Source organism: Caloenas nicobarica, chromosome 2 (assembly GCF_036013445.1).
Source record: "Caloenas nicobarica isolate bCalNic1 chromosome 2, bCalNic1.hap1, whole genome shotgun sequence".
Lineage (NCBI taxonomy): Eukaryota > Metazoa > Chordata > Aves > Columbiformes > Columbidae > Caloenas > Caloenas nicobarica.
The window spans coordinates 3,863,737-4,007,915 of NC_088246.1; the positions used below are offsets into that span (position 1 = coordinate 3,863,737).

The 144,179-nt window shown below is 43.2% G+C and overlaps 1 protein-coding gene across 1 annotated transcript; it reads right to left on the minus strand.

The window, feature by feature from the left end:
* Positions 1 to 12,305: 12,305 nt before the first annotated feature.
* On the minus strand, positions 12,306 to 84,683 carry VIPR1 (vasoactive intestinal peptide receptor 1). The gene is made up of 12 exons (XM_065628529.1): positions 84,617 to 84,683; positions 67,880 to 67,987; positions 51,217 to 51,320; positions 46,316 to 46,416; positions 44,282 to 44,414; positions 30,540 to 30,693; positions 28,333 to 28,393; positions 25,845 to 25,914; positions 20,754 to 20,845; positions 15,571 to 15,700; positions 14,106 to 14,147; positions 12,306 to 12,497 (listed from the first exon to the last, which is right to left on the minus strand). The coding sequence occupies exons 1-12, from the start codon at positions 84,681 to 84,683 to the stop codon at positions 12,306 to 12,308; spliced, it is 1,254 nt and encodes a 417-aa protein (XP_065484601.1).
* Positions 84,684 to 144,179: the final 59,496 nt, after the last annotated feature.

The following is a 144,179-nucleotide window of genomic DNA, read 5'->3' on the forward strand; positions in this document are numbered from 1 at the left end:
TGCAATGAAAAGCTGCACCTAGTCCAAAACAGAAATCACATTACACACATAAATTTATTAAACATAATAAATTAATTTGTCACTGCAGACTGAAGCCGTGCTTCTATCAGAACCCCATATTTTTTAGCTGGGAGCAGATAGGGCGTAATTAAATATTATGGCTTTTAACTGCTTTATGCCAAAGACCCCAGAGCTATGGTTGATAAGAAACAACCATTGATTAGGCATCCCAGTAAAGTATAAATAATAAATCTGTAAAGGTCAGGGGAGGTGGATTCTTGGCAGCAGTGGACAACTTAGTATTAGGGTCTTGCTGGTGGTATTTTCCTCTCTTTGTGAAATAAGATTAATACGTGGATTCAGGTAAATGTGACAATGGGGTGCAACCAGTTGTCAGGACCTGCCAGAAGAAAGGGAAAGATGAACAAATATGTGGGTGTTCATATGGCATGATTCTACCCTATTTTTTTTTTCACATCACCTATTGGCATCACTGTGCTTTAAAAGCCACTGCCCAGCTCCCACCCACACCTCTCACTTTCTAAGGACTCTTGTGTCACCTGATGGAAAAGTGGAGAACTCTCCAGAGCTAATGGTGTTCTTGCAGTGCTCACTCATGTGACATCTCTGCTAGAGACCTCACTTTGAATCTCCTTTCTCCTCGAGTTGGAGCTGATACTAAGTGACAGGACTCCTGTTTGCTGCCCAGGGAGTATAGCTATCAAGGTATTGAAGTTTTGAGTTGAAATAATTGTCCTTTGAATGTCTGGACAATGAAATGTGCTTTAGAGTGTCTTGGTCTTGGTTCCACAACAAGCACACCATCCCTCAGGTTTGCAAGTCAGATGTTGGTTTCCTCTCTTTCCCTCCCTTTGTCCCAGTCCTTGTGCAATAATTATGTAGAGCTGGAGTGATGTTGGCTGGTTCCAGCATGCCAGGTTAGTCTCTCTGCTCTTAGGCTATGTCTGATAAGGGTTCAGGGCTTTGATCTCAACTGGGCAGAGTGGAGATATTTCCAAAGAGAGAGTAGTGTGGTGGGCCAGGGAAGGGTTCTAGGAGAGGCTTCATCACTGAGCAGCATAAGGGGGACCTATGTCACATGCACAAAACTCTTGCCTTCTCTGGCCTTGGGCTGCAAGGCCAGTTTGGTTCTGAGAATACCACAATGTGGGAAACGGCTGTTTTGAGATATTTCAACTTACCTGGCTTTGTTCATATGACCCAACAAAAAGTTGAATTCATAGGGAGTTAGACCAGTAGGGATGATTCTTCTGCAAGCATGTGTCAGTATCAGAAGAGGTTTTAAGGCTTTCAAAGCGTATGGTGCTTCAGCAGTGATGCAACGCCTTGGCTCTTTGTGCCATGCTCCCTTGTGATCCTTGGGCAATCCAGAGTCTTTCTGGACTTGTCTGAAGGCAGCTGGACTATTTCTGTGGTTTGCATTGAGCCACAGTTCAAACTTTATATCTCCCGTGGGAGGGAGTGCACGCAACTGGTTGTACGTGGAGTGAAGATAATTTAACCGCTGAAATTGATTCACTACACGGGAAATTGCTTCAGTGTCGTGGAGACCACAAAAGTCCTTGTTCTGGCATTTTGCCATGGAAACCACAGGGGATCAAAGGAAATGGATGCCATTGGACGTTTTTAGTCGTGGCTCTTTCTTAGAGAGAATGATGTATTTGCAGTCATGAAAAGCCATTTCACCACTGAACTTACAATAAAGAAGCTCTAAAAGCCAAGCTCAAAAATTTCCAGATATATGTGATCACACGTTCCATCAAATTCAGAATTATGGCGTGTGTCTAAGAAAAGCAAAACTGTGCTCGTTGTAAACCGAGGAGGATGGCTCTTGCTCAGAGGACACACAGCAGGGACTGGAGATGGTCGGGTTGATTTTTGCTTCAGACTTCTTAGGCGACCTTCATCAAAGCCACTTACGCTAATTGATTTCTGGGCAGTGACTGGAGTTCCTCATATGGAAGACATTTTTTTGGCAGTCTGTGATTACCAATAGACACAGAATAAACGCAACCAGCTGATCTTCCCTTTCCCCAGCCTTTGTATCCTGCTTTTCTGATTTCTCGTTTAATCCAGAGAGGGATCCAGTGAAAGTCAGTATGCAACAGCTTTGCATCCCAGAATGGCCCAGAGCATCAGAACCTTCACTTTTAAATGAAAACGGTTAATCCGCACAGAAAGGAGAGACATATTGAGAGAAGTCTTGTCATCCCTCGTTGTAGATTTGGTAATGTGAACAGTGGTTGTAAATCAACTTAAAAGGGAGTGAGCTGTGGAACTGGCCCTATGGACACGGAAAAGCTCATTGACCTCTCACTGTGATCTGTTTTCGCTGTCTAATATTCATGTGCATCAAATAACGTGTCTTTTATACGAATAATTACTGTTCACTTGTAGTTGCCTGCGAGGCATTTCTCCAACACAGAGGAAGGCTCGTGCTTTGTTCTGTGCAATAAAGACCTGAAAAAGCAGCGCTACTGAACTGGGCACACAGCAAGGATGAAACACAGACACAGTGCAGGGGCAGACGCAGCACCCTTGGGAAAGCTGGAGGAGAAGCTGCTAAGCTAAGGTCACCGTATGAGGCTCAGGAGGTATCTGGTGCACCTGGCAGGGTGGGAAATCTGCTGAGGACGAGCACATAGTCCCTGCAGGCCGAGCACTACTGCTGCAGGGACCAGTGTACAAGATGGAGTGCTGGGCCAGCTCTGGGTCCTCAGCACAGGACAAACATGAACCCGCTGGAGAGGGGCCAGAGGAGCCCCAGAAATGACCCGAGGCTGGAACAGCTCTGCTGGGAGGACAGGCTGAGAGAGTTGGGGGGTTCGGCTGGAGAAGAGAAGCTCCGGGGAGAGCTTATTGTGGCCTTTCTGTGCTTAAAAGGGGCTGATAAGAAGGATGGGAAAGACTTTTTAGCAGGGCCTGTTGTGATAGGACAAGAGCTGATGGTTTTAATGGAGGGGAGATTCAGACTGGACATAAAGAAGAAATGTTTTACACTGAGGGTGGTGAGAGCCTGGCCCAGGTTGGCCAGAGAGGTGGTGGATGAACCATCCCTGGAGACATCCCAGGCCAGGCTGGACGGGGCTCTGAGCAACCTGAGCTGGTGCAGATGTCCCTGCTCATGGCAGGGGGGGCACTGGGGGAGCTTTGAAGGTCCCTTCCAACCCAAGCTATTCTGTGATTCTCCGATTCTATGGTTCTGTGCCAGTGCTTGGCATGCACAGGGTCTCAAGGAGGCAGAGGCAGACCCGAGCTTTGCAGCACCACCAGCTCCATGCAGGGGCAGTGGAAATGGGAAGGGTGTTCAGTCTCATTAGCCCCACGAGGCAGTTCTGTGCCTGAAAGAAGTGCTAATTTAAATGGCTTGCTAATGATTTGGAATCAACTAGCAGAAATTTGGAGGCTTTGAAAAATCCATGTTCAAACAGTCCATTCGCTTCCGTGGAGAGAGCTACTTCCAGCCCAGAGAGTATGTGAAGGGATTTAAGCAGACACGTGTGTACTTTGCATTGACAAGATCCAATGAACTCTGCATTTCCAAAAACCAAGGCATTCTTTTTTATGTGAACAAACAACACATTCAGAGGACTAACTTAACCTATGATCCAAAGGCAAACTGAAGTAACAACAAAGCCTTCCCTTTATGCCTGCAAATTGTTAATTATCCACTTGTATATTTATTGCTACAGTCAGACACATTGTGTTTGCATATACATGTAGAGTGATGGTGTGCATGTACAGCACTGAGGTGGATGGATGAGGATTTAGTTCTAAGAGCTGCATCAGTATGTTCTCATGATGCTCAGACCGTGAATTTACACCACCAGTGCTGTGGAATCATCTGATTGTGACCAGTCCAAGTTGAACCACTGCCTCGAGCTGGAAACTGCATTGTAAGATGTTTTTGGTCATTATATGTAACAAATGTTTCAGAGAGCACTGGATGGCAACTCTCTGGTGCATCTCATGGGTAGAGCATTTTGGTTTTTCACAGCAGTCTGAGATTTCTGCAGGTGAAAAGGACCCACTGCATCTGCTCTCGAAAAGCTGCTCACAGGTTCTCCTACCTGGATAACTGGCAGCCTGAACATGTTCAGTCCCGAAGAGAATGAGAACAAACATGGGTTTTCACATATTTTGTGGTTTTCCTATTCTTGGAGGGTGATTATGAACTGCTGTAGTCTGTGACAGAAAAGATAGACCTTGGCTTTGTTTTGTCCATCCAGGGCCACTAGTGAGATTCTCATGGGGATGAGTTTGAATGGCACAGCATAGTGAGACGGAGGATATTCCAGCATCCAACCCTTCGCTTGTAACAATCAATAAATATATATGTGTGTGTATGGGTGTATGTACCTACAAATACAGGAATCATTTAGCAACTCTGGATCGTGACAAAAGAACCCTAGTGTGTTTGTAATTGCAGGATTATTACCTCCATGCATGACTCCCACCTCAAAAAGATATTTTATCCATCCACTGAGCTCATGCACTGGTGTTGCCTTCATTGCGGTGGTTGTGGGGATCACACAGACCACAGCTGGTACTGATTCTTCTGCTGGCACAGATGTTCTCAAAGAAGGTCTCCCATTTTGAGAGCAGTTTGGTCTATCTGGCTAAACTTACAGGGTATGAGATCATTATGTCTAACTCTAGGCAACCACCTCACCAGCTCACAACCTCCTTCTTAGCCTTTCCTTGTGTCTTCTTCAGGACTGAGGAAATTGAATTAAAATATCAAGAGGAACATCTTAGACACAATGTCTTCACAATGGTTTTATTGCTTGTTTTCAGCAGTGTCAACCACAGAGAAGAACCTCCTCTGAAGCAAGGAGATGAACCAAATACAAAGGAAAAAAAATAGCCAGTTCATTGCATATGTACAGAGTCAGAACAAAATAAATAACATCGGGCAAAAGGCCATGAAACAAGGCAAAGATTTCACGTGTGCTGAACAAGCAGGCCTGTTCTCACTGGCATGGAGAATACATCACAAGCACCTAGGTACGTAAAAGTCCACAGAGACAGTGATTCTCTGTTCACAGCCAGTTCTCATCACTCTCTGCTGTCAAAGCCTATTTACAGGAGGGCAGAGCAGAGGTGCTCACGGTTTGAGTGCGAAGAGTCAGTTGGCACCACCTACTGAACAACAGCTTGAGGTGTTTGAAACAGAGTCTGAAAAATGCACTTCTGAATTCAAAAGTGCCTTTTTGAATTTAATTTATCATCAGAGTATCAAAAAATTTTTATATATATATTTTTTAATGTGCTATTCAGATTTCCTCTATGTACAAATTTACAATATCCACAAAACTTGGTTATAAAACACCATGCCAATTTGCGTGTCCTAAAGGCCTGGCCCTCAGAACCCAAATGGGCATTATTTCCCTTGCAGACCCGTTATGGAATTTCCAGTCCCAATGTTTGTCTTCTTCCTTGTGATTTCACAGTATGCTAGAAATAACCAGGGTTTCAAACCCAGGGCTCTTCAGTATATAGCGTAACACCATGCAAGCAAACAAGAAGTTAGGACTTTCAGAAAGTAGGAGATGGGAGAGACAGTCCATGAGCCCGGGAAACTCCTAATTCCTAAAAGCCACAGTTTACAACTGTACAGATTTCCAGGGGAAATAACAAGATCAGTCATTATAATTATACCTCATCAGACTAGTATGCAAATGTTGGTTTTGGAGATGAGGCAAAAAGTTGACTGACTGAAAGAAAATGGGTTGAAATCCATGCTGTTCTGGATTTTGGGACATCAGACTTCCAAGTACTAGTTAGGGACTTAATTCTTTCCCTTATTACACCAGTTTGGTTCCAGAATGATACCACCAGAGTCATTCCAGATTAATATGGGTATCTAGGAGGCCAAGAGCTTGGCCTACTGCTCTTTGAGGGTCATCTACAATCAAGAAGCATTATGGTCCTTGCCACCATAAGCACGGGTGTGTGAAAAGTGCAAAGTTGCGTTGCAAGTCAAGGAGCTCCTTAATTCGGGAGCTGACGAGTTTGGCACATTTGTTGGTGCAGAGGTGCCTTGGGAAGAAACACAAGGTTGTGTCAACACCCCGGTTGAGATTCGTTCTTCAGCTAAAAGCCCTACCCAAAAGCAGAGAGGCTGGGGCACGGCAAGGAGGAGGCACATTTTACAAGGGCCTTGGTGTTAAGCTTAGACTCATGTCCCAGGGAAGAAATACTGCTTCTCAGTCTCCTTGCTTCTGAAACCACATGGACTTTCATAGGCCATCAATCAAACCAGGTTAAACTTGTGCAGGCAGAATAACACGAGCTTCACAAAGACACGTATTGGAGCTTCCAAGTTTGAGAGATTCCCTTCTAGTCTGAAAAGCCTTGATATTTCCTGCAGAAACCCAATGGGTTTTGCCTTGTTTAAACATTGTGGTGATGGCAGAAGGAACGGAGACAAAATAATCCTACCAAAACCCTTTAATCCCTGCCATGGAGCCAAGTGCTGTTCATTCCTGAGTTTTCTTTGCAACTTCATTTTGCTTTTTAAAAACCACCAGGCAGTCTTTCCTTAATCAGCGGGTACATCTCTCCCTGAAAGTATTTCCATCAGATTGGAGCAGAGATTTGGTTTTAATCCTTTCGCTCACATACCCCTGCGACACAGACACCTCCCTGCCTCATGGCTTCTGAGCTGAACGGGAAACAAGGGGGATATTGAGAAAGAAGTAAATCTGCTGATTAGTTAATGTACAAATTTTTTTTTTTCTCCAGTAACACCTTCATTAAGAAAAATATAACTGCTTCCTAAGAAAAAATTAAATTAAAATATTCAGGTGTTTTGTTTCCTGGACTTTATTTTTTTTGGGGGGGGGATTCCCTTTTCATTCCGTAACTGCAGTAATGATGCTTCTGCATATATACCTCTGATTTTAAAAAATAGTTTCAAGTTAATGCCCTGAAATTCTACGACAGCCTAGAATTTCTTTACTGCTCCTTTTTAAACCCTAAATGTGGTCCTATTCTCATCTCTTGCTGCTTGTGAGAGTGTCACAGAGAAATATAGGTCCCAGTTGAATGGAAATATCTACAGTCTAATGTTAGCATTGAACATCATACCTCTGGACTGTTTGACAATAATTTAATTTTTATATTTTAATTGTTCCATACTTATTAATTTTTTAAAATAGTTTAATCACAGAATATAGAGTGACTAATTAACAGAAGGGGTCTGATGTCTCACTGGTATAAAAAAAGTAGTAAACAGCTCCAGGCTGAAGAGAAAGGAATTATTCTAAAGGCAAATTCCAGTTTAATGCTAGTGTAATTCAGGGGTCACTGTAGTGGACTGATTGGTGCAAGTGGGCTCAGAATTTGGCCAGATTTCTGTAAAGTTGTAAGAAAGTTCTGTAAAGTTGCCTTCACTGGAGTCATTTCCTATCTTACATCAGAGATAATGGGGACAGGCTGGTGCTTTGTGAGCATCATCAGCATCTCGAGCACTGTGTCATGTATTCTGCATGGGGTCAGGACAACACAGTTTGGGCTGTCACTTGGGGTTGCAGTGAGGTCCTTGCACTCCATTGTATTGATGAGTTGGATGAAAAACAGAGCAGAGGAAGCCAAGTTACCAAGCCAAATTCCTGCACAAAGCCACTTAAATGAGCATCTGATCCGAATGTCATTGTTCACTTGATTGCTCATATCCCCAGAGTAAAAAGCTCTGATTTCACCACTGACTCCTCTGGTCTCCTAAAATATGAGGTCAACGCAGCTGGGCTGGCAGCGCTGCACTGCCTGCATCATCGATATTGCCATGCCTGTCACAGCAGGTATAATATATACAGCACATTCATTTAATCTCTCAAACACCCTTGACAGCATAATGGCGATGTGGCTGGATGCTCAGTGATGAAATATATGCAAGTACAATGCCTGGGGACACCATTCCTGGCACCTTAATGTAGCCAACATTTTTTTCGAAGAAGCCCCTCAGTTTAAGTTACATCCTATCTTCAGGCTCCCGTGCAGAATGACCTGGTGGCGCAGCTCAAGGGCTGCAGAAGGCCCTGTGGCAAGGGTGAACAACCAGCCAAATTTTTTCCCTGTCATGACTCTAAAAGGAGAGTTCATTCCTGCTGCCCCTGGCATGAGGTTAGCACTGGCACTAGTTAGCACAGGGCTGAAATGGAAGAGAAGCTGTAAATACAAAGCAGAAGGTCCTCCTGCAAATGGAAGGTGAAATGGGAGTTCTGGTGGACAACAGGTTGACCATGAGTCAACAATGTGCCCTTGTGGCCAAGAGGCCAACGGTACCTGGGGTGCACTAGGAAAAGTGTGAGCAGCAGGTCGAGGGAGGTTGTTCCTCCCCCTCTGCTCTGCCCTGGTGGGGCTGCATCTGGAGCACCATGTCCAGTTCTGGGTTCTCCAGTTTAAGAAGGGTAAGGAATTACTGGAGAGAGTCCAGTGGCAGGCTGTGAAGATGATAAGGGGCCTAGAGCACCTTTCTTATGAAGAGAGACTGAGACAGCTGGGTCTGTTCAGCCTGGAGAAGAGAAGCTGAAAGGGGATCTCATCAATGTTCAGAAATATCTCCAGGGTGGGTGTCAAGAGGATGAATCAGACTCTGTTCAGTGGTGCCCAACGACAGGATGAGGGGCAATGGGCACAGACTGAAACACGGGAGGTTCCATCTGAATATGAGGAGAAACCTTTCCTTTGAGGTGCCAGAGCCTGGACCAGGCTGCCCAGAGAGGCTGTGGAGTCTCCTTCTCTGGAGACATTCAAGATGCACCTGGACACGATCCTGTGTGGGTTGGACTGGATGATCTCCAGACGTCCCTTCCAACCCTAAACATTCTGTGATTCAGTGACGAACAACAGAGTGGAAATGCACAAGGTGTCTCACAGCTCACAGGCATTGACCTTCTACGCCAGCAAGGCTTCCTCTAACAGATGGGAAGGGTTTCCCTCACGTCTCACAAAGGAGGTTGCTGGTTATGTTGTTACGTTCCACATCTCTATGCTCAAACTTCTCCTTTGCTTGTCTTAGACCTGGGATTCAAGTTCACACCTTTGGCACCGCAGTGGATACATGAGCAAGATTTGGCAGTGCTCCTCTGCAGCCCAGTTTCTTGGGCATAAGTAGCCACCATGACCAATGAAATGGGCAAATGACTTTTCAGCGTGATGAACCAAATCCTTCCCAGACTGACGCTGTTTTCAAATTCTGAACCAGTGAGAGGAAGCATTTGACACCAAGTGGAACAATTGGAAGCTGAAAAAAAACTTTTCCTTGCTTCTTCTGGGCTTACTTGCAGCCAGCCATTCATCTGGCGAAACGCAGAACTGGGTCAAATCCTTGCTTTGAGCCAAACACAGAGGATACTGGTGGGGCATCTCCAGCATCTTCTGTGTAAGTCCTAACCCAGTCCGAAAGCACTCAACAGCACCAAACACAAAGAAGGCCCTTGCCTCTGAGAACCTCAGGGAGGTTTCAATGGGGACCTTGTTCCTGGGATGTCAGGGCATAAGTACTTCAGTGCAAGCAATGTGGGGAAATTTTAAGCTTCCTCTTGTTTTCTCTGGATTTTGGGAATTAGAGAGCTGCTAAGAGAGGATGTTGATGATCTTATGGTGCATCGGTGTTGGATTCTAACTGGTAATGATACGGTTTCAGTGTGACGTATCCATAACCAAAGATAGCTTGCACCTGGCTGGCCTGGGGTCTCACCAGCCCTTTAATTCCAGGACCATGTTGCTCATTATGACTTCCTTCAGAAATATCTGCCCATACTCTTAGGTTTTGTAGGCTGGGTAGCCATGGCTACACTGTGACAGCATCTGAGCTAGCTCATTAGAAACTCATGAGTGCATATCTACCCTTCAGGGCAGTAGCATCTGAGTATCTCAAGCCCCTTATTGACTTTAGCCGTCTATGCTGTTCTCAGTCCCGCATGTGGAGAAATACTTTGGAAGCACCAAGCTCAGATGATAGCAGGTATATCTCTGGGGAGGTTTATATCATGGAACAACCACTCTCCCAGAACTGAGAAAAGAACTGGATGTCCAGATCTGCAGCTCTCCTCCTGAGCTCAGTGTAGTTTGTTGACAGCGAGTCACAGATGCTTCAAGCAAGCAAACGAGAAAAACAACCCCCAAACTCATCAAGTTAAAGATGTTTCCCTTCAATGAACTTCATTCTGAAGACAAAGAAGTCCAGGTGTTGTTAGTACCTGGTGGATAAGTTGAGATCTCTTTCCACATACATGCATTGGTGACCCCGACTCTCCTTCACAAGGACAGTGCTGTGACATGTTATAGAATCATAGAAACATTTCGGCTGGAAGAGACCCTCAGGATCATCGAGTCCAACCATAACCCAACTTTAGCACTAAACCATTTCCCTAAGAACCTTGTCTAAATGCCTTTTAAACCCCTCCAGGGATGGTGACTCCACCACTGCCCTGGGCAGCCTGTTCCAATGCCCAACAGCCCTTTCGGTGAAGAATTTTTTCCTAATATCAAATCTAAACTTCCCCTGGCGCAACTTGAGGCCATTTCCTCTTGTCCTGTCACTTGCTACTTGGTAGAAGAGACCAACCCCCTCCATGCTACAACCCCCTTTCAGGTAGTTGTAGACAGCAACAAGGTCTCCCCTCAGCCTCCAATTTCTAAGTGTAGACCTGAGCTGGGCAGGGATTTCCCACACCCAGCGTAAAACTGGTGCAACGTTATTCGATGCAGTTGGGTTGGACACCAATGTGAGTACCTGCATCCTTGTGATGTCCGTCTTCTGACTGAGTTTGGGCTCACGGGGATTGTCTCAAATGCAGTGCCTGGGTGTGTGAGCTGCACGTGATGCCCCACCAGCCACCAGCCTGGCATGTGTGAGCAGGATTTGGTTTCACCTCTCTCTTTAGCCCCTCCACCAAGAAAAGAAAAGCAAAAAATAACTATTCTCTTGGTTTTAACAGGATCTATGTGCATTCTTCAAATAGGGATTGCCCCTATGTGGAAAATAATAGGCCTTCAGAAAACAGGTAGAATACACACACACATCTTAAAGATCTAACAATACCTTCATCATAGGATGAAAGCTCCCCGCAAAAGCTGAAGAAGAAATCAATTTAATAGCTCCTTCACTCCTTCCTGGCTCCTGGAGTGCCAGGTACGTGCTGAGACAACCTTGTTCTGATGAAAGCAATTTCGCTTGCTACTGCGACGCTAATTTTTTCTTCTGGAGAGTGGCTCCTTATGGCAGGTCTGATTCAATTCAGGATTACACGGTTCTACATCTCCTATTCCTGGCAGTGTGTGTTAAGCAAGTGCAAGCGAATTACAGACCAATTGTTTTACCCTGATCCTTAATGATCCTGGGTGCGTTAATGCACCAAGATCTATGGGCGAACTTAAAAAGGAAAGAAAAACACAGCGTGCTCCGCTTTTGGCACCTGTACCTGTTTTTTATACATGCAAATCGAGTTTCCTGTTCATGGAAAACAACCAAACAAAACGCAATGTCATGAACATAGTGCAGAGAAGGATATTCGTGCTGCTCCTCCTCAGCAACCTGCTTTTCCAGAGGGCGCCTAAAGGTACTTGGAAAGCTTTTGCTAATGAGGACGGTTGGCAATTAGCAGAACACGCTGCAGCACTGGGGCATCCTCTGAGAAGCTTTCCTGGTGTTGAACTTTTGTCTTCACACATGTAAAATGAGGAGGCAGGGGCTGCGCGCTGGGTCTCACCTGCCTGTTCATGTTCCTCCTGTCCCTTTTCCTCATGTCCCCAACTCTGCCTTTGGTGGCTTATCACCACCTCTTATCAACAGGACTTTTGGCACATCCATATGTTTGGCTGCTTTTTTTTTTTGTCTCTCTCTCTTCTTTACTGGCTCATTTTTTTAAAAAAAGTGCAATATATCTGTTTCAGAGATGCCGGTTCTGGTAAAGCCACCAAGGACTCAGGCTCTCCCCTCCCTTACCTCCCATACTTCATTATTTATGACACATCAGGATCTCCCAGGCTCTCATCAAGTGATTGAGACCTTTACTCATAGTTATCAAACCCCTGAGGGCTTGACACTTCAGAGTGAAAGGTCTGAAAAGAGGGAGAGGAAAAGTTTTTCTCTGCCTCTTGGCTTGTCTGATCTTGTTCTGGATGCCAGTGGCTTTTCCAGTTTTGTGTCCTCTGTTGGCTCATGTGGAGCATGTCATTTCACAAGGGTTTGTCACCGTATCGCTGATTCCTGGGGATCGTTCTGTCTCTCAGTTTCTGTCTTGGATGCTCAGTGCTCGGAGAGCCTCTCCCCATCACACCAGAGAGAATTCGGCCTGGAAGCCAGAGCACCGGCGTGTCTTTGGTGAGCACTTGGTCAGCATGGAGATCTGGGTGCTGAAGTTGGTGCCGTTGCTGCCTAAGGAAGGGTGGTGGTACTTCATGTCCGAGCCCAGAAACCGCTCCAGGTGCCACTTCCTCCACTTTCGTTTGAGCTCAGCTTGGACCTAGGTGGTGGAAAGACAAGCAGATCAGCCGAGGGGAGCATCTCCCGTTGTTCTGACCTGATTGTGTGGGTAGCAATGGGTGACCCACCTACCACGGGGCCAAGAATTATTTTATAAAGGTCACTAAATTCAACCTGGCCAGAACTTTTAGCCACATAGAAGAGAGGTCACATTCCAGCCAGTGAAATACTGGAGCAGAAATCCCTGAGCTTCAGTAGAAAGGCTCATCTGATACAGTGAAGATGCCAGACTACTTAACTTCAATGGCAACATATTCTATGCTTTGTGAGTATAATTAAGATTTCATTTTTTTCACTGCCCTGTTTTTGTCCAAATACAAATGATTTAACTATAGTTTGTTTGCGATGCTGTTAATACAGCAGTGCTTTTTTGATAAAAGCTACTCAGAATGTCTTGTGTTGGAAGGGACCCACAAGGATCATCGAGTCCAACTCCTGTCTCTGCACGTGACAACTCCACAGTTCACACCATGTGTCTGAGGGTTTTGCCCAGTCTCTACTTGTTACTGCTCAGGGACTTTACATACATCATATATGTACACTGTCCAGATTCAAAGCCTGAACAAATCTGGCCACCTGCAGTCTTCCAGTGCAGATTTTTAGATAACAGTACGAATTGGCTAAAACAGTGATGCCTGAGGGTCTCTGGGATCAGTAAGCACAGGAATGGTGCAACACCAGGATGCAAACCCCAGGGCTGGAAACATGGGAAAGGCAAGATCAGTGCTTGTAAGGTAAAAACATGTTTACCTGGTGCTGGTCTGCGCCTAACAAGCCACATCACTGCCTATACTGGTTTTGGATCATTAATAAGTTTGTGTGGTTCTGTTTTGCTCTGTGCAAGGCTTACTGGCAAAGGTCTCCGCCGGAGCTGGGCTACCTGCCCTGCGTGCCACTGCGTGATGGACACACAGCATCAGTGCGGCTGAAGACAGCACTAGAGCTGTAAGAGAGCAAATTGTGATTCTGGACACTCTTCCTCTCCCTGGGAAGCTTGGAACACAAAGCTAGATCACAGCTGCTGCTTTTTTGTCCGTGCTCTGTTTATTGAGCTGAACACGCTCTAGCTGATGGCAGCTCCAAGTTTTTAGCTGCTCACACCTACGCGGTAGCCTTCACGATGTGGGTTTAATCAGTCTCTGCTGAATTTCTTACGGGCTGACGGTACAAAAATATCACTGCACGAACGAGCCTCCATCTTGGCAGTGGGCCTGATTCTGTGGAAGATTTGTTGAGGTGCTAAGCAAGGCTTAGCAGATGGGCTTCAGCCTTGCCTGCTGAAGGTGGTCTCTTTGGATCGGGGTTTATGCAAGGTCATATGGGAGTTCTGCTGATGCTGTTCCATGAGTAAAAGAAGGACTCAGCAGCAGCAATACTACGGTGTGCACAAAAGTCCTAATAAGTTTTTTCACTGTTCTGGAAACTATCAGGCAAATGGTTGAGTTGTTTTCATGGAGTGAGTAATTTGACTTGGAACCTTCCCCTCAACACAGTAACATCAGGAATGGGACAATTCTCAATCCACTCTCCACAAGCATTCAATTTGTCTTAGCTGGGAACATTAACCAAACGCCATTGTTGGTCTTACCTCTCCATTGAGAAAACAGTACAGAACAGCCACCACAAATCCCTAGGAGAAAGGAGAGAACAGGTTTTAAGCATCTCATAGCTGATATTCACTGAGATCACAACTCAAACTCACTGCAGCCTTGAAGAAAGGGCACACTGCTGGGGGACTGCTAAAGTGCCCCTTATAAATCACTTCATTGCATTTTCCCTATAAAAGAAGCAGCGGAAGATTGGGTAAGGCACCTTGCAGCAGATATATGGGTGTGAGTTCAGAGATTGCTCCAGCCTGGTGTTCAAAGCCATCAGCAGTCAGCTCAGCTCTAAGAGAGGCACTTGGTCATTCAGGCTGGGGCATTAGAGGCAACTGGATGGGGTACTAGACTCAATTTTCCTGCTTTTTCTCGGCTGTTGAAACTAGGGAGATCTAACCATGCTCTCATCGCCAAGGTCAGAATGATCTCAGACACAGTATAGGGCAAAACTGTTCCTTTCCCACCTCACCTGCAGTGACACCTCATTTTTGAGAATCTCAGCTTTCACTGAAAATAAGTATAATAAACCAAACTTATCTCTAGCTCTTCTGGTTGCAAACACTAAAGACAAATACTAAGTGTAGGTCCATTAATTTCTCAAAAGAGAGATGCCAGATGTGAAGTGATATGATGTGGACAGGGACATTAACTCCATCACCACTGAACCAAGGATGCCACTGACACATGTATGGACGGTACATGGTGACAGATCCTGCTTGCAGACTGTGACAACACAAAGTGACTACAGCTGATTAATGGATGGATGCAACAGGATGAAATACATAAATAAATCTCTCTTGTCATGCAACAACAGGGCCAAGGTTAACAGCCAAACTTGGGAATGGACTGAAGAGTGTGGGAGGGTCTATGAAGCAAACTTCATCAGGGCTCCCTGAAGATTAATGATGAGGACACCTCTGTTATCCAGCCTTGTGGGGAACATGTCTCCTATACCAGTGAACTTGAATCCTGCTTGAGCAGGATCTACAGGCAGGACTTGTCTTATTGACAGAGGAGAAAGTTCACCCAAGTCAACTGGTTGAAGACAAAGAAGACTCCTGTTAAAAGCCAGAAGGAGATTCCTCCCAAATGCAATTTATCTCATGATACGCCATGTCAATAATATATAAATTGAAATGAGGTGCTCTTTTTTAATCCTTTAAGTATAAAAAAATCCAGGGCAACTAACTTATAGAGGTACATTTTCTTTTCAGGTGCCTGAAATGACGAGAGAGTATATCTTTCTGGAATTCCAGGAGGCAAAATATAAAATTATCTTCCATTCTGGCCAAGCTGGAGTGAGTATCTTTTTCCTCAAAGATATAACAGCAGTATTAGGCGTGTCCAAGGAAAACCCCAGCTCACACGTTAGCTGGTTCCCTTGCCACGCTTGTTACACTTCTCGCTGCAGACAGACCCGGTGACTGAGTGGTGGCCCAAAGGGTGGCTTACCTGGAACGACCCAACCACAAGCTCAAAGACCAGCTTCACTTCTGCTTTGAAATTGTCAGGGAAGAAAGCAAACATGATGTAGTGAATGCCAAAGAGAGGGATCAGCAGCAAGGTGGACTTGGCCAGTCTCCTGTTGGAAAGACAAACATGAATCATAATGGAAGAGGGAGGAGGAGCTAAAGGTAAAGCTGATGAGAAATCCTGCAGCTGAGCCCTGTGCAGCCCCGAAATTCTAATTTGCTGCAGTACATATTTGCCGATAGCCTGTATCATGCATGTTAAGTACCTTTATTTGCTCTTAGGAGATGTGATATGGGCCACTTACCCTGAGGTCCTGGGAACATCCAGCCTTTTAACAGCAGCCTCTAGCGAGGCAGCACCAGGAAGCTGCCCTAGACCTGTTCTCATATAAATATATTTGTGCCTCCAGCTAAGGCAGAGTCATCAGCCCTAGATTATTGGCCTGCAGTCTGCAGGGGGCTGGCAATTTCAGATGTGGAGACAACATAAAATGTGACATCTTTATTCCTAGTAACTTCAGTGGAGGTATTTCTTTCTCCCTTCTCTCTTCTTCCCCTCCCACCGGAGATCTTTTTTCATCTCTACAAGCTAAATCATCATCTAGTGCTGTCTTTGTTTGCTGAGGATTTCTGAAAATTACAGCTTCTGGGAGAGAAATGGTATGTTTAGCTGAGAATAATGACAGGCTATCGCACAATGAAAGTCTCCAAAGGAGGGGGATGAACGGTATTAGTGCTTAATGGCATCAGATTGGGTAATCAGAGGTCTAATTAGGAAGAGATGATAATTTATTAAATATAATGATTATTAAAATATAGCTGATGGAAATAACAAGAAATCAAGGGCCTAAGGATGCTTACGGGGGTTTTGGGTCCCTTGGTTATCCACATCCTCCTGTGTTCCCCTGCCCCAGAGGCTTCTGGAGGAATTGAAGCTACAGCTGGGATGTTGGAAATACTTGTTTCCATCTTCCTACACCTCCAATGTCTCATCAGGTTCAGTTCTCTCAGACCATCTTCATTTATTTGCTATCTGCATAAGCCCACTGGGAAGGCTGATGTGCCAGCTTTATGCAGATGATGCTCCTCACTGTATCTCCCAGCAGATCTTTCCAGCTTTCCCTGGGCTTGACGTTAAGGTTGTGGCTGGAGGCTGTGGTTCACCAGGGAATACCTGCTGGCTGAAAAGCATCTGGGTGCAACTCATTCCAGACAAAACAAGTGCCTGTAGGAAGCCGAGGAACTTTCCAGGAATTTGCCTTTCCCATCACATCCCTCACTAGCAGGCACATTCCTCCTCATAGTAAGGAGATCCAAAATCTGAGACCTCTTGGATGTCTTGCTCTGCCAGAGATCTGTTGCTGTCATTGGTGACCATCAGGGTACTGTATTCCTCGCTCTTAGAAGCAGCTCCGGGCAGAGTGACCCACACATGTATGGCCTCAAGTTGCATTAGGGGAGGTTTAGATTGGATATCGGGAACAATTTCTTCCCAAAAAGGGCTGTTGGGCATTGGAACAGGCTGCCCAGGGCAGTGGTGGAGTCACCATCCCTGGAGGGGTTGGACAGATGGAGGTGAGGTTCTCAGGGACATGGGGCAGTGCCAGGGGTGGGGGAACAGTTGGACTCTGTGATCTTGAGAGTCTTTTCCAAGCAAAATGATTCTGTGACCCAGCCTTAATTCCTCCAGCTCCTGACATATGAGAAAGCAACTCATTTTCTAAGCTGATCATAGTTCAGTGAATATCAATTCTGGCTTTGCAGAGATTTCTCCTCTCTCCTTAATCTTTCAGGAACAGTCAACTTAAAGGAGATTGATGTGATGTTACCTTTGTGTACCATGTTTGTATAGACATTGTTTGCAATCTCCCATGGATTATAAAAATTTATCTTATCATTGCAGACAATGTTGGGACCTTGGTTAGGGCATTTTCCCTCCTGGCTAGACTGTGGTAATAAAAGGGCATAAACGCCAAGCCTTAGGAGCCCTCTCCTCCAGTTTGCACAACACTCCAAACCAGTCTCTTGCTCCCAGCACTGAGCTTGCCCAGAATATTGAGTGACGCTTTAGATCTCAGCTTGGCTTCAAGGCAAGGGACCTATGGTCTAGCCCTGTGATATTTAAAATATTTCTCCCCTAAACAGTGTAATGTGGAAAATCATCTTCCCCAGTCATGGTGTAATTTATGCCAGGAAGCTAAAGCTTGGCTGTGCAGGAAGTAGAACTCCTTGGGAGACTGTCCAAAGCTGTTTAAAGTTACCTGCTGGAAGCTGTGGCTTCTCAAAAACTCATTACTTCCACTCCTAGCACAGCGTGCACTTCTTAGACCTACCCCCTCTGACAGATATACATGGTGACAGGTAATTTAGGGAAAACACATCTCCACCAGCCTGCACTGAACCTACTCCTCTCCTTGGGAGTGGATAAGAGTGAATCAACATTTTAGTCATGCTCCTTGAATGTGTAATGGGAAAGTTACCCAGAAAACTTTGATGATAATATTGATCTATGAACATGTACAGAATTGAAAGAGATGAATTTTGCTCAAGACTTCTGTTGCAGAAAACGACTTCTATTTGCCTGAAATATTGCTGTCTCATTCTTGCACATGTCTCTGTCATTTCCAGAAAACTCTTTTGGGAGACTTGTTTTCACAGCTTCCAATACATTAAAGCCCAGTTCACTGTCTGTAGCATTAATGAGTCAGCCTGCAGCTAAACCGAAACTGGTGGGAACTGAACAATGCTGTCAACGTGTCAACGCGTCATTTTTTTAAATAAAATAAACAATATAAAATAAACAAGAGAAGGAGGGAGAAATGCAAATGAGAGATCCCTGATGTTGTTAGTTTAAAACATACTTGTTTCAGATTTGGCAGGAGGAACCCACACATACCATTAATACCATTTTTTTGCTAAGATCACATGCCTAATGCCATTTATAAAAGGGTCTGGACTCCAGATGACTCTACGGCTAGCTGTCTAAACATCAAAACTTAGGAACTGAAAAATCCCCCTGGTGAGATCCGGTCTTCAGACTGGGACACTTAATATGAATTTCTAAAGGAAAGTGTGTTGTCTTATCTCCCACTGCAGCCAATACAGTCAACAGAGACTTCAAGATGCCCCAGATAATCTGGCTGGTGGCCAGCTGCCTGTGTATAAGGGTACGAGTCTCACATAAGTCCTGGGTCCTATATAGTCCAGGGAAATATCGCAAATGTCCTAAAGCATCTCATATGGTTCAGATTGGATATTAGGCAAAAATTCTTCATGGAAAGGGTTGTGAAGCAGTGGAACAAGCTGCCCAGGGATGTGGTTGAGTCACCATCCCTGGAGGGGTTTAAAAGGTGTTTAGATGAGGTTCTTAGGGACACGGTTTAGTCCTTGAGTGAGTTTATGGTTGGACTCGATGATCTTGAGGGTCTCTTCCAACTGGAATGATTCTATTATTCTATGATTCTATGATTCTATGATTCTATGATATGGCTTGGACACCTATAAGTGAGCAACTGATTCGTGCCCTAGTGGAACTGAGATGTTTTTCCAGGTGGAGAAGGAAGATGAGAAACTGAAGATGTGAATAGCATTTGTACTTCAGCAGCGCCTTGTGTTTGTCAGGCCAGCATTACTTACTGCCCTGAACGTGCAACGTTTGTTTACAAGGCAAAGAGAAGCTTCCTTGGCAGCTCCTACTTCACTGGAAAACGTGAAGTAAAAAGCCCTGAACCCAAAGCTCAGTGTGACCTCCGAGGTAACCTGGGCATAACCCTTCCAATGCGTGTTGGCAGCACATCTGCTGAGATGAACGGGAGTCAGCTGCTCCAGGCTGCTGCTTAGTACTAGAACATATTTCCATATGCTGATTTAATCTACGTACCTGGCCAAAGCTGTTTCAATCCTGGGGGTACGAAGATACACTGCCCAGTTGGAAATACATAAAGGGAGGTGATAGAAAGCACAGGGTCTGGTAATGTTGTCATGTTATGATGACAGAAAAAGAGGTAATTTGCTCTGGCTGCTGCAGGGAGTAGTTAAGGTCAAATACTGGAATTTCCTTTCATAAATCTGAGAATCTCTCGAGGCAGATGAAATGCATAATTTACCACCAGCAGAGAGAAAGACTCAGCGTCGTGGCTGGTCAGTATTTAAGGACCCTATTGATATTGTCTGCCATCTTGCAGAAAGATGAACTGAGCTCAGATTCTTCAGGGTACCAAAGTGCACAGATCCCTCCAAAGACAAAAAAGATTTACCAGCAGTGGCCATGTAGGCAGTGGACTTTTTTCCTTTTGGTTCTTTTCTAGGAAACATTTAATAAGTATCCGGGATGGTTGAAACTCTGAGCCAGGACATCGGTAAGTGTCAAAAATAAGCTCGTCTGAGCTTTTATTTTATCTGCATTGAAGCCAGAATAAATCCATGCAGATAAACAGATTTCTTGCACTCTTAAAATACTGTAACAAAGACCAGTCCTGGCCACTGAGACGGGTGCTAATCTCACTTGCATGTTGTTTATTATAAAATACAAAACATTAAGGTCAATGTTATACCCCTGGAATAAAAGCGTTTCGTCAAGCAAAACTTCTGGGACAGTGCTACTTCTCAACAGTGAGGAGCAATGCACTGCATTAATCTAATGTAGTTTAAGGGTCTGCCTCAGGGTAAGGAAAACTTGCCACAGATTCTACTGAATGTACTAATTTTCTAGATCTCTCCTTCTTTGAAAAAGAGCGCTGAGGGTAACTAGTTCAGAAAATAAAGCTTGTATGCTGTGGCCAGCTACTACTTGTTCTCCTTTGGGTCCTTCTGCCTTCAAAATCGAATAAATATTGAATATACAAAGAAAAATCCTATTTTCTTTCATGATCGTTACTGTTGCTCTGACTTCTTCATCGTTACTCCCAGCAGAAAGCCTTCTTGTCTGTCTGTTCAAAGTGACATAAAACATGCCCAGTCATTCTAGCAAATGCCCCATTTCCTAATTTCTGATCAGCTTCAATTAACAAATTGACTAATTTGTTAATTAACAATTACCAAATACTTCATTTTGGTCAGTGCAGACAGTGCACTGCAGACAGTGCAGACAGACGCAATACTGAACTAACAGCCAAGAGGTTTCCCCAAAACCATACAATACAGTTAAAAAAGTCTAGGACTTACGAATATTGGCTGGTTTCATTGTGTCCAACGTCTGGGGAATGCAACTTCTGGACTAAGATACGGATGATGCAAATGAAGAGAATGAAGTTCACCTGTTGGGATGGGTAGAAAAGAAACAGAGTGGAATAAAAAATTAGTATTTTTTGTCCAGTGAAAAGAGCCAATCATTAGAGGGCAGTTCCTTTCACTGCAATATTTTTGCCATGGAGCAAGCTGTTGTTAAAAAGCCATGAGCAGAGAACCCCACTCTGGGAGCACATAGTAAACCGACACAGGATGGCAGCCATCTTGGGCCTGACATCAGCCTGCTTGGGACTTTGTGTCATACATCCCAAGTATGATGATGTCAAACCCATAGAGCACAGCTATGCACGACGTCCTGCTGCACGGGGGAAGTGCCGACGACAGGGTGGGAAAAGAGCCTGGAGAGGGAGTGGAGCGACGGACGTCAAAGCCCTCGGGAGACGGTGACATGGGGCCGGCTGCTGGGCATGTCAAGGACTGAGGCGGTGAGCCAAGGGAACCGAAACAAAACACAAAGCTGTATCCACTCAAGCGAGCCTCTGCTTAACGCTATCGGGCACATCTTCTCCGGGGAGAAGCTGAAGATCTTGTATAGCAAGGGATAGACCTCACCGACACAGCGGACAACATTCTCTGCTAGGACGTTAGACCAGAGGAATGTATCTAATACCTAGATTTTAGATGGTGCTTTTCAGTCAAAATATCTCAAAGTGCTCCATCAACACACTCAAGCAATGTTAACCTTATTTAACAGCAAAGATGTGAAGCTAGGAATGGCAATTTCCTAACGGCACGTAGTAGATGGCATGAGTTGAATGGTCTTAAGGTTTAATCCAGTGAATCACGCTGTTATTCATGCAATATATACAATAGAAAAGTGATGACAGATTTCTGTAGACTTCGTTTTTGTTTGGCACACAACCTCTGTATTTATCCTTTCATGGTTAGAAAATGCACAAATTATTCTTATTTCTAGAGACTTAAAGGCTGGAAGGGATTGAGTTAAGCAGGCAATCTGATTTTCTGCAAAAACAGACTGTAAAATTTCCTCCAGCCATTCCTACATTTATCTCAGCCACAGGTGAGTGAAGGAAACTGAAGCACATCTCTCATTTAGACATTCACCCTTTTTTTCAAAGACTATGAGTGATTGGAAATGAATTGTTTTTCTTGGTTATGAGGTATTGCTTAATCACTTTTTATCTATCCCATGCCATTTATCACAGTAACTGTTCATATTTATTTGCTTATAAAAAATGGTTTGCATTTGACTTGGTGGCAAGTAAAATTTATGAGTTCAAAGCAGTATTATCTAGATCAATTACTCTAATAAGCACTGAATGCAAGATCAGAGCAGTTAAATACTGTGTTGACTCGTAGTGGTCAAGAGCAAACATGGACACAGGGCAGTGCTGAATCAGATGGAGCGAGACTTATAGGTTTAGTAGAGTCTCAGTATTGCATGGTAGAAGATATGGCTACCAGGCTACTGGAGAAGTTGGTTGGCTTATTTTTCAACCTAGAGTATAATCAGAGGCACTCGATCTGTTCCCAGTGCTTAATATCTTATATATCTTATATATGTATTTCTTCTGTCTTTTGAGATCTATGCTTTATTCCCATGGACATGGAGAAAATGTTGCATTGCTCCCTGAAGAAACCTGCTGTTCATCAGATAGCAGCTATCATGCCCTTCCTCTTGGACAGATCTATACAATATCTGCAGAAGGAAAATCAGAAATGGCTGGGTAAATTTTGTTTGGCAGTGAAGAAATAAATGTTCGGCCAAAAGAAAATACAGACTCATTGATCCAAGGAGAACAGGGTGTATTTCTTTGCCAAAAGGTTATCTTGGGAAAGGGAAAATACTATGTATATCTTTCTATGATGACATAAATATTTTGAGATGTGTCATCGAAGTATAGTATTTCTTTTCAGTGAGGTGAATAGAGCAAGATGAAATTATTCTAACTGTTTCAGTTTGTAATCCCTGTGTGACAAATGCTCCAGAAAAAGTCTTCTTTTAAAGGTCATAATATACACGGAATAAGAAGAATTTATGTCTAAGAAAATATTTCTGTTTGAAAGACATACATTTGGTTTCGCTTCTGTTGCATTTTTTTTCTTCCCATCCCACATACTTGTTTTCATTTTAGAAAACTCAAAGCTAAGTTTATCATAGAACCACAGAATTGTTCGGGTTGGAAGGGACCTTAAAGATCATCTAGTTCCAACCCCCTGCAAGGGACATCTTCCGCTAGACCAGGTTGCTCAAAGCCCCGTCCAGCCTGGCCTTGAACACTTCCAGGGATGGGGCATCCACCACCTCTCTGGGCAGCCTGTTCCAGTGCCTCACGACCCTCATGGGGAAGAATTTCTTCCTTATACCTAAATCTAACCTCTCTCAGTTTAAAGCCATTACCCCTTGTCCTATCACCACATGCCTTTGTAAAACGTCCCCCTCCAGTTTTCTTGTAGGCCCTCTTCAGGTAATGGAGAGCTGCTGCAATGTCTCCCTGGAGCCTTCTCCAGCTGAACACCCCAACTCTCTCAGCCTGTCCTCCCAGCAGAGCTGTTCCAGCCTCGGATCATTTCTGTGGCTCCTCTGGCCCAAATCCAGCAGGTCCATGTGTGTCCTGTGCTGAGGACCCAGAGCTGGACCAGCACTGCAGGGGGTTCTCACCAGAGCGGAGCAGAGGGGCAGAATCATCTCCCTTCACCTGCTGGCCACACTCCTTTTGATGCAGCTCAAGATATAGTTGGCTTTCTCCTTGAGGGTGCTCTCAATCCATTCTCTGCCCAGCCTGTATTTGTGCTTGGGATTGCCCCGACCCGTGTATAGGATCTTGCACTTGGCCTTGTTGTACTTCCTGAATTTCGCACAGGCTCACCTCTCAAGCTTGTCAAGGTCCCTCTAGATGGCAACCCTTCCCTCCAGCATGTCGACTGCACCACACAGCTTGATGTCATCTAAAAACCTGTTGAGGGTGTGCTCAATCCCACTGGCCATGTCACCAACAAAGATGTTAAACAGGACCAGTCCCAATACTTATGTCCAAGGAATGCCACTTCTCACTGGTCTCCACTTGGACATCAAGCTGCTGACCACAACTTTTTGAGTGTGACCATCCAGCCAATTGCTTATTCACCAAGTGGTCCATCCATCAAATCCATGTCTCTCCAAATTAGAGACAAGGATGTTGTGTGGGACAGTGTCAAGTGCTTTGCAAAAGTACAAGTAGATGATGTCAGTTGCTCTTCCTTTATCCACCAACGCTGTAACCTCGTAGTACAAGGTCACCAATTTTTTCAGGCATGATTTGCCCTTAGTGCAGCCATGTGCCTTGGTGTAGTATCCAGGAGGATCTGCTCCACGATCTCGCCAGGCACAGAAGCGAGACTGACTGGCTGGTAGTTCCCCAGGTCTTTCTTTTTTCCCTTTTTAAAAGTGAGGGTTATGTTTCCCCCTTTCCAATAATTTGGAACGTCATTGGACTGCCATAACTTCTCAAATATGATGTATAGTGGCTTAACAACTTCATCCGCCAGCTCCCTCAGGACCTGCAGATGTATCTTATCAGGTCCTGTGGTCTTCTGCACCTCTAGGTTCCTTAGATGGTCTCGGACCTGATCTTCTCCTACCGTGGGCAGTTCTTCATTCTCCCAGTCCCTGCCTTTGCCTTCTGCAAGTTGGTCAGTGTGGCTAGAGGACCTGCTGGTGAAAACTGAGGCAAAAAAATAATTGATTACCTCAGCCTTCTCCATATCCTTGGTAACCAGGTCTTCCATTTCCTTCCAGACAGGGCCCACATTTTTCTTAGTCTTCCTTTTATCACTGATGTACCTATAGAAGCTTTTCTTGTAGCTCTTGATGTCCCTGGCCACATTCAAATCCATCAGGGCTTAGCTTTCCTTACCTGATCCCTGGCTGCTTGGATACTTTCTCTGTATTCCTCCAGGCTACCTGTCCTTGCTTCCACCCTCTGTAGGCTTCCTGTTTGTGTTTGAGTTCGTCCAGGAGCTCCTTGTTCATTCATGCAGGCCTCCTGGCAGTTTTGCATGACTTCCTCTTTGTTGGGATGCATCACTCCTGAGCTTGGAGGAGGTGACCCTTGAATATCAACCAGCTTTCTTTGGCCCCTCATCCCTCCAGGGCTTTATTCCATGGCACTCTACCAAGCAGATCCCTGAAGAGGCCAAAGTCTGCTCTCCTGAAGTCCAAAACAGTGACCTTGCTGTGCGTCCTCTTTGTTGTCCTAGGGAACTCAAGCTCGTTTGATTTTAAGTTTTGGCTTGATATCTGACAGATGAAACACTTAATATTCAACAATGATGGAAGTACTCAGAGTTCCTCAGAAAAGTCATGGTTTCTACGGTCAGAGTTGATCTTATCCAGAGAAGTAAGAAGTCAAGCCCTTCTGTTGATTTATCTGGAAATTAGCCAAGCTGCCCAAGAACTTACTTTTAAAACATATAGTTGGAATCCAACTTTGTACTGGATGCTATAACAAGAGGTAAATATCTGGGGGAATTCATCTAACCTCTTTTTAGCTAGGTAGAAATTTATGGTAGGATTCATCCCATTTTACTTTATAGTGTTGACATCTACAACTGAACAAGTCATCCTGGGGTCTGCATATGGTCAGCTCAGAGAAACAAAAATATTCATGGCATAATTCACTTGATCTAATTTAGACATGCACTGATTCATTAGACAAAATGAGCCTTTTCTGGATCTCTTACCATGTTCCTCAACCTCCTCAAGGCTACTGCACCAGAGTGCCCAGGGCGAGTAGCTGAGATGAAGATGGTGAGAGTTAAATCAAATGAGCTCCAACTTGGTTGCCTAGTTACTCGAGCTCTTCCCCTGGTCAATACTAAAGGTAAAGATGTTTATCTGGAGGGTGAACTTCCTCATCCTAAGACAGACATTCAATCTACAGTGGGATTTTATCTGTCAATGCATTTTCAGTGCACATTCACAGAACACTTCTCAACATTCCTTCACCCCTCCACACTTAGCATTAAAGATGGCTTTGCAGCCAGCAGAATGTGCTGATACTTTACCAATATAGACACCAAAATAGGTGTTTTAATGATCCACCAGTACGGTGATTCCATTATTTGCTCCCAGCACCTAAAAAGAAACAAAACCAGACTTAAAATAATAAGCAAAGCAAGCAAGAAGCTGTGTACACCTTCCTAGGTAGTTGGTTTCCCTAAATGGGAAAGATGGCTATCCCAGGTTATATGAAGAGGACTAACCCTGGTGTGCATGAACTGGGAAGGGCTGAAAACTTGCTTTGTGATGGCTTTGAGCACTGGTGGGTACCAGCTGCCTCAGATATGGTGCTGTGAGGTTTTTTTCCTCTTGGTAATGGAATAGGCTGGAGGATATTATGCCAGAGTGAATGTAGGGGAAGACGGTGATTTGCTTCATTTCTCCTACACTGAGGTCTGCTAGAAGGAAATGCCATCAAAATCACATTTATGAGGCTTCCAGTGCTATCCACCATCATGAGTGGAGATTTTGTTAAGCGAAGAGCAATTGGCACCATCAGAAACAAACCAACATGCTCTTCTGAAAAAGATGACAAACAGCCTATGGTGTGATTATTCCAACTAAATCTATCTTAGCTAGCTGCATCTGAGCTATGGATCTAATCAGACAAGTCCATAGGATCCAGAGTGTGATTTATTTTGTCCTGAAGCCAGAATTGTCTGCAAACCACATCACTCACCTAGGCCATCTGGAACAATATTTAAAGGCAACAAGGAAAAAACAGAATAGGAACAAAGTGGAAACAATTAATATTGCTTGGGACACATTTATCTGCAGAACTCACAACAGTCAGGTGATCAAAGGTGCATTTTTAGGAGAGCATTCATGAAAATTGCTTTGCGTTCGTGTTTGAAATAGATTGGTGGAACCCATCATAGACAATTTCACCTGGATTCAGCTCATGTAATTCAAAATGTTGACAGTGCAAGTCATAGTAGATGAGGAGAGGCACTTTTAGGGCACAGTTCCTGAGACCTATTTTAGGCAGCAATTTAGGATGGAATAATTGCACTCCATGGACTACACTGACTACATCTCTAGCTATAAAAGGAGACTAGAGTGAACTGCTCACATACAGATGCTTATACTTAGTCAGGTGCATGCTGCCCTTTCATTTAGAATTAAAGTGGCCCTAATTACGTCTAGTGCACTTCATTTTTAAAATAAATCCAGACAGTATGAATGAAGGTCACTTTAATTTGGAGTCAGAATGTTTAAATAAAGGCTTAATGTTGTTTAACCAATCTTACATAATTAGGTTTTATTTAATCTGGATTAATTTCCTGTAATTTTTCTCTGTAGGTAATTATAGTACGCAAAAAAAAAAAAAAAATCTATGTTAGGTATTAGCATATTCTGTAAATTAAGAGTATTGTTTCACTTGGCATAAAAATGTAGAGTTATAAAGCATCCAGAAAATGCAAAGAAGTCTGTATTTTTATTAAGAATTGCTGAAGCTGAGTGAGAATACATAGCAAGAAGAATTGGTATTCAGACTGGTTAAATCCTTTGGTCTCTATCTCAATGTAGAGGCTATTTATTAACAGAGTAAATAAGGCCAGTTTTATACAGATAGAGTGAAAGCATTTAAAAAAAAAGTCAGTAGCTCTCAGGAAATGTGTTAGCATGACTACACATCAAAAACACAACGAGAAAATCTGAGCTGCTTCTGCTGCAATAAGGACAAATCAGGACACATTGGGAGAGAGAGAATGCATGAGAAAAAATGAAGTTAACCATATGCTGTAAAAGCAAGAAGTGAGGGCACACACAGTGAGTACATAATAAGCACCTGATTCTGCAACTCTCTGGAGTGTTTTCTCATAAAAGCCTTTCCAGTTACTAAAGTTTGACTGCTTGAGTAAAAGCATGAAGGAGGATGGCAGGATCAGATCCTATTTAATTGCATATATCCTCAGACAGCTCTAATATCTGCCTCATTTACTTTGCTCTATCATATCTTCTTCTTTCATAAACTATCAAAAGTGGCTGCTAGGTTAACGAGGAAGAAAAACAGATCCTAAAATCTGCCTGGGGTGGAAAGTAAAGTGTTTTTAGAGTTTTTCTATGGGAGAGCTAATGGGTGTGTTTATTAAATATCTGGTGCACCAGCATATTTAGGGTCAATTCTGCAGGATGTTAAGCTTCGCTCTGGACACGAGGAAGGTGCTTTGCTGTTACCTTCATTATACACAAGGTTACGGGGCCAAATGTGACCATCAGGGTCTGGTCACAAATTCCCTGCAAATATCCTGACCAAGGGGTTGGGAAACAAGGAGGGTGAGTGACTAAGTTCACATAAAGTGTGTGTCTTCAGGGAGATGTTGGAGCGTTTCCCCATTCGTGGTGGCAGGAGAAAATCTCCAATGGCTCTGACCACCATTGGGGTTAGGGTGGGATGGCTGGGTTACTAAAACTGCAGGGATGTCCTTGTCCTTCCATGGAGATAAAGGAAGAACGATAAAGGAAAGAGAATCGAGTACATAGACTTACCCAACATCGAAAAAGTAAATCCTGACAATAGTCCAAGCAGTGATGAACACAGAGGGGGCACCTGGCAAGAGAAGAGATGGTGTTACTGTCAGAAATCATTATTAATGTTTTCCCCCACTCTCCATATCACCAGAGTGACTGAGGTGATGCCTTCCCTCAAGAGTGGCCAAATGCTTCACGTTTTCAATGCTCACATGCCAAGCAAGCAACATGTTGCCTTTCCCTCCCACTGGCCATGTAAGATGAGTCTCCCATAACTGCTCCCGAGCAGATTTATCTTCCTGTCGTGTTGCCTACAAAAAACAACCCAAACAAACGCAAAAATTCTGATGGTGAAATGCAAGGAATAGGAATAATTTTAGACATCTACAGTGTGGACACCTGCATCTAAGCCAGTCACCACAGGCTCTCCTTAGCATCAACAGAGAGAAATATATAACACAGGTCATCTGAGCTAATTTAGATGTTAGCTTTTGGACAAGAAATATGCCCTTGGACTCCCTTGATGGTATTTCCTGGATCTCCGCTGAGTATAAAGGGAGCCTGGGGTGACACGTTCACATGTACTGGTCTGTAGTTGGCTGGATGAACCTGCCTCTGCACCTCACTCCATGACCTTCCGCCTGATTAGGGTGGTCTTGTTCCATCCTCGTGGTGCCTCTTTTCTCTGCTTTGTGTCTTTGATTAGATTTAGATTGGAAATGCTCCAGGAAGGACATGTCGCTTTGTTCTGCATCAGTCACAGTATTGCGTATTGCTTACTACCAGTGATTTCCAAGTGCAATGGTAATACAAGCAGTAAGAACTGTAATGAATGTGTCCAGATTATTAATTCCTGCACGATCCACTTCAGATCCATCACTGATGTTCTTGCAAATGATAGATGACTGAAAGGCCAGGAGATCCTTCAAGCACCTGTCATGTTCTTGAATTGTCCTTCCTCACCCAAGCAACCTCAGAATACCTTATGAGTCCAAGAGACTTCCTTTGATTTAAAATCATTAGCTTCATACATTGTTCTTTAAAATCTGCCAGCTCTGCTGTGCTGGAAGAAAAGGTATCTATGCACAAGCCAAGTTTAAGGAAGGTCTGACCTGAATAACGGTATCTGAAACAAAGCCTGCTAACATCATCTCTTCTTATGCTTACAGCACGGAAGATCATCTCTGCAGTGTGAACCCAAGCGTAACTCCTGTCACTTTAAATGGAAGTTACTCTATGGCTAACTGATCAGCTCCTGAGTCTAGGCAGCCCCCTGTACGTGATAAAATTTGTCTTCTCTTCTTTTCTCTCTTCTCTTCTCCTTTCTTTTCTTCTTGTCTTTTCTTTTTTCTTCTCTTCTCTTCTCTTCTTTTCTTTTCTTTTCTTTCTCCTTTGCTTTTGTTCTCTAATTATTTTCTAGTTTCAGCTATTGAAAGCATGGAATAGAAAGCCGTTTTGCTTACTTATACATATATCTTCAGCTCAATGGCTTAAAGGGGCAAGGAGATCTCTGTTTCCTCTTCAGAGAAAAAAGAGAAGTTGATCTTGTAGGAGTAATTTGCATAAGTTAGCAATTTGGCTCTGAGCAACTTTGTGAGGAGTTTAATTTCATCTTCCTTGCCATTTTCTTATTTTATTTTTATTTATTTATTTATTTATTTATTTTTAAATGATTTTATTGTATGTGTGTGAGACTAGATGCACATTAAAGCTGAAGAAATCATGAATGCAGTAAGCAGAAGGTTACCTGTATTAGCACACAGGTGATGGGATCTTGGGATAGCTAGCTAGCCAGTAAGACAAGGAGAGAGTGATGGACTACAGTGTCTGGTTCAGTTCAGGAGTCCTGCTTTGCTGGGATGCATCCTTACAATTTAAGGTAAATGCACGGTGTCAACTTTGGGATTCCAAAAGGACTAAATGACTATAAAGGTGATGAGGATTTTCAGGCCCACAGTCCTTAAAGACATTGAGGTTCTCAATTATCAATGAACCCAGGACAAGCTAAGTTCTTAAATGCCTTTAAAGATTTAGGCTAATGCTGTTAAACTCCTCTGGCCATCACTTGACCTTGCTCCTGGTTGCACTAACAGTTCTTGGCAGCAAGGTAACATGTATTGTACATCTGTGACCTGTCTGAGCCCCTAAATTTGGGGATTAAATTGCTGTTAAAAAATGGATCACCAGGATCATCTCTTGGCATTCAGTTTTGAGAATATGCATACCCCAGCCAATCAAGATGTACCACCAAAAGTACTTCCTCTCTGAAAAGAAGGAGATGACCAACAGGGTGTGAAGATACAAGCCCTCTACCAGGAGCCAGAAGAAATTGGCCATGACACAGTACTGGAAGAAAACCATCATGACTTTGCAGCCTACCTGGAAGAGAAGAAAGGAAAAGTGGTGAAATGCAGCATGTTTCCACAGTAAACATACCAAATTACCAGCAAACCTTGCTCTGTGTGTACTTTGGGATTGCTTTTTGCAGCACCTGAAGCCCTTATGGAATCAGCTTTATGGTAAAAAGCTGGAGTCATGGAATCATAGAATGCCCTGAGTTTGAAGAGACTCACAAGGATCATGGAGTCCAACTCCTGTCCCTGCACAGGACAACCCCACAGTTCACACCGTGTGTCTGAGGCCGTTGTCCGGTCTCTTCTTGAACACTGTCAGGTTGGGGCCGTGACACCTCCCTGGGGAGCCTGTTCCAGTGTCCAGCACCCTCTGGGTGAAGAACCTTTTCCTCATGTCCAACCTGAACCTCCCCTGGCACATCTTCCTGACATTCACTTGTGTTCTATCGTTGGTCACCAGAGAGAAGAGATCAGCACCTGCCTCTCGTCCTCCCCTTGTGAGGAGCTGTAGCCGCCATGAGGTCTCCCCTCAGTCTCCTCCAGGCTGAATAAACCAAGTGAGGTAGGTATGTTTGACATACATTAGCCCCCGCACAAAGAGTGCAGTTGCGTCCTTGAGAGAGCCAGCAAAGGTCTGGCTGCCATTTGACTGTGTGACCTTGGAGATGCACTCAAGCTTGGAATCCCTGCTAAGAAGGTCCTGCCCTGATGGGCACTCACCAGCCTCTCTGCTCTGCCAGGGGTGGGTTTGTGGGGCTAAGCTGTGAAGGAAACCATTGCACCGGTTCAGAAAAACCCTCCAAAAAGGTGCTACTTTGAATGGAGACCAACTCAGTGGCTGGTTTGCAGTGCAGCCCAACGACCCTTGGCTCAGTGTGAAGGAGGCGATCTGCACCAGAGAGTAAATGAGAGTGGGTGAGAATTTCTTATGCTATTTCTGGCATCTTGATGAGCAACACCCTGAGTGACTTGGGCATCACAGTCTGTGGGGCTGCCTGCTAGTGTTACCTGGCTCCCTGAACACAAAGAAATTAAGCCTCTGACTTGACCAAACTGGTTGCCCAGGGTAAAAAAACAAAAACAAGACACACAAACACCACCCCCCCCAAAAAAAAAAAAAAAACCAACCATGTAAAAAACAAAAAACCCTCAACCCATGTGAATTAGCCCTTGAAAACGAAGTCCAATTGTAATCACTTCATAGCCGGGTATATATTGAAAAAACTAAGCGGGCTGGAGACAGGGATTTGAAGAAAGCCAAGTCTACAAAGAATCATGAATCACAGAATCACAGAATCACAGAATGTTAGGGATTGGAAGGGACCTCAAAAGATCATCTAGTCCAATCCCCCTGCCAGAGCAGGAAAACTTAGGTGAGGTTACACAGGAAGGCGTCCAGGCGGGTTTTGAATGTCTCCAGAGAAGGAGAATCCACAACCCCCCTGGGCAGCCTGTTCCAGTGTTCTGTCACCCTCACTGAGAAGAAGTTTCTTCTCACATTTAAGTGGAACCTCTTGTGTTCCAGCTTGGACCCATTACCCCTTGTCTTACTGTTGGTTGTCACCGAGAAGAGCCTAGCTCCATCCTCGTGACACCCACCCTTTATATATTTATAAACATTAATGAGGTCACCCCTCAGTCTCCTCTTCTCCAAGCTAAAGAGACCCAGCTCCCTCAGCCTTTCCTCATAAGGGAGATGCTCCACTCCCTTAATCATCTTTGTGGCCCTGCGCTGGACTCTCTCCAGCAGTTCCCTGTCCTTCTTGAACTGAGGGGCCCAGAACTGGACACAATATTCCAGATGAGGTCTCACCAGGGCAGAGTAGAGGGGAAGGAGAACCTCTCTGGACCTACTAACCACCCCCCTTCTAATACACCCCAGGATGCCATTGGCCTTCTTGGCCACAAGGGCACAGTGCTGGCTCATGGTCATCCTGCTGTCCACCAGGACCCCCAGGTCTCTTTCCCCTACACTGCTCTCTAATAGGTCATTCCCCAACCTGTACTGGAACCTGGGGTTGTTCCTGCCCAGATGCAAGACTCTACATTTCCCCTTGTTATATTTCATTAAATTTTTCCCCGCCCAACTCTCTAGCCTGTCCAGGTCTCGCTGGATGGCAGCACAGCCCTCTGGCGTGTCAGCCACTCCTCCCAGCTTGGTGTCATCAGCAAACTTGCTGATAGTACACTCAATTCCCTCATCCAAGTCATTGATGAATATATTGAACAGTATTGGTCCCAGAACTGACCCTTGAGGCACTCCACTAGATACAGGCCTCCAACCAGACTCCGCCCCATTGATCACAACTCTCTGGCTTCTCTCCTTCAGCCAGTTCGCAGTCCACCTCACTACCCGATCATCCAGTCCACTCTTCCTCAGTTTTGCCGTGAGGATGCTGTGGGAGACGGTGTCAAATGCTTTTGAATACTCAGTAAAGAAAAGAGGGACTGGGATATGTATTTTTAAAATAAAGAAAATGATAAGGAGCAGAAGCAGTGTAAGCACTAAAGATCATGGGCAGATTTGATTGCACTGAAAAGGGAGAGATTTGAAAAGGGAAGGAGGATCGCTTTTCTTCAGGAAATGAATAATTAAACACAGTAACTTGGGAACAGTCACCTTACAAAATTTAAAAAAGCAAAAGGGGAGGGGAGAAATTCCTCTCTGAGATTGAGGGGCCAAGCCCACTGCAAACAACCTGAAGGTAGAAATCTGCTGCCCAAAGAAGCGTGTCACCCCCGGCCATTGCCCCGGGGCGTGACGTATCAGGTCCAGCTGCAGATTTACAGGAGATCCTTGGTTGCATCATTGCACACGCTCACTCTGTCCAAGCACCCTTGAAATGTTGATTTGGCAACAGCCTCGTCTTCGCTGATTCTGCTCGGGTAATACCCTGCACTTATTGGGGAAAGGGCATGACAATCTGGCTGCTAGCATCCTCTGGTTAGTGGCTCTTCCCTGGTGCTCTGCACGTGCAACATGTTGAAATTAGAGCAATAATTGGTTTGCACTGGTGACAAGCTCATACTTCCCCCCTGTCCCCCCTCTCCTGCTGAAAACAGTTGCTATGAAACACACTGGTTAAAAAGCAAAGTGTGGAAAGCGTTTTCTTGATGCCACATGTTTGGGAGAGGGACTTGTCCCCACTGATGGCTCAAAATTAATTCAACCCTCCCTTAGTGCCCGCCAGTATGTCGCACTGGGGACCCTCATGGGCTCCTGCTAATCAATTTATAGGCAGATGAGCTCCCTCCTGTGAGGCAGATGGCATAAGCAGAGACTTGCTGCAGGGTGGTGATGGGGGAAGGTGGGGGCAGAGCAGGCAGTTAACTCCCAGGGAGGGAAGGTGACACAGAGCTGAGCTGACAAGGGCTCGGGATGCGGCAGCATCCTCCCTATGGCACCGCCGCGCTCTTTGTTTCTCCCTGCTGTGCTGTGCATATGGCCGTGGGACACTGACACACCTCATTTCTTTTGCCCAAAGCCCGAGTGCCTGCTCGGTGTGTCTGCAGCCAGTGGGGTTTTGCTGGTGTGAGTGCACTCAGCCCTTCTGGGGCTACTGCACTCTTTTATAGAATCATAGAATCATTTCGGTTGGAAAAGATCCTCAAGATCAATGAGTCCAACTGTTACCCCAACCCTGGCACTAGCCCATGTCCCTGAGAACCTCATCTCCATGTCTGTTCAACCCCTCCAGGGATGGTGACTCCACCACTGCCCTGGGCAGCCTGTTCCAATGCCCGACAATATTTTCTGGGAAGACATTTTTTCCCAATATCCAATCTAAACCTCCCCTGGTGCAACTTGAGGCCATTTCCTCTCATCCCATCACTTGTTCCTGGGGAGCAGAGCCCGACCCCCCCAGCTCCAACCCCCTTTCAGGCAGTTCAGAGATCAGAAGGTCTCCCCTCAGCTCCTGTTCTCCAGGCTGAACCCCCCAGGTCCCTCAGCCGCTCCCCATCAGATTGTGCTCCAGCCCCTTCACCAGATTCATTGCCCTTCTCTGAAGTCTATCGGTATTTGGCCGAATTCAGCAGCTCACAGCTGAGACAGGAGGTTTAAGGGAGCAGTTTTGATGCAAGTCAACCACATGCTCCTCAAACATGGATTTGCTTTGGGGACTCAACATTGGATATTTCTTTCTGGGTGGCTGCACTGAAACTATAGCAGAGGCATGAAGATGGAGCACATCAGAAGGAAATGTAACGCTTTACAGGATCAGGAAAGGCTGCTCACAAAAAGCATATGTGATTTCTTCCTAACAGAAGCTCTCAGGCAGGGATCGCTGACCTGAGTTTGCAGAGCTACTGCTGTCACAGAGAGGAACCTGTGCTGAACTCAGGCTGTGGTAGCAGAAGCCCCAGATCTGTGTGTCCCAATCCACCACCTCTTCTCCCGGTACTGGCAAGTATTGCTTTTGTGGTAGTTTCTGGCCCTACCTCCTTCCCTAATGTGGTGGTGGCTTGTTATAGCCCTGAGGTGGATCATGGACATGGGCATGCTGGTTTTTGGCAACTTCTTCTCTGAGGGACCCACAGCAGATCAGTTCTTTGCTCCATGCTGAGGGATATTTGGCTATTTGAGTAGTTGCTACCACTCCAGGCATTTTTTGTTTTATCTAGAGAAAAGATACTTTTTTACATCACTTTGAGCGTACAGCAATAAGATATTGCAGCCAGAGATCCTCTGTGGCATGGGGATATCCTGCACTGGAACAGATTTGGATGCACTGTCCTGTCTTACAAATTATATCAGGGCATTTTCTCACTCCCTGGGCTTCTTGTTGTGATCGTCTAAGATGGCTAAGTTTAAACCAGACCAGCTATTTCTATGAGAATTGCAGTTTCACTGTTGACTGCAGTGTTGTTCGTCCCTTGAATCCTCTTTGACATCCAACTCAGGGACACATTTGGAAAATAGCCCTTCCTGGCTTTTAAAAGACCTGATTACATGCAGCACTTGGTAATGGGTCTCTACCTTCCTGATTGATCGGATTCAGCGTCAGAATGGCTGTTATAATGCTGGGAAACAAAACACTCATTTATATAAGACGCTTTAGCCTTTAGATGACAGACACTAGGCAGAGATGAACTGTTACATCTCGCAGAAGACTTTTTTTCATAAAGAGCAGACCTCGTGACGTGTCAGTGTTGAAAGACTAGTACAAGCTACATTTAGAAGAGACATTTTCAGGAGGAAAAGCAGCATTACAACACTGCCTTTTTCTGTGCTACGCCCTTCCACTATCTTTTTTACAACAGCTTATTTCCCCGTCTTTCTTCAGGGATCTTGCCCTACTCATTTCCACATGAGATGTTGCAGTGAGATGGTCTTCCTTGGCTTTGTGGATGGGACATCTAGCCAAGTGTCTCCTCTCTGCATTTCTCTAGCTCAATACAAGCAGCTTCATTGGACAGGAGTTGGTCTGAGGTTTTGAGGGAGGTACCCACACACAACCAACACATGCACACGCATGGCCTGCTGTGAGTACAACAAAACTCTACAAGAAAAAAGGTCAATCAACTCCACAGAAACACTACAGTGCATTACAGAGCATCACTGCAATAACACAAGTCTCCCTTGTCTTTTTTATTGAGAATATGATAGAATCATAGAATAGTTTGGGTTGGAAGGGACCTTCAAAGGCCATCTATGATGTGTTACAGGTTTAGGACTCGGGTCAAAGAAAGATTTAGATCCAAGAAGTATAAAGGGGCACTGGAGTGACTGATCATTCTCTCACCCGACCCATCACAGCTGGCATGGGAATACATTGCAACGCAAACAATCTGCCCGAGTCTCATTGCCCCAATCATGGGAACCCCCAACGTGAGACCTGACCTGTCCCTCCCCGTGTTTGACATCTCCTGTACATGCAAGTGAGCCCTGTGCAGACCCCGTGTTCCACCACTGTACCCTTGAACTCTGCGGCTTCCTGCAGCGTGGAAAGTCTGTGGCAGGGCACCAAGGCATATTTAAGTCAGCTTAAAGACCCATTTAAGACATCGTATGTAACCCTGGGCAATGCTGCAGCTCCTGGCATTATTTATGAAGGTAGGACAGTGCCTCCAGCCCAGTTCCCAGTGCCTTGGGCAAAAGCCTGGGCTCAGATTCACCTCAATCAATCTTGAAACCTGGAGACCTCAAAATCCCCTTTAAAGTACTTCGGTTCTTTTACCTGAGCTACCATCGCTGCTGCAGGAGGAAGAGATTTCCACAGATATTTCTGCAGGCCTCTTCAACAGAAGACAGGCGAAAACTCATTTTCTCAGTGACAGATTTATCCAGCACTTTCCTTTTATGTTGCTCAGAAGACACAACCTATCTGAAGGGCTGGTTGCTCAGTGACTCACGCTGAATTTGCCCACAGCAACAGCTGCTCTTTGCTCCAGCCTGGTCAAGGAGGCTTCATTAATCTTATTTAAATGCTTTATATAGATCCCACTCATGATCTTGTTGCTGAGGCACACCTGGAAGACAGGGTAGCACCAAGCAAGCACCACCTGCTGAAATTAGGATCTTCAGACACAGGGACAGGCCTAACCCTACATCTCCATAACTACAGTGCCATTTTAGACACTCATGTCATTATCATAACTAAATTCGGGAGTCTCAAACTTGAGACAATTCTCAGCTCACATGCCTAAATCAGACTGAATTCCATGCCAGCTCTTTTTCTGTTGAGATGTCCACCTCAGCCAAGGTATGATGTAATCTGTAATGAGGATGCAATAACCAAATAATTGCTCTGCTTGTAAGATTACATGGTATGATTAATTCCCCATCTCACTATCTTGTCACATTCATACAACTGACAAATTCATGACTGTTTTATCCTCTAAAACTGTACAGCATTATCCACAGCTCTGCTTTGTCCATTAATCTCTGTGCAAGTTGCATGGAGATTTCAGGACAGACTTTGTTTCCAAACACATGTTTTTGCTTTTCATTGAGTACTTCTCTCTGCTTTTTTTTTTTTTTTTTTTTATAAGGTTGGTTACTCTGTGAGACAAAATGTTTTAATGGGAAGAGTAGATATACTGTACTGGCCTAGGTATTACTGCCTCTGCTAAGAAAGGAAGGGTGAGGATATTCAGTGAGCTTTGCCCTAGGAATATGTTTCTCAAGCCAATATTGTTTACTGGAAACAAAAAGAAAATTTCTCTTGCCCACCAAAGTGGGGATTTTTGTTCCAACTAGAGTGTAGAGCAACCTTGTTTTACAGGTCACCTTTACAGACTACTGACCGTTGATCCTGCCTTGGACCTTTCCTGAGGAGGTGGCTAAGATACAATATTGTCTCTTTATAGCTCCAGGCTATTTCTTGCCTCATTCCCACGCTCAAGGCTATTGGCTTTTACATATTATCTTTTCACTACTTAGTTGGCTTTGGCAGAAGTGTGGAAAAACATGCCACAGTCCTGCAAGAGAAACTGCAGTGGAGAAGACAATCCCAGAAGTTGACTTGGCTAACTGAAAATTTGAATATCGATTTATTACCTCAGCCTTCTGCTATTGTGCCCGGTCTTCTGCAGAGACAATCTGGCTACACAGGGTAACGGTTTGAGCCTACAGAGGCCTGTGGCAAAGCCCCTGCTGATTTCAACAGGGCTTCTTGCTGGAAGCCTAATTTGCAGAAATTAGGCATGATGTCAATGGCAATTGTTGACAGAAATAAAAACGCTTCTTACTGAGCAATTCTATTCCTCTGAAAATGAGGACTTAGGTCAAATCAATTCGCTGAGCCTCAAAAAAAAATTAAAAACAAAAAAGAAAGAAAAAGTGTTAACTTACCCGTAGCACACTCAACCTTTTGTGTAACAACAGAAAAAAACAAATCAAAACCAAACACATACGAATGCCTGGAAAAAAGCCACCACTTTTATTTCTTCCCTCAGTTTAATTGCAGCTGTAGACTAGATTCACAGGTTAACAATAAAAAGCCTCACGAGATTTATGTCCTAACCATGAAAGAGAATTGAGGTCTATTCAAACAAAAAATCTCCTAAATCAATTGGGTGCCTTTGACTCCTTCTTTCCTTCCCTCTCATGGAGTCTGACAAGCAAATAATTTTAAATGATAAATTGCTCGACTAATGAGTGTCTCTGCAAATTTTCCTGGAAGTTCCATGGAAATTTTGGGTGTCGAGGACTTAAAACTATCTGTGAATAAAGAAATTTGACTAAAGAAATTATTATAATGCCATCTTGATAGCATTACGGTTGAGGCACGTAGCCTTCAGTTTGTGAGGCCCTAAGTTGTCAAGATCAAAGCCTCGGTTAAAGCAATTTCTCATCTATCAGGAAGTATAACAAAGAAAAGGTCTTCATGGGAATAATAAAGTTATGTCTTGATGATGGACCCTTCAGTTCCTACTGGCTTCATCTGTAAGTCATCCCTACAAAAAGTACATCAGGTGGATCAATGTAACTGAATTCACGGTCACCATTTATCTCAGGCAAAAGGGATAAGAGGCCTCAAACACACATTGTCCCTATTAACATGCTGCTCTGCATCAATGGTGCCCCAGGAATATTATGCAAGAGTGCTCTTAAGCTTTAGCAATAGCAAATTAATTCAATTTATCTTGACCTGCTTTCCTCTAGGTCACAATACATTTTCATGCTCCCATCATTGCCTAAGAGCACACACTGGAATACTTACTCCACGTCAGCTGTCACTGGGCAATTTATTAAGCCATTATAACCTGGATTCGTGTCTGTGCTTGTTGATTTGTTACCGCTTTCATAAAGCAGAAGTGGCATTTCTAGACTGATGAGCTGTGCTGTACACCCATACACATGCACACACACACTACTTCAGCAAGCTACGTCTTGCCTTGCTCCCATCAAAACTGTAGAAGGATGAAGGCATTAGGAGGAAGATATTGGGCCCAATCTCCATCTCTCTTACCTGTGCCACCACTTATGCCAAGGCTGGACCACCACTGAACCTGGATTTCTCTGGTTAGAGTATCATGTCTCTAGTAACAGCTCAATCCAAATGGATCCCAAAGCCCCATGAGATAACCTTGGCCTTTCTTTGTGCTTTTGCCTCTTTAATGGCGTCTGAAAGCCAGTGGAAAATGGCAAAGCATTTAAAAGTCTGTCTTTGCTAATGTGCAAGTTGCATGAAACAACCTCTGTTTTACGTTCTTGCAAGACAGCAAAGCACACAGGGTCAGATCCTGCACCTGCAGAAACCTTGCAAACTCTATTAAAATAAATGGACCTGTACATGTTTACACCAACAAAAAAATGTGGTCCACATGACTGCACTTTATGCCTTGCCCACTTCCCACGCAGACTTCCTCAAATACAACGTTATCTGTCGAACTCAGTAGGAAGCTCTTATGTCTGCTTTTCCTCACATAAGAAGCAAGTTTAAGCCCCATGACTGTGATCCTTGAGGCTATTTAAGCATTTTGCTTCCGCTGATTTTAACAAGGGTTATGTAACTGTCAGTCTTTGAGGGACTCAGCCTTCCTATTTTATCTCTTAGGAGTACTCATTTGATTTTTGGGGGCAGTCTTGTGAGTATTTCTAAGCTGGTGATTAGCTCTAGCTGGTCTAGCCTCCACGTCAGATGACTCAGAGTTGAGTTTAGACGTAAAAATAGAATCAGCTTGGTAAATGGGGTAACTGTCCCTATTCTGTGCTCATCAATTGCAGAACGCTGTCACTTCTGAACACATCTTCAGTAATAAAGCAAGTCAACCACAAGGCAGCAAATAAAGGGAGAAGGTGATCAGAGTTTTAATAATGCCCTTCCCTGTACTTATCACATTTTCTCTCATTATTGGCAATACTGAATTGCTTTAAGGTGCCAGCCTGTGGCTGGGGCACTGATGTGTCAGGCATGACAGGGTCACTTATGCAAAGAAAGTTCCTGTTCCAGAGCTCTTCTGCTGTCTAACTTTCTGCCCTCACTCCTGCATTATTTCCAGGAGCAAAGGAGAAGACAAGAGGGTAACTCATCCAAGCAAAACTGTTTAAAACCATGTGAGAGCTTGGTCTCCATGGTCTAGACCCTCAAGGGTTGCCTGATATGAGCAGTCCAAGGAGCAGAAGAGGCATAACCCAGAATCTGATACTTTCTCCTTGAAGGGATGGATCACTTCATCCATCCTTTGTGGGCCCGGCCTGTGGCCAACTGTCAGAGAGGGAGCCCAGCAAGAGCTCTCATCAAGCTCTCCTTCTGTTGCTTCCCATCAGTTCTGTTGTGGGATCTGCTGGTCAATACCTGTTTCGCTTCTAAGTAAGGATGCCCATGTTGGCCAACTTATAGCCGAAATTCAGTCTCTTTCTGCTGCTTCTCCCATCTGAGAAGCATTCCCTCAGACGCTTCTCTACATCTGAGTGCTTAAAGCCCAGATTGACAAACACATTTGCTTATACGCCTATTTTTAAGCAATTTAAGCCAACAGGATGATTCAGCTACACATAATTACAGACATACTGTATGACTGAAGGCATGACAAAGAGGGAGAATGTGATTTTTGTCTACTAATGACTGTTGGTACCTTGGCTAATATGCTGTGTATATATGTGGCCATCAGTGTCCTCTATGTTTCTACCCCTCTAGAAAGTTCAAGGTCCTTCAAGTGCTTTATGTCCCACTGGAAAATCCCACAGTGGGCTTTTGGAGGGCCAGCCTTCTCTGAAGGTCAGTCTACACACTTCTACATGAGCCAAGGGATCCCCATTGTGCCTAAGAACAGGCCTAGTTGATTTGGGCACCTGGGGAGAGGAGATGTGCTGGTCATTTGTAAAGCTACTGCTGCTGAGTTTCCTTGGTACAGGACAAAGGGCCTGGTCCACTTTGCGCGGGTCCTGGGTTCAATGATCATTTAAGCCTGCTACATTTAATTATGAAATCGAGCCTTGTTTGTCAACTCACAGTTTCTGCCCCATGAAAACAGGTTGAATTTTTCACCCAAGCAGCAAGACTTTGCTTTCCCCCAGTTGTGGGTTTATCAAGAAAGAAGCAGCAAGGAATTCAAGGAACGTACAGTAATAGGCATCATGTGTATTTTGCCTTCATTGACCCTGAAATGCTTATTGTTACATTCTTGGGCTCTGTGGCCCATAGACATACTCAATAAACTGAATTTTTCAGGGAGTTCATGTTGAACTCAGTGATAATCCAAAACTCTTTGAGTTTAAAATGCCATAGAGTTAACACTGTAACTGAGGTTTCCTATACTAGGTAAAATGAAGGAAAAATGCTGTTGCAGCAAAGCTTGTGAACAAGGTTTTTTTTCAGTTCTATACACACCTACATGTAGTGGAGTTCCTACTTGGTTGGAGCATTGACACATTTGTTGGTGGAGAGCTTAAAAACCTTTTGTGTGGCTAGTGCATAAAACATAATTTTAAGTCTCCTTAGTGCAACAGGTAATACCGAATTCAGGAATCTGGTCTCTTCATCAGAAATGTTGAGAGAAGTCTCTGCTCACTCAGATTTTGTAAGCCCTGAATCTGTTCTGGGAGCAGGGTGCCTTTATCTTTTTTTCCTTAGAGGAACTAAGTGCAGTACTTTCTCTTCTAATAAAACACTGTTATTGCTTTGGTTTTGCCCTCTTCTAAAACAACATGGTGGTGACAGCATTCAGTAAATTGAACTGTTTGTTCAAATCTCTCCTCAGACTGAAGAAGCTCAAGACCATTTCAAGCTATTATACACAAAACCTTCAGTAAATTGTGTATTAGACCTCTGGTATATGAACTAGTACCTGGGTATCCCAAGTCAAAACTTTATCCTGCAAGTTCAAAGCACGAGCAAACCAATTATTTAACCTAACTCAAGCAAACCTAACCCAACCAAAACCCACATAAACACAATGGATTTTATAATTATTTCTGCAAATAGACGAATATTTAGGAGAGGCATTTTGACTGCGATTCATGTAGGTATTTTTTTCCCTATGACCTAAAGCGTTGTCCAAAGTGTTGGGTCAAGGCAGGCATAGGTTTCGCAAGGGTTATGCTCAGCCTAGTGCAGTGGAGACAGATTTGTTCCATATATTTTTATAACCCTTGTAAATCATCCAGCCTTTCTGTCTGAGCTGGCATTTAACATGAAAATCCTCTTGTTGGGAAGAAACACACACAATGGTGGTACCACTGGTCTGCTTGAAAGCACACTGGTTTCCAGGAACTGTGGATTCTGCAGGACAAAATCCTGTATTTATACATGGAAGCATTTCTGGATGGACAGTTGGAGCAAATGCTTCTCACATGGCAAACTCAAGCAGGGGTGAGAGATCAGTTCAACCTCCACAGCTCACTGGGTTTTTGGCTCTTCTGCCAATTAGTGTTAGTTATTTGTGGCAGCGGACACCAAGCAATTGTTTATTCCAATTTACGTGTAATTCTGACCACTCGCGGACCTTCACAATAAAACCCTGTTGTTAAATAATACAGATCCCAGTGAACCACAGAGGGGAAAATGAAACAGAGGGTCACTGCAACGGGAACAAGTTCTTGGGGAAAAGCTGGGACTGGGCTACTCTTTGGTATCAGCTGAGAGATGCTCAAATAGAAAGGTCATTATACCAGCAGGGGCAGGACTTGGGGTGAGGATACAGAACAGCCACAAGGCAAGGAAAAAATTGTGTGGATGGAATAAAAAAGATAATATTTTTCTAGTTCTGTATGACATAAAAGAACAGGTCCAGAAGGGATCTGCTGGACTGCTGTGCCCAGTCCCCTGCTATTAGCAGCAAGCAGCTCATCTAATGTTCTGAATTTATTATGGAGGGTTCCACATCTCTTTATTTTGCTGATTTCAATTTCCTGCCTAAATTTATTCATAACTAGTGTCCTCTTACGTCAATCTGGCTTTAGGTAAACAGCTCTTCTTCCTCCTTAATGTTTGCTCCAGCTGATAACGCTGGGTTTGAAAGTGAAAAAAAAATCCCAACTCCTTTATTCCCCTCATTTATCATCCCAGTGGGGAAATCTCCCAGTTGCAGACAGCTAGCGTGGGATACAGATCCAGATGAAAAACAGACAGTGATGTCTACACATAGATTTCCTGCCTAAACTCCTGCCGAGAACTGGGCAATCAGTGGAGCCCAGAGAGCCACCCAACTGCAGGTAAATAGCTCTACAGACTCCAGTGAGTATATTAATTAAAGCTTGACTAAATATGGTTGCACTTTACACATGTAGCTCATGTATAGGTACTTACCCCTTAGATACCTAAAGTTAGTCATGTGAATCTGGATCTCACTCCCACTCCCACTGAGGGGAAAGGTTTCATTGAATCCCTAAACTCAGGACTGCAATCTCCTTTGACCAAGATATCCAAGAAATTAGCATCCTACTGGGAGATGGACACGAGATTGACAGAAGCCCCAAATTTTTGTAGAGCCCCAGTTGTGGATTTGGCCTCAGAAGGGACCAGATGCCTATTAACCCTGCTAATTTATTTTATGCCTTTTCCATACCAATTAATCTGCAGCAATCACATTTATGTTTCTTTCAGACAAGAAAAACAAAAAATAGAAATTTTCCCAAAGTACTGTCTCACACGCATCTGCAAGGTAATTTTTGGTGTATTGTTTAACAGAGTAAGATGGAAACTTCAATGTGCATGGGTACTTACTGAAGTCACAAAGCAGTGTTCAGATTCTCCGCTTTCAAATAGGATGACATCTTTTATGAAGACCGCGATGGCTCTCATTATGAAGGACATGAAGAGGTGCATGTGAATATAATTTCGAGTACAGTGTAGTTTTCTGTTGGAAAGAGATGAAACAACATTTCTGAATAGCAAGGCTTCTCAAAAGCATTATTTTTCTATTTACATGTTTCTTCTGCCAAGACATAGACTTGGAATTAAACATTAGAAACCCAGAGACAATATTCTGATGTAAATCACTGCAAATCCACTTAGGGCTTTTAAAATCCACAAAACATGTGGCAATCCATACATCTGCAGCAGTGTTGCTGGTTTTCCAATTCTCAGGAAAAAAGGTCAAAATACAGAATGACAGAAAGTAGGGCCATCGCACTGCTCTCCACTGGAAAATAAATGTTTTTGACTGAGCAAACTGTGCTCATCATAAAGGTCTCTTTTCTACAGAATGTTTGTACCGCAATAATTCTTTTCAAAGTGAAATGCCTCTTCAGGAAGAGAAATAAATTCTTAGCAGCTGCTGTCGAAATTAGCACATATTACAGGCTTTCTGGAGCAATATGGACTATGTTTTCACTTAAAAATGACTAATTACTAATGATATTGAGAACAATACAAGCGTTTTTCTCTCCCATTTTGAAGATGAATTCTGATCAAGTAGGTCTTTTTCTCAAGTGAAACTTCACATCAGCTAAAGTGAAAGGCCTAATACTCTGCAAATGGGTACTTGATACAGTCATCAGAACCACAACAGACCTCGCTCAGCAACACGATCAAATTACCACCTCTTAATGAGTCACTGTGCATTGGCAGAGTTTATGCTCTTAATCTCTGATGATGGCAAGATAATGTGACCGAGCTGAGTCCTCTGTACTTGCAGGCGAAGGCAAGTCAAATTATGCTGTTTCCCACAAACGAAGAGCATGAACTCTGACATTTTCACCAGCTTGGCTGGCACCTTGTACCTGGTTGGGATGAGATAATTTGCACATGTAGTCTGATTCACTCTTCCTTTGTGAGAGGAGTGGAGACAGCACATCTGCTGAGAAGTGCAAAGATCTCAAAGGTGAGGCCAGTCTTGGTATAAGTGTGAGAGTTACCCTAGAACGTAGACTGTTTCCTATACGTTTCCTTGGGAGTGATGTCTGGACCAGACTCTCATAAATTGCACAACCATATAATGCATTTCAGGGAAGCCATTGGAGAGTGGCATGAGATGGAAACACATCTAGAAGGTTCTTCCATCTCACAGAGATCGTCTTTTTCTGTTCTCCCTATACATGAACAACATTATAACAGGAGATCACCTTATATGCAAACTTCTTAATTGGAGGCACCCAAATTTAGATGCCTCAATCTATTATAAACAATGGACACTGAGGATTAGTTCATTTGCTGAAATCTAGTCACCTACTGCAATTTGATATGCTTTAGAGTATCTGCCCTTAAGGGTCTGGGTCTCCTGAAGGTCCTGCATCATATCTGCTACCCTTGTGTGCATCTCAGAGGCTCCAGCATAACTGAGAGGGCTCTGGGTGTCTATGTCTTGCCATACAGCTGTAGCAGGAAGCATTTCTGAAATAGATTTTGAGAGGTAGTTTGGGGATGTGATTCACTTGTCCCATTTTGAATACCTACTTTAGCAGAAGTGCATCATTCCATAGTATCCCTATACACCATACTGACTAGGTCCCTGTGGACTATAACAAGGTTATTGGATTAATGGTCTCTAATACAGAGATCCATCAAGTAACAACCTACACTTAGTGAGATGAATCCCACCTAAATAGTTGGATTTGGTTTATAACTCCCATACAAAGACCACAAACCACATACCAGAAAACAGTGGGACTGAAAGACAGAAGAACTTTCCTCCCTTGTCCAACTGAGACTTTACAGAAGTCTTTTGCATCCATTTGTAAAATTCATAACCTATAACAAACAGCCATTGTGTCCTTTGAGCCATCCCCTTACCTATGCCTTGTTTGCTCATGGTCTTACCTGAAGAGACATAAAATGATCATGGCAGCTGTGAGAGCGATGAGCGATAAGGTATGTCCGATGGTGTAGCCGGTCTTCACTGTGCCATAGAATGCTGTTTGCTAATGTGAAGGAAAGAAACAAAAGAGGTCTTTCAAAGAGCTGCCAACATGCATTCCTAAACAGAACCATAACATCATAGAATGTCCTGGGTTGGAAGGGACTCACAAGGATCATGGAGTCCAACTCCCGTCCCTGCACAGGACAACCCCACAGGTCACACCGTGTGTCTGAGGACGTTGTCCAGTCTCTTCTTGAACACTGTCAGGTTGGGGCCGTGACACCTCCCTGGGGAACCTGTTCCAGTGCTCCACCACCCTCTGGGTGAAGAACCTTTTCCTCATGGCCAACATAAACCTCTCTTGGCACAACTTTCCTGACATTCCCTCAAGTTCTGTCACTGGTTGCCAAAGAGAAGAGATCAGCATCTGCCCTTCCTCCTCCCCTTGTGAGGAAGCTGTAACTGTGGTGAGATTAATACACCATCACTGAGCTTTCACTGACTTTCTTGGTGAGATAAGGCAATCATCCTACTCCATTCTCTTAAAAAGTCTCCAATTCCATCACCCTTTAAAATCACATCCAGTAGAACACATGACTCAAGTACCACCAGTGTGAATAAGAAGACTGTGTCTGGTTGCGGTAGAGCTTGGATCTCTCCAAAACCAGGTTGCAGGTTACACAAGGGAAAAGTTCATGCAGGGAGGACTCTGATTTGGCACTTGCAGGGACAGCTACACGGTTATAATCTTGTGGAACAAGAGTGACTAATGTTGAGTAAAACAGGGCACTGACACATCCGCTCTGAGGTGGCGAGTATGATGAGCTTGATCTTATTAAAGAAATTCGAGGATAGAACTGGTCTGGAAATTGGTTTGTTTTTGTGGAAGCCAGATATTGTGTTTCGGGAAGTGAAATCTTAAAACGTTCTCACTGAAATCACAGATATGTTAATTCAGAAATGTATGTTAAATTGGAAATTAGTTTATGGCTTTTCTGTGACAGTACACAGAGGAAATCTCTGAGCATGGAGCACCACAGGACTTAAATCCAACAAGTAATCTCAGTCTAAATAAAACGAGGAAGTAAGGCAACAAAATTCCAGCTCTCCTAAGGCTTTTCAGCAATACTCTAAATCAATATATTTTGATTATCAGCTCAGAAAAAGGACAAAACATCAGTTGATATTTGGACATTTGTTTTATCAATGAAAAATCCAAGATTTTATGAGAATCTAACTCAGTTTGCGGAAAATCTTATTTTTCCAACCCTCGATTGACCCCGCTCTGCCCTCCTTGCCATTATTTTCTATGAAAAACAATCCAAATCAAAATAAAGAACAAAACAAAACTGCAAAGAGCAGTTTAGACAGAAAACACTCTCTAACAATGGCAAGGGTTGACATTTTTATATGGTATTTTCATAGGCCTCGACAAGTACTAGGTACTTTACAGAACCAGTGAGACTCAGATGAGTAGTAATCCGCTAGCATTTGCACAAGTCAGCTTGGAGAGTGTTAAAATAGACCTTTCAGAGAGTGCAAAGTTTATGCTGGTCATATCTATATTTCTCCTTGGACCTCAGATCTCAGAGATGGCTAAAAGCAGGGTGTCTTTACTGCCACATTGAATGAATCCACGTCACCAAGATCTTTGGGTCAGTAGTTCTGAATACATAATTCGTAGCAATTTATCTATCTGGTCTCACTCATATGATGCCAGGAGGCTGCTATGATGATGGAGCCACCCAGTATAATGTGGTCATACCAAAGCCTGGCTCATCTGCACTGCCTGGAGGGACTTGCACTGCAGTAAGGAACAGTGGAGGTTCCACCTTTCCACCCTACCATCCTGCAGATCCCACCCAAAGTTAACTATAGTCTTGTTTCCGTCTTGATTGAGGTTGGGCTCAGGCCTCTGTCCCCAAAGCACCTGAGACTTTTCCAACAAAAGCAGTCAACTTCCTCTGTGTTGATTTTGTCCTTTCATTATCTGGTTTCTTTCCTGGTAGCACCAGAGCAGAAACATTCCAGGAAAGACCTGACCAGCAGAAAGAGGGAGCTTGAGGTAGGGGAATGAGTTGGAGGAAAAGGTTGTCCCACGCTATATTGAGGAGAGCAGAGAAATGAGGGAAAGGAAATTAGGAGATATCATAGGAGATGTTAGTAGTGGGTGGTTGATGGAAACTGTAAAGCATGACAAGGTAGGGCCTTTTGCTTCTAAAGTTATTCAGAGGAGCAAGTTATGCTCAGAAAGATCTTGGTGTTATGCAACAAGCAATTCCCTGCCCTTATATTTTACGATGACCAACCTCGTTGTGTACAGTGAGATCGCTCTGCATTGAGCTAGGCATTATATCATGTGGGGTCATCTCTATTCTGGAAACAGCACAAAATGCCTTCTCGCTCTTCATTTGCACTTGCTAGTGACAATCACTTCCTGTTTTACAGATCCCAAAGCAGAGAATTTCACCTAAGATAATAAATGGAATTGGAATTTCACTCAGCACTCAGATTACTAAAATATTCTCGTTAGAAAACACAGGGATTTAGAGAAGTGAAGGCAATGCATGCCAGGATGCCTGGGTTCTAGCTCTAGACCTAGACTGATTTACAAAATGAAAAGAGACAATTTCTCAACCGCTCTCTTGTAAAAGTCTCTGTTTAATTTCATAGGAACGTGACAAGAACAATTAGTTAAGGTAGATGCTAAACTAAGATTAACTGAGAATTAACTTCCTTGGTTTCCATTCAGTAACTTCTAGATTTGTCCCTTGGTAACTGAGATTATTACGTGAAACATTTAGACTTGTAAGAGAAAAATAACAGAAATACTGATATCAAGTCTTTCAGTAGCCTTGCACCTAGTCATGCTTTGGGATCACATCACCTAGCCTAAACTCATCTGGGCTCCCTCTGGAGTAAATGCAAAGAGGTCCCTTGGGAGAGAAACGTGGGGTGAACCGACCAGTGTAGATGTCTACTTTCTTCACCATCTTCAGATAGAGCATATGGCGACACTTAGGGTGGCCCCTCTCTGACCAGACAGAGGCACACAAGGGAGAAGCTGTGCAAGACATTTCACAATGGGACAGCAAAACAATCCCCCCCATTTTCTATCATGTGGTTTTTAATGGTCAAGTTGGAGAAGGAATCATTATCACTGCAAAGATCATAAGTGCACTGCCTTGGTGCCTACATCATCTGCTTCTTAGGGACTGAGAGAATTCACAACTAAAATCTTACACACAGCCCTCATTTATTTTTCATACTCTTCTTGTTTCTGACTTGAGACCAGTAGGCGTTAAAAGTGCACGAGGTGTTTTAAGCATGGAAGGTTATCAGCCTGTTCTTGACCTCATGTCCCATACAACCTGCTGTTCTCCTTTTTTTCTGTTCCCTTTACTTCTTCCTCCCCAAACTGACAGCCAATTTAACAACAACAAAAATCTATTCTTCTTTACAGGCTAGTACTGCATGTTCAACCCCTCAGCCACCTTTCACACAAATTAGACTTAACAGCATGACGAAACTGCAGAAATCAAGAGAAAATAATTAAGAAAGAATTAAAAGAACACAATACGTGTTTTCTTGGTAACGCGGCACTCTGGCAATGCTGCAATCCATTGGGTCGCCAAAGCATGTCCCAGGAATTCCCAAATCCCCTTTGCAGCTGGAACATAAACCAGAGCTCTCAATGGAGGACCTTCCTGATGCAGACTGGTAACAGAGGCTTTTGTGATGTGCAACTGGTGCCACGCAACTGGATTTGAGGAATGGGGTGCTCGAGGATGTGCAGTGGTGGCTGACCTCAAGGGCAGACTCAGGATCTTTTCACTAGACCCCTGAAATTCTTTGTACAACTTTCCCTTTATTATTTTCTGTGTTCTTTACCTCTTAACGCTGGCTCAGTTCTGTTCAGATTCTCCATTAACTCTTTGAGTGCTTTGGTGATGCGTGACCATACACAAAGACCTCCCATAACATATATTTATTAATTATTGAGACTCCTATGACCAGCATTGACAAACATTGACATATGTCATACAGCAGAAAAAAAGCACGGGCATAGGTTTAATATAAATATATAGTTGCGGGGAAATATAATTATTTTCTAGCATAAGATTTTTCTTGTTGACTATGGGACAGCTGTAGGTGACTGGCTTAGATTAGATGTTGAACTTCTGGTTAAGTGAGGTGAATCTCACTTCTAACAACTTTTGTTATCCTCTTTGTACTTCACCCTTCATGTCTCAGCATGCAGCAAACCAATAACAAACTTCTTCCTGTGTAACGACAATACTCTATAAAGCTAATTATACCTAGGTCAGTGATTACTAATTTACATACAGGCAGTATCCCAGAGAGCTTGTGGATTACTTCACAAAATTTGGTCACATTGCATGAAAATTTGTGTGTTCCCTGCAGTTTTCTTGATTTTTAGCTGGTTGGGATAAGCAGAGAAGTGCTGATGGCAAGTGAGTTATGCTCTTTGATCATTTGATGCTTATGTTGGCCTAGAAATGCTAGAATCACCATATCTACTTAAGGCTAAATTTAAAAGTGGAGGGCTTGTTTCAAAGTTCAGCATGGAAAGTCAAGCACCTGAGGTTATGTGTGGGCATCACACAGACACTGATCTGCTCTTCTCAGGTGCTGATTTCCTGCCATCCCCCTGCAAATCAAAGTGGGGATTGTCTCTTTGACCAGACACTTGATCTCTGCTTCTAGGGGTCGCCAAGAAGATTCTTTCTTCTTGAGGAATCAGAGTGGGAATGGAAAAAAAATCAGGCATGGGAAGATCATGCGGTTCTGATATTGATCCCTGGTAAATCTTGATGTCTACCCATCCAGGTTTACAAACCTCTTCCCCCGGGGTGCTGTTGGAATCATATCCACAAGCTATAGTGTATGGCGCAGGGTACACATCCGTCCAGCCCTGGCTTGTACAATTCCTGGTCACGTTCCCTGGAAGAGAAAAGGATACTTCAAAAAGAAACGTTCAACTTCTCGTTAAACAAATGTCTGCCTTTTGTTGATTAAAATGCCAGAGCACATTTCTTGTAACACTTAGAGTAAAATCCTCATACTTCTTCTCTGTTACGAAGTGTTTATATTACACAGAACACATAAATGGGAGGGACTCATTGGGTCGTAAAGTTCAGACCTCAAAAACAAGTACATTTTAATATTGAGGTGCCCAGAAAACGTCTCTTCTAATGGTATCATAATGCCAGTTGTACCCAGACATTTGGTTGTTGGCACAGCACCAATATTGTTTGAGAGTGCTATTGTCATCTTGCCTTTGTTCCTGGAAATTTTTTCATCTAAACAAAGCAGTGAAGTATTTATGTCTTTTACTTTGGTTGTGAGAAGCCAAGCCAGGAATAGATAAAGCACCCATTTCACGTTATGCAGGTAAGGTCGGCAGTCTGGGAAAAGAATGTGGTTCTCAAAACCCTGACCTTGTCTACAAGCAGAGCCCTGATCAAATGTGATTCCTGGGAAATTTACTGCACTCTCATTTGAGAAACAAACTCTCTGAAATTTGGCTGTGAAAGGAGAAAAACCAGATATCGACAACACGTATTGCCTGTTTTAACATGTATACTCAAAGGCAGGAAGATTTCCTGGACTCATAAGCAAGCTGAGTGCCTAGGGCATCCAACAGCCTGAAAAGAGCCTTAGTTAACATAAGGACCTCTCTCTCCTTCAGCCAAAACTGACAAAATTGTGAAGTTCACATGCCTCTTTGGTGCTTTCCATTTGGGATTCTCCAGTGTACACCAAGAAAAGCACTTCTCGCTTCGCAAGACATCCCTGCCTCCTGTCCCAGCTGGGCGTCAAACCCACTTTCCATAACAGAAGGTAATTAGCTGTTTGGACACCTCTGGTGTGGATCAATATTAGAAATAATTTATTATTCAAAGTTGGCCTATGAAATGCACATTGTCCTTAAAATGATTTCAGTGGCAGCCAGTTGGTTTGTTCTTGTTAGGAACTCACTTCTCTGTTGAATCAACCTTCTCTGAACAGAGGTAAGGATATTATTTATTGTCAGGAGGACAGGATACCAAATTTAATCTTCTCTTTTCTAAAGTGACTGCAAGTTCAGTGTGACTGTAACAGGGATTCTAGTTACTAGGAGGGGTCCTGTTTGGCTAGGGGGTGCATAGACATTAATCAAGCAACAGAAGGAGATACCAGCAATCTGACTAGGATACACATTACCCTAGAAGGTTCATAGTCTAAAAGGCCAAGATAGATGTTTGTTAGGCAAAAATAACAAAGAAGAAATATATCCAACAGCACATTGCAAATCCTCCCCTCACCCACTCTGACCACTGGTCCCCACTCTGTCCGTCTCACACGAACCACATAATTGTGGCATTCCTTTTGTGTCATTTATCACATAAAACTGCCTGCCATCACTAACTGGAAAGCTGGTACAACAAACTAGAATGAACAAACAATAGTAAAAACTTGCTTCTTAGATGAAGAATTACATTAGTGAAACTCAGGAGATTTGCAAACATATCCAACAATGGGGTTCTTTGCACACAGGAATAATAAAACTTCTGCAAACAGGAGCAAATCTATTATGTAGCTATGAGTCATGAAAATATTCAAGCATCACCTCCAGGAATTTCTGACAACTGAGTCATCTGAACATCTCCCGAACCATAGTCCTGTCGTGCAGTGAAATCAGCAGCAGTCCATCCCCTGGCTTGATTCACTTCTAGAATCCCTGTGACAGGTAGATTTTGACACTAAAACTTGCCCCTGTAATTTCTCTTTACAACAGAACTAAACTCCCTGCAGGCTCTGGTGCCTTTGTTCATTTTATCAGCTGCTTCAAAATAAGAACTTTAGCATCTTTTTTTGGGTTCCTGTTCCCAGGTTTCTTCTGCATGGTCATTGTTTGCATTCCTTTTTTGCCAGAGTTCATATCGGGATCATAAGAGATCTTGCGCAAACAAATCAAGGACACGACTGTTCAGTACTTCTTTTTTTCTTTTTTTTTTTTTTTTTCTGAAGTGTTATGTAATTTCTGTTATTTCTTCTTCATTACAATGGATCCCATTATCTGAATTTTTCTGCTTCCTATTTCCTGCTCAAAGCTCCTCCTTTCTGTTTGGGAATGCCTCTAGCTTTCATGGTGGTTTTGATTCTTTGCTTCTTATTCCCAGTGAACTAAGGGCTGCTTGTTTAAGCTTAATTTCCTCCTATTTCTTCATTTTAAGTGCACTTCCTCACAATTGTTTGATTCTTTTTGTAGTTCTACTCGTTGCTCTCAAGAGTACTTCCAGAAGTTGTCTTAATGCTTTAGCAGATGTGGAAACTAAGGTAGGGGGAAGCACAATGATACAGCATCACTGGGATTAAAAAAAAAATAATACAAATGTCCCAGATTTTAGGGAAATTCACTTCCCAGATAAGTTTTTCTACCACCTTTTGCTGTTTATGTGACATTTTGATGTGCAAATTTACACATGTATTGTGATACAACGAACCTTTCGAATAACTCCCATATTCTGTACTAGATGTCTGGGAGATGCAAAAAGTACAAGGGTAGAAAATACAGAAAATACACAATTTTTGCTCAAGTGATAGATTATATCCCCTCTCAGAGCAAACAACATTTCTAATTACTATTACTTATCAGATTACTTTCCATAGTGAAAACAAACACAAAATTTGGAAAAGTGCCTCACAAGCTTTTAGTTCTTACTCTGAGGTTTACAGGCACCAAACTTTCAACTGAAGAATTAAACTGAGATTTTTGTGTTACAAGGTCAAATCTCAGCTCTGCCACAGATCTCCAGTGAAACTGCAGCCAGTTATTGTGATGTCCCTGGGTCTCAGTTTCTCCATTTATAGCAGGACTTTGGTAATAAAGTCTGATATTCTGTCAATAGGAAGAAGAAGTATTCCATGCGCCAGCAGTTTTATATGCTGTTTTCCAGAACTGTTTCCCATTAACTTGTATTTCTCCCTACTTCATGTAACACAAATTCTCCCCAGAACGATGCAGTAAGGAAGTACATTGAAGTCACAAAACACAAGTGGCAGTACAGGAACAGGCAGAACTTGGGGACTTTGAAAGTTGACAAGGTCCCCAACACCTTCCAATTTCCTATCAGACTGAAGCTAAATCTTTTCAAACTGTATTCCTGGAAAATTAATGAGAAGACCAGAGGCTTACAACTCAGTAACACATAATTAGCAGTGCACAGTGGAGGAGATTCACAGTGAGAGCTGGAAAGCATCCCATCGCCAGCAGGTTTGTGCTCCAGGCTCTCCTCTCCGTTGTGGACAAAGGAAGCTCAAACCCCTGGTATGAAGAGAGTCCTCTTGGTAAGGTGGTATCGGTTAACAGCTTTTTCCTTATCCCACTTAAATAATCTGTCTTTTGTGGGGTCTGCATTTCATTTTGATCAGAAACGTTACAACTGTCAAAGCAGCGTATCTAGAATCACAGAATGTCCTGAGTTGGAAGGGACCCACAAGGATCATGGAGTCCAACTCCCGTCCCTGCACAGGACAACCCCACAGGTCACACCGTGTGTCTGAGGCCGTTGTCCAGTCTCTTCTTGAACACTGTCAGGTTGGGGCCGTGACACCTCCCTGGGGAGCCTGTTCCAGTGTCCAGCACCTCTGGGTGAAGAACCTTTTCCTCATGTCCAACCTAAGCCTCCTCTGGCACATCTTCCTGACATTCCCTTGGGTCTGCTCCTAGTCAATGACTCCTAAAAGCCACATCCATTTTGATGAGATGATGTTTTCCATTTAAAATAAAAAAGTTTCATTTGAAAAAGTCACAACTAACTCTCATCTGTGATAACAATAACCTCACAACATGTCTTAAGAGAACTTGGCTTCCTGCTTTCACAGAATCACAGAATGGTTGGAAGGGACCTCTGGAGGTCATCTGATCCATCCCTTCTGGTCAAGCAGACCCACCTAGAGCAGGTTGCTCAGGAGTATGTCCAGATACCTCCAAGGATGGAGACTCCACAACCTCTCTGGGCAACCTGCTCCAGTCCTTGGTCACCCTCACAGTAAAAAAGTGTTTCCTTGTGTTCCAATGGAGCCTCCTGTGTTTCAGTTTGGCCATGGTTAGAATATGCAAAGGCAATTAGAAGGTGCAAGGGGTTCTCATCAATTCAGAAGTGCACTTGTGAGTGGGAGCCTTGTGTGTAAGAGAAGTCCTCTTCTGGGTGCTGTCACAAACACAGGACAAAATCTCCATTTCCCAGCAGGCACATGCTCTCATGAGGCTGCGATACTGTTTACGAGATGCTGCTACTGATGTTGGTGCGACGTACTGCTCTCCAGCTCATCCACAGCCACTCTGCGTGTGGCAAAAAGCAGGTAAGGTAATGAGGCTAAACTGTTTTCATTGTAGTGTAAATTAAATGAAATCTCTCCACAGCTACCAAAGGTGTAAATCACGCATGTTGGGAGCTACCCTGGCTTGACAGATGCACAATAATTGCTAAGATGCAATAACTCGATTGCGTATCTGAGTCCTGAGCAAAGCACCGCGGAGAGACAATTAGAGGGATCTCAGCACCCCAGCTCTTTCATTGCTGTCTTCTCTCTTTGCAGATATCAGGACAAAGAGGAATTTAATGATGAGGTTTGAAAGGGAACAAGGTGATGACCTTTTCATAAGGCTCCCTGCCAGGTAGGATGGGATGAATGTAAAAAAGGAGCAAAATACCAGTGCAGAAATGAAAGGGTGAGGAAAAAAAAAAAGTTCTCTAGAGGTGACAAATATAATGTACAGAGGTAATCCTTATACAAGCTAAAGGAACTATAGGAATTCCGGACAACCAGGATGGGAAACTACCCAGTTAGCTTTCCAAAAGTATGCTGTGGTATAAAAGCCACTGCTTACAGAAGGGAATTACAAGTACGAATAAGATGCTAGATCTTTGGCTCCTTTATATCAGTGTTTACGACAGTCAAGGCATAAAACACTATTGAAAGGCAAGGGGTGAAGCTGCAGGCCCGAATAACGAGTTTTCAGTAAGTTTTACTGCAACAGTGCCTTAAAGGCTCATGTGTAGCATGACAGGCCGTAATTGTTTAATCAAATCCCCACATTTTTTGGTCCAGCCCGAGATATGAGCTCTGCAGTTAAGCATACAAGGTTGGTCATCCAGGTCATTGTAAACTGCTATATATATGTAATATATGTATATCTAATAAAGCACAGCTCTTCCTCATGCACTACTCTGCCTGTATTTTGTGAAAAAACACGTGCAGCGTGCCACGGCAATTAATTGTGTACACAAAGCACGAGGAGAGATTGTTCTTCCTCCGTACACTTTTGCATCTTTTTAGTATCACGTCTGCTTTAGGACAGGACTTCGCCATCTGGCTCAGCAGTTGCTCCTGGTTTAAGCAAATGCTTCTTCAGAGTTCACAAAGCCCTTCCTTAATTCCCTGATCTGCGTGGTTTGATGGCGTGCCTATTATAAAAATGGAATTGATGGTCGCAAGCAATTAGCTGAATGCTCCTATCTTTCCTTCTAATTTGCTCGTGTAGCCATACAAAATCTGGTACATGGCTCACATTTACCCTAGGTGGCTTTTTCTTGCAGCGTGATTCAGAAACTCTCTGCTTCAGGCAGCAAATACAGAGGGGAAGAAATCCCTCTGAATGAAAACAAGCAGGACTGGCTAAATTCTGAGGCAAGTTTTGATCAAAAGTCCCCAAATGTTTGTTTTTAGCATTAAAAAAAAAAAAAAAAAAAAGAGTAAAACTAAAAAACCCCAAACCTGTAAACTTGTGATGCAAATGTCCGAGTATTCCTGGGTTTACTTCAGTTTTTGGATATTCAGATTTTACTCATTGTTTTAATTCAATTTATTCTGAGGATAGTGGCATTCTCTCCTCTTCCTCTCCCACACTACTCTTATCTTTTTTAATTGGATCTACAAATAACAATGAATTGACATTCCTGATACTGAACAGGAAATATGAAGGATTTTTTCACCTTTACCCTCCGGTTTTTATTTTCCCCAATTGGGTAAAGAGCTGTCGAAGCTTCCTAGGTAGCAGGGCAAGGTAGCAACTAAATGACTTTATGGCTTTGCATTTTGCATATCCTAGTGATGGAGGAAATATCTTCTCATCTCCCTCAAATGGAAGTTGCATATGAGCTCATCTTCCACACACCTAACCACTTAATTTATCTTATTCTTATACTCAGAATTTTTCTTACCTCTTTCCAATAATCCTGATAGCTATCTATACTTTTGGCTTTCACTTATGCTTTCCAGGTCTATCACCCCTACCACTTCTTTATGTGTTGAGTGAAAACATACCTCTTTATGCTTATTTTAGACTTGCTGATGGACAATTTCACTTAGTACCCCTTCTCTCGGACACCATGAAAACAATCATTCACTACCTGCTTTCCCCACAACATTCATGACTGTATTTACCTCTGACTTGCACCTTTTCGATCTACATTTTTCTAGATGGAAGAGCATTAATCTAGCTACTCTACTTGTACAGTGTCTGCCCATACTTTTATTCATACATTGTTCCAATGATGGTGGCCCTATTCTCCTTTGGATGTGAACCTCCTGCTGTCACCTGATGGAGCTGCTCAGCTGCACCTTCCATAAGGTCTTCTGGCCTTGATCGTTGTTCCTCCACTGTCCACTCAAACAGCCCAGAGTGTTGACTCCACATCTCCCAGAGTGTTGACTCCACATCTCCTTCCTCTGCCTCCAGGGTCCTCACAGCCCTATATAAGGGGTCTAACTCTGCTCTGCAGTGAGTATTTATTTCCATCACTGGTCCTTTGGAAAAATGGAGAGATGTTCTACAGCAATCCACACACAATTTATTAATTGCGATAGACTTTCTGGAACAGGAACAAACACATGCAAAACTTCTAAGTTGATTTCCTGATTTATAAATTTATCTGGGAATGATGTGGAAGAGATATGAGTCAAAATGACTTTGCAGATTGGGTTATATCAATCAGTAAAGGGCCTGGTAGAAGAGTGACATGATTTATTCATGACATATAGGAAGAGAAGTGATGAGTTAGCAGAATCGAGATAAAAACAGAACGTTTTCTTTATAAAAGGTGTTTGATCTGGGTACGAGTTAAACATTGAACAGGTGAACTGAATGAATACAGAGAGATAACCGTGTTCCAAGCAATTTGTTGCCCATGTCTAGCTCTTACAGTTTTTCTTAATTTCTTTTTCTCATTTGTTTCAAATACACCCTTCAAACTCAGAAACATGTCCACAAGTTTGTGTCATAGGTCAGGTTTCAGCTCTTTGATCTCAGTGGAAGAAAACCTCTTATTGGCTTTCAAGGAGAGCCTGAATTCATACAAAGAGATATAAAGTCAGTCATTGCTAAGGGGTGTTCACTTTTGTCCCTCTCTTGCTTCACGTGCCCTTTTCTGTAACAGCTTCTAAAGGAGTGCAGCAATCTGTCCTGCTTCTTTGTCATCATATTCCATGGGCAGAAATTGATTTTTTTCGAGCAGAAGCTATTAAAGCAGTAGCAGTTCTCATCATTTACTGTTCCTGTGACACCGCTGAGCCCACTGGAACATCTCTAGTACCACTTTCATTATTGATATCTCCTGCTGTTACTGGGGAACACCTGAGATAGCTTGCACTAAACTGAATGCTAAAGCAGTTACATCTGTGGGGTAAGTCATGACAAGATATTTCCCCAACTCGCTTTATCTGCCTCAGTCGTGATCTTACAAGATCATTCTTTCAGTACAAGTTCCGCTTACTGTTTCATGCTATTTCATATCTTCAACATTTCATCATTCCCTGCCATAGTACAACCTGCGGCATGGTGTTAGCACGTCACACGACAGACACAGCCTTCAGTTTCTTCACATGTTCTTTTTCACATCACTTGGCCTACAGTTATTACTGCCACATCTCCCTGAAGCTTACTGCACCCTCGATTTTGGGAAATCCTCCCTCTTCCCTTCTCTTCCTTTCTTCTTCCTGCCTTTCACATTTCTAAGCGTGCAGATCTCGATCCTTAATAAATACAGATAATTCCTCCCTCCTTCACATCACATATTCCCCTTAATTAGGACCTTTTGTAAACCCTGTTTGCTTTCTCACACTGAAAGCAGTCAAATTCCAGGATGAATTTCTCATTAGATCTTTTGATATTGCAATCACAGTATACCAGGAAATATTTACAAGAAAAAGGTGTACATTTCTGGGTAAGTGGAGGTATTGTGACTCCACAAACCATGGGCTGGCAACCTAAGGACCTCAACACAATGTGCACTGGTAACACCAGACATACGTGACTTGAGGTGATCAGTAGAATGAGGTTCAGCTGTTGCTCACAAAACCTTCTCAGCACCAACCCTTCAGAGTAATGCACATGCAAACAAATCGGAAAGGTCTGAAGCAAAACCAAGCTTTAAATATGCTGTATATCTGGAAAGCCACCTGTTTCTTCATTTACACCCATGCACATTGCCGGAGGTGGCCAAGGTGGAAGGTGCACACGAATGTAAAATCAACACTGATCTATGGAAATGGGATCATCCAGCACTGGTTTTCTACCTTGGACCTTCTGTTGTCCATAACAACTAAAAAAAATGAACATCAAACAGGGCTGGATGTTGTCCTGATGGGCACAGTGAGCAGGAGGGTTGGCTGACTTTTCCCCTTCTCTGTGACTTCAGGGTGGTCTGGGCAAATAATTGCCACAATTCCACGTAAATGAGGAGGTTTCCTGGAAATTCTGCCTTTGTGAAATGAAGGCACATTTGGACAGCAGAGCACCAGAGCTCTCAGCGAACAAACCTTCATAACAGATGAACTCAACTGCTTGTTTCCTTTTAAATGAGCAATGTAGTAAATAAATAGCAGGTCTGGTTCATTTTCAGATCCTCGATGGCAATGAAAAAGTCTTCTGCTTATCTGTTGCTATCTGCTCATCCTTCTCCTAATTTTACCCAACTTTCATTCCAGTTTCAAAGGCAATATAGAATAAAGGAGAAAAAAAATGAGGAAAAGAATACTGGCTCGAGAGAGAGATTAAGATGTTTTTCAAGTAAATGAGAATCATTTTCAGAGGGGCGTAAATAAATGCAATTCTGCATTTTTTTTGTTTTCATCTACTCATTACACACCTCTTTTGCATAAGCAAGAGGTTGGGATTCATCTCACCTAACTTTTGCCATGGAAATGTAGAGAGTCTAGTCTAAAGCAGACTATCGTGTTCTTTAGAGGCCACATCAGACATCCAAATGTCATTTCATCCCTTCCTAAGAAATGTCACGGGATAACACATATCTTGGAGGTGCTGGAGGGAGAAATTAGACAAGGAGTTTAGACTAGATGCGTAATGTCAGGTGCCCATGGGTCAGTGGAAAGAATCTCATCCATATGTTTAACTAAGCAAAAGGAAAGGCAGCAGAATACCAGCTCCCTGGAGTCCCTATCCATGTCCTACTTACAAATTCATTTGAGTATCCCAGGACATGGCTATGCTCTGCTCCAAGACTCTGAGCCAACAGGGCTTCAAGTGTGTTTGGAGTTCACATGGAGCATGTGAGGACCCTGCAAGCTTGCAGGTGGCATCAGTGGAGCGACCTGCAGGGATCTGTTCTACCACTTGCATCAACAAGGGTCTCATTCTCATGTTATTTCACAGGGAGCTCTTCCCTTTGCTCTGTGCAGTTGTGTAGAGTTGTGTGCATGTGCCAGATCTGGAAGAAATGAGGACCGGTGATAGTTGGGTATTGCTTCAGCCTGAACCATACATGGACCTGTTGGAGAGGGTCCAGAGGAGGCCACCAAGAGGATCAGAAGGCTGGAACACCTCTGAGGACAGGCTGAGAGAGTTGGGGTGTTCAGCCTGGAGAAGAGAAGGCTCTGGGGAGAGCTTATTGTGGCCTTTCCGCAATTAAAAGGGGCTGATAAGAAAGATGGGGACAGACTATTTACAAGGGCCTGTTGTGATAGGACAAGAGGTGATAGTTTTAAACTAAAGGAGGGGAGACTCAGGCTGGACACGAGGAAGAAATTTTTTATAGTGAGGATGGTGAGACACTGGCCCAGGTTGGCCAGAGAGGTGGTGGATGAACCATCCCTGGAGACATCCCAGGCCAGGCTGGACGGGGCTCTGAGCAACCTGAGCTGGTGCAGATGTCCCTGCTCATGGCAGGGGGGGCACTGGGGGAGCTTGGAAGGTCCCTTCAGCCCAAACCGTTCTATGATTCTATGACCTGAATGTCAACAGCAAATGACTTCTATCCAATGAATTTGAGTTGATTGTTTCTGTCTTAATGGAGTTGGATAATGTTACAAAGGATTAGTCAATGTCCTTCATTGTGAAGGGATGGAGACAGGGTGTCATTTCCAAATCTCTCTACAGATGAATCAGGAAAAAAAAATGAGATGACAGAATTAGACCTTTACTGTCCACCATACTGAATTTGCCAAAAGGCAAGTCAGAGGCCAGGGATGATATGAACCATGTTTTCTGTGTAAGTGCTCACAGCAACTGAGATGTACATAGGATCAAATGGTAGTTAAAGTAACTTCGGGCACAATACCAAAAAAGACAACTACAAAAGACAACAAAAGAGCTCCTGATTTGCATTCGTTGAATTGAAATGTACCACAGAGAAACAGATACCTTTAAAATTCAAATGAAAAAGCTATCTGACAGAAGAATATGAATGCTAAGAGGAAATTAAATAAATAAATAAATAAATGAAAATATATAATCTTCCTGATGGATTATGATTTCAAAAACCCACAATAACATAATAAGATCCACGATTTCTCAGACAAGTCTTGGGGCTCTGCTGGTGCAGAAAAGGACTTTAGGTCAGATTCTGATTGCTAATGCTGGTATAAACTTCAGTTACTCCAGATTTAAAAGACTGTAAATCCAGATGAGAATATGTCTCCAAGTTCTTTAGATTTAAGACAATTTTTGCATACAACTTGCAATCATATTAAACACACAGGTGATTTAGATACATCTAAAAATTTTATCTATGTGGTGGTGGGTGAGCAGATTTGGTCCACCTATAGCTGAGATCCTGAGTGTCTTTTCTGAATTATTTGATAGACTTCCCTTCATAAACAGTGAGGAAATCACAGGCTGATTCAAACCCCAGAGAAACATCTCCAGGACATATGAGATGTCACTGTCTGTTTACTGCAGGAGAAAACCCATATATCTGTCCAGATTTAATGCTGAGCTTTCATAGGGCTAACTTTAGATTATACTGACCCTGATTACCTGCACCACGCAGACAGAAAGGAGCAAGGCTGACTTCAGTAGAAAACCCATCTTGATTAATATATGATCTTGTTTAAGTTCAGGAGTTTATAAATACCTGGTTGAATCATCTTTTTCATGCAGCCAAGACCTTTTGGATCCCTATTGCCATGCAGAAGAAGAGAAGCTTGCTGTTTTCATGAAGCAATGCTGATAAATATCCCTGCCACTTCAAAATTCCTATTTAAAATAAAGGAAACCTAAACACTTGGCATTGCTCTGCACAAATATGTACCTTAGAGGTGACACACAATACGACTGCCAATTTTTGCAGCTGGCGTTAGCCACGGGAGCCTGGTTACACGACTCTCATCCCACCCTAATTCTTGCCTGAAGAACTGCACAAAACCTTCTGAATGAGCACCATGGAAATCAGTTTAACAAACTGTAAGTGCGCGTACAAGCTGTCAACAATAAGCACAGACAGCTTCGTGCTCGTTCTAAGACTCCAGGTAGCCAATAAAAGCGTCGCTTCCATGGAAATCCAAAGCCAGATATGACTTGGAGGATTTGCTTCTCAGCGTGTAGGATTTGGAACTGCTAAACAGGACAAAAACCAGCAGTTTGAAGCCAGGAAATGTCCTTAGCCAGATGGACAACATTCTTAGCAATGACATTGAAAGGAGGGGGAATAATTTTGCTAAGACAACTCAAGATTCACCTGAGACCAATACTTACAGTCTTAGCTTGCCTTTATAGCTCGTAATGTGCAAATGATATCTGGATATTCAGTGAACAGGTGCAGAACTGAGTCCCTCACCCTCCTGGCAGTGAATAAGTGATGTATTCCAGTCTCCTTCGCTCCCTGCATCTTTGGCTCACTGCATATGAAATGTGGTGGGTCCATCAGAAGAACACGCAGAAGCAGCCCTGGAGATGTTCTGGATCCTTAACTTCATCTGATCACTTTAAAAGCTCATCAAAGTTATCTCCAAAGTTAGTACCACATAAATCCCCACTAGAACCTTCCTCCAGTTTCTACTGTGACTCTATTCATGGCAGTTTGCACAATCTGCTTTCGTTGAATATTCACTTAAACTACTCTTTTCCCAATTTGATTTCACTCTTGCAATGGCGAGTCTCACTTTCTGTGTTACTAAACTGAGCAAGTGTCACTAAGCCACCATCTTCCAGGGTACTCTAGTATGATGGGCTTTTTTTTCCCAGAATGTCTATCTTCCACAGCTTCTTTGTCATTTACCTGCAGCAGAGGGAGACTAAAAAGCAGTGGCAACATATTTGGAAACCACTGTAGGATGACGCAAGTCATGTCCTACCCTCTGGTATTCTGGAGGAGCAAGCCTTGGAGAAGCTGCCCTGCTCCAGTGGCTCATAGTTTATCTCAGGAGCCTTCCAAGTCCTAACCCAGGCCCAACGATCCGACTGGTACAAGGCATGATGATGTCCAATATTCAAGAGGACATGTGGAAACCTAATAAATGCTTCAGGTGGGTAGTCAAAGTGGTATTGTCACAATCTGTGATCTGTGCTATATTGGGCAAATTTTGATATAAGTTTCCCAACTGCTTCCCTGCATTATCTCTTTTTCTATATTTGTGCATAAATGTCACAATAGCTCTGAGAATTTCTGTTGTTTGCTTGTGATATGGAAGGGAAGTGGAGCAGGAAAAATAAGTAAAAGACGTTCATGAGGGAGGGGAAAGGAGAGCAGAAGTAAATTTAGAGCACCAGAGGAAAAAAGGAGTTTGGCAAGCCCAAAGCTCAGAAGAATCTGACCTTGTTGAGTGGGATTCCAGAGCTAAATTATTCCCATCCCCGCCCTTTTAAATCAATTAATCTCATAGTTGAAGCTTAAGAGCTGCCAGTGCTGATTTTTACTGTTTAACTTGTGCACGATGAACAATTTGCTTTTGGAGAAACTGTGGGAAACAAATCCCTATTATAAATGTCATCTTCCTTGTATTGAAAGAAAGCTGGAATGTTCTGGTCAAGGGATAGCAAATAATGCACTTTAATAATGAAAGGTGCCAAAAATATTTTCATCCATCTCCTTCACATGGTACTGACGAATGTCAGGAAATAATGAAAATCTTCTGGATTTGTGAATGGCATAAAAATTTAATGTCAAATGACATCAGGACTATGCTAGGCATTTTAAGGTTTCTAAATGCCACGAGATATTTTATCCTTTATTTACCCTAAGATAGGATATTAGTCATTTGAAGAGCAGATTCTCCATTAGGCAGTAAAATCATATTAACACTTTGTTCCCCAGTATTTCACCCTTTCCCTGCTATAAATATACAAAAGATTTTCTCTTGCTCGCAACTTGGTATAAGCTTTCATGTTCCTGCAAAGGGATCAAAGAGTAAGACATAAACAATAACCAGATGATTGATTTCCTTGAAAGCTGTTCAATGATACTCATTACTACAAAGGAAGAACTGCTTCACAAACTTCAATGGCATTAATTTTGCAACAAGTTCTATGAAACAAGAAGCAGTCTTACCCTCCTTTTATTTAAGACTATACGTGCTTTCCACATTCTTATATGACTGTACAAAGTGCAAAGCTCAGAGAAAATCAAAGCTGCTGTTTCTGGTTGGAAATAGCATTAGTTTTTCTGTTTATAGAAGGAAATGCTTGCCCGTATGTTCTGCAAAGGTGTATTTTAAGACCCTCGCATCTGCCAGAGCCACTCTATAATCATTGGATTGAAAATGGAGATAAATATGTGGTTTATCAAAGTTATTCAGCTCATCCTGAAGTCAAAGTCTCAAAGTCAGCTGAACTGCACCTCTAAGGTTGCTCACCACTGACTAAAACAAGCTCACAGATGGAAAACTCTAAAATCAGTTGATAGGAATGCTATTCCAGGTTAGAAACTAATTTCCTAAATAAAGTATCCTAGCATCAGTTGAGGCATCCTCATGAATTTCTTAGATCCCCCTGGAGTATCTCAAATGGCACCAGATGTTTATGTTTCAGAATATGAATGGAGCCCTCAGTGTCTACAGTGTCTACTGCATTTCTACCATACTCAACAGCAAACGACATCTAAAGAGTTGCTCATGTTCCTACAGGCAGGTGTCTGCTGACTGCACTGACTTGATTACTGTTGACGTTAATGGGATCCTGGACACCTAGCTCGTACAGACCCACCTGCATTAGAAACTGCAGAAATTAAGAGTGCCGAATACCCTTTCACCAACAAAGCAAGTCACTCTGTGCTTCACTGTATTAAATGAGGAGAAATAGGTATTTTCATGTTGCTGTTCATCTGGTCTCTTTAAGTGGCTAATTTAAGATGAGATGTATCATGCCCTTGACCAAACTAGCCCGCTTTCCAGTGACTGGAATCCCTGGATGACAGTCAGATGCACAAAACCGCATTTAACTGGAGGAAACTCATCCAAAGCAATGTGAAATCATGCCAGAAGGCTGCTGACATTGCCAGCTGCAAGGCAAGATGACATTTGCTGATGCCACTGCTCACAGAACTGCACAAATGCCAGCAGACACACTACAACATGGGTATGCAGGGAAGGGTCATTGGCTGGCTTTTGTTTGAGTCGTTTTCTTGACCTGGTACATGGAGTGCAGAGAGAGCCCAAGTGATGCCCTGACTGCTCTTGGTGAATTCTGGACTTATCACAGGATAGGAACCATTCACATGCCTAAATATAAGTTTTTTGAGATAGATACCCTTCGGTATCTGAGGGATCCAATGACACATGAACTATGGGAGAACTACACCTTTCTGCAGGGGAACCTGGAGACCACAATGTCCTAGGACATCTTGAAGAGCAGTAGTTGCCCCTGAATGAGCAATTCTTTTGAGTCTCATAAGCCCAATCTACTGCACAATTAAAGGCATCCCACTTACCTTAAGTTCAACATAACCACAACGATATATCTATATATATATGATTGAATATATATTATATATTCCTCATTGCTCTGCTCTGGTGGGATGAAGTATTAAAAACTTTAAGAGTTTTTTCTTCCTGTTTAACTAATTCAGCTGTGTCTCTAAAACCCAGTGAGCAAATGTTGTGCCCAGGAGAGGGCACGAAGCATCAACAGCAGGCAATTATTCCATACGGCTGAACTAATGCACAAGGGTCTTGTCCTGCAAGATGTGATATTACAGCAGCTTCTGTCAGCTTTGCCTGGGTGTATAACACAGCAGCGATGAATTATTGGGGAGTTTTGAAACAGGGAGGTTACAGCATTAGGATAGGACAAAATCCAGGGATTTTGAATTTCCCTTCTGGGTCTGCAAGGACTTTTGATGTGGCCTTGTGCAAGTCAGTGTGTGCTGGTTAATCAGCGTAGTGTCCCGGTCTGTTAAACAGGAATGATATTGTATCCTTACTCCCATTCATAATCTGTCACCTGTGTTTGGACTGCAAGGCTGTAAAAGCGGAGACTTATCAGCTTGGTGCATAATTTCCACCGCAAAAGAGCTTAATTCTCTGTGGAGGCCTGTAGGGCTACTATAATAAAAATAGTAAATAATGACTATAAACTACCAGAAGACAAAGCGGCCAGTTGCTGCATGACCCTTGAGACCTGCCAAATAGTGAGTTAAATTACTTTCTCCATTAACCTTCCCTGCTCATTATTTGTCAGGTAATTCCTTGGCCTGAGCCCAAATTTGTCATTTCAGCAGCAAAATACTTTATTACAAGCCGGTTTAGCTTGTTTATTTTATGTCAGAGACTTAATTAATTACAGTGCTAAGCTGTTCATTTTGTACAACAAACATACTATTACACAGGTTGATTCAATTTTCACTGCACAACATGCATATTATTGGATTTCACCAGAAGCCAGTTTTAGAATCATAGAATGGTTTGGGTTGAAGGGACCTTCAAAGCTCAGCCAGTGCCCCCCCTGCCATGAGCAGGGACATCTGCACCAGCTCAGGTTGCTCAGAGCCCCGTCCAGCCTGGCCTGGGATGTCTCCAGGGATGGGGCATCCACCACCTCTCTGGGCAACCTATATGACCCCTACAATCCGGAGTACCACATGGTACCACAAGAAGGATAGGCAGGATGTTCTAATGCTTTGGGCATTCATGTATGGCTTGGAAACCTCCTTTACTCTTTGCAAAGAGCTTGTTTCTCCCTCTGATTATACCAAGAAGCTTCCCCTGTGATACGATGTGAAACCCCTCAGGCAGTGAAGCCATAAAACCATTTCAGGGAGATGTGGTCTCTGGTTTTTGCTTACCGAGAAAAGTGGTGAGGAATCTGAAGTACTTTGGGCATGGCCGTACCACAACTTCTCCAACCTCCGCTTCGGGCCAGCACGTGATGTTGTCCCATTGCCTTCTGCAACCTGGGGAAAAGAGAAAAGCAGGTGGTAGAACAAGCGTGAGTGGTACCTGCTCGATGGAGCAGAGGAACTGGGGTAGAGCAGAACAGCTGTGCAAAGGCATGTGGAGCCTATTATCTCAGCGCAGGCACCTTTTGGAAGGAAAAGCACAGAAATATTTTCTTTAAACACATAGCTTTCAGCTACCCCAGTCCCTGAAATTCAGCACTGGTCATGTCTGTAGTTTTTTCCAGAAATCGGTACAGAAATTACAGCACATCGCTGCAAGAACAGGGAAAATCAGAGTTAATAAAGAACAGTGCCTTTTTTAGATTAAAAAAGCAGAAATGCCTAATTAAACATCTCTCTTCCTTGCTCTTATCTCTCCCTGTTGCATTGAAACACCTGGTCTGAACATGCGAGACATGCCCCACTTCTCCGCTTCCCCCAAACTTCTGTCACCACCTTTTTCTGACCCTTGAAACGACACGATTGTGCAGGGCATGCGCTCAGCGGGAAAGGGGACACTGATGACAATCAAGAGATAAGAAGCCAAATCCCTTCTCAAGAAGCAGTTTTTCCCCTTAAAAAGTGAGAAAGCACAAAACACTTCCGGAGGTTGAGGAGGGATAGTGTGTCTCCAGGAGATGCTCCCCATGGAAGGGTGGTGTGAGGTGCTAAACTCCTATCTATCCAAGCTAGGAATTAAGGTATAGCCAATGGAGCTAACTTCAGGGAATAAACATAGGAATTTTCTCAAAATTAAGCATTTCTGAAGGTTTTCTGGATGTTTCAGGGCGAAAAAAAAATCGCACGTCCTTCCTAGAGAGTTATAATGTGTTGTTCTGATTTTGCCCTTTTATTTCTGCTTTCTCAAAAGACGTCAATGATATCACATACATGCTGCGCTGTTGAATAATGTAACATTAGCACTGGAGCCAAAAGGAGTTGGCAGACGAGAATTAAAATAAAATCGGCTGTGTTTTTGCCTCAGCATGTTACATATTTTAGAGTTCTTACTAGAATTTTGAAAACATTTCTTTTCCCCGTTTAAATTTCCAACAGACGGGCACTTCAATTGCTGCCTGGGGTAGATAGATGGGTTGTCAACAGACCTCACTTTTTATAGCACCTCTGCTCTTGGTTATTTGTCATGCCCCATTAGATTGCAACACTTCCCCAAATGTGACTACTGCATTGCTGTTAAGGTCAACAGCCTAACAAGAGAAACTCAAATATGAAGAAGAAAGCTTTGAGAAAATTCTCTTTACATGCAAGAAAAAGGAACTATGAAGACCACTGTCAAGCTGCGTTTCTTGGTTATTGTATCCTGATATGAAATTCCTCCTTTAAATAATCTTTTGCCACTTGAGCTAAGAAAAAGGCTGGTGTCATCATCAGCCTGTTCAGACCGAGGCACCGTGCTGTCTAGGATCAATAAAGAGAGCACACAAAAATGCTTTGAAGCTGAAAAAGAACCCTCAGCTCTCTTTCAAAGTTATTTTACAGGTTTTTTTTTTCCTTCCTTCTTTCATGAGCAAACAGAACTTTTCAAATGAAGTCCTGAGGTGAGTTCATAGAAGCCTGAAAAACGGAATAACTGGTGGTATCTTCTCCGTCAACCGCTTCTGTACTGTTCATTAAAATTCAGTTTTCAGGTTTCTAATATCAGGTGCAAAGCTCAGTCTTCATAGTGTCATACTTATCTGCCACCAAACAGCCAGCAGCTCCGAAAGTATTAAGATATTAAATATTCTGCCCATGGAAAGTAGACGGCTTAATGACAAAATCTTTCATGTTTTACAATCTTTTCCTCCATCAACCTCAATAAATTATAGTGCACCCATTACCTCAGGACAGGTTATAATGTGAAATAAAATACAAGGTGATAGTATCAGATGGCTTTTTAAATATCCTGAATTACGCACTCTGAGAATTTTTGTGATCTGTATCTTCTTCTGTGTTAGCGTTTTTCACCTCCACCTGTGATGCATGAAAAAAAGCTTTCAGGTGTTCACTTTTGTAACAAAAGCTCTCTTTGATTAAAATAAAGTGAAGACGCACAAAACTGGCCTTGCAAAACACACAAAGTGGGTCTTTAAAAATTATTGCCTCTGTAAAGGCTGCTAATATCTGCCTATTAGCTCTTACAACAGCATTCTTACTTATTGTCCCTCAGATGTGCTGACAATATTTGTGTAGCTGCCTGGCAGGATCCACATCTTAAAGGTGGGATTCATATCCCTAAATTTATGCATCTCAAAGTCAGATGCGTAAATCTAAAGAAGCCAATGGAAACCAGAGCTCTCACTGGCAGTTCACGTCACCGTAGTTCAGAAAATGAATCATTTTTTGGAGGTGTCCTCTTCTCTTCAATGACTAGAAGAGATCCTGCATGAGTAACTTGAGTTTAATGAATTGGAACAATACAAAGATTGATACCTGCAAGATGCTTTGCATTTGTGGTCCAAAGTTTGCTGTTCACCCTGTAGTTATCCCGTTACAACATCAGGAAAAGTTTGTGCCTGTCCATCCAAACCAAGACACAGACAACCCCTATCAAATAGCCTTCCAGAAAATGATTTTCTTTGTCCTTACCCTGGAAAATTGCTGGCATCAGGAGTCCGTCGGGCAATATTCAGTCATGTCAATGTGACAGATCAATACCCAAGAAAATTATTTGAGTGCAGAAACAGCTGCAATTTGCCTTGGCAAAAGGAAATCCCTCTCTTCCCTGTGGCATCTCTTGGCCTTCATGTATGTAATAAAAGATGGCAATTTGTTTTGCCTGATCAAATCCTGTTTGGTGGTTGCTAAGTGCTCCATTAATTAATTATCAGTGTTGTCTTCTCCCTTGTACTCAGTATCTGCAGGAAGGATGCAAAGGTATTTATCAATCCTTACCCAAGGCAGCAGGTGCAAATGAGCCATGAATACATCTACCCTTCAACTCCATTTCAATCAAAAGAACTGCTCTGCTTGTTTGCCTGTGACCCAAAGCCAAGGAACAATACACTGCCAAGGGCTGTGCTTTGCTTTGGGAAGGATCACGAGTGAGTTTGGAGAAGCAGTGTAAAAGTGTGTGACTTTTTCAAGACAGTACCTTATCCCTGGGTAATCACGTACGCTTTTTAAACCCTCGTCATCATATATATATATATAAAAGAGAGTATTTACCATTACTTTAATTGTGGCTTCCAGACACCCAAGTTTGTCCTGCTGTTGCCTGGTAGATCGTGAAGTGCTCTTTTGGAGCCAAATACCTTCTGGAGGCAGAAATCCTTTGCAATTCTAACAAAGCTGCCTTTTAACCTTCATTCAGACAAGCAGATGAAACTGCTCATCATTGCACCGTAAGCCAAGCAATTAGTGTAATTACAAGGAACGACATCTCTCCCTCTTGAAGAGGGTTCCTGAAGTCTTGCTCAAGGAATGGGTTGGAGGCTGTTGGCCACATGTCAGAGCTCAGATCCTCCCATCCAGCAGCTCAGCCTCCCTCTTTGCAAGCCAAATGCCCAAAAGTGGAAGCCAAGAGCTGCATCAGCCTCAGCTGGGCTTAGGAGAGGTCTTCTCTAGGAGGTTCTGGCTCAGAAGAAGTGGCTGAAGACCATTGACACAGTCTGGGCTGCAGTGGGTTAGGAAACCCCATCAGAGCTGCAGAAGGTGGTCACCTTTTCCACGGTCTCCACTAAACATGAATCAAAGCTCAAGCCCTTCTTTCCTCTCCCTTTAAAAGGTTAATAAACAGAAAGCAGGTCAATTGTCATGAGGCACAAGTATACAGTGGTTTGCAGAACCAGCAGTCTAGAGCATGAAAAAACATTTATTTGAGCCATATCTACACTTACAGCAAATATACGGTCAAAGCTTATCTAGGAAGCAGCAGAGAATAACCTTCTTTCATGAATAAACACGACTTCCAGAGCTTTGGCACGGCTCTCAGATGTGACTAGGTTTGGCTGAGGAAAGAAATGAAGGGCAGTAGGCTGGTGCCAGGCACTCTCTTAACCCAGGTGAACTCCCAAATCAGCAAAAAAACCCCTTTCAGCACATCTCTTATTTGTATCAATTTCTCCCTAATGAATGGGGTCACTCCTGGTCTCTTCTGAGGAGGTTCGCACAGGACTGTAAATAGGTGTTGGGTGACATTTATTCTCCCACAGACAAGCTCACACAGAAGAGCAGCCTGGGTGCTCACCCGTATTTTGCCCAGTTTGGTCTCGTTACAATAAATTATCCTTGCATCAACCTTCTTGTCTCAGTTGAGCGCTAAGCTTTTGCCTGACTGAAGAAAACAGATCCCAAAAGATGGTCCCTGCAACAATCTACTGACTCGGTTCCAGACAGGCAGCTTGAATCTAGTCATAGTAGAGTCTAAGAAAACCCATCATGAGCCTTGGGTTACTGCTACTGCCCCAGACTCCAATGAGCAAAGACTTCTTAAATCAGGGATAAACTTCTATTTAAATCTTAACAGTTGTATGCAATAATAAAAAATACCTCAGATAGATTCTTTTTCTTCCATAAAGCTTTTAAATTAAATGCAATTTGATTTTGCTTCTGAACTCATGGAAATTTTTTAAATTCACAACCTCCTGGGCCAAGGAGTTGCACAGTTTAAGTGTCTGCTGAAAGAAAAAAAGATATCCTTTTTCTGAATTCACTTTCATTCTGCTTGCTGCTGGTTTCATTAGGAATTGCCTAGTTCTTTTACAAAGACAGAAATATTCATGACCTAACCACAATATCTCTTTCCCTGGGGAAAAAAAACATAAAGTCCTCTTTCACATCCCTCCCTAGGCATCTCTTTTTCAAGCTGAAGTGTTCTAGCCTGTTTAGTTGCTTCTAGCATGGAAGCACTTCCCTATGATTTCTCCCTTGTATCTTTTGTGCTTTCAATTCTACCCCATCCTGCCCTGTCCTGGACTTTCAGAATAGAGTTTTACCTTATTTTTCTATGACAGATTTGGTTTGACTGGGGGTACTTTGGCGCCAAGGTTTCACTAAATGAATCTTCCCTGCAAAATTCAACCCTTTCCCTCCTGTATTTACTGCTGTGCCCTACTCTCCTCCAGCCCCATTTAGGCATCCTGTGGGCATCTCTCCTCCCCCAACTCCATCTCAACACCTTTTTATTTTTATCAACACTGACAGTCTGCTCTGAAGCAAACCCATCCCCTCGGAGCTCCCCTTTTAACTTGCCATGGCTTTGCATTTAATTTGGATATTTTTTGCCTGCCATGCCACCCGCTATCGCTCCAGCACTGTAGGCAGAATGTGACAGAGAAACGATTTAGCTGAAGGAAAACCACAATCCTGCTAGGGCATGCAAAGTCCTGACACTGTAGCATCTCCTTCCCGCCACTGAGGTGCTCTTTGTGGTGCACTGATGCTCCTTTATCCATCCCTCAGTGAGGGATTTGAAGTCCCAGTTCAGCAGAAAATGGGCTTGGGCAATCACAGAAAGCAAAAAGCATCCCCAGACTGAGGGTAAGTGAAGAGTTTACCTTGGACTTTGCTTCAATATCTGTGGCAAGACAGACATCGATTTAGTTTTTCCTAATCTGTACAAGCTGGAGAGTAACAAGAACACTGTTACTTGCTATAAAAACTGCTTTGCACTTCTGCACTGGCTTCCAGTAGAAGCACTCAACAGGACATGTTAAAATATATCTTTCTTCCTAAATGTTTGCAGAAATTTGACTCAAGGCATATGAAAAAAACCTCACCTTAAGCCCCCAGACTGAGTCATTCTAAACAACGTGAAAGAAATCACCAGAGTCTATTTCTGGAGGATTATTTTTAAGCATGAAAATCCTACGAGTTTTTCCATCATCAACATTTACCAGGAAACAAGTGGGGTTTTTTTTAAAAAAAGAAAGTTTCTAATCTTTCAGCCTTTCTTTAACCAACAAATTAAATAAACACATGACTTTCTTCATCCCTCCAGATCACTAATTTTGTAAATCAAAGTTGTGATCTGAGCCCCTCTGCCTAATTCCAGAACATGTAAACTGAAACTAAAGACACAAGATTTAAGACAAAGATTTACAAACTGGGTTGCCAAAAACATAACTTATCTCTTCACCAGCATCTAAACAAGAGACAGATTTCCAGTGCTCTGACATGGACCATGCTTAAGGGATTATTCCAGGGCTTCCTCATTTGTCACTCAAATCCCTCTCCTTTTCCAAAAGTTGTAGAGAACTGGATTTATTAATTTATTAATTTATTAATTAATTTATTATACTCTTCCTATACTGATTTTCCCATGTTGGCACCTCCAGACAGCAATTCATAGTGAAGATGACTAAGCTCAATCTCTAGCAATGTTTTTTTGGCTGTTGGGAAGCCAAGAGTGACTACCCTGATGAAGTGAGATCTAGAATGAGACTCACTCAGGCTGTAGCTTCTCCATACCTCACTCTCTTGCCTACCAGAAGGAGGCAGGGATGTCATGAGAAGGAAAACATCTAAGATGGTTTGGGTCTTCCTATTAAAACAGGTCAAGCAAGGACAAGACATGAACGCAGCAGCTCTCACTGATGGTTCAAGGGCTGTGAGTGTCAGGAGACTTTTCCTCAGCTTTCCAACGTTTAGTCCAATCTCCATGAATTCCTTGACTTTCTTAAATGTATGTGGTACCTTGAGTGATAACATCAAGATGAGAGCTCAGGAGATCTGGCCACTCTAATGAAATGCAAACCCACTGACCAACTCATTTTGACTCACTCATTGAAGGCAAACAGGCAAGTGACAGCTCCCCTTGGCAATGTGCTCATGGTTTATCAACCTAGAATAAGCTGTAGAGAAGTCTCTCCAACAGTAATTATGGCATGATTAAGAGGAATCTTAGGCTGTTGCTGATTTAAAGAATCACCCCATACCTTCAAGACGAAATGATGTGCCTTGCAATGGAGGAGTTTTTCAGCCAATGCTGTGTTGCCCTCCTTCACAGTAAATATTAGGCTAAGATATGACACTCCACTTAAAAAAGGAAGGATACAATGGAAGGTTCCTCTACAAACTGTAAGCCACAGACTGCCTGTCTTGCTACTGGGAAGATACTGCAGCCCTCAAGCAAATCTGGAAAGAGCTTCACCATGTAAAATCTTCATGATCTGGTTCTTGCTTATTAAATGTGCTGGTGTTTGTGCTGGAGATGTGCTTCTCACTTATAAATATAGAGGAGCACCTGCAGAAGCAGGAAAGGTTGTGTGGAAGCCCTGTACCTCTGTACGAAGGGACATGAGGGACCAGAAAGCTTTGGTTTCACATTGAGGCACATTCAATGGTTAGAAGGCAAGAGAAATGAAAAGCTAGACTTGTGAGACACCAACAATTTAAAAGCTTTCCATAATAGAAACCTCAATTAGGCCAGGTGGATGTAGAGTGTGGTACCTCTGACCTCAACTTTTCATGTTCTCCACAATTTCACTTTCCTATCTTAAAAGGTCTGGATGTCAGGAAATAAAGGCATCCAGATTACAGAAAGTCCAGTGCACAGTGAAATCAGTGGAAAAATCTCCATCAGCACCAGCAGGTTTTGGATCTTGGTCGTATATTGCAACGGGAATTCGACATAACTTATGGCATACGCAACATTTTCCAATGTACTTATCCTATGTAAAAATGGTCACAAAAATACTCTAATACAGTCTGCAGGAAAATAAAAATAGAGGAAGGAGAGATTTCTTAACCAGAAATCTGATGGAATGTGAGGGGGACAAATACAAGCCATTGTCAGAAACAAAAGCTCTCCATAGATGGATTTCATCTGAACAATTATCCAGAGCTTTGAAAATGCTTTGAATTTGCTTTCCATTGGTCTGTAGCAATGGCATTTTCTCCTTATTTTTATAACCTTTGCATAACTAAGGCTTTATCCCATGCTGAAGGAAAAAAAAAGGTAACCAAAAGGTCTGATGGCACTTAAAAATATTACATATTCTCCAATCTAAAATGTCTTTTTCAGTAGGAGACTTATGTCCACGAAATGGCTGTTAATCCCGACAAGCCACAAGACAGCTGTTCCCATGTCAAATAAAGACCGCTGTTTGTTAGAAAGCTCGCAGCCAGGACATGTCAGCAACAGGCAAAACGAAAGAAAAGCCTCCACTCCTACAGCATATTAAGGCAGAAAACAGATGTTGTAAAGTTTTATCTTGTGATCATGTCCCGAATAATGTGAGGTCAAGACAAAAGTCAGGTCTTAGCTCTACAGGGAAGAATGACGGGGTGCTGTGTAGATCTGTGTTTGAATTTTATCCTGTTGCTGGTGGGTGTCTGGACTTCAGGTTATAGAGTAGGCTCACACAGCAGCAAGGAGGTACCACTACTCAACTGGGAATCAGTGGAGAGATGCACCTTGCTTGAGCAGCGGGTTACCAGGAAAGGATGGACAGCCAAATAACAGCTTTGTAGGGAAAACACTTTTGGGTATTCTTTCCTGAGAAAGAGATTCATGGCCTGAAAGAATGGCCATCAGCCTTGGACTGGATCAAAGTAGTCAACACAAAAGTCTGAGGGCTCCTTACATCTATGGTTGAAGCTGGGCTTACCACCATGGCAACATGTGCTTCCTTATCATGTTTTAGATGCCGGACTTCCTAGCTCAGTCAGGAGAAGGTTATCATCTGAAAAATACAGGGCAGATTTATTTTATTTTGAATTTCCAGAGAGCAGGCTCCACCTCGGTAAGAGCTGCAGCATGAAGTGTTGGTGGCTGGGAAGTGTTCCAGAGCAGATCAGGAAAGCATTAATGAAGGAAGACCATTTGGAGATACCATGCAGTGGCTTGTCCCAACCGAGTGTCATGGCCACTGTCCAATAACTGGAAGAAAAAATTCTGTTAAATGAAAAACACCTGGACTCTGGTACTGACCCTCTAAGAGAGATAAATGAGAATCTGGGGTTTAAGGTCTTGATGTCACATGGCTGAATTTTCCTCTGTTGTAGGAGAGGCCACGTTGTCCAGAAATGGAGAGGACTGATGTCATATCTGGAAGCTGACCGGTGCTGCTCATCAGAGCAAGACTGAAACCAAGAGGCCATTTGTATCACCTAGACCAGAGTAATAAAGTACAATAAATGAAAAACTAAGGAAAGACAACATGGAAAGGAATCCTGAAGGTCCCTTTGCCTTCAAAGAGATCATTAATATCAAATGTAGGTATCTGGTTTAGACTGTTCTGAATTGCTCACTAGACTTCATTGTATTTGTTGACTAGATCGTCAGGGCTTGACTGAGCTGACCAGCAGTAGTCATTTAATGCCATTCCTGATATCCCAAGATAGATGAGGTTTTAGAGGGGGTGGTGGATGTGGTACAAGACTTATGAGAGCCCTACACAATTCTGAAATGACACCTGGAGGCCACACTGATTATCCGAGAGCATCTGATAAGAAATTTGACGTGTGGCTAAGCGCTCACAAGAGTCAACCCCTGTCCAAGAGCCTGACTGTTTTTCTTGACTTTTTCTTTGACTGCTTGGAACCACGGGGACAAACTTGCCTGCTTCCCCTGCAAGCAAAGCCTCCCTGCAGACCTTCTCAGCCTGAGGACAGGTCTCTCCTCTGGCTACACCAGCGCCACCTTACAGTATTATACAGAGACCCCCTGGGACATCTGCCAAGATGTATCTTTCCCCTGGAAGCTACCACCCTTCAAATCTGCCAGTTCAGTGGCTCATCTAAATGATCTCACTGCTAATGAGCTTAAACCAGTGGCCTTTTGCTAATGAAAACATCCATCCTCATGCAGGTGAAGGTGTAAGGTGCACCCACATGAGTACTTAGCAAGTCTCAGAGATGAACCACAACCCTGATGCAGCCAGAAAACGCAGTACGTCCCCAGCCCTCTGGGTCCATCCACCCCTCTTCTCCACCCTGCTCCATGCGCTACCTCAAGCCCTTGTGTTGTCATCTGCCATGTAGTGCCTGGTCTAGTGATGGAGAGTCTGGAGAGCTGTTGATAACCCGTCATACGAATCCAACTGACACATCAGCTATCGCCGGAGGTCTTATGCAACTGGAAGGTGAGAACTCACGTGAACTTTTGCAAGCAAGGAACTATTAATTATTTCTTATCTTACTGCACCATAAGCAGATGGTGATGAATAAACAGACTCCTCATTTAAACTTCATTAACGTTTTTCCAGCTTGACTTTTAATTTCCATATGTTCACTGCTTCTTCGCCCATCAAACACGCCTTAACTTCTTCAAGGGAGACTGACACAGAACCTCAAGCTCCAAATTTGGCTTTTCAAGCCAGCCTCTTCTCTAGGCCTGTGGAGCAGCAAAAGCAATTTATAGACTATAAACAACATGGGCCATTCCCAACTGGGATTTGTTTGCATGTAACAATGCTGGCGACAAGCTTGCAGGACTCAACTCTATTGCCCACAACAAGTGTGAAGCATGTACAAGTTAAGCAGATATGAACAGGCATTGGGAGGGGTATTGGCACTCTTTTTTTTTTTAACATATTTTCCACTTTTTTGACTTTGAGACTGGGTTTCAAATCCTGCTGGAAAGACAGACAGGTCTAGATTGCAAATATAAAGTGCAGTGCTGAAGTACTTTAGGTACCAGAAGCAACTCTACTCTAGCAGGTCCTTGATGGCTCTTGGCGATTTTCAGTGACACTGAGAAAATCTTCTCAGCTGTCTCCACGCTACTGGACTGTGGGAAACAGAGAGACTAAATGCTGGTCTGATGCCATGAGATGCTGACAGCCTCCAGCTGTGAAGTTCTGAGCTCATTTCACTTACACTTCTGCAAGAATTCAGTATCTAAATCAAGCTGAAGTTCTTCCTTTTCAGAGAAAAAAAGTCCTGAAAATCTGTAAAGTGACAGAAGTTCAACAAAGGGAAATGCAAAGTCCTACACTTGGGAAGCAATAATGCCATGCATCCATGTGGGCTGGAGCTCTTCAGAGAGGGATGTAGAGGTCCTGGTGGACACCAAGTTGAACATGAGCCAGCGAAGTCCTCTTGCCACAAAGGTGAATGGTATCCTGGGCTGAATTAGGTGGAGTGTTACCAGTAGGTCAAGTTAAGTGATCCTTACCCTCTGTGGCTTTGTATATATATCAAAGAATCATAGAATGGTTTGGGTTGGAAGGGACCTTAGAGATCATCTACTTCCAACCCTCGTGCCTTGGGCAGGGTCACTTTCCACTAGACCAGGTTGCTCAAAGGCTCATCCAACCTGGCCTTGAACACTTCCATGGATGGGGCATCCACAGCTTCCCTGGGCAACCTGTTCCAATACTTCATCACCTTCATAGTAAAAAATTTCTTCCTTACATCTAATCTTAATCTAAATCTACCTTCTTTCAGCTTAAAGCCATTACTCCTTGTCCTATCACTATATACCCTTGTAAAAAGTTCCTCTCTAACTTTCTTGTAGGTCCCGTTTAGGTACTGGGAGGCTGCTGTAAGTCTCCCCAGAGCCTTCTCTACTCCAGATTGAACAACCCCAACTCTCTCAGCCTGTCTTCATAGGAGAGGTGTTCCAGCCTCCTGATCATCTTCATGGCCTTCCTCTGGATTTGCTCCAACCGGTCTCTATAACTTGAGCATCCTTAAGGAACAAGGGGAAGAGAAAGGGCAGGTGCTGATCTCTTCTCTCTGGTGACCAGTGACAGAACCCGAGGGAATGGCAGCAAGATGTGCCAGGGGAGGTTCAGGTTGGACATGAGGAAAAGGTTCTTCACCCAGAGGGTGCTGGACACTGGAACAGGCTCCCCAGGGAGGTGTCGCGGCCCCAGCCTGACAGTGTTCAAGAAGAGACTGGACAATGTCCTCACACACACGGTGTGAACTGTGGGGGTGTCCTGTGCAGGGACAGGAGCTGGACTTGATGATCCTTGCGGGTCCCTTCCAAATCAGGACATTCTATGATTCCATGATAACTCTCTAAGCAGCTCCTGAAAAAACACCATCCACAAAAGTCTGCACCCAAAGCCATTGCAGATTGGTGTACGATACTATGTACAGATTTATTTGGGAGAAGAAAGGTGGAGAAAGAGAAGAGACACCTAAACCGCATTACATGAATTTTCTCTTTTGGGGTATTATTTCTACCCAGATATATAGTAGCTTCATGTGAATTTAAATTGTAGCTGCTGCCAAAATACTGCATTTCCTATTCCTCTCTCTTGCCACAGTACTTTTATAAGTATGAATCATAAAATAGCTGGACAGCTTTCAATTTTTTTTGTCCTTACCTTACCCCTGCTAGATAGGAAAATATTAATATTTATACTTTAAAGCAGGAAAACTAAGGCCAGGAGTCACCTTAACTGCAGCAACAGTGCTGCTGTAGTTAGAATAATCTATGGATATCAAGTGAGGTAAAGCTTGCAGGGAGATCATCTGTGAGACGAGCATGGAGTGGGACTAAAACATGCTTAGGGTGGGAAATTAAGGCATCCACAGCTAATGATTCACATCTGCATGACATCGTTACAAGCAGATGTGATCTGTATCATTCATGGTATTTTCTCCAGTGCATCCCAGCCATGCCTGCCCTGAGAATAGCGCATTTTCTGTAAGGCAAACCAGACACCACATAGATAACAAAACTATAAATTTCATTACTTCAACACCCAGGTACATCCGTGTGTGATGCAATCCAGCAGCACTTTATCCTTGGCTGTGTGATAAGGGGAGGAATAACCCAAACTCATTTTCCGACATGTCAAAACCCAGCAAAAAGTCTACATCACTTCAAAGAGATGGTGCAAACAACCTCACTGAGTTGAGTTTTAGGTACTTGAGGAACACAGTCTGCACTGAGATTGGGGATGAGGCATTTTGTGCATTATGTTCTGCATTGAGCAGGGAAGAATCCTGCCACTGACACAGTAACAGGTTTTTCAGTACATTTTTTTTTAATAATGGCTCAAATTACATTGTAAGCACTCTTTGGGGGCCAAAGGGCTGGAAAGATAATCTAACAAGTATGCAAGACAAAGTTTAGCTTCCTGAAATGCAATTCCATATGTGGACAAAGAGATTTATGATGGAATTGGGACTTCACCTCATTTGGCCAAATCCCATTCAAGCCAGTGAACACCAGGACAGGAATCATGTGTGAATTGGGGTTATTTCCAACAGAGTTGAGCTGCTCATTAATAATCCCCTCATAGTGAATGAAGATCTCATCAGCAGGCAAGACAATCTGAACACGATTCATCACATCCTAAAAAAGATGCCTACACTTGGCCAGAATACACTAGAGCTACCAAAAATCAAATGAAATAAATCCCTCACCAGAAGTGATTCCCATGCAATGGCCATTTACCCATGGGAAACAAACTGGTCTCAGTCTACTTAGTCTTGATTTTAATGGTAAGGAATCTAATTCTGTATTGAATCACAACTATCACTTTACATCTTTACTAGATATTTCAGCATGGAGGTAAAAGGATAACAGACTGCAAGGACAGTCCTGCCCATGAAATCCAACCCGGCATCCTACACACCCTTTCATAAACTGGGCAAGCTCTGCCACGAAGTCAATAAAAGATTCCTTCCTGCAAACCTCCAGAAAGGCTGTTCAACATCCTTTGATGGTTGCAAACTTCCTTTAAAGTCCAGACTTTGATCTCACAACCGTTTTATTCCCCTCTGTACGCGCCGCCAGCTTAAACTGGTCTACTCTGCTGTTTTCTCCCCAGTTTTAACTTCCGCAGCCCTTCCTGTGCTGAAAAGCTAAGCTGTTCTCACCATGGTTTTGTGACCCCTGTTTCTCTCCCGTGTCCCTGCTAAAGCCTCTTTAAATGCGGGTGACTTCACTTACACTGAATCACACTCCTAATAGGGAACAGAGAGACTCCCATCCCACTAATATTAAACAAGAGTTCTGTGGTCCAGGACTGCTGACACCAAAAAAAGCGATTGGCACCTACTACCAGGACCAAAACCACAGAGATTTAATTTGAAAAGAGAGCATTGATTTCACCCATGCATATATACCCGCTATAAGGAATGGGTGTTGGAAGACAAAACAGCATTCAAAGACAGACGTTACTGTTTATCAGCGCAAATCTACTTGCTTATCCTGAGCTGGTGATCAATCTCAGCTGTACGGTCAGGTGTTCTTAATAAGTGACTAATCTATCTGACACATCAAATTACGCCTGTGATTAAGCCTCCCTGATCAATACAATGGATAATGGCTTCCAAACAAAGCTTTATTTCCAGACTGTACCGAAATGGTGCGTTTCCTTATTTCCACTCATTTAATTAGAAAGGATAACAAATTGGTTGTTAAACCTCAAGTGATTTTCTTTTTGCTGAGAGGATGTGGAATGTGCAGAAAGCAACACACCCACCTGGCCATAAATCAAGGTATTTATGTTACGGATGGCAGGGAATCTCAATTGCTTTCCATTCTCCTTCTCTGGAGGACAGAACTGTGTTCAAATTACATTTTTCCTGGGAGTTTTACTAGAATTATTTTTGAAGTTACCTGTCCACACCATCCATGCCACATTCACATCAGACTTCTCCATAAGATGATCCACCCATAGTCACCCATTTGAGAGCCAACAACTTTTGAGATGCTGGTTTCTTTCTCTTGATTGCAAGGGCAGCCATGAGTGTCTAGATAAGAGTTATTGAGCTCTTAAATACCTGCTCTTGTTTTGGGGCAAATGGGTGCCAACTGCTTTCCATATGGTTTGCATTGTAAAATTTGGTTGCGCACACACACTTATTCCACTCTGATGTCACCGATGACCATTTCTACGCAGGACATGCAGATACACAAACGGCATCTGACATTAACTCAGGAGTAGCAGGTACTGTCTCCATGGAGAAAAGCATTTTATAGTGTGCACAACAGCAATTTCTGAATCAGTCCCATTTCATGACTATAGGTAGTGACTGGTGGAAATGTAAAATTATCCCAGTCCAATATTTCAGCATTGCATTACGAAAAACAAACTCCAAGGGATTGTTTTATACTTGCTAGTGCTTGGGCATTAAGGGCTTGCAACATGATTGAGTGTGTTTTTACATCAGAATCAGGAAAAATATTTTCAATGGTTTAATCAATGTAGAGAAAAGAAAAAGCTGGTTTGGATTAAAATTTATAATGAGAAAAATCATTTTGAAAAAGCAGAAAAAAATTTAACACTTCAAGTATTTTTCTTCTGTTTTGAATGTATGCTAATTGAATTTCTTTAAATGTTGATGGAAATGAAATGAAGCATTTAGTTGGCTTTCAGATGAATGTTTTTAACTACCTTGACTTTTCTCTTTACTGGATTCCAGGAGAATATTTCGTCAAAGGGCTCCATTTAACTGTACAGGGACTCTTGAAATAATTTCTGAATCAAAGAAAACCATGGCTTAGTATATAGAAGCAGGGGCCAAAAGCCATCCTTGCATTCAGTAAAGCTCCTCCAGGGATCAGCCTGTCCCCAGGATGCTAGTCTGTCATTAACAAGCATTGTGCAGAGCAGTCCTTCAGTCTGCAGCCTTCCTGCAAGCAATGCCAAGAGACAGAGGATGAGAAGACATCCTCTTCCATTTTTTTCCTCTTACAGGAAATTTTAAGCAGGATGCTCATCTTCCCACCCCTTCCACCTTGTTTCTGGAGTCTGACAGGTTACTACTGGTCCCTACAACTCCTTTACTCACAAACCAGGACCTCTAACTTGAGAGAGGCACTTGGAGGGGGAGAGGTACAACTTGGTGCCTCAACTTGGGACTTTGACAGCACCGCTGTGGGATGGGATGAGACAGCACCAAAACCAGAAGCTTTCTTTCTCTGTCACACTGAACTCTACAATTTAAGACCAAGCATGGGTGGCCTTGTCAAAATTTCCCAAGCTCTCTGCAGGTTGCCCACTGGGGAATTGTGTTGGCATCGACCCTTTCAATGTCACCCACCTGTGTCCTGTCTCACAGGTCTGCAGCTCCTCTGCTCAAAGGAGCATCCCATAGCCTCTCTCCTGCTCCGAAACCCCATGTGCCCAACGCATGGTGTGTCATGCCTGCTCCTCAAGGGAGGCACAACTCCATGGCTGCCACCTGATTGCTGAAGCAGGGAGTGGGTTAAAGGGACCAGAGAGCCTTCCAGGAGGACTGCCCAATGTGGTGGGTGCTCCATGTCATGTGAACAAGGAGAGGATCACAGCCACCTGGCTCAACTTCATAGATACCTTGAAGCTTTGGAGCACACCCTTCCTTCCTCTGCTTCACCACCAGGGCAGAAGTAATTTTGGCATGGGGATGGGAGGGCAGTTCAACACAAGGAGAAGGTCACCATGACTTCCCTTGGAGCAAACCAAGGGCTATGAGAACTTCTGGCTTTCAGATCCCTGGGAAAAACTGGTTAAGGCACTTCCAGCTCAGAGAGAAGGATGACTGATTAAACACACCAAGACACCTAAGCTAGGCATACCCAGCTGGGAGGCAGTGAGTGATCCCCAGAGAGCTTTTCAAACTCTTGGTTGATTGATTCATACTTTGGAAGTACCTATTTCTTTCTCTCCTAATGTGAGAGCTGAACATCAGCTAGAGTGACTGCCTGGCTCCAGCAGCAGAATAGGTGAGAAATGGCACAGACAAGTGGGATGTGATGTTGGGTGATGTTGGTTTGTAGACCAGGGAGAGAAGAGAGAGTCCTCATACCTGAAGTTTGGTTATCCCCAACAAGCTCTGCTAAGCACTGGCTCCGTTCCTCTTCAATCTCCTGCATGATGCTGCACTCTGGTCGTGTGCTGGATGCCTGCAGAAAGGGAAGAGGAGAAGAAGAGAGTGAGCAAAACCCACCTGTCCTCAGAGATGCATTCCTGGGGATTCATGGCCATCTGTGCTCTCCTGGGCCACTGCACAATGGGGAAAAAATTCTTCACGGAAAGTGTTGTGAAGCAGTGGAACAGGCTGCCCAGGGAGGTAGTTGAGTCAACATCCTTGGAGGGGTTTAAAAGGCATTTAGATGAGGTTCTCAGGGACACACATTTAGTGCTAGAGTTGGGTTATGGTTGGACTCTATGATCTTGATGGTCACTTCCAACCAGAATGATTCTATGATTCTATATATATCCAGCCTTATTTTATGTTTGCTTGAGAGAAGGGAGTGTAACCCAGAGACTGCTGAAAAAAAACCAAAAAAACCATCATTTCCCTCCATGCCTTCCTTAAAAAAAAACCAAAACAGCCTATTTTTTTCTGATGCTCAGGAGCAATTCTGCTTCTTTATGCTCCGAAAACCCTGCCTGAGAAACCTAACACCACCAGCTATCCAGGGCAGGAAGATGGTAGTTTTAATATTCATGCCAAGAGCAGTGGGATCTGTGCTTACATGGTTTATTCCCTCTGTTCTCACATGGCCTGCCTCCTGGCTCATGCTAATTCAAAGCAAAACAAAAACCAAATCAAATAAGAACAAAATCTCTGATGCAGATTAGGAGATCAAGGAGCTAAAAAGCAGGAAATTCTCAATGACAAGACTTTTTCCCCCAAGTGGTTTCTCCTCAGTCAGACCTAATTATATTGTATTTGTAATACAACGGTGGCTATAAGTGTTCAGGTAATTAATCATGGACTCCTTACAGCATGGAATTCATGAACAGCCTCAATCATAAAATGTGCAAATGAAAATTTGCAGTTTGAAGAAGGTACGAGGGGGTGCACAACGAGTCACACAACATGTCCCCTTGTCACCAACACACTCTCAACTTGGAACACTTTGCTACACTGCAAGCAGGAATTGAGGTCCCGTTATGCACAAAACCCCACCTCTTCAAAAAAGAGATCGGAAATGGCATTGAGTCAGGAGAAACCTCTTCAGGAACTCAGCTGCAAAGAGATGGTGAGAGCAGAAGTCTCGGCTAGAGTTTGTACACTTAAATATGATGCAGGAAAAACCATGAGCGGGGTGAGATCCAGAGACAGATTTTGATGACATGGGATGAGCCTTTGCCTGCAAGACGTCGTTAATTCAGTGTTCATTCTTTCTGGATTTTGGAAAAAGCATATATCTTCCTGAGAAAAAGGCAGAGAAAGAAAAAAAAGAAAAGATCTTTTCATGTCTTGTTTGAAAATATGTGAGCTATTCCTCTATCCATATATTTCCCAGTCAAGTTTGTAAGACAGAAGGCCCAGAAATCCTTTGAAGGAGCAATTGTTTGATGTAAAATGCCTTTTGGATGAAAATTATAAAATAATTTAGCATATTAAATTTATTCTTGCCTTTTCTTATTAACCCAGCCAGCACTCTCCCCTGTTTTACTCCATGTCTTGTTTAGACTGTAATTTCCTTTAGGTTGGGAATGGGACCTGATTAGTAGTGTATAAACAAGTAATTATGTACTTTTCTAGTCAAATTAAAAATAAATAAAAAACAAACACAAGAAGACAGGAATTACTTGTCTTGATAGTCAAATGTTTCTTTTTCCCAAAGGGAAATAGATCTTAGGAAATTTTATCTTGGCTCATCTAAAATACCATAGATTCACTTTGTTTTGATTTACAGTGCTTCTTGCCTTTTTATTTTAACCTTAAAAAAGCGTGAGGAGAAGCGTGAGAGATTTGCAGAACACTTGCTGTAAAAATAAAGATGAAATGTTTTCAAAACACCTTGACTTTTTTAAAGAAAAGTTTTAACTCTCTGGACTTAAACTATTGCCAAATTCATCTCACATCTATAAATAACTCAAGTTTTCACTTTATAAATTAATTCATACAGCTCTAACTTTGATCAGGGTTGGCAAAGCACTGTGTACTTTTACAACTTTTTTCTTTTTGTATGCAGTAAATTTTCTACCAAGTCCATTAGCAAATACTTCACTGCCACATCTTCACTAAAAATGCATGCCTAAATGGGTTGATTGCGCATTTACCTCAACGGCCTGGTATTTACTTTTGAGTAAATATTTTATCACCTTTAAAAAAATAAGGCTGATTCATCATCAGTATTCTGAAAAATGGCCTTGTGATAGATTCAAATAAACTTGATCATAGATGTAATTTTAAAAAAAATCTCATCTTTTTTCATACTGGTCCAAGAGGAAAGACGTCTATGTAAGGCAAACCTCTGGAAAAAGTGTGTCCAATAGCTAAACCACCAAAACACATGTGATCTTGGATTTGTAGTGCTGGTGTTGATTTGCTGTGAGCTTTTAAGAAAGGTAGGTGGATCTGTTGACTGAAGGACTATTTTAGTGCCAGATCTGCACTGATTTCAAGCAGAGTCAGACATTGAAGTGGGATTTAGTCTCCCTAATAGATGTACTTGACCTCAGTTGAGATGTCCTAGGGTACCCCTTTTAGCCAACAGCTTTCACTTCAGGTAACACAGGTCCATGTAAATTGTACGTTGGATCTGCCAACCCCAAAACAAGTACTTCATCTATATTAAGTTCTCTAAAACAGTACTAGATACTTGAAAGCAAACAAATAGTAAGTTTGCAGATGACACCACACTGGCTGGATCGATGAGCTGAGGCCAATTGTCTGAGGTTTAACAAGGCCAAGTGCTGGGTCCTGCACTGGGGTCACAACAACTTCAGGCAGTGCTACAGGCTGGGGAAGAACAGCTGGAAAGTGCCTGGGGGAAAAGGCCCTGGGGGTGTTGGTGACAGTGGCTGAACATGAGCCAGCGTGTGCCCAGGTGGCCAAGAGGCCACCAGCATCCTGGCTGGGACCAGCACTGGTGTGGCCAGCAGGCCCAGGGCAGTGACCGTCCTGTGCTGGGCACTGGGGAGGCCAAACCGCGAATCCTGGGTCAGTTTTGGACCAAGAAAGGCCTTGAGGTGCTGGAGCGAGTTGAGAGAAGGGAACGGAGCTGGGGAAGGGGCTGGAGCACAAGTGTGATGGGAGCGGCTGAGGGAGCTGGGGGTTCAGCTGGAGAACAGGAGCTGAGGGGAGACCTTCTGATCTCTGACCTGCCTGAAAGGAGCTTGGAGCATGGAGGGGTTGGTCTCTTCTCCCAGGTAACAAGTGACAAGGACAAAAGGAAATCGCCTCAAGTTGCAGCAGGAGAGCTTTAGTTTGGTTACTAGGAAAACCTTCTTCTTGGAAAGGGCTGTCGGGCACTGGAACAGGCTGCCCAGGGCAGTGGTGGAGTCACCATCCCTGGAGGTGTCTACTATAAAAAGACATGTAGATGTGGTGCTTAAGGACATAGTTTAGAGTTGGACTTGACAGTGTTAATGGTTGGACTTGATCTTAAAGGTCCTTTCCAACCTAAATGATTCTATGATTCCATAAAAAACATAAATGAACAAAGAGTGGGATGTATCTCAACTGCTCTCTCAGTGGGACACATTTTCCTTCATTTTAGCTGGGTAAGAGCTATATACTTAGTCTGAACTGATTTTCACTATTCCTTCTAGTCCACAGAGAGTTAGCAAGCATCAGCCCTGAAGGCTTTCATCCCACTTCACTGAGTGTAGCTGGACCAGTTCAAACTAAAATATCTCCTATTTAGCTGAGGAAGGTCAGTGATGTGTGAATTTAATGTCTAAAGACCTTTAACTGAATCATCAAGGTCAACAAACAGACTCACATTGGAGGCCTTCTAGTTTATGGCTCATTTTCCACATTAACTAAATAAGTAAATAAATAACTCAAACAATCGCAGCAACCCTCCTTCTACTTCCCTGGTGATAACACTAAAAACCCTCACATATCACAGCCGTCATTGCTATAGGCTAACAAAGGCAGCTGGGATAATAATAAAAAAAAAAAAAAATCACAGTTTTGAGCATCATTAGGAAACCAAAAAGTGTGTCTTTTTTTTTGTTGGTAGGTCATCAGTTCAGCTGTCATGATGGTGAGCTGGGCAACAAGTTCAGCTGCCTTAATTCACCCCCCAGCTGACAAAATGCTCCTGTCTGAAAAGACCCCTCAAGAGCTCTGGGTCTTGCCTGCCAAGGGGGATCTTCCCTGTGATGAGAAGTTAAATAACTCTCCTGCCTTGGTGTATTCATCCTAGAAAAGCTTGAAGTAGACTTCATAGATAGCTTGGTACAAACTCACTTTATGACTTGACGTCTTCCCCAGCTCTGCTTTTTTTTTTTTTTGCTGAATTATTTTGTTAGGTGCAGGGGGTTTTTGTTTGTTTCTGTGGAAAAGGCAGAGATTTTGACTTTTGGCATCTTTCACTGCAGCTGGCAACTGGCCACGCAGACATGGGGCTGAGGACTACACTAATTCACATTTCCCTTCCAAACATTTTAGATAAAGGGAAAGCATGACCAGCTCTGGTCAGCTCACATTAACATGAGCCAGTGAACAGTAATCCAGTTTCCTGGGCATACCATTGTGGGTGAAGCTGCACCTCAGTAAACCCTCCTGGCATGCCCAAGATACCACATAAAAATTACAGTGGGTTTGTCGGGGGTCATTTTTCCTGCACACACTCTGAAACTCTGAGCAGAAAAACTAAGAGAATGTTTTTGTGGATGTGATTTCCTGCAGCTCTGAATTCTGATGCAACTCTCATGTGGAATTATCCCCAAAGTCTTTATTAATGAGAGTTTTCCTTCCCACCGGATCCCAACAATTGTTAGGGGATTACGGCGCAGCCTGCTACTGCAAAGAAAGCCATTGTGTACACTCTTTAATTAAATACAGTTCAAAGGATTGTCACAGACTGAAGGAGCCACAGAAGTGTTTAGTCTCATCTATGGTGTTTGCCACCAGCAGGGCCAGGGTAACCACGGGCCAACTCCTTTGTTCACATGGCAACTCCTCAAAGGCAGGTGGGGTTCACAGCTGCAGGTAAGGAGGACTATGAGCCCACAAGAAGTGATGTGAGCCTCAGTAACAACTTTTCTCCTGATCCCAGAGTGTTCCTGGGCTTATCTGGAGCTCACTGTATGGAGACTCCGGCACAGATGGGGACCAGGGTGACCACAGTGATAACAGGTTTTGGGGTCAAACAAGGAAGGAGGAGAATTGGAAAGCATACAGATGATGAAATCATATCCCTCACCCATTTCTGTTCATCTCCCAGAGCCTACACAGTAGAATCACAGAATAGTTTGGGTTGAAGGGACCTTCCCAGCTCCCCCAGTGCCCCCCCTGCCATGAGCAGGGACATCTGCACCAGCTCAGGTTGCTCAGAGCCCCGTCCAGCCTGGCCTGGGATGTCTCCAGGGATGGTTCACCCACCACCTCTCTGGCCAACCTGGGCCAGGCTCTCACCACCCTCAGTGTAAAAAATTTCTTCCTCATGTCCAGCCTGAATCTCCCCTTGTCCTATCGCAACAGGCCCTGCTAAAAAGACTGTCCCCATCTTTCTTACAGGCCCCTTTTAAGTACGGAAAGGCCGCAATAAGGTCTCCCCGGAGCTTCTCTTCTCCAGCTGAACCCCCCAGCTCTCCCAGCCTGTCCTCCCAGCAGAGCTGTTCCAGCCTCGGGTCATTTCTGGGGCTCCTCTGGCCCATCTCCAGCGGGTTCATGTTTGTCCCGTGCTGAGGGCTCTGGAGTTGGAGCAGTGACATATGGGTACGCTTCCCGTTATCTGAATGAAAATTACTTACACCATTACTACCTTTCCATAGCTTCCGTGAAGGTAGTTACGGTATAAAACACAACCATCAGTTGCCTTCCTACAGTTTCTATAATTTGACTTCAGTCACTGCTGCAGGTGGAGATTCTTAACCCTTTTTCGTGTGGACAGCAAAGGAAATGAAAGATTTAAGCATGCAGGTCTTATTTGAAGCCTCAGTAGCATAACCTAAAGGACCTACATCTGGCTAGTTGCCAGAAGAGCTCACCCTTAATTTCAGTCCAGGGCCTTCTGTTTATGCCACTATTTGCAGGAACACAGGACTCAAGGAACTTCTCATGCAACAATCGTGGCTTTGATTTCTTCCATAACTTATTCAGCTCTGTCTTAAAACTAGATTTTCAGTTTCTTTTTAGTTTCTTCCTTTTGAACAGCCTCAGGAAAATGCAGTTTTGTTCCTAAAAACCCTCTGAGTCAAAAAGGTAGTGTTCAAGTGCAAGAATGATAAAGAGAGTGGACCAAAGGAAGACACTGACAAAGGATTTTTATCTATACTGATGGGTAACGAAATTTCCAACAATATCACCGTCAAATTTAAAAGCTGCAAAAGCTCTCGTGTTCTCAAGCAAAGAAAAAAAAATGAAGCTATTTATGGAGTGTTATAATTATTTGCACTTCTAAAGGACCTTTGTCTAAGAATCCAAAACCATGTTACAAATATGCCGTGACAGCACAGGAAAGTAAATGTTAGATACCAATAATATGGGCATAAAGTGAGAGATAAGACCAAGTTCAAAACACATGAAACACTCTGTGTTTAAAAAAGGACTTGCAAAACCAATGTTTTTTAAGAAGAGGCAAGCTATATTTTGCTATGACCTCTACTCATGTTGTAAATACGCTACTCTGCAACCAGCCATCAGTAAGGGATTTTCAGAGCACGGGTACCGGCATTTGTCCCTAGGAGACTTTCCAAGTAAAAGAGATCCAGGCAAGTACCCAAATATCCTGACTCTCGCTTTGCTGTTCAAACCACTCCATTTTATGCCTCTGCCAAATATAATCATGCCAATAACAGACCTATCATTTGACGAGGAAAGCAGATGTCTTTTTTCCAGCTTGTCTAAGCAGGGCCTGTTAAACAAAGGCAACTTGGCCAAATCAATCCAGCAGCTTGGAGGCACGGAGACTTCATTTAGTCTGATTGTCCCCGTTCTGTGCGAGGGGTTGGAAGATCAAGGAAACGTGCAGAGTGTTTTGCAAAGAGCTTGGAGAACTAGAAGGAAAGGCAAGCTGAGCAGCTGTGTTTCTTAACTCCTTAGTGACAAGGTTGTATATGTGTCCCTTGGAAAGCAGAGCTGAATTAGGATCTTAGGGAAGAAGTGACACCCTGGCACTGGAGCAATGACATATAGTGATTAAAAAGAGAGGCAGCACTTGAGTAAATTCCCACAACTGAGTAGGAGACAGGTCTGATGGCTGGCTAAGCACACTTAGCTCCTTACTTTAAATTATTACCTACGGTATGAAAGTATGAATTTCCTTTCCAGACGAAGGATTTCAACTCAGGCTACTGCAGAAATAGAGGGATGCTGTGACACTGAGATCAGTAGTGTTCAGATCTACAATTCAGAGTAAAGAGCAAAATGTTATAATATCTCTCTTATGGTTGAGAGACAATAAATAAGGAACAATAGTGATTATCCCAAGAGTACAGCAAAGGAAGGAAAGAAGTGGACTCCACTGCCTCACTTCTGCAGAAATTGGAGGGCAGCAAAGTAAGTTGCAGTTTTCCTTGACCTACTGGTCATTGACTGCTTTTAATTTCCTTTTGTCTTCGGGTCCAAGGAGCACCACCTGGCTGAGGAAAAATCTGTTCCTTTTCTTAAAGATTGCTGAAAGTCTTAACTACTAAACTGATCAAACCTTCTGGAGGAAATCCAGCTTCAAAGCTCAGACAATCATAGGAACAGCAGAAATACAAAAGAAATGATGATCTAGAACCCCTTGACCCTCAGGACTCAGAAACATGATTTGGGGATCCATGGGCAAAAAGTATGTGTCTATAATGTGAATGTCTACATCTGTCTTCTTCACACTGATCGTCATTCCTCACCTGAAGAGAGAAGCAGGCACTTTTAGGGCATAAGTCACTTCAAACTGAAGGAACAGTCTAAAATAGGTTAGAGGAAACGTACCCTATACCGCTTCATCCAGGGAGCCTTGGGCAACTGGCTGAGGGGCAGGTGTCTACACTGCAAATATCTAAAGTTAAAGACATAAAACCCACAGACCTGGGCTAATGTCTAAACTGAATGATTCCCCTCCAGACATCCCCATCCTTCCCCAGCATACTCCAAGAGAAGATGGGAGATGGCACCTGGCAGGATCCCTATAGAGAAGCTGAGTGAAAAACTAGTAAGTGCTCCAATTTGTTTACATCTTGTGTTGTTTTCAAGATATATCAACTTTGAAATGCTGCTGTTCAAAAAAGGCACTTGGCTTCAGGATAATGTGCAGGCACCCTGTCAATTGCAAGCTCAGAAGGGGTTAGAAAGGCCTTAATGGATGTCTCAGCAAAAGCAATGAGTTACTTGTGCTCATTCTTGTCTCCAGGATCCTAACTCCTGACAAAGCCTCCATCCATCCATCCATCCATCCATCCATCCATCCATCCATCCATCCATCATGTCTGATTCTTACCCTGGAGAACCACAGGGTCCCCCACCCAGTCCTGCTCATTCTTTACTGCATCTCCTGTTGCTTCAGTTCACTCCAACTGTGGCACTGGAGCATTTTTTTTCCTCCTGAAACCAACTCAGGGGTTACTACCCACCAGGTCCACCCACCACAACACGGAAAATGATTTAGACTGAACTCAGATCTGCTCAGATGGCCCCAGAAAGTTGTAAGGCTTTGGGTGGGGTGTAAAGCAGAAGGGGTTCCCAAAGCCAGAGAAATGGAGACCAGCAGTTTGGACAACACCGCAGGGAATCAACAGCACATCAATAGGCAGTTCATTGTCACAGGAAGATGTGACAAAAGAAGAGCTTGATCAAAATCCCAGTGAAGTCCCTGTGGTTCCTTCCCTGCACTTCACATTCCCTGCTCATTGCCGGGGGGTTGGACTAAATGAACTTTGAAGGTCCCTTCCAAGCCAAACTATTCTATGATTCTATGATTCTCAGTCATCCCCTGGACCTTTCTCATTGCTGGGGAGCTGCGTCCACGCCTCATGTACACAAAACCTTCAGCAAATAGGATCCCACCAGCCTCCTGCAAGTCTGGCTATTGGATATTATTTATATCCAGGGAGCTGGATAAAGAACGCTGGATGTTCTCTACTTCTCAGAAATAGTGCAGTGGTCTGGTTTGAGGAACACTAGTTTTGATTAGCAAACACAGGCAGGTTCTTTTAACTTTTAGGGGAACTGAAAGCTCTGAGAATGCCTAGAATTCCAGCGTTAATCCAGTGTTTACTGCACCATCAGTAGAGCAAGGGCTGGAGTGACTGACACCAGGCTTGCCCACCATTCACCTCACAGCTGCAATAAGCAGCAACTTCACCTGAAGCTCTGGGGTTGTCTGGAGACAACACATTTCCCTTGCACAGCTTTCTCATCGCAAACTTAGTTTTCTTTTTTCCTTTTTTTGCATGCACTCCGGGAAGGACTGAACAGCAAAGCGGTAACATTACAGAGCAGGCTTGCAGCCAGCATCCCAGGCACGGCTTTTCCTAGGCAGAGCAGGCACTCTGAAGCCCAGTGGCAGCTACCAATGTGGATAAAAGAAGGTGTTTGCCATTTATTGGGTGCCCTCTCCTTGTTTTACCATGGCAGGCTTAGTATCTCCAGCTGAACAGTCAAAACCGCACATATTCAGCACATGGAGCACTCAGTGCTTGAAACTTTCCTGAGCTCACTGGACGGTAAATGGCTTTAGGACATGGATCTTCCAATCTTCTGATCCAGCAACCATAAGAAAAGGCAAACTGGGTTTGTCAAGGTGAGCATCACTTCTCCAAGAGCAACCAGGAGGAGACAAAGGAACAAGAAACACAGAAAATATAAGAAAAAAAAATCCATAGAATAATCCTTCCTGTGGCGTATGTCTTCCAGCAGTCACCACAGCACCTTTCTATAATGCAGTTGGTGATAAGGTTTTAAGCTCCTTGGCTATTGATACCGTCAATATTTTTTATTAAACCAACATTAGCACAAATTCCAATGACTTTACTACTCATACATCACTTCCAATCCTGAAAAAGTGCCCCTAACAGGGCTTGTTTGTGCCACTATTTAAAGCTTTCTATTGAAATACAGGTACATGTTTGGAGCGATCTATAAATGCATCTCATTTCAAAGAGTTGACTTCAAAAGACTGATTATCTACAAAAGAGAGTACAAAGAATACAAAGATGCTGGCAAAAGATGAGTTTGGTTCATTCAGAGATCAAGAAGAAATGAATCTTCCCTCTTTCAAACGAAGTAGAAACGATTCAGTCAACAAGGCTCTGGTTGAGGATGTTACTTAGGGATTTATATAGCATCCTTTATAAAGCATCAGATCTCTCTATAGAAAGATTCTTCATGGATGGTTGGAAGCATCCAGGTATGTTTTCTAGGAAGTAGAGCTTACTGGGATGAGGTCCCTACCTGGGCTGTGTTTCAGAAGAAGGGATCAAGTCATTGTTCTTAATAATGAGGGAGTCAAGAATACGCCAGTGATTTGGAGTCACTCCAAGCACAAGAGCTGCCATCTTTGACAAATCAAGACAGGACCATCCTTCCTTTCTTTATCTGAGGATGGAAGGAAGCAAAATGGCAAGTAACTTGCTAAAATGTGTGACAACCAGAGGGAGCATTGCTGCCACAAAGAACAAAGATTCACAAGAATGGGGAAAACTGTGCAGAGAGCAACTGAAGAGATCCTTACCTAAGAGAGCATAGGATGGAAACTCAGAGACAGTCTTGATTTAGAAGAATAGAACATGCTGGAGATCACTGTCTTGTTCTCCAGAGCTCTCCTATGTTTGGGAGCTTTGGATTCAGGTGCTGGTTTTGATAGGAGAAGGATGAAAAAGGTTGTAGCATGGAGGATGTTGTTCTCTTCTCCCAAGTAGTAAGTGATAGGACAAGATGAAATGGCCTCAAGTTACACTAGGGGAGGTTTAGCTTAGATATTGGGAAAAATTTCTTCCTGGAAAGGGCTGTTGGGCATTGGAACAGGCTGCCCAGGGCAGTGGTGGAGTTGCCATCCCTGGAGGTGTTTAAAAGGCTTTTAGACGAGGTTCTTAGGGACATGGTTTAGTGCTAGAGTTGGGTTATGGTTGGACTCGATGATCCTGAGGGTCTCTTCCAACTGAAATGATTCTATGATAACTCTCATTGTGCCCAATGGCTATTCTACATAGAGAACGTAATATATATGAGCAATTGATTAAGAGGAACATATTCTCATTGAGACTTGCTAGACTGAATAAAGATGGAGATTTTAGGAGGGACTTACACTCCTGGAGGACACAGTAAACAAGAGCTGAAACTACCAGCATTCACCCTACACGATTTTTAATGGTCTGTGTGAAGGATCAGTATGAAAACATGGGAATAATTCAAAACATGGTTCTGTCCTTCCTGGCTGAAAAAGAAGGACTAAAAGCTACAGGTTAAACAGGTTGTAACACGAGCCTAAGAGCCTTAGACATACATGAGAATTTAACAAATATGACATGACACATGCTTACACATGCTGTCTAAACCAGGAATGCATGCAACACTTCCACCTGAAGAGAGCACTGATGCCTTCCCAGGAGCCTGAGGGCCACATCTAATTTCTCTTCCAACCTCCCTCCTCGTAATAATGCTCAGGAAAGACTCAAGATCCCAAAATGTGAGGATGCTGTGACGGGGCTGCATCTCAACTACTGCCACTCCTGCTGAGTACACAGCTGAGTGTCAATTGAAACAGACAAACAGAGCAAAGTGTCAGATGCTAGAAATATCTGCATTACAAATCAAAGCAACCCAGTGGCAATTGCCACGGTTTGAACAAGACGAGGCTTGGCCAAGAAAAGAGTTTACCAATGGCTTTAAGGAACCAAGGATCTGATTATCACCTCATGCAAAGCTACAGCTTTGCTTCCCATCGGTCCCTGGAGAAAAGTCAACTTGCAGCTGCTTTTGACAGTGCAACTAGATTGTGATGAACCAGCTACTCAGGCAGATAATTAATTCTACTTTATTGCCCTGGGCACTTTCTGTTGTCATTCCTTACCTGCTAACAACATGGATGAGGGAAAAAGCTCAGAGGGAAGATGTTTTTGCTTTGTCTATTAAAAGGGAAAATATACAAGGGCAGAAGTGACACAGAAAAAAAATGGATGGCAAACCCAAATCCTAGCATTACAGTATCACCAGACCTCTGGCTGTAGATCTCAAAATGTTTCACAAAGGTGCTATCTGTAGCCTCTTCGGACAGATAGAGAAACCAAGGCAGAAAGACCAAGATCATGCAGCAAGTAACTTAGTAGCTATAAATAAATAAAAACCAACCAACCAACCAAAAACACCCCCCGCCCCCAACCCCAAACACAACCAACCAACAACAAGCAAACCCACCAAACAAACAAAAAACCCCCAAACCCCAACCAACCAACCAAACCAGAAAACAACCCACAAAAACAAACCCAAACCAAAAATGTCAGGTTGCTCTAGCCGCCACCCAAAACTCCTTCCTTATAAAAAAAGATAAACAAAAGCAGTCACAGAAATCCCTAAATACTTCACACTGTGTTACCATCATTTGCACGTCTCTAAAAGACCTTCCCATGTGTCAGTGTATGATGATGTCCACCTCTGTCAGAGATGTCCCGCTTGGTATGAAATATTTAAATGTTCTCCTCAAAATACACAGTGAAAAGAGAGCACAGAAAAAGAGAATTTGGGTGGAAACAAGAGTGGGAAAGGAGTCAGCCCTTGTTTCACTGGAACAAGGGAAAGACTTCAGATCTCACTGAAGAATATTCACTATGAGGAAAATAATAGATTAGATAATGAGGAAGATAAAACCTGAGCTGGACATTAGGAGTGATCAGAACACCTGGACAGAGCAGCTGATGGCTCTGGAAAGATGATGATGTTTCGAGCAGTAGAAGGAGCAGTGAAGCTCCAAGCACTGCTAGAAGTCTGGCCTTTGTTGTCAAGACCAACACAGCCAAGCAGAAAAAGTCTTTCTGTGGTATGAATAAAAAGAGACCCGCAAAAGGAAAAAAAAAAAAAAGAAAAAGAAAAAAAGAGAAAAAAAAAAAGAGATTGCTATGCAAAGTGCTGAAATTCAAGACAAAACTAAACATAGCCCCCAAAAAAGAGAAGTTAAATGCAGCCCCAGCCCCCACTTCTGTTCACTGGCTTCTCCAATGACTCAGAGGTAAAAATATGATTTTACTAATACAAAGTGAAATAATTACACATGGCGAAAATGACTTAGCTTAAATAGTTGAGAACAACAACAGGGCTGACTGTGAAGGCAAACAAGGGCATGGAAACTGTTGTATATGAGGTGAAAGCTACTCAAAAGAGAACAACGTGCTCAGATTGGAGGGTGGGAGTGGTACCATCTGGCTGAAAGTCAACAAATGTAATGCTTTTTTATAGGTAGGAAGTAGAGGGGAAAATAGATCCAGACAGCTATCAGCAAATAAATCTGAGCACAAAAGTACACAACGCTTTTGAACACCACTTGAAGGAAGGAGTAATTGAAAGCACAGCAGCAAATGGAGATTTGGATAAAATACAACATGTGGTTTATCAAGAGTAAATCATGGCAATGTAACTTATACTTTCTCTTGATAAGATTCCTTTTTTTTTTTTTGAAAGGAAAAATCAGTGGATCTAATCTTTCCTAATTTCAGTAAATAGTCTGATGGCATGCCAAAAGGAATGACTGCCTTAATGATAGATACAGGAATTAACACAACAACTGGAAGGAAACTAAGGAAGTGGCTAGAAATGAAGACTGCAGGTTGTGTTGAAGGCAGAAACAGAAGGAGGTCTTGCACTGGTATTAGTTAAGGATCCATTGGCTTTTATAAGGATGGAATGAAGTGATTAAAAGAGAAGAGGAAAGAGGGAGCGACCAACAAAAAGGTCCATGAGAATCTGAAACCTCTGGGGGAAACGACACTGCAGAAAGACCTGTTAGCTGATTGAACTTGAGGGATACCAGACCATATAAAACAAAGCTGATTGACTAAAATATTATAGGCAATACACTCTTCTTCACATGGCCTCTCTCTCCAGCAAACACCTCTTGGGGCATCTTCTGAATATCCTCATAGATTGAAATGCTCCTTGGTGGCAAATGGTCAATGCAGATCTGCCTACAACTGGAGATGGGGGTAAAGGGAGGGATAATTTAAAGGATGATAATGGTACCTCTGGATTAATCAGGATTAATCAGTCCACCACAGCCACCTCCTCCATGCCTTAGCAGCACCTATCTGACCTGCAACTGTCTCATCCAGAGCCTGATCTTTCCTGGCTCCTCTCCAGCATCCTTTGATGCTGTGTTCTTGATCACATCAGTTCAAGAGATAGCAGTGATACCAGATGGCTGCCCCAGAAACTGTAGTCCTGCAGACTGGCTAGATTGGCAGAAAGCCAGGGGGGGGAAAAAAATAAAGCAAAAAAAGAAAAGAGAAAGGGAAAGGAAAAAGATACAAGCTAACTCAACTTCGGTTCTGAGGAAGAAATTATGAAACCAAGGCAAAAATGTTTTGCTGTCTCCCCAGAACTTCTTAAAGTATGTAAACTGAATAAATTGAGAGACAAGTGTAGCATAGTGAGCAGCAAGAGTATCAATGAGGAGCACAGGGAACATCTCCTTCCATGGCGTTCACCTCCAGGAGGGCGAAAGAAGGAAGACGAGGAAAACTGCTGTGAAGAAACCAGCCTTACCTGTTGCTTATTCAAACACAGAATATAATGCGGGATAACAGAAGAGGAGGCTTTCAGGCATCCCTTTGATTTCACTGGGATTTCAGTTCTCAAATGAGCTTGTGAAGCAGGGTGATTTCAGACTGACAGCTCTTCTGGGCATGCATTAAGAAACATAGCTCTGCACAAAAGCAATTACAAGAGTGGCCAGTTTTGCTAATCTAGCCTAGGAATCTACTGATACTCTCTCAGTGGTACTGAGCAAAGATTTCTGGCTTTGACAGAACAAATCGGAGACAGTCAGATGCTCTGGCAAGCTGAATGCAAGAGCCTGAGCCCCAGAAAAAAGTTCAATTCTCTATTAGGAGCACTGGTATTATGCCTCCAGTTAATTATCATGGCCTGATTAAGTAATTCTCCCCACTTGTAAGCTGGTGGATGTTCATCCAACATTACAGCAAAGTGACATAGGTGTGAGTTACCCCTTATAACTACTGTTTTAATGACCTGGTCAGTAGCAAGTTCGGCTAAAGGAATATGCCACTACTGGTCAAGGCAAGGATTCAGCAGAGGTATCCTGGTGACTACAGGAGATCAGGTAGTGTCTGGTGTTACATCATCAGGTCACACAGATGTTGTCTGGAAGGTACCTCTGGAGCACGCTGATCCAGCCTCCAGCTCGAAGATGGATTAGCACCAACGCTACTCCTGCTCGGCCACAGATTTCTCCTGCCAGGTCTTAAAAACCTCCAAAGATGGAGATGGCACAACCTTCCTGGGTGACTGTTTTGCTGCTGCATGACCTTTGTAGTATAGAAATCTGTCTTATTTGTAAGTGCTCTTCCAGTATCTTTTCAATACAACCTTGGGGACAACACAACTTGAGCTAAAAGAAGAGTCGTACAGCCACCTCTTGTATGGCAAAAGGTCATCTACATAGTGAGGCATCCACTTTTTCACCTTTAAAAATAATAACCAAGAAAATTGTATTGGGAGGTGGTAGGCTTTTGGCAGGGAAAATGGTAAGACACAAACTTCAGTCAAAGAAATTTCTATGGACTTGGAAACAGCCAGGATTTCACCCAGTTTCCAGGTAGCTAGCACAGTATATACCCTGGTTAACTGACTCTGCAGACACTGAAAATGGCATTATAATAATGATTCAAGGTATGGAAAACCTGCTAGAACAAACCAAAGCATCCCAGTTGAATATATATATGCATACATATACATAAATCTAACCAGTTGCAACCAGTAAGTGCCTAAACCATAAGAAAATTTCCTAACAAAGATAACTATTTAATGTGAAAATAAAAAGGCTTAACGAATTCCTGTGACTGAATTTTCTAATGAGACAAATAATGATTAGAAGTAAAGCATCACTTGGGAATGGTTGGATGCTGACTGGCATGATTTATCAGAAGAGTCTTTCAAGATTGTCTCTTAAAAACATTCACGTCTGTTTGTACTGCAGGTCCAAAGCAGAAACTAATGGTTGGAGCTATGCAGATGGTCAGACTGAATTTCACACAGTCAAACAGATGAGCTCCAGAGGTCACCTCCAACCTCAACCAGCCTATGATTCTGCGTGAAAATTATTTCAAGTAGTCCATAGAATCATAGAATCGCAGAAGAGTTTGGGTTGGGAGGGACCTTCAAAGCTCCTCCAGTCCCACCCCTGCCATGAGCAGGGACATCTTCACTCAGATCAGGTTGCTCAGAGCCCCGTCTTCTTCCTCATGCCCAACCTGAATCTCCTCCCCTTCAGTTTAAAACCATCACCCCCTGTCCTATCACAACAGGACCTGTCCCTAAAAGTCGGTCCATGAGAAAAGGGAGCAGGTACAATTCATGTTCAGAGGTAGAGGGCAAAGAAAAAACAACAAAGATTAGGAGGGTCCATAAGGGACAGACCATTTTATCCCCGTGTGATATGTAAGAAGTCCCAGTAATGGTTTATTGACAAGTGTTTGTCCCATTCTCTCTCAAGTGTCCCCAGTGACAGAGACTCCGGTGTCCTCATAGTCCCTAATTAATTCCTAGGCTTCTCTCTGCTGACCATCAGAAGGATTTCATCTGTTTTGTGAAACACTAAATTTCTGTGGCTTCAATTCAAGGCTCAAATTTCTACTCCTACCCAGACTGGTTATGGAGAACAGATTTTTTTTCCCCCACTTCTCACTTGCAGTAGTCTTTTCACATACTTAAAGACAAGTTGTGATTTTTCCCTTCAGTGTGAGCGTTGTTTTTGTTTTGTTTTGTTTTTTAGGATAAACATCCCCAGTTCTTTCATTTTTTCCCCCACAGCATTTTTCAGACCTTTCATCATCCTTCTGGCCCTGCCTGGACTCTCTCCAGCTTCTTCAAGGGCTTTTATCCCAAAATGGACACATCTGCTCCAGTTAAAAGTCTAGCAGGGATCACTTGCCTCTTCTCCCTTAACCAAAACAAAAGTTTGGTTCCAGTTTGTTGTTTATGTTACTTGCAGCCTAATATAATCAGCAGCCAAACATAAGTGGGGTTGCCTACATGTTCAGCTGCTTCTCTGAACCCTTGGCATGGAAAATAGACTAAAACATGCAAAAAAGCATGAGAAATTCTGATTTTGTAGGCAGAAAAAAAGAGACTCACAAAATTGAGGAGGACAAGATGTTTCATCAAGAGCAGGAACCAAGAGTAACTTCCAGATTCCTTATCTAAGTCTTAGTAACTAAATCACCTTTCAGCAAATTCCGGTAATATCAGTGCAGCAGGTAAGCGTCACACTCCAATGAACTTTGTGTTGCAGAATAACTCACAGATGAGCAGGAAAAATAAGCTGCAAGCAATAGCATTGTCCCAGAGGAGAAGCAGAAAAAGTATCTGAAAAGGGTCTCCCCCTTTGTACCTTCCAACTCCCTCTTTGTACCTTTCAGCTCCCTAAGCGCAGGGTCCAATATCTCTTGGATATACACCTTCATGTTGAAATAGAAGGGGAAAAATACAGCTTTGCTCTGCAAAAACCAACAGTGATTGATAAAAAAAAGAAGACTTCTTAAAAAAAAAACCCACAGCATTCCCTGATTTTAGTTCCTCTCCATTTATGAAGCCCAGCAGCTCACATGCAAACACACGAAGCTCACGGAGAGAATCACAGAATAGTTTGGGTTGAAGGGACCTTCAAAACTCCCCCAGTGCCACCCCTGCCATGAGCAGGGACATCTGCACCAGCTCAGGTTGCTCAGAGCCCCGTCCAGCCTGGCCTGGGATGTCTCCAGGGATGGTTCAGCCACCACCTCTCTGGCCAACCTGGGCCAGGCTCTCACCACCCAGACAGAACTCCCCAGATAAGCAGGCTTCACAGCATACCTGGGAATTTCCTGGTTATAAATAAGGATTGTATTGCCTTCAAACATCAGGAAGCTTAAAGTAACATTGAAGGAATGGAGGTAACCAGGGAAATCATTCTGCAGAGGAAGCACCTCCAACTACTGTGGTTTTACTTTTGTTCCCAGGGTTTGTACAGCTGACCAGGATCATTCAGCCAACGGACCTTGACACCATCCCCTAAGCAGAGTCACCCTAACATCTGAACCTCTCTGTCCCTTGGTATGAGTAGATATGAACACAGTATCTGAGGTGGACTCCGTTAACACAATACATTACTGCTGTTGAAAACGCTGTTTTCCACCCTCGCCTGTCTCTGAGATTTCAGCACCACTGAGCATTGATGGGAGCAGTGCAGGTCTCCAGGGAGCCATGAGTGAAGCTGTGTGAGATCTCCTTGGAGCAGCCATGGAGCACCTACCACCCCAAGACACTGCACCCCATGTTCAACCACAGGTGCTTGTTAGGTGGGTGTTAGCTCTGGCCAATGCTCACACAGCTGCAATGCTTCTTCTTCTTCTCATATCACTGATAGCTTCCGCAAGCATCTGACTTGATCTGAGATGGCTTTAGCTCTTCATGCTCTCTCCTTCCTGCTGAGCTGCCTGTGCCCTTTTAGTTCATTTGTGATACATAGAAGAGAATCACAGAATCATCTCGATTGGAAGAGACCCTCGGGATCATCAAGTCCAACCATAACGTAACTGTAGCACTAAACCATGTCCCTAAGAGCCTTGTCTAAATGCCTTTCAAGTACCTCCAGGGATGGTGACTCCACCACTGCCCTGGGCAACCTGTTCCAGTGCCTGACAACCCTTTCCATGAAGAATTTTTTCCTAATATCCAATCTAAACCTCCCTTGGCACAACTTGAGGCCATTTCCTCTTGTCCTATCACTTGCTATGATATTGTCCATGATATTCTTTCACCTTTTTGCCTGAGACAACATCACATGTTTGGTTGTTGGGCACTGGAACAGGCTGCCCAGGGAAGTGGTGGAGTCACCATCCCTCAAGGTGTTTAGAAGATGCATAGATGAGCTTCTTAAGGACATGGTTTAGTGACAGTGTTGGGTTAACGGTTGGATTTGATGATCTTGAAGGTCTTTTGCAACCAAAATGACTCTATGATTCCATGTTAGTGATGTCTTGCTTGACACTTTAACAGCAACCGGTGTAAGGTCTTTGCCTGCAATCCCCAACCAACATCACTGTTTTGTTAGGGTATTAATTCATGGTGCATCTGGAAATCAGATGTCACCTGCTAAGCCACCCATATATACTTTCTGTTTCTCTAACAGTAAGTCCAGCCAAGTGTATCCATCCAAGGAACATAAATCTCACAGCTTCAAGAAACCCTGGATGTATGTAGAGATTAAACTGTACAAGCAGACTTAAAACCCCGTTAAAAATCACTCTGCAATAGCTTAAGCTGCTGTCAAAGTTTCTAGACACAAAGTGCCTTAGGGGAAATAACCACAAAACCGAAGGCAACTTAAAGCAATTAAGGTGCATCATTAAAAAATAAAAATAATAAATAAAAAATTCCAGTGCCTCTTCCCTCCAAAGTTTCATCCTGAGCAGAGGTTTCTTGGCCACATTACAAACTCCTGGAAGTCACAGGTTTCCCACAGAAGGCATTCACCACAGAAACAATTCAAGCACGGACACACAACAAACGTATTCCAAGAATTTTTTGAAAACATTAACTGACGAAACCCAGCCAAGTTTTTAAGCTTGCCATCCAAGTCACATGAGTAGGAATATGTTCTATAAACACAGACATTTCTCTAGAAACAATGATACCTAACAGGAGATCCCCATTTCCACGTATTCTGCTTACTGACAGTTGAGTTTAATATAAGGCACGTTTATTTTTCTTCTCTGGTTATTATTGTTTGTACTAACTACAAAACTGTTAATGAAGCAGCACTTAAATTGTTTGTAACAATGTTAAAACTATCTCGCTGTGAAGCGAATGAAGTTCCCCTCTCAGATCCTCTCTGTGAACTGTGGGAAATCTTGCTGCACTGGTTATAATGTTTATTAGAAGTTGATTTTTGAGTAAACAATTGTAGCAAATTGATTGCTGCACTTACGCACTCCGTTGATCCTTCATACCTTTTCAGGGAATGTGTGCCTACACTTATAGAACAATGTCATTAAGATGATGTTGTCTTCTTCCTACCTCCAACTTCTGACCTGCATCTTCCAGAAAGCAACTCCAGCATGATGTGGCTCCTTATTAAAAAATCCCCACTGTTCCCCAAATTATGGTTCTTTAATAAAACCTGTCTTTGCTCCTCTTGTGACCTGTATGTCCTACCTGACATGCAACCTTCTCCTCTTGATAACTGAACACCAGCCCAGTGATCAGGTACCTCCTTCACCACCCACCCTTGGTTGTCCTATTTGCACATCTTGCTGTGACACAGGTCACAGTTCTTCTGGAAGGACAGGTCAGGTGGCCAAAAAGATAGTAAACCAAGCCAAGCATGCTTTCCCAATCCAAATGATTAACTTTGAGTAAAACGTAATCTCAGTTCAACTATGAATTAAAAGGGGGAATCGGAAGTGAAAATAAATAAGTAAACCAACAACTCAAACCCAGCAATATTTACTGAACAGAAGAGAAATAAAATTGAAGAAACATAAATCATGTACCGTGAAGCTTAGAAGCATTATATGGGAACCTTTAAGACACCAGGAAAAATCTGCAGCTGGTAAAAATAAGAGAAGTTGTTATTTTCAGGGTTGGTTTTTTGGTTGGTTGTTGAGTTTGGGTTTTGTTGCCCTTTTTTTTTGGTTTTGTTTTTGTTTTAAACAAAATCTTTACAACAAACAAAACGTTACAGATGGTAGGGTCCAGTAGAGGAAAGTTCAACGTGTGATTTTGATCTGCATTTGGAAATCAGCAGGGCAACATGCATGTCTCTGATGATGATGAAGCAGCTTTTTCCAGTCCATTAGTAACAAAGGCAGATGTTAAACAACATCTACGAGAGATAAACATTTAAAATCAGGAGGCCTGGATAACTTGCACCTAAGAGCACTTACAATAGCTGGCTGAGAAGGTCTATTTGGATACAGCCAAATGCAAAAGTTGCACTCAAGAAAGAACACATTCAGCACAGACCTGCAGTATGGCAGCCGGAATTCAAGCAAAGAAGTAATGTGGTGGAGGATTTGGGGATTAAAAGAGGTAAATAACTTAGTGTGAATTCCCAGTACGTGCTGCTGAGAAAAGGCTAACACAGCTGTTTGCTGTATAAACTGAATAGCATGGAAGAACAAGAAGATAATACTCCTTTTCTACATAGTATTGGGAAGACCTGTGCTGTGACACTAACGTTGGGCAATTTAAAAGGCAATAAAGACCAAGGGAGGGCTTGGAAAGGAAACAAAAGCAATTAGAGGAGCTCCACATCTTTCTGGAGCAAGACCTGGATGTCCCCACTAGAAGATTATCTCAGTAGACACTTAGGTTAAGTAAACTCAATAAGGTCTTGAATGTCTCCAAAGACAATTTAATCCATCAGAGAAAGGCACAATGGGATGCAAAGTGGAAACCTATAAAAATTCATAACTCTTTCCAGAGTAACTAGATTAATAGAGCAATAAAAGGGGAGATAACAGTGCCAACTTGTCCATCTCAGCTCCTGAAGAGTCCAACGAAGTGTGAGTTACGCTTAATCAGAAACAGGTTGTTGGACACAACTTCTTGGAGTTAACTGGTGAAAATCAGTTGCTTTCAAGAACTAGCCAAATAAAATAACCTACACTTCCCGCCAGGGATTACTCTAATCTTAATATAGTTACAACTGCACAGACTGCTGGGGTTTCTGATGTCAGATCTTGGCTCGGGCACTGAGACATTACTTTCTACTTGGATTTTCTCAAATAGCTGCTGCTTTCTAATCATGGAAGCCCACTTGCTCTTGCTGCTGTAATTTTGGAAAAAAAAAAAAGACATTCAAATAGTGAAATTTCAATAATGTTCTGAACTACAAGAGGAGGAAATGCTGCACAGAAGTCCTTACAAACTCCACTTTAGGGGCACTGCTGTTTGATTAAAGCCTTTTTGTTGGAAAAAGCTTGATCAAGGTCTAAATATGCATATAGTGAGGAAGAAGAGACAAAGCAAAGTCATATTGATACTGCTGGAGCCTCTGGGTACTGTCAATCCCCAAGGTTTCATAAAGAAACTTGCAGTATTTTCCCTTTGTCTAGGCATGGTTAGTGCATCCCAGCCAATGGAGAAGAGGCAGCACCAGGCTTCTGCTTATCATAATACCAAACTTCTGTAATCCAGGAGACAAATAAATGAGAAAACCAACCTTTTGAAATTATTTCATGATTTTTGCTGCTTGTTTGGCTTCTTTAGCTCTTGGAGTTCCCCAGAGCGAGTGGCAGATATTATTTCACCAGTGCAGACTGGTGATGTTGAGCTGGTCTCTGTACACACATGAATCAACACAGACATATCGCAACTCAAGGCAGAATTCTTTCATCTGAACTTTACTGCACAGTCCCATGTGAAATACTCAAGCAGGGCTGGGACAGGACATGGGCTGGTTGGTACAAGAAAGGGTGACTGAGAGACTTGTGTCCTCTGCAGGGACATCCGGGAGCCATAAGTTATCTGAAAGCCCCCAAGTTATCTGCAAGGCCCTACCCCTGGGCAGTAAAATCAAATCTCAAAGCTCCAGTGACCATAATGAAGTGACTGGAGTTAGATGCCTTTATCTGCAAACCAATCCCACCTTGAAGATATCTTTACAGCACAAAGGGAGGGTCTACATCCACTTCTTAGTAACAGACGAAGGATATTGGGGGTGTAGCTGTCCTTCGCATAACATCTTCCTCTGTTCCTGTTTACAGGAGAAGGAAATCCATCCTAAATGAAAGAGCTGTCCTGCCGTTTCAGAGAAGAGGTGCGATTCTTACTTTTCTTTGCTATCTTCTAGTCTTCGAAGCAAGAACAACCATGCCATCAGTTCTGGGTTTGCAGTATTGAGCCAAGGAGACTCTGGCTGCATCTGCTAGTTATGAACTATTTGGATGTACTTCACCTAACAAAAGCAAATGGATTGTGCAGTTCCTGTGACTGCAGACATGCCGTGGGACAGCCCTTCAACCCACTTGCCATCTTAGATGCCCCATCCGTTTAAAGGAGGGTTGCGCTATGCGTGGCTTATCAGACACATCTGGGTGTCAATCTGGGAACACGGACCCAGAACACATCTGCAGTGCTGGGATGTCACAACCCAGTTGCTTTAGTCTGCCTGTGAAGAGTTTAAACCTTTTTTCCTGAGGCTTATCTGTGGCCAGAGATGAAAATGCATCTCAGTGGTACGAGCTCATACTGCCATGGCAGAGACTGCTCCAGCTAGAGAAGATCTTCCAGAGAAGGTAATGCAGGCTATTGCCAACAGGCATCATGTTTGAAGCCAGGAGTCCTTAAGAACTTCTTCCCAGCACCACAGCCTACCCGCTAGACAAGTGAAAAACGAGGATATTCTGTTCAGCAGCCCGTGCCTGCCCACCGCAATGAAAAACTGTCCTCACCATCATCTGCTTCTTGCCATCAACTTCCCTTAACTGGGTTTCCTGCCCCAAGGGGTTGCTTCCTGCCCACAACATCCCATTCTGAGCCCTGCACACATTACCGAGGACTGCTATTTGTAGACGAGAATTTATGGCACTTTGACATAGTGCAAAGCTGCAATGCTTTTAAACCACAGTGAAACTGGCACCAGAATACAGCTATGCCTTGTACATCCCTCACAGGTTTATCAATCTACGAGCATTCCTGAGAGAAAGTAGCCTAAGTGTGAAAATGCAGCCTTGTCTCCTCTTTTCATTCCTAAATTCCCATCCTCGGGATCAAGGGAATCACACAGAAGACATGGCAGTGGCATAGGTTGAGGGAAGAGAAGAAGTAACAAAGCCTAAAATAAAATTTTAGTACCTTATTACAAGGCATATATTTTAATATAAAGCCTATTATTTCAATAATCATAGTTGCATTTACTGTCACTTGTAACTGATATGCTTTACAAGTGAGGAGGAGTGGCTCTTCATCCACAGCTTTCCTGACGTGGGCAAAGAGCCACTTAAAAAAATAAATCCGCAAGACCTTTCAGAGTTTTGGGTGGAGTTTATTATTTTCATAGCTAGCATGCTCGTTATTTGGACTTAGTTTGAGAACAAGCAGATAACACCCCAGCACAGAGCTAATGTTTTTAATTGCTCTGGTCTGAGAGCCAAGGACATTCTGAGAGCTCTGCCCACAGAGATGGGGCAGAGCTTGACTGACATCTAGACTGATCAATAAGAGTATTCCATTCCATCAGCATCAGGCTTTGTATATAAGGAGTCAGGGCCTTTAGGTGGGTGCTGCTCTTCGCTTTCTCTTGCTTGCTCTTGCTATCGAGCTGGGGAAGTTTGGTCGGGACGTTTAGCTCGGCCATTTTCCGTCAAACCAGCACAGATGGTTAAGGATCTCTTTCTTCCCCAAGCGCTACCATCCAGGCTTGTCGCCAGAATATTCTTATTTTGCCAGAGGCCGCTCCATACTTCCACAATAAAATTCACAGCTCATCATACGGGCGAGGGTGGGTCACACGAGCTGTGCCACCCACCCACCTCGAGCTGTTCCCTGAGGAACATCTCACGTCCCACAGCCTCTGGGCCATGGGCAGGACTGCTGTTACCTGCACTACATTTGGGTTTCAGCTCTCCAGGGCTGCTCCTGTCACAATTTCCACGAGCATTAAACTCAAAGTCAGGTCCTCAGACGGCACAGCAATGTTAATGTCAGTGAAGTTAAGCTGATTTATTCCAGCTGAGGATGGTGACTGCAGGGTAGGATTTTCCCAAGCACAACTGTTAGTTAAATTCCTAGGGCTGAAGGACGATGTGACCAAGAGCCTGCGTGCTTTTATCTTTCTGTTTCCAGTGGCAGCTCCTGCTCGGGAAAGGGATGTTGAGGCAGATGCTAGAACTGAAGTCTTGTACCCGTGCTGTTTGCAACGATCCCGTGGGCCTTTTCATCAGAATCACACTGTCACAGGAACTCAGCGGCATTTTCCTTAGAGGCAGAAAGGAGATCAGATACTACTTCGATTGGGAAAAGTTTCTCTATTTTTAGCTCCAGCAAGACCATCGCAGGCACAAGGTGCTGGATTGCAGAGGCTGAAATAACCACCTCCCAGACAAACCAAGGAACAGACACGTTGGTCTCCAGATGTGTCTCACCCAACAAAGAAAACACAGTTTTACCCTTGCGGCTCCTCCTGCCCTCTCCCTCCTGACACCCAGATGTACCGCTTTCAGTCACACCATCGAAATGCTACAAATTTGCAGGAAAACTTAGCTTGTTGGTACCCCTGATATACCCCACCTTTATCTCACTGGTCATGACCTTCTTAGGTTCTCAAGTACCTTTAAACTTTAGATTTCAAGAAATATTACATTTCCAGGCCTAGAAATATTCTTCCTCAATTAAATCTGCTGCTGTTGAAGTGAGTTAGAGATCCCTAGACTCTAAGACTGAATATGTTTCAAACTAATACCCTGTTTCCCCAAAAATAAGACAGGTTTTATATTAATTTTTGCTCCAAAACATATTACTTTTTTACATGTACAGCTGCCTGGACATTATTTAAATTGACTTTTTTTTTTTTTTATGATCTGTAAGTAGGACTTATTTTTGGAGTAGGGCTTATGTTTCAAGCATCCTCAAAAATCCTGAAAACACATGCTAGTGCTTATTTTCAGGGTAGATCTTGTTTTCCGGGAAACAGGGTAGTTGTGACTGAACAGCTTTCAAAACTGAAACTCTTCCACTAACAGTATCTGATCTGTGATCTAAAATACAGGTCATTACCCCTTCTCTGAGGGCGTCAGTCTTACAACCTGCAAATCAGGAAGGTGCCATTTCCCTCCTTTCCAGAAATGGCTGTGTCATCTTTTAAAGATGTGGCACATTCTGGCCATTCCTGGTCTGAAAAAGGAAGTTTAAAAATAACCCATATAAAGCAATAAAAATTTCTTTATTCATTTTTCTGTCAAGAAAAATAACTTAAAACTTGTGAACTTTTCCAGTTTCTTGATGAGAAGAAAACAAACAAACAAACGGAAAAACTACTCTGTTTTTTCTCCCCCATCAATCAAGAATGAAAATCTCCCTCACGCGCCACAATTTTACAAGCAAAAAACCTCATCTTCCCGAAAATATTTCTCAAGTAAAAGTTTAGGGTTTTGTTAAGGAAAATACATTTGGAAGATAAATGGTCAGCAAGCTCTAATGTGAAGAAATCCATCAAGGTTCTATCTTGGCCTTAAGATTCACCGTATTTCCCAGTAACCACGCACCCCGCACTCAGAGGTCACCTGCAGCCACTAACTGGGTGAACTGGGTAGAAATATCATGGTTTCCACACTGCACACCTCACTGTTGGTGTACAATATCAATTTTAAGTTTCTCTGCCCCTCATCCAATGCTTTACGCCTTGTAAGCAGCTCATGACCCTGTGCACGTGCAGTTGGAGAAACACTGATTTTAAACTTGCTGTTGTTATGTTAGTACGTTGTGAAGGATGTGGGAGAGACTCCCTACTGCTCATATGAAAGCAACCAAAAATATTAATCCTCTTCTCCCTCTCCTCTGAAAAAGAAAGCAAATTTACAAGAAACAGACCATATATTCTCTGTGAAACATGGTGTTGGGACTCTCAACCCAACCCCGGGCTGAACGCTGAGCACGTGGTCAGGGTCATCCTGATGAAAACCTTTCCCTGCCTCTGCTCCCTAACAAAACACTTCTTCCTTTCACAGCCATGACCCCCATGACAGCCTGAATGATGACACCGTTGGCTGGCACGGAAAAGCCTGAGTCCACTGTGAATGGATCCCCCTCAAAACAAGAGGTGATGGTCAGAGAGAGCAATGACCCCATCACACATAGAGCAAAGTCCTCCAGTTGGCTTTGAGTGTCCTGCAAAAGGAACGTGTCCTGCAGTGTGTGCAAATGCGCTCACACATACCTTAAAAAAACAGAAAAAAAGAGACCAAGGGGAAGATTGGAAACATTTCTTCATGGAAAGGGCTGTTGGGCATTGGAACAGGCTGCCCAGGGCAGTGGTGGAGTCGCCATCCCTGGAGGGGTTGAACAGACATGTAGATGAGGTTCTTAGGGACATGGGTTAGTGCCAGGGTTGGGTTAATTGTTGGACTCAATGATCTTAAGGGTCTTTTCTAACCAAAATGATGCTATGATTCTATGATGATCAAGAAAGCCACCATCAGTGGGACCTTCCCACTGGACAACTGGAAAAGCTGCAATACTGGGGAGTCTTTATGAACCTCCAGAGACATCCTGCCCATCTCTCAACAAAACAATAGCTTTCCAAGCTGATTTGTGTCCATCTGCCGCTCTCACCAGTCTCAAAGCCAAACATGGATGTGTCTCCAAGCCTGGCCAACCTCCTCTTCCTGCACTGACAGGAAGACCCGTATTGAAATAACACCTTCCTCCTGCTAAATGTGGTTTTCCCTTGCTAAGTTTTTCCTTAAGCAGGACGGCCAGCACTGCACTGTGAACAGTATCACACCAATTGCTCTCCTTGCACAGCAGTTAAGTAACACATCCCGCAGGAAGGCTCCTTCTCAGACAGTCCCTGTGACAGACAACACGTCCCTTTCAGAAATGGGCCAAGTTCTCACATCTTGCTCCCCTCATGGCTGCAAACCTTCCCACATCCAGCCAAATTCAATCCCATCAAGCCTAAAAATACTCCTGTGCCAGCACTAGCCCTTTAGTTTAAAAGATGCTTCCATTCCCCGATGTTATCACGAGAGCACATGTAAGGGGTAACCGCATCATCCCCGTGACATCGATTTGCAAGGCTAATCTAGACAAGCACTAACTGAAAGGTCTTTACAATGTAGGCAGACAAAAGCGAAAGAAATAATCAAAGGGCAAGCAAAGGAAGTCTATTTTTCTAATTTCCATACTGGGTTTTAGGCATTCAGCTGCAAGACCACCCCTAGCAGAAAGTTCATGTACAAAGCTTGGAAGTGAACTAAGAGCTTCTCAGCTTCATCCTTGTCCTGAACTGTTGCCCTTTTCCAGCTGCATCACAATTTATGGGCTCATCTTCTACTCGTGGTTACCCCAGTGGACGCTGTTCCTTGCCTGTACTTCTCCCCAGGCTCCTCTGCAAGGGAAATAAGCATTTATTTTTAGGTGCATTGTACTCTGGTTGGGCTCTCCTCCCAGGGCTGCAATATGTATTTAATACTTGTTTCCAGAGCTGACAGCCCAGGAAGCTTGAGTGGTGAACTGGCAGAGAAGAAATAATTACAAAGTATAGAGGCATCAACCTGCCAAGCATTTTAATACCCCTTCTAGAAACAGGGACTTGACTTTTCAGCAGTCCCGTAGTGGTAAAGAAAGCAAGCCCGAATCAAAGGCACAGTTGCTGTTTGATGATGATGATGATCTCCGTTGTTCAATAACAAATCCTGTCAGATCTGCAGCAGAGAGAAACAGGAGGAAAACTACACTGTTAGAGCGATATGCAGAGGAAAAAAAAATGTGCTGGAAAAAGGCAGTAGAGGAGAGAGAGACAGCTGCACCCAGGATACTCAGAGTTCCCAGCACGGGCTGTCCCTACAGCTCTGGGATGCTTCTAGACAGCGGTGATCCAAGCGGGATCAGCAGACCCTCTGATCAAGAGATTCAACCTAGTTGTAGGACTGTTCCACAATTGTAGATGAGGTTCTTAGGGGCACGGGTTAGTGCCAGTGTTGCGTTAACGATTGGACTTGATGATCTTGAGGGTCTCGTCCAACCAAAATGCTTCTATGGTTCCATAATTGATCTGCTCAAGGGTTGCAGCTCCTAACCCCTCTGCAGTTGGAGCTCGTGACTGCTGCCCTCATGTTTCTCTTGCCCGTTGCTCCCACCTGCCCTTCCATATGGTACTATAACCTCCTCCTCTCCCTCATCCCAGTCCTCACTGTATCCCCAGGACAATTCTGTGCTGGGATCACAGGTCCTGGCTGGTCCCTGAGGTCTCCATCACAGCTTGCAACAGCTGCTTGGACTCTTCCCTTCTGTATCTCTTTCCCCAGAGAGTAGATACAGAGCTGTTAAGCACATTAGGTGTCTTTCCTTTAGAAAACCACAACCTTTACTCAGCCTTTTACTTAACTATTCTTCCACAACGGAATTTAGTATTTCTGGAAGGTGCCCCTTCAATAAATCCTGGCTTTATCTCCTTGTAATGACTATATGTAGCAAAAAAATTTGAACAGGCAACCAAAGCTTCAGCTTTATAGCTAGATTTAAAAATATTTCCAGATGCTTACTGGTCCCTTCAGACATTTCCGAGGCTCAGGTCAAGTAGACCCAAGGCAGTAAGCTCCAGTTTTAAATTTCCTTTCCATCTAGAAAATCATCAAGGCTTGGCTAACACAGTTTAACCACTGGCTGTCTGGTTCTGGGAACAGCTTCCCAGTCAAAGGAGCACAGCAAAAAAGTGAACTTTAAGAAGCTGAAGGTAAATAACTGTGTGAATACAATAGGAGCCCTATGTTGAAAGAGATCTCAAGGAGACACAAAGGTTGTTCCTGCCTTAGATTCCCAAGCTTGTAAGATCCAAATGAAAACAACATCCAAGGTGGAAGGCATAAATACACACACCAACATTATGAGTCTCTTCCTTACAGAATGCAAATTTAATTATAGTGTAAATTACGCATTTCCAGCATAACTTCAGCTGCTGCCAGACAACCACCAGTCTCCAAAAGAACTGGGTACCAAGATGGATGCATCTCTAAAAGCAACAGCTCACATCACAGTTTTATTAAGTGCTATTATAGCCATGATTGACTGCTGATATAATGACACTTTTTTTTTATAGACTGACTAGAGGAAAAAAAAAACCCAACAAAACAAGAGCTTTTGAAGCTCTTTAACTCTGAAACACACTCAGGAAACTACAAGATAAGCAGAGATCTGAAATAATTCTTCTGAGTTCAGTCAAGTTAATTAATTACAGAGAAAAAAGAGTAATTAGCACCTGCAGAGCAGATGAGTCGCTTAGGAAGGAGCTGGTGGGATCTTCAGCCCTTGTAGGACTGCAGAGGTGGGCAAGAGTTATCACCTCTGTGACAGCAAGGAACGAGCAGGTGGCGAGATGTGAAGAGACCTGCAGCACGTCATAAAAATCTACATCTCTACTGAGTCCTGGGTTTTTAATGCCCAGTAAAACCATGAATTAATTTGCGGGCTTGGTTTTCTGAGATACAGTCGTAGGTCCACAACACAGAAGCGTGGCAGCGATGGTTTCGCAACGAGCCATTCACTCCAACCAGCACAATTTTCTTTCAAACTGTCCCACTGACAAACACCTCCAGGCTAAACCCAGAGCAACTGCTACTTAGCTTTGTTTCCGTTTTGGACCTGAGGAAGTATCGCCATGTCTCAAAGTATTCATTTTTATTACCTAAAATTGCTTAAAATATATATATATATGTATTTCACTTGTTCCAATATAAGCTGTTATTTCTCTTGACAAACCTTGCTTCATCTGCACTGTACACAAACAGCCTGAAGATAAGCCCTTGACATACTGTTTGCTGCAACGTGTAGGGGGAGGGAGGAGAGAGCGAGGCGAGGAAGAACAAAGGTTCATTTTGCCAAAAAAGGTGCCGCAAAAAAAAAAAAAAAATTAGTGGAGAGGATGGAAGAGCAGGAATTCCTGCGCTCAAAACCACTGCCTGCGCCCCAGCTGCAAAGCACCAACTCCAGAAGGTGAAAAGAGCTTTGCACGGAGAAATTGTGCAAAAAGGGAATTGTTCAACGAGTCGGTGAGCGGAGCAAAACAGAAGGGGTGGGAAAATTCTTTGAGAGGAATCATTGCAGGGCTGGAATTAAGTGCACAGCATAGCTGAGACCCACACGGCTCTGCAGCCGTGTTTAATGTCATCCCCCCAAAAAAATGCAAGCAGCCTAGCAGTCGACACTTGAGCACTTTAGTAATTCTTCACATAGCGTTTGGCCTCCTTTTGGTGCCCTGTGAGGCTGGGAACTGTCTTAGCAGCAGCTTTTTTTCTCTGCCTTCGAGTATGTCAAGCAAAAAGAAAACCTGGTTCTATTGTGAAAAAAAAGCTGAAAAAGCCTAATTATGCTTAAAAGCCAGGGTGAAAGAGAAAAATAACCAAATAATGGATACAGGCTTTGCAGGAAACAAGTGGCTTGTTTCAGTGTTTTCTCTTTTGCACTTGCACCTTGCTCTGAAATAACCCCAGCGCAACTTGAAACCCCTGGACCTGTTGTGATAGGACAAGGGGTAATGGTTTTAAACTATAAGGGGTAGATTCAGGCTAGACATGAGGAAGAAATTCTTTACGAGGGTGGTAAAAAAACTGGCCCAGGTTGGCCAGAGAGGTGGTGGATGCCCCATCCCTGGAGACATCCCAGGCCAGGCTGGACGGGGCTCTGAGCAACCTGAGCTGGTGCAGATGTGCCTGCTCATGGCAGGGGGGGCACTGGGGGAGCTTTGCAGGTCCCTTCCAACCCAAACTATTCTGTGATTCTATGACGTCCCCAGGGAGGGAGTCCCAAAGGGGTGTCCAGCCAACACAAGGCTCCATCACCCCCCATGCAGCCCCCAGCACATGGCAAGACTCAGCAAGGGGAAAATTGCAGCCACGTCCCTTTGCATTCCTTGCTGAATCATCCCAAACTACTGGCCTTGAATTACAAGGGAAAAAAGAGCCAAGAAATCCTGGGCACAGCTCAGGATTGAGCCCAACCACTGATGGCAAAGAGGATGAAGTGGCTTTAGCAGCAGGACACACGCGACTACATCAGCTGGTGCTGCTGCAGCTTCTTGGCTGATCGGTTTTCCTTTGAGCGATGCCAAACGGTCCTGGGGACGATCTCGTTCCCTCCCTCCCTCTGCAAGAAAGCACATCTGCCAGGGCACTGGGGTTTCATCTCTGCTCGGCAAACTCCTGAGGGCTGTGAAAGGTGACTAAAAAAGAAAACCAAACCCCCCCGCCACAAAAAAAATAGCAATACATATGTCCCACATAGCCACGAATGGGCTGAACTTTCTAAAGGGATTTGGTCTTCCCCCGACAAATAGCTAGGGGGCTGTAACGGGAAATCAGCTATAAAAAAACAATCCCTACATTCACTTAAAATATGAGTTGAATTTGGCTACAGCAAAATAAAAGTGGAAGAGGTATAATCTCCAGCAGGATTTGGATTCTGGCTGTTTCCAAGCATAAAAATGCTGAGTGTCAGTGTTGGAGCAGTTTGTCATTTTCTTGCAACAGTGTTGTTATGGATTTTTTTTTTTTTTTTAAAGGGGTGGAGTGGGCATCACGTTCAGTGTATTTAATTCTATTTGCTTTCGGCCTTGCAAAGAGATGTTTTCCCTAAAGTTTGAACTGCAGCAGTCTGGCCACTTAGGAAAGATGAAATAAAAGCTGCTTTTCGGTAACGGATAAAATGGGCTGCAGGGAAAAGCTCAGTGTGAGCAGGTTTTCTTCTTTTTTCTTTTTCAATCTTATACAACACGAAACCTGGGGAGGGATTCAGCTTCCAGCTTAAGATCTCTAAATGGAGGTGTCTACCTGAGGATTGAACCACCACTGTAATGTCAATGAAGGTTCAAAAAGGTGCATAACTGAGGCATGCGGTGACATTTGAGATAATTTATTTTCTGTGTTTACAGCATCCACGTGGGGCTGGCAGATAACCCAGTATCTATGAGGGCTTTGCTTTCCAGAAAGGGATGATATGGGACAATGGGACGTTTTCTTGCATCTCAAATGGGCCTGAGAGGGAGCACCCAAACTGAACTTGATGATATTGCTGACCACAGCGGGATCTCAGACCATCTGGGTCACACGTAGACACCTACACAGAAACGCCAAAATGAAGGTGTCCTAATCTACCAGGTGAATCCCACCCCAAGGTCACCTGCAAGGAAGCTCACAGATGGTTTAGCTGGGATAGACGATGACATTTATAAGGGCCCTGGAGATGCTCGCTGCTCAGATGTTGGTTGTGATGTTACAGATCACCAGGTATTAAACAAAACATCTGCTAAACACATAATCAAGGTTGGAGCCCTGAAGAAACATCTTTTTAACAGACACCCAATAGACTTCAGCTTTACAAAGGAGACACAAAGTATTGATATTTCCCCCTCCAGACAAGAATTGTATTTAAATAGATTTTCTTTTTCCTTCCCCCTTGATGAAATGCAATTTCACAGGGATGAATATTAAAGAAATGTGGAGCTCATACTCTGCTTCACATCTGTCTGTCAGGAGTGGGAACATCCCTGAGCCTACTGCAAAAGCAAGATGGGGATTATGGGGATGGTGGTTCAGCAAACAGAGAGTTGGGGGCTCCGTATTCAATTCGTTTGGTCCATTCTCAACTTTAAATCAATTCAAATCAATGAAGCCAAGGCCATGACAACCAGAAGAGTTTATCAAAACAGCATCACCAAGTCTGTTGTCCGGCCCTCTAGTGAAATGCATCAGAAAACAATCGCGATTTGGTTCTGAATTAGAAAATAATTTCATTTCAGTTCTAACGCTTGAATTTAAATGCAAACAACAGAAGTTTAAGTCTCCATCTCCCAGCAGTGCGAACAGTGAAATGGATGGTTAGTGACTGCCCTGGGGGTGAGAAATCTACCTAGTGCGACTAATGAAGGAATTTAAGATTGTTAACAAAGACTTTCAGATGACTGGAAAAGTGACTTTGTTGATGTAAAGTACATCAGTGTCTCTAAAATTCATGTACAGTTCAGAAGCTAAAATAAGTCTTGAAGTCCTGGAAATGCTATATACATATATATATATAAAAGTTAGTGCTGTAGATAAAATCTGGCACAACAAACTGCCAGTAAAGCAGCACTAATGTGTGTTTTGCAGCATTAAGCAACCCACAACACATATCCCCGCGCACAAAAATGTCTCTAAATTCACTTTGTAAACTGACCATCTAAAAAATTACTGAACGGAGTTCTGATGTCACCAGGGTACCACATCTGCCTTGCGTCCGCATGACTGATGGATGAGTGGGGGAAAGAATATCGGAGGCAAAGACCATAACAGCAAAGAAATATTGCACCTGCTTCCGCCTCTTAACCTTACCTGCTTGCTTCCAGCAGGTCAAGTCGTGTACACACAGGCTATTTATATTTGTGCAGATTGGCAATTATTAAACATAAGTGCTCTCGCTATTATAGCTCTTCCCTCATTAGGGTTTATGCATGAGGTTAAGCAGTTTAAAAGTGATTTGTAGCAGAGCTAATAGCCAGTATCTGCTTCTAATAAAGCTGAAGTTTCAGGACAGAAAGTCTTGGTACTTTGTTAACAACATCCTTATAAGAAGGAAACTTTGCACTTTTATTTATAGCTCTAGAAGCCTTCAGGTTTTCTAAACACCCAGTTCTGAAGAAGTGTGGTATCACCCCATTCAATAAATAAAGGGCTGCATAGTGATACAAGGAGCATCCAGCAATTAGGGAGCCCAACTTCTCAAGCCTTCCCCAAGGCACTTTCTGAGTACTAATGAATGAACTCTGTCTGTGTTACGGGTCTTGCAATGTGAAAGGTGAAGCTCATGCCCAGAGAAATGAATCATCCCAGAGAAATCCCTGCTGGTCAGGCATGAAGCCAAGCAAGCTGTAAGCTGCTCCAAAAGGGAATGGTGACAAGAAGACAGCTCAGCTGGTGAACAGCCTTCTCCAGAACCTCCCTGCCATGGTGGTAGCTCTGGATGGAGGCCAGTCTGATGGCTGGAATCACTTCCCTGCCCCTCTCACACCTCGAAATGGAGGGTCTGATTCTTTTTCCACTGCAGTCCTCTGGTATCTCATTTTCAGAGGCAAAGTCATCTCCCCTCTTGGCTGGGCTCCCATCCAAATGAAGCCTGTAAGAGCTCGTGACTTCTGGAAAACATCTGGGAGCGCGGCAGGGAGGGAGCAGTGGAACTTCAAGTGCTCGGCACTGATTGAGGGAAACTCTGCCCAGCTGCATGGGACAGGAGGACAAACCAGTGCCACAGCACAGACAGGTCTCATGGGGGGATTATTGTGGCCTTTCCGTACTCAAAAGGGGCCTGTAAGAAAGATGGGGACAGACTATTTACAAGGGCCTGTTATGATGGGACAAGGGGTGACGGTTTTAAACTAAAGGAGGCAAGATTCAGGTCAGACATGGGGAAGAAATTTTTTACACCAAGGGTGGTGAGAGCCTGGCCCAGGTTGGCCAGAGAGGTGGTGGCTGAACCATCCCTGGAGACATCCCAGGCCAGGCTGGACGGGGCTCTGAGCAACCTGAGCTGGTGCAGATGTCCCTGCTTGTGACAGGGGTTGGACAAGATGAGCTGTGAAGGTCCCTTCCAACCAAAACCATTCTATCATTCTATGATTCTGACCTGCTTGCTTGTGTGTCTGTCCATGTTCTCCATCCCACCTGCTTGGACAGAACTCCAGCCCCCTCCTGCTCTGGGGTCTCCAATCTCTGACCCAGTTTTCTTCTGGTTTTGGCCCACGGCTGAGGGTTTGTCTTGGTTGCATTTCCCAGATTCTGGTTCTTACAAAAGATCTTCCTCTTATTTCTAACATGGAAGAGAGAAAGTCGATGAGAACAGAGAACGGAGCTATATTTAATCACACAACCATTCCCAGGCATTGGAAAACCACATTTCCATTTCCACTGAGCCAGCATGATGCAGCAGTGATGCCATTTGCAGCAGTGAAATGACACTGTCACACTTGTGCTGACTTGGTCTGAGGGCAGAACACAACCTACCATGTTCATTAAACCAAGCAAAGACCTGCTCTTCATTAAAACTTAACAGTTTTTATTTCACACAGATAATTTGACTTCTTTCTTGAACTTGAGCCAGAGATGCCATGCAGAGCGTGACAAATCTCCTCCAAGTGCACTCAGACCTGACTTTAAAAAAAATCATCTCCTCTTGGGTCTCATTGATCCACACAGTGTCTGGTGCCCTTCCTAAGACTGCCAATAAATGGGACGCGATGCTGAACAGGGAGTTATCCTTCCTGTCCCTCTTCTCTCTCTTCTCCATCTGCAATAAATATTTGTGACTACAAGCTAGTCCATATACCAGGTAACTCCCCAGTTCTACCAGACTAAGTCGTAGAATCATAGAATCATTTCAGTTGGAAGAGACCCTCCGGATCATTGAATCAAACCATAACCCAACTCTGGCACTAAACCATGTCCCTAAGAACCTCGTCTAAACCTCTCTTAAACCCCTCCAGGGAAGGTGACTCCACCACTGCCCTGGGCAGCCTGTTCCAATGCCTGACAGCCCTTTCCATGAAGAATTTTTTCCTAATATCCAACCTAAACCTCCCCTGGCGCAACTTGAGGCCATTTCCTCTCGTCCTATCACTTGTTACCTGGGAGAAGAGACCAACCCCCTCCACGCTCCAAGCTCCTTTCAGGCAGGTCAGAGATCAGAAGGTCTCCCCTCAGCTCCTGTTCTCCAGCTGAACCCCCAGCTCCCTCAGCCGCTCCCATCACACTTGTGCTCCAGCCCCTCACCAGCTTTGTCACCTCCTCTGCACTCTCTCCAGCACCTCAATGTCCTTCTTGTGATGAGAGGCCCAAAACTGATCCCAGGATTCAAGGTTTGGCCTCCCCAGTGCTGAGTACAGTGGCACAACCACTTCTCTAGTCCTGCTGGCCACACTATTCCTGACACAAGACAGGATGCTGGTGGCCTTTTTGGCCACCTGGGCACACGCTGGCTCATATTCAGCATAAGTCAGCATATGATATGGCAAGTGGAAGATCGATTTCCATGAGACACCAGTCTTTCCAGTTGTTTCTGCTGGAGACCATCTGGTAAAAGGAAAAAGAGGGAAAAAGCTATCCTTTTTTTTTTTTTTTTTCTCCACGAAAAGTAATAGAAACTCTCTATGTTTGCCATTTCCAGTGCAGTCTTGCAATTCGTACCTTGGGAGATCTGAAACACCTTTCATGACATGGGTCCCATCACTTACTCATGCCCCAGTTGCCCATTTTCCAAATGTGCAGAGCACCTCCCTGCTTTGCATCCACCATCTACCCTGACCTCGAGTGAGAAGAGACAAATACCACTCAGCGAGGTCACGCCACTATGAAACGATGAAAAAAAGAAATATAACAGCAGTCTCACAAGTCAGCTGTGGACAGACTTAGCAAAAAAACCCAGCACATCGTACTTTGCATTTTTATCTGGTGCAGCCTTCTGGCTGTCACAGCACTGCTGATAATACAACGGGAAGGAGTTTGAACCAGAGTATTTTTAAAGCACTGTAAAAAAAGGGGAAAATAAAGCGACAGACACGTACACACCCAGATTCACAAGCCAGGCAGCTTTCCCTGTCCATGGTCCCATCTGCCTCCTGATGCTGAATATTTGGCAACTTTCCCTCTCTTTAAAAACCACCCTGGTGGACTCATCTCTTGTTACGATACATCACGATTCCCCTCCTGTCTGGTTCTACAGTTTTCCTGATGGAGACCGACCTCTGGGCTGTGAGGATGGTGTGATAATTATGGTGTGAATCCCCTGCTGACATGCTTGAGTAACGCGCTATTGGAAACAGCCTCAGATATCCCACATAGGGTATTTTTCCTCAGATGCTGCATTTTGCCTCTTTTACTCTTTTGCCTCCTTATGCCCTAAATAAGAGCTCCTAAAATATACGTACTGCTGAAAACTTTCAACTTTATAGAGAGGCAATGAGAGTTTCTGGACTACCCAGATACAGGGTTGGGCAACTGGTTCTCCTAGCTGGCTCTAAATAAAGTCAGTCATGCATTTGTACGCGTATAAATTTAACAAATCACACACCCAGTAATACACTGAGGTTTTGTGGCAAGGCCTTCGTTAAACACATGTTGCCACTGCTAAAGGATCTCTGTGCGGGATGCAGGAATCTGGCTAAAGGATTCTAGTGAGTATCTTGTGTCTTTGCCAAAAATGTTGAATATTTTGGTTTAAATGTATATATATAACTTCTCAGTCAATGACAGAATGAAAGAGATGCAGATACAGCTGAAGTGATTGTCCTGTGAGATTAAATTTTACTGATTTTTCACGATGGTCCTGATTCCAGCATTCACACTCTGACTGCTAGAAGATAACATCTGAGATTTTATTCCTTTCTGTCATGTCTGCTTCATGGCTGGAGCAGAATAAAACGCTCAAGAAAAGCCCAAATTACACCAGCTGGACAGATTTGGCTTAATTCACCAAGCTTGCAGTCTGAAGGCATGTGGAATCTACCAACTGCTCCAATTATCCACTTCTCATTTACTAGACACACACTGAAAAAAACCAGTGCAACTTGTAGCTCTCTGGGGCAGATTACCTTAAATACATCCCTAAAATTTAGACCAACTCCTAGAACGTAATAGGGATTATTCTGGATTTAAACCATGCCTGTCCCCAGCCCCCCGCCACAAACTTTAGCACTTTTTTTCAAAATATTAAAAGCTGAACTGTTGCAGGAGGCAGATCTCTGGTGAGCACGGTCTGATGAGCTACAGCAAATGGGATTTGCCCACTTTCCTATTTTTCCACATTTGTAGATCACGAGAGGCTGAGGTGAAAGTTTATAACAGCAATTAGAAACTACATGGCTGCAATAGTTTTACAGCACTGAACTCCTCGATCAGCCAATCATTCTCGTTCAAAGTTTTTCCAAGGCCATACCAATAAAAGTTATCACAATAAAATATATATATAAAAAAACCCCACAACCAAAACTCTGCAGAGCCATTGTAGGTCCCAGAGCCAGGTTGTTAGAATTGCAGAGTTACCTTTGCTTTTAAAAGGAGCACCGAATCTCAGATTTAAACTGAGAAACAAAAATAACAGAGATTTTCTCTCGCATTGAGGCTCTTCAGCATTAGTCATCTTGCAACGGTTCCACTAAACCAAGGGCAAGGAAATGAGACAAATTATGAAACAAGAAGATAACAAAAAGGTTGAAGAGGAACCAGTGCAGGATTACACCTCAGTTGTGCCCTTGTCCCAAAGCTTCAGGGCTTTGTGCTCATTGATAGCAACGATCAACCCAAGAGCACCAGCAAAAGGGCTTGATCCTGCCACCATGTGCATGATGAACTTCAGCAGGGTATGTGACTTAACGTAGATATGGCCCCAGAGGACTCCTTCATGCCAACCACATTTAAAGAAATGGGATTTTTGCCATGGGCTTCAGTGGAAGCAATAGCTGGAGCAGCTCCAGTAGCTGATGGGAGTGCTGCCCCCTTCTCGTTTCCCCAGCTCCAGTCCTGGACATGAGCTATCTTGGATCTTCCCTGAAGAAAAGTCTGTCTACTTCCAGGAACTAACTGCCTGGTCGTTGTTTTTTTTAATACTTCAATCCATTTTCCCAGCCTCTTCTTCCTCAAACAAAGTCTTTGGTGACAAAGATGGCTGGGTGGCTCATGGCGACAGCCAAAAAAAAATGAAATAAGTCCATTTGTCTAATTCCTTAAGGGACAAGGGGAGAGAAAAGGAGAGATAAGTGACAGGGTGCCAAATTGGGGTTACCTTCCACTCTCTGAGTCTCAGCTTGGTTGGTCTGTTTGCTGGGGATCAGAGCAGCAGAGCAGCTTCACGTGAACCCCTGTAAACCAGCCAAACAGAGCAAACAGAAGCAACTTGCAACCAATGGCACAACCTGTGGGCAACCTCACCCAACCCAACAGGATGCTGGCGAGGCAACCTCACCTTCCAAAGAAAGAAAACAAGTGTGGGAGAAGATTAGGATCAAGAGGAAAGCTCAGCCACAGCCAGCACCCCATCTCCCCTCCCATCCCAGTCTGCTGAATCAAAATGAATGGTCTCAATAGAAATCATATGGTGTAAAGAAACAAGCTATAATCACAAAGCTTCAGGGAAATCTGCAGAACCCTGAGTCTGCACGGAAAATTAGCTTTAGCATGCACGTGTGTGTGCACACGCAGGCAGCGCCAGGAGAAACAATCCCCTCTGCTAATTCTACACTTTGCTACGAGCCATCTGCATCGGGAGAGGCAACAGCACTGCCCCAATTAGGGACCTGCAAGCGTGGAAATTCTGAGTAGAAAGGGGACACAGCAGCCAGAAAACACATCCTTTGCTCCCAGCATCTCAAACGGTGCATCCACGTGAGGTTTCGTGTCAGAGAGCAGCACTTTGCTGAACTTCTCACGGTTCATGGGATGGAAGGTCCCACCCCAGAGCCCCCTGCCCTGCCGCTGAGTTGCATCTGGGAAATTCCAGCCCGTTATCCCCAGTTTTCACAGAATCACAGAATGTCAGGGATTGGAAGGGACCTCGAAAGCTCATCCAGTCCAATCCCCCCGCCGGAGCAGGAACACCCAGATGAGGTTACACAGGAAGGTGTCCAGGCGGGTTGGAATGTCTGCAGAGAAGGAGACTCCGCAACCTCCCTGGGCAGCCTGGTCCAGGCTCTGGCACCCTCACCGGGAAGAAGTTTCTTCTCAAATTTCAATGGAACCTCCTGTGTTCCCGTTTATACACATTGCCCCTTGTGCTTTGCACGAAACAATCAAGCTCTCAACCAGAAACCCCAAGCAAACCGAAAGCCAGCCTTGCAAACCTGAATGACAACGAAACCAAGAGCCGGCCCTGAAAGAAAACACTAAAACCCCGAAGTGAATTCCTCTAGCTCTCATTCTCGAAGAGGAAAGCATACCTTGAACAAAAAAAGAATTAAGTGACTGCTGTTTTCTAGGTTACCGGGTGGGGGGGGAAGGAAACCTAACAAAGATACACCTGCCTCAAACCAACACCACTTTCAAAGTTACCCAAAGTTTGCCCGAGGCTTAAACCGGAGCTAAACCGCTGAACCCCTCTCGCCGGGAGCACCGGGGCAGAGCCGCCCCCGCGGAGGGACGCTGGGTACCGCGGCGCGGGGCTCAGCCCCGGCGGGAGCACTCACCGCGGACAGGAGGCAGCCCAGCAGCAGCAGCAGCACCGGCCCCGCAACACCCAGCGCCCCGCTCTCCATTCCGCCCGCCCCGCCGCAGGGGACACCCCGCTCCGCCGGCTCCCGCGCCCAGCGCAGCGCTCCGCTCCCGGCACCGGCCTGAGCGCATCCAGGGAGGGATTGAAGAGGAGGGAGGCGACACCGGCGACAAGCTCCGCGCTGCCCCTCGCTCCGCTCCGCTCCGCTCGCCGGGCCGGCCCCGCCACCGCCCCCGGCCGCCTCCCCGCACGGGGCGGGCCCGGCACCGCCTCCCGCCCGCCCCCCCGCTCCAGGTGCCTGCGCTGCCCCGGCCGTCCCCTCGGTCCGTCTCCTTCCCCGCTTTCTTCTCTCTTTCTTTTTGTCCCTATTTTCTCCGACCATTCCTTTTACCACGTCTTCTTTCCACTCTTATTCATTTTTCCTTCTTTTGCCTCTTCCTCCTTTTTTTTTTCTCCTCTCCTTTTCTCCTATTTTCCTTTTTTCCCCTTTCCTTTCTCCCTTTTTTCCCTTCTTTCACTTTTCCTTCCCCCCTTTTTTTTCTTTTTTCATTTTTCACTCCTTTTTTTCTATCCTTCCTTCCGTCTCCCTCCTTCCTTCCTTCCTTCCCTCCTTTCTTCCCTTCTTCCTTTCTTCCTTTCCCTTTTAATCTTTTCTCTCTCTTCCCCCTTTCCCCACCTTTCTCTCCTATTTCCTTTTTTCCTTTTCCCTTTTTCCTCAGTCTTTTTTGTTGTTGTTTTCCTTTTCCTTTTTCCATCTTTCTTTTTTTCTTTTCTCCTTCTGTCCCTTCCCTCCTTTTTGCTTTTTTCCCTCTCATTTCCTTCTCTTTCCCCATTTTCACCCCTTTCCCACTTTTTACACCTTTTCACCCTTCACTCCCTTTACTGCTTCCCCATTTCCCCTTTGTTATTTTTCCCTCTCCTCTCCTCTCCTCTCCTCTCCTCTCCTCTCCTCTCCTCTCCTCTCCTCTCCTCTCCTTTCTTCTTCCATCGTTAATTTCTCACTTTTTTTTTTGCAGAGCCACAGACCTGCACTGCAAAAGCATCTCAGTTCTTTGCAGAGCCTGGGGCTTCCTGCTGGGTTCAGCCCTGAGAGACAATGAGGAGGGTGATGGGAAATGTCCTTGTTAGAAGTGGAAGTAGTTGGGGGCACAGGAGGTGGCCCAGACATCGCCATGAGCTCTGCAGGTGGATTAAATTGTACTGGGAAAGGGGATGAATGGTTGGTTGGGGCATTTGGCATCCTCTGAAATAGCTCCTTGCTCAGAAGGGGTTAAGTGGACCAAAGTGTGCAAATCCCAGCCCAGTTCAGCGAATTTTTATGTCCTCTCTCTGTCCTTCTCCCCAGAAAAAGAGAGAAACATTCCCAGGTGCAGGTCAGTGACATGACATTTCTGGATTCCTCGTTTTGGAAGAACAGCTCAAGACCAGATTGACCTGCGCTTTTGATGCAAACGTGGAAATCCCTCACCTCTCCAGCATGATGTGAACCATTTTATTTCATATTTCATTTCATATCAAGGGCGATGCTCTTTTAAACTCAAGAGAAACCACAAGTATAAGCTTACTTCACCGTGAAAACCCAAATAACCCTCATAAATAAAGGCAACAATAAGAAAAAATTGCCCTTGCTGTTCTTTTCTCCCCAGTCCTGCCAGATTTTCAAGCTCAAACAAAGGAACAGATTTGTTGTCTTTAAACCACCTGCTGAGGAAAGAAAACAAAATCACCGTATTTGGGAAGCCCTGGAGGGAGCTCCCTAATTCCAATTTACTGGCACTATCAGGAAAAATTGTTATTTTTAGGGAAAAGGCTTAATGGGTTAAATTCCTAAAGTTACATTTGATCTCTGGCTCTTGTTACCAAATGACTAAACAATTCACTTTTTAAAGATAATGTGCAAAGAGTGAGAAAAAACAGCTTAGTATCATTTTTCCCCCTTTTACCATGTATGGAAAGGCCTGTGCTTTTGTGGGTATCTGAAGGACCTTTTTTTCCCTTTTCCTTTTACATTTGATATGAAAAATCCCAGTCTTATCTCTTGTTTCTCATCGTAGGCCTGATGGTGGCTTATAATTGCCAGCGTAAAGAGGGACAAGATGTTAATTACGTCAATTAGTGGTACAACGATTCGAACAGGCAACAAAGCTATATGAAGCTCAGTTTGGATTCTAAAATGACAGGGGAATGGCCGATTAGCTGGTCACTGCCTCTCACAGCTAATAATAGCCGCTTTATGTTTGCTTTTTTCATTTATTCATGCAGCCTGAGCACTCTCAAGTAGCCTGTTAAAGACAAATTTCCTGGAGGGGGAGAGGTGAAGGTATTGGCAGATGTTGCTTTTTAGTTTCTTTGCAGAGAGCGAAGGTTTTTTTGTCTCATGACAGTGATTTTACAGGAGAAGTCCTTTTTCGTGCCTGTTCTCTTCCCTGTGTATCCTCTCTGGGACAAGGACAGGAGTCAAAGGATTCAGAACATTAGTGCTCTGTGGGATAGAGATGATCATGATTTAAACCTTGATTTTTTGCTTTAGGTGTGTGGGGACAGGAGCATTTCTAAGTATTAAGCTGACTTATTGACGTATTATAATACCAAGATGCATTTCCCCTGAAGGACATTTCTGGTTTGAGCCTATATTTGCTTGAATCTATTAGATGTGTCATGGGGGGTTTACTAATTTGCTTCACTTTCCACTAAACTGTTCTGAATTTCAGCTTCCATGTACTGTGCTGCTAGGAGGTTGGTACTCACCCCATGGTGTTTCATAGAATCATTTCAGTCGGAAGAGACCCTCAAGATCATTGAGTCCAACCATAACTTAGCCTAACTGTAGCACTAAACCTTGTCCCTAAGGACCTCGTCTAAACACCTTTTAAACCCCTCCAGGGATGGTGACTCCACCACTGCCCTGGGCAGCCTGTTCCAGTGCCTGACAACCCTTTCCACGAAGAATTTTTTCCTAATATCCAATCTAAACCTCCCCTGGTGTAACCTGAGGCCATTTCCTCTCATCCTATCACTTGCTACTTGGGAGAAGAGACCAACCCCCTCCATGCTCCAACCTCCTTCCAAGTAGTTGTAGACAGCAACAAGGTCTCCCCTCAGCCTCCTTTTCTCCAGGCTAAACAGCCCCAGGTCCCTCAACTGCTCCTGGTAAGACTTGTCCGTTTGACATATCTCTGCAAAAGATTTTATGAGTCTTCAGGACCGTGATATGAGGTTGAGAGAGTAGTAGCTCCTTGGTGTCGAACAGGCTCTTTGCTAATAGATTGATGTAGCAGACTAGAAGACATTTTTTCTCATCTCTGTCATGAGCAATTCAAGAAAATCTTGATCTAATTCCTCTTCATATCAGTAGCAGCACAGTCACTTCAGTCATCACTGTCTTGGGCTGGTGTCTCTTCTCTGTGGCTGCCTTACCTCATGCTATTATTTAATCCTCTTTCTTAAAGGTAATTATCCTGTTTCCCCCAAAATAAAACATGATCTTATATTACTTTTTGCTCCAAAAGATGCATTAGGGCTTACTTTCAGGGGATGTCATATTTTTCTATGAACAATGACCTACATCTATTCTTGAACAAAAAAATCAACATTTATTCAAATATAGTCAAGTCATCACATTCTGGAACATCATCATAATTCTCCTCCAAACCCTGAATTTCATCATGAGTTTCTTGTGACTCTATTTCCTTTTTCTGTGTGCAACAATCTACATTTACCGATATTCATGAACAAAAGTCAACGTTTATTCAAATACATTCTGTTGCAAATTAATTTTAGTTTTTAATGAACTAACTAGTGCTTATTTTTGGAGTCAGGATTATATTTTGAGCATCCTTAAAAATCCTGAAAAATCATGCTAGGGCTTATTTTCAGGGTAGGTCTTGTTTTCAGGGAAACAGGGTAACATCTGAGCTGAGGCATCCATCATAAAATGCCTTATCTTTCTGGGTATTGCTTGGGAAAATATCACACAATTATAGAAATGTTGGTGTAGACTCATAGTAGCGGCAAATAAAAGCAACTGGGGTGTTTCCTAGCTGAGTTTATTTTCCTCTCTGCCCCTGGCTATCAGAAATAAAAAGGTTATTAAGGGTAGTGTCTAGAAGGACAATATTTGAGAGCTGATTCATGCAGCAGTTCGCTGAAGGCTGAATTTGCTGCTTTATGCCCTTGGGGTTATGTTCCCCATTTACTTTTCTCTCCAAACCCAACACAGTTGCATCTGTTCTGCTTTCCACTTTGTGACTTTATTTAAATAAAATAATAGCATCACATTTCATAAACAAACTGTGAAATACATTTCTGTGTATTATTTGCATTGAGATTAGAGAAAATATTCACCCTGTTGTTTTGCAAACACAATTATATCCACCTACAAGACTTCATTATTTGCAAAATACAGCATAAAAATGGTATTTTCTTGTGTTTTAAGTCTCCTTATTTATCATTTAGTAGAGGAAGCCTTTCAGATTTGGTGGATCTAAGGTGTTTTTTTATTCCAGCTCTCCTCCAGGATTTCTTTTTGTAGGTCTCCCCTGATTTATTATTAATACATTGGACCAGGACTTGAGCTGGTTTAACCAACATCATTCCACTACTATACAGAGAGATCTCTCAGTTTACTCCAAATATTTATCCAGTGCAGTCTCCTACTCCAATGTCATAATAAATATATGAATTTAGCAGCCTTAATTTTCAAAATTAAGTTCTGTTGATCTGTGCATCCATTTCTTCCAAGAAGTACAGGTGTCCACAGATATGAGTGGCTGACCAGATCCAGAAGGATATCTTGTCTCTAAACCTGCTGGGACACTTAGCTTAAGTTACTTTCCAAGACTCTAATATCTTAATTCAGGGAAAAATCCAGCCTACAGAGCAAACCAGGAATGGAGAATGTGAGATATTTTGTTCTCCAATTTATTAAAGAAATTTGGCAGCTGCGCTATTTGAATTTAAGCAGCCCCATGAGAAGATGATGGGTACTAAAGAACACGTCAGTAGAAAAAAAAGAAAGATGATAGTATAAGGCAATGGCTGTTAGTTGAAAGCAGGAAAATCTGAAAGAGGAACCCCCTCAAATTAATGGAAGTAATTAATTACCCTAGCAAACTGCACTCGCTTTGGTGTTCTCCATCTCTCTGTGCTTTTGTGTAATGACTGGATGCCTTTCAAAGAAGGTGGGCTCAGGTCAGGGCAGCTGAACAAAATATAATGACCTGAGAGGTGCACAAGTATGGACTTTATCAACCTCTTCTAAGCGATTTATTTAATTGTGGATATTTAGAATTTAAATATTGCCACCTGAGCACATTCTATGTCATCTATTGTGCGTCCTTTGGGATGAAGTGACTCATGCCCTGGATTCTGTTGGCTACATTGACTACATCTCTACTGACTGTAAAGGGATTTCTTATGGCAGGAACAAAATGTAGGTGTTCGTAGGTAGACATCTGCAGTCACCACTTGAAGTTAGCCTATATGACCTTCGAAGGTCCCTTCTAACCCAAACTATTCTATTCTATCCCTAAAACATCTTTGTCAAGTGATTTTCTTGACAGATGTAAACAACTGGTGAAGTTTCACTCAGTGTAGCTGGGGCTTCAAACATCCATTCAAACCTGATTTATCTCTATCCCCACCGTTCACAATTCAAATTACTCTGTACCAAGCTCAGCAAAAAAAAATATTTCATGTGTGTACAGGAAGATTTTATGTTACAGTGAAAAGACTTTCAAAAGTGAAGAAAGATAAACAAGGTGCTAAAACTGAAATGTGCTGTATAGTGTATTTGCATACAGTTGTCAGCTTTATGAACAGTCCATAAAATATATATTGTGAACCCTTTTTATAATTTACATATAACTAACAAAACCGGATAAATTAAAACAAATGAAACACTAACCAGTTGCTCCAGTGAATGAATGATGAGTCTCAATATATGAAAAACATATTTGATCTAATGGTTCCACAACAGCAATTGCACAAACTAGAAACATTGGGAAGGGTCAGATTTTCAGCTGCTGTAAACCAGCCATACCGATCATATCATATCATATCATATCATCATATCATATCACATCACATCATATCGTATCATATCATATCATATCATATCATATCATATCATATCATATCAATCATCATATCATATCATATCTATCATATCATACCATATCATATCCATGGGATTTTCTTTTTTGGTTTGGTTGGTTTTGGCTTTGTTTTTTCTTTTTACCATATGGAGGTCTAATCCTCTACATATAGATCATACTCACCTTTTACTCAAGCAGTATTGCACTATGCAATTAGTAACAATTATTATTGATTTTTATATCTCTATTTTTTTAGTGCCTGAAGCCTCTTGTTGTGGATCAGGATCACTGTTCTGTACTAATGTTGAAAATAGTGTTTTACCCTGTCAAGCTTACGGTATTAGTAAAATACAAGATACAGAAGGTGGACTCGGTCTCCATGAGGCAACCCTGTCAGTGTGATGGGTTGTAGGTTACAACACTGTTTCCTGGCCTTTTGTTGTTTTTTGCTGGCTGAAGAATATACAAACAAGCTACTGCCCTTTTAAAAGTTATGAGCTTTGTGCAGCTAAGTCCTCTAGCCTGTTGTATAAATGTTTATTAGTCTTCAACATGTCACTGTGATTTATTAACTTTTTTTTTGCTAGTAGAGCAAAGGAGATAACCCTTAGGATCTCAGTAAATAAGAACATTAAGGAAAGTGACAAGAGAAAAATTTAAAGCTTTGATTAAGACGGAGAAATCTAATAATCATACTACATTTAGTTTATGCACAAATCTAGAAGAAATCTTTTGCTGTGCCTGAGATCCACCATCCGAAAAAAGCTACGTGTTTTGAGAACGTGAGCTCTCCATTCTCCTACCTTAATTGTGATCCTACACTCTAAATATCTCCTCTGTAAAGCATCTTTCCTCCACTTACGGTCTGCTTCCTGTTGTCTCCAAGTATCAACACATTACCCTGTAAGCAGATGTCATCTGCGAAGGTTCCTTAAAGATGAACCTTCAGAAGACCGCTGCCCTTGGAGTGGAAATGTTATACCCAGCTGTGAGGCCAACCATCCAGAGCACTGCTATGGTGTTGCAAATGGTTAAAACAAGAGTCGTGAGAGCGTTGGAAGACTCCTTCCCTCTTGCAATGAATGATGAGCTCCACCCATGGTTTAGTGCCAGAGTTAGGTTAACAGTTGGACTCAATGATCTTGAGGGTCTCTTCCAACCAAAATGATTCTGTGATTCTATCTGCTTGGTTTTATATCTAGGAGGTGAATGGAGCCTCAAGTCAATGGAGCCTCAAGAGATATTCATCAAATAAAGGAGTTCAGTGATTTGGTTACTTTGAGAGTCAGAGGAGCAGCTCTTGGTGGTCCCTGTTCATCTCCTAGCTATGCCTCTGCTGTTCAGTGGAACACAGAGAGTTCTGAACTAGCTACCCAACTCCCACAGCAGCACAGTTAAGTGGTGTGGCCTTGTGTGAAGATATTAGTGTGGCCATATAGAAACCTAAAGCACGTTGACCACCATGCAGCAGGGCTAAAAGTTCAGACCTTCTTCCCTTTCTGGCCCCAACTACGCCCAACAGTTACCCGGTGGAGAATTTCTCCTCAAAATCTCCATTTGTCTGATGGCAGGAAGATGTGCCCAGGGGGGGTTAGATTGGACATTAGGAAAAGGTTGTTCACGCAGAGGGTGCTGGAGCACTGGAACAGGCTCCCCAGGGAGATGTCATGGCCCCAAGCCTGACAGTGTTCAAGATATTGGATGACATCGTCAGACACATGGTGTGAACTGTGGAGTTGTCCTGTGCAGGGACAGGAGTTGGACTTGGGGGTCCCTTCCAACTCAGGACATTCTATGATTCTATGACAGCATCATAAAGCTATGAGAACAGCAGAGTTGGATATGTCAGAGTATAATGTGAAACATCTTAAGAGCACGAGTGGGATATTTCTATTAAAAGGATCTACTTGGTACAAGCAGACCACAATCTTGTCCTTGGTCTCTGCGGAAAGGGCAAATTATCCAACTCCTGCTGCTCACTTCACTCTATAAGCTAAAGATAGTAATAATTACCTACCAAACTCCCAGGAGAGTTAAAGATTAATTGCTTCATAGTACTCAACATTTATTTTCACACAATCGATGCCACTGGAAGCAGAAAAATAAGCTTTGAAAAGACTCTTACATATCCACATGGGACCATTCACTCATGACATACTTGAATAAAACCATTTTCTTAAAAATACTAAAAAAAAAATCTTATTTATGTTTAGGCAGGAAAATAGAAACTCTTTGGGCTCAGGAAGAACCAACAAACAAAACTTATGCAAACAAACAAGCAAGAACTTTCTCTGAACTCAAGATGGCAGTCGGCTGGAAATAGAATGAATTAAGGTGAGTAGAAAACCATGCATTATTAAAACAGTGCTTTTTTCAGTGGGAACACGGTAAAACTGCTCCGGGGTACGTGACATGCTAAAGACACAGAGGAAGCAGGGTGCTGCCTCTCCCCCACTACTTTCTCCTTAGAGTTTTGCAGAGCAAAAGAAGAGAGAAGAGGCAGTAATTGCAGTGTTGCATGTGGAAAAAGCTGAGAATCAGAACACCTAGCAACAGTACAACCATATTTTTTAAGATAAACAGTGTCTAGGGGAGGTAATTTTCCTCCCAGGTCATGGCCACCAGGAAGAAGCACTTTGCTTCTGCTGGCAGCAGAAGCCACATGAAGTAGGGCACCCAACTTATTGATTGACACCACAGATTACACAAGATAAAAACTTGGGCTAAACCACAGTGCTCTAAAGACTGAGATAAAGGCTCCACCTTAGCATCAGAGGATGTGACACAGCTGATTTTTTTGTCGAGGTGGCAGGAAATGGAACAGTTTGCACAGCTTGGTCAAATGCATCATGGAGCTGCTCTGTACAGAGAGCATTTGCTGCTGGTGTCTATAGATTAAGCCTCAAAGAGTTTCCGACTGGACGATGAGAACCTCTGTGGTTAATACGATGAACTGTGTTCAAAACCTTACCAGCTGAAAATAGGCTTTTCTACACTGTAATGAATTTCTGTGATAAATGTTGTTTTGTGTTGTAAATAAATGTAAGCCACTGTGTAAACTGACAAGTGCAACACATAGTGAATTTATGACTCTTCCCAAGCTGTCTGCTTGTCCTGGTTCACCAAGATCCCAGTTTTCATCTACCATTTGTGGGTAAAATCTCCTAAACCTCTGAGACTGGATGTGCCTGAGTTTATTGAGAAACCACTTTTGAGAAGCCTGAATAGCCACATTCTTCTTAGCAGGAGTTAAAGTGAACATTTCAAAAGTCAGCATTGTTTATTACCTTTGTGCTATTAATGAAGATCTACGTGGTCCATCCAGCTGTTTTGTACACTGTGAGTGCTGGAGCCTGGGGACATCTGGTAGAGCCCTGGGGGTCAGTGGACTCTGATCTCACAGGATCACAGAGTCACGGGATGATTTGGGTTGGAAGGGACCTCTGGAGATCATCCAGTCCAACCCACCTGCTCACGCAGGGTCACCAGAGCAGATCACACAGGGTCGTGTCCAGGTGGGTTTGAATGTCTCCAGAGAAGGAGACTCCACAACCTCTCTGGGCAGCCTGGTCCAGGGCTCTGGTACCTCAAAGGAAAGAAGTTTCTCCTCATATTCAGATGGAACCTCCTGTGTTTCAGTCTGTGCCCATTGCCCCTCATCCTGTCATTGGGCACCACTGAACAGAGTCTGGTCCATCCTCTTGACACCCACCCTTGAGATATTTATAAACATTGATGAGATCCCCTCTCAGCTTCTCTTCTCCAGGCTGAACAGCCCCAGCTCTCTCAGTCTCTCTTCATAAGAAAGGTGCTCCAGGCCCCTTCATCACTTATGGGTACCCAGACCTCAGGAAGGAGGTGGAACACGGAAACCAGTTCCCACTAGAGCATTTTTGGCCACATTGCAGAGCACTACCCCATTTTTTTACCACTGTTGCACTTAGTTACCTTTTTCTCGTTTCTAAGTCCAACTCCAGCACAAGGAAAGGTCCAGCTGATGTCCAGAGCACTCAACATATCCCATTAGGATATATCTGTCAGAAAAACTTCTGCAATTCTTTCGTTTTCTTTCGTTTTCTTTCGTTTTCTTTTCTTTTCTTTTCTTTTCTTTTCTTTTCTTTTCTTTTCTTTTCTTTTCTTTTCTTTTCTTTTCTTCTCTTTTCTTTTCTTTTCTTTTCTTCTCTTTTCTTCTCTTTTCTTCTCTTTTCTTCTCTTTTCTTCTCTTTTCTTCTCTTTTCTTTTCTCTTTTCTTTTCTCTTTTCTTTTTCCTTTCCCTTCCTTTCCTTTCCTTTCCTTTCCTTTTCCTTTCCTTTCCTTTCCTTTCCTTTCCTTTCCTTTCCTTTCCTTTCCTTTCCTTTCCTTTCCTTTCCTTTCCTTTCCTTTCCTTTCCTTTCCTTTCCTTTCCTTTCCTTTCCTTTCCTTTCCTTTCCTTTCCTTTCCTTTCCTTTCCTTTCCTTTCCTTTCCTTTCCTTTCCTTTCCTTTCCTTTTTTTCCTTTCTCAACTCTAACCTGCTATTCTAGATCCTTGCAGCAAAGAAATGAGAACAGCTCTGCTTATCGCTTTTCATTCAGAATTATAATCTCTTGGAGAGGAATGGTCCAACCAGGTATTAAGGTTGGTTGCTCTTCCTCCATGCTTTCTTATCATGAATCAGGTCTTAAAGACTCACTGCTGCAGTTCAGATCTCTTGGCTGAGCTGCTGAATATCATGGTTAAGCGTTTACACTGCTTGCTTGATTCCCTCATCTGATGCAATTCTTGTATATCTACTGCCTCCAGGATATATTTATGCAAGAAAATCAAGCATCCTTACTATTGTTAGCAAAGCATTTCATCTACTAATGGAGAGAAGTGTATGCTCTATGTCCCTTCAATGCATACGAAAAATAAAACAGCTTCTGGGGGAACAAAAAATGACAGTTCATTCCCTTGAATGAATGCTGTCAGCAAAAAATTTGTCTGACATAAATATAACTTTCAGATTTTTTTTTTTAGTTTTTTTTCCAGACAACACTTCTTTCCTCATAAGCAGAAAATAGTTTCATGCCCAAAACCTGCCAGGCTGACCGTACAAAACAGGGAAACCCTCTTCTAATCCAGGGATATTTGCAGACTAAATCATGTTAGATTTAACCGGATTGACAACAACGGATTTTCCACAGTTCCTGTCATTTTTTGACAGCGTAAATGCCAGCGACATAATGATGTTACAGAAGCAATCATTTCCCCAGAGAGGCCCCATTCTCATTTTCTCTGTCGAGAGATGAATGACAGCAAAGGAGTTAAAGTGTATGGCATTACTTTGGAGCCTGTGAATTGTAATCACCTTCTAGGAGGTTTAACAGTGACTGTTTCAGGGAAAAAAGATTTTTAAACTGTGGCTGCTGCTGTAGCCATCTAGAAAATATCAGGCATATACAAGATATACTTCCCATGGAGAGTTAAACGCTACCCAAAAAGATGACATATGTCGAGGGAAGTGAAACACCACGCTCCAGTTTTTTTGAGTTGAGATAATGACATTGAATTTATTAAGCTTTCCTGATGTGCAGGCTCTGTGCTGATGTCTCCTGTACTACCTGGTGACTTCGAAGGGGATTTCACAGAGAGGTGACTGGCCTTTCTCAAGGGCAGAAGAGTTAGGTGCTGGATTTTGCCTCCGAGGTGCTACATTGGCATGTCTTGGACTGGCTCCCCGTGTATTAAAGGCTTGGCATAAGCCCAGTGAGGTTCACTAAGGTTGAACAAAGTCTTATTTGTTTACCTCAACAAAAAATATGACCCTCGGCATCTATGAGATCAATCTTCTCCCTAAATTCTACCTTATCTCTCTATTTACACTCATTCCTCTGTGTTTTTACAATGTCTTCTTTTCTGTGTCCACCTCTTGGATTGTAAACCCTTCAGAGCAGAGCAGTTTTTCATGTTGTGTTGCATGCTGCGTCATGCACTCTTTGGTCAGCAAACAAATACTTCAGCTAGAAATAGCAAATAGCAATCACTCATGCTCCACAATTTCATGCGGGGTGGGAGTGGCATCTGCGTACTGGTTCATCCAGGTTGGAGATAGTCTGAAAACTGGGATGCATGCAGTTGTCAAAGGAACAAATTTTCTAATGCAAACATTGAGGACATCATCAAGCATTTGTGGATACGCTTATGGGAAATTTTGTTCTCAGGTACGCAAGTTTTTGGTCACAAGTAAGACAGGAGACTGACCTTTTTAAACAAATACATCTGCTGACCCCACTGAGATCCTGCGATTTTCAGGAATTCATAGCAGGCAAGATTAGGAACATGGTTTAATGACAGTTCTATGTTAATGGCTGGACTTGATGATCTTGAGGGTCTTTGCCAACCAAAATGATCCTACGATTCCCAGGAGAAACTGGGGGTGATGGGCATGTTTTGCACATAAAACAACCCATCGACAAGGGCAGCTGGGCTTGAAAAATTACAATATCTTTTTCCTCTTTAATGCCACCAGTTCTCTGCGGGTGAATTCAAAGGCAGCTGTGCCATAGCTCACACTGTTTGGGGAGGTGAGTGGGTTGCACTCACTCTGCAATGAGTCATCTCTATTGCATTTAACTGAAGCTTTACCAATTTTTGTTTGTTTATGTGTGTGTTCCAGGCATATCTGATCGACGATGCATGCAGCTCTGGAAACTTACTGCAGCAGGTCTCCAGAGTTTTTATCAAAGTTTTTCAGCAGTATGGGTGGAGACCACAGGGCACAGCATCAGAGATGCAATTTGCAGATCTGAAGATGTTCTGATTTACCCATTTATCCACGCCCAGGTCAAACTAAGGTTCCCTATTATCCTGTATACCAAAGATGACTATAAAATGTGAGACCGTAATCAACTCCAAAATGAAATCCTGTTTTCCATTTTGCTTTTGAGTGAGAAAATAATAATTTTAAACAATGTAAAGCTAACAAGGAATCCCTTAATTGAGGGTTATAATCAGCTAAGTCTTCATTTTAAGAAATTATCTACAGTCAGGGAAAAAACGTAGACTTGTTCTAAGTTTCAGTTACTCAAATCCTATTGAAACTGATGGGGTTATCATAACTGCTCAAAGCTAAATGTCTGTTCAGACTAATCGCTGTTCCAGGACTTACTCAGGGCTTTCTTGAGCTGTGTCTAAAGTGTCCTACATCAGATAAACAGGACTCTATGTCAGAGCAACCAGTCAGGCCCAGACAAGAGTCAAACATCATATAAAGATTAGATATTAGCGGTGGCTGTCTCCTGTCCTCTGCTGCCAGTGCATGCCACATTTATGAACCATGTGCTGCAAAATGTGCTCTGCAAGGGAGATGGCTGATTTTTAACTCTTCAGTGCAAGCAGGATGAAACCTGTTTCACCTCAAGGAGGATGAGCGATGGCATTTATACCTCCTCTGACACCTCCTTTCCTTCCTGCAAGGACTGTCTTTGTTAAGGCCGTAGAGCTCAAGCCATCACTGAGACAGTTCCCAGCAGGATGAGTTTCACAGCAAGGAAATCTCAGTGCCACTCACATAAATTTCCAGGGAGTCTCTCCACAGTGGAGATCCTCAGGGGTGGTCAGGATAACAAAACTCACCATTGTGCATGCCCCACAACACCTGTGCTTTTCATGCTGTGCAAGGCTTGCTCTATTCCTGGAGAGCAAAAGGGCCCTGTAATAAAAGCCAGTATTTACACTTGTTTCTTTAATTGTGACCAGAAAAGCAAGCACACTCCCTGTTAAGAGCCAGCCTGTAAATAGTGAAGTGTTATCACAGTGCAGTGCAGTTTGCATCTTTAGATAGTCTTCTGGCTTTGCTGTGAGATGCTGTGTCTTTTGTACATTAAAAAAAAAAAAAAGAGCATTGGTCCCTTATACAATCTCTTTGTTGGGCTTTGTGGGTGGAATTTGTTTACTTAAACATAGGCAGACAATGTCATTTGAGACCCTTCATCACATCTATGTGAGTGTGGCAAACACAGTACAGGATCTACAGGATTTGCAATACATCTATGCTTTTCTGGACAGGCAACTAAGGCTGGGCAAGATGTGGGTATTGTGTCAGAAGAAGTGCTGCTCTTTCAAACTGTGGCTGTGGTTCTTGAGCTATGGAGCATCGTATTACAGGTGTTCATATGTCTCCCCCAGGCTTTTAACAATAATTGGGAATTTAATCACATGAATCCAGGGGATGATGTAGCTCATCCTGATGTAGACATCTGAAACAAGTCAGATGAATCCTCACTGAAAAAAAACCTCTCTCTGTCCTTCAACAGTAATGCAGCTCAGGGCTGACTAGTTCAGATGTAGAAGCTTAGACTGTAGGTGTCTAAAGATCGGTTACATAGATTTCGCTGGAATTCAGTGTTGTTGCCTCCAGCTGTGACTAGCTTAACATAAAACACATGTGCAACCCACTCATCTTGACCACAATCTAGACCTTTCTCCTTGGCAATACTCTCATCTAGGAGTACTTGGTCATGGTGAGTGATATCTCCTCCAGATGTGCCCGGTGCTCTGTTTTTGGCCATGTATTAGGTCACTTCAGGCATTGAAATTGTAGACTGAATGGATCCTTGATGCTGAAATGCCCCCAGACCCTGTGTTTTTGAGGGTTTGATTCAGAGAGACAACACAACCTGTGAACCAGGACCCTCAATTCAAATCTGGTGCAGTTCTTCGCTTCAAATATTTCAGCAAGCTGACAGTTTGTTTTTTCTTTTTATTATTATTCCTTCTATTTGCTTAGGTTTTAGGCTTATTTTTGCAGTCTATAAAGCTGATAAATGCAATGGTTGTACAAACAATAACAATCTGAGCTGAAACTATTTGCTTGGACTGACTTCTGCTTTGAGTTGGGAAAAAGGAAAACAGTTACCAGTGGGTTCTTCAAAGGATGGTCATCAGCTTGAAATCCACTTCTGTAAGCATGATATTTTGATTTTGGTACATAATTAAACATGAGAAATTATCTCAAAAATTCCAGATATATTAGCGGAACCCTTTATGTTGTGCTTTTTTCCAAAGCCTCTCAAGACTCCTCCATTTCTCTGTTGTTTAAAGAGAAATAAAAATAGAGGCAGGTTTGCTAGGAAAAAATCCCGTGATTGTCATTAGAAAGATTTTTTTAAATTTCTTTTCTTACCTATCCAGGAGTGGATTAATAATCACCTTGCGGAGGCAATCTGTAGAATATTTATAGAGGCCAAGCCATAAAACCTTAACATACTATGTACTCGTGATCCCCTTTCACATGTGTCTATCTCATAGCAGTGATAATATTTGCATAGATATGCCATGGAGATCTTGAGACAGCTTTTATTTTCAGGCATGTGAACTTTGTATGCATTGCCATGAAGCTCTGTGGGGCAAAATACTTTACCTGTGCCCGTGTAACTTCCAGGTCTGCTGCTCAACATCGTCAAAAGGTGTGTCTGCTCAGGGCTCGATTTCTGGCTACTGGGCTGATTCACGTGTCCCAGGAGGGAGTGCCAGGACTCTGCTCTCTCACGGTGGCCAGGTGATCCCACTGGGCTGGGCTCCAGCACCACAGAAAAGTTTCAAGTCCTTTGCGTTTGCACAGAAGGTGGTTTCTGGAAAGCACTATCTGGAGTTCAAGAGGTGACTAGGCTGTCATGCAGATATAGTCAGCATTAAAATTCTGGGTCTAATCAGCACACTATTTTTATCTTCAGGCAATTATTCATGAGTATTCCACACTGATAAGCTAGATAAACAGACAAAAAGATTGATTACGGTGGAGGTACCAGGGAAACCTCACACCAACATGATGAGAAATGAATCCAAAGCAGAACCCAACCTTCTGGCCAGGGTTGAAGAAACACATGTTGTGGTCTCAAGAAGTGGATGTGTTTTTCCACAATGAGCTGAATCAGCTCCTGGAGGATGATCTTGGTTTTCATCTGAGTACAGTAGTCATGATCGTCCTCGACTGACAAAGACCTGCAAGATGGGTCTTTCCGAGGAAGTGTAATATTATGTACACTCCCTAAAGCTACTTTAGGAGGTAGCAGGTAGATCAAGACTTTACAGTGAAATAAAAACATGAGGGAAGTATGATGTTCCTGATAACTAATTAATTAATAAACAAATTGGCTGATTAACTTGAGCACATCACCACAACAACGTGATTAGTTTACTTCTTGTACCATAACTGGTTGGTCTGCCAGTGTTTTGAATATCTCTGTTCAGATTTAAGGCATGTTTGGTTGACATTTCAAAATGTCTCATAGTTGTGAGCAGAGGAGGCCATCTGCAAAATCACCACTCTAATAGCATGTCAGTGACAGTATCCTCTAATAGCAATCTGGCGTGCTGCAATATCTTTAGTTGTAGACACATCCAAAGCCACGGGTCCTGTAACTATGCAGAACCATTTACCATATGGGCATCTGGAAATTTATGAGGCACCACTGGTCATATTTAATTCACATCAATCTCCAGTAAAGTCACTGGCATCATAAAGGGGCTGAATCTCGCTCAGACGTGGTACAGTAATTGAATCAATTTCAAAAATACAGCCAGTTTTTCATCAAAACCTCTATAAAATCAATCTTCCAATTCAGAATGTAGCCCAAAGGCTTGAAGCTCACTGAAGTTACTCAAATGCAAAAAGAATGTTTAATTACTTGCTCATTTGGGAGAAGAAATGTAAGACTCTGTCTCTGGATTCTTTTTTTCAGGCTAATTTAGTAGTCTTTGTACTGAACATTCTCTTTTGATGCCGGACTTTAAAAAATATCCAACATAGAAATTTGCCTTATGAAGAAGGCTCCATTTCAATTACAACCGTCTAAGTAAAATCTAAATAAGATGTTACTATACTGGATCAAATCATGGTCTATCTGGTCCTGTAGGCTGTCTTTGATGGTGAAAAACACGTGATAGACCTTTCAAGTTAATGGAAACCTGACCCAAGATATACTCTGGGCTGTGTCATGGAGACATTCAGGTGTTCATTTCTCGAGTGCAAACTTTCTCTATGGAGCCATAATAGACATAGTCTTAAGTCACACAGTAAGGATTAAACCCGTAATGGTTGGCCATTTTTGGGAAATGAACTTTTTAACGTCATATTCCTTGCCATGTAGCAAACCACCGTGGTCTCTTTCTTCCACTGAGACCTCAAATGCAAGGAACAGTTGGCTGATCTTCTGATATCAGTGCCTGATGCATGGGAGCAGAGCAGCGTTACTGGACTGACCACAAACCATGACATCCTGTGACACCGTGACACAGGTGGATTCTCCTTCTCTGGAGACATTCAAAACTCGCCTGGATGCCTTCCTGGATAACCTCATCTAGGTGTTCCTGCTCTGGCAGGGGGATCGGATTGGATGATATTTTGAGGTCCCTTCCAATCCCTAACATTCTGTGATTCTGTGACACAAGACATTAAAAAGTGTGTCTTACAATTACAGCATAAAATGGGACAGATCTGGTTGGGTTGCAGGTAGGAAGGAGTCACGAAGCAGTCGGCTCTGAGATAATTTAGGCACATGAGTATTTTCTTCCTAATCCTCATTTCTTGGTTGTTTTATATCTAAAGTGAAGAGTGTAAATCCTTCTCCCAAAACTCTCCAGTATTTTTAAATCATAGTATTTAACTCTGCCTATGCTTTTTAAAATATTGTCTGGCTTCAGTTCTATCTTGCAGAAACTGGTTATGTTGGCTGACTGTGTGGGACAGTAGTCCCTTCAATCAGCATGTATTTCAGAGATTTTCATGGATTTAAAGGCCAGATGGGATCATTAGCTCATCCACCCTGATCTCTTACTTAGTATGTGGTTTGGGATTCACCACACCGTTGTTTAAACAGTGAAGCTAGAGATAGACTACCTGCTCTAAAATGAGCTGGTTTCCCTTTGTTCCTTTTACAGTCAAAGGAGAAGGATTGTTCTCTGCATAGGGTAATTATTTTTCTCTAGGATAGATTTTGAGTCTAGGATGTATAAATTACTGGGACTGTGGACTTCTTACAGTGAGTTCACTGAACAGTTTTTGGCTGAAGCATAGTTCCGAGAAAGATGAGCATTTTGTGCCTGAAAGTGTCAAGAAATGGAGAATCTGTGACTTTCTTGTGTTACTTATTTCTTACCCTTGTTATTAGAAACCGAACTCCAAAGGTATTATTGAGTGGATTGACATTGACTATAAAGGGAACCTTGTGTAAGTAGCTCAAGGGGAGATATGTGCCTTATAGTATGATGAAGCCATCCCCATTCCCTGCTTCTGACTGCCTCATCTCCCAAAAGACTGAGTAGA

What these genes read in the sequence shown, in the direction of transcription:
- VIPR1 (XM_065628529.1), bottom strand. Translation starts at nt 84,683, where the DNA reads ATGCAGGAGATTGAAGAGGAACGGAGCCAGTGCTTAGCAGAGCTTGTT. An exon ending in ATCATTTTATGTCTCTTCAG is followed by an intron (nt 44,415 to 46,315) that starts GTAAGACCATGA and finishes TCTTTCCAACAG; the next exon opens with AAAACTACACTGTACTCGAA. An exon ending in AATGAAACCAGCCAATATTC is followed by an intron (nt 15,701 to 20,753) that starts GTAAGTCCTAGA and finishes TCTTTCCAACAG; the next exon opens with GAGACTGGCCAAGTCCACCT.